At 37.0% G+C, this 144179-nt stretch overlaps 1 long non-coding RNA gene across 1 annotated transcript; it reads right to left on the minus strand.

The window, feature by feature from the left end:
* Positions 1–1183: 1183 nt before the first annotated feature.
* On the minus strand, positions 1184–68307 carry LOC117089574. The gene is made up of 9 exons (XR_004439658.1): positions 68256–68307; positions 67588–67647; positions 40606–40751; positions 39919–40023; positions 39200–39328; positions 38327–38510; positions 37146–37273; positions 4059–4263; positions 1184–2271 (listed from the first exon to the last, which is right to left on the minus strand). It is a non-coding gene; the product is annotated as an uncharacterized LOC117089574 (long non-coding RNA).
* Positions 68308–144179: the final 75872 nt, after the last annotated feature.

Consider the following 144179-nt stretch of genomic DNA (forward strand, 5'->3'; position numbering starts at 1 on the left):
ATCTACTCTAAATTTCAATAAAATTAAACTAAATTGCTGACTCATAAACAATGCACAACAAATAAAACAACAGCATTGGTCACTTTTTAAAACCATCTGCTTTTTAAACAGAAACACTCCAGCTAAAATATGCAGTCTATAAAATATCAAATGGATTAATCTTGGCTTATTCATAGCAAAGAATGTTATTTCACAACTGTAAGATAAAATGTCAGGGCTGGGACTGGGTGGATTAGGTGGAAACCAATCTTGATAGAAAACAAAGGCAACATAAAGAAATAAAATGTCTTCGAAGCACACTGAAGCAAAATAAATTATTGGATCTGGGATTTAGCAAAGTATAATCTTATTTTCCTTTGCTCTTTCACTAATACTTTTTTTCTACACTGAGACAATATGAATTTCACCTTCCAAACCCATGATTTTCTTTAATAAAGAGACTGCTAATAATTAATGACAATGTAGAGAAGGATGTTATCTGTAGTTCAGCACATTAGCTTTTTGTGCTTCAGAGAATGTTGTATTTATAACAAATTTTAATAATGAAGATTATTTTCATTTAGTTCTGTTAAGAGGTAAAATAAGATTAAATTAGAGAAGATAATTAAATTACGTCTGAAGAATTAATATTGCTTATTTTAGAGATATAATTTAGTGGTCATGTTTATCTTTTAGTTAAAATTATCTTTAACAAGAAAACAAGTATTATCATGAACAATTGAATCTTTTAAAGTTTGACAATGGAATGTACCAAAGCTAAAGTTGATAATCTACACTTTATCAGACAAGGTACAGAACAACATATTTGTTTACAACTTATGGTTGAACACTTGTCCCACAATTAAGAATTAGGAAATTATCCTTACAGCAAACAGATCTTAGTTAAACATATTATTAATCTATGCTTCAATGTATTATCCAACTCTCTAGAGGATGCCGGAGTGACTTTGCCAGCTGAATAATCTCAGTCACTCTATCACAAGTTTTTCATTTTTGACTTTCTTCACAGGCTGGGAGTAGGAGCCTATCTTTCAGAAGGATGTTAAAAGAATACATGAAAAGCTTGTGCAAAAATAAAATAGCACCTCAGGCTTCTTAATTTTTACACTATAATGCCTTGGACTTTTCTACCTTGACAGATTCAGAGTGAATTCTTTGATGAAAAGAGAGAAATAAATTACATATGGAAGGAAAAGAACCTTTATTATCATTTTAATAGTTCACAGACACATAAAAGGAAGATGCATTCACTATGTGATGGGACCTAAAACTAAAAATATTCACTGACTTAGAACTAAACAAATTAATATGATATGAAAAATGGAACCAGTTTTTGAAGCAATGTGAATACACAACTTTTCACCAAGGCTCAGAAAATTTAACAAAGAAAAATAAAACTAAACCATTAAATGGCATTGCATCTAATTAGTTAGCTTCTCCTATAGCATTTTGAACTTAATGAAAACACTGAATATATTCAGAAACTATCAGAGATCATGGAGAGTGAAATTCCAGACATCAGACATAATCAACTTTTAGAAATTGCTTCATAAGCAACTGCACCAAAAAGCACGCATTTTCAGGAGACATCTTGTAGATTTAACATGGATATGATATGCAGTTTCAGTGGTTGGCACTGAACTAGAATAGAGATGTCATTGTTATTTATTCCTAACCCCTTCAGGACATCCCTAGGTTGTTTTTCTATTGGGACCATGCATTTTCAGTGTGCATAGATTGGCTTCACACTCCCTGCTTTTGTTGGGATGGTGGTTTTGATGTTTTGAATGCAGGCAGTAGTGCTTGGGACTCTTTCTATATGTTCCCAATTATCTGTAATGTTATTCTATATTCTCTGCCACCAGAATGCTTTTGCGAGAGCTATGGTCCCTCTAAAGCAGCATACCATTCAGAAGTGCAAAAATGAAAATTAAAATAGGAAGATTTTCTTCTTATTATTATTTGAATGACATACGACCTGCTCGATGTTTGCATTTAAATTGAGCAGGATAATTCAGCTCTGGCTTTTAATTTCAGAAGGGTTAATCACCCTAACAAAGGTCAATCAAACTTTAATCTTCAATAAAATTGCTACAACGCCAATCACCTGCAGGACATTTATTATATTCCCATTTCCATGCGAAAGAATGCATTGCTTTCATTATGTATCACTAATCTTCTAACTCTTTACATTAGGACATTTTACCAAAAAACGTTAATTCCTTTGAAACTCTGATGAGAGTTCATTTCTACACATCTCTGGAGATAATCCTGTTAAAAAAAAAAAAAAAAAACTAAAACTAAAACCGGGACATCAGCTGTGAACCACTTTCTGGGCACTATCTAATCCTCATAGACCTTCAATACTCCAACAGAGTTCTGACAATACCAAATCTCAATTACACAAAATATTATGGTGTTTAGGTTAAAATAACAATATATGATTTTAGGCACTTAATCCTCCCTATTGTCTGTGATTGTGCCATTCATCTACTTATTTCTATTCACAATGTTTACTGCATACAAAACTTATTGATTTGGAGGAAGCAAATGTTAACCACCTTTGAATAACAGAGGAAATACTTAAATTCATTAATTCATTCACTTGATAAATACCTACTGAATGCCTATTATGTGCCAGACATTGGGCTAGGGTGGGGACTCAAAGTTAAGGAAACAAAAGACAAACAAAAAGATAGTTATTATAAGAATAACACTCTCCTGTAAAAATGGTGTCCAGAATATAATAAAATAATGATTTAAATCTCCACTTTCAGTTTTTCTTACCGATGTCATTAAATTTCGGTTAAGTCAATTTCCACCAAATCTGTTAAGTCAAATTTCCACCAAAATTTTGATAAACAGTGTTTAAAATTATCTGGACACTCAAAGGCTTTAAAATTCATAATCCCATAAAATGATTCATTTTTTATTTGAGAACATAAAATGTGACCGCAAATTTTAAAATGAATATATTGATAACGTCTAGTCTCCCATTATTAGAAATAAAACCATGAGAAAGTTTCAATGAGCTTATTAAAATATACATGCTGTGCAAAATTTGTTTCCAAATTGTTATTTCATGACATTTAAAAACTGCTATTAACACAAAAGACAATAGTAATGGGCAAAAGACAAATTATTGCATTTTGCCATGATATAGTGACCCAGATGACCGTGGAGGGAAAGAATCTTAATATATGTCCCCAATTATATTGCAAATCGATTGCCTAGATATTGTAACGGTGGTGTGACACAGCATAAATAACCCAAACTTGCCTTCTGCATATTTTTTGAGACCTCTTCCTCCCTCTCTGTACTTAGATTAAGTGCACAGCCACATACACAGAGGTGCATGCCGTTCCTCATCAATATTCACACTCATTAATTAGCAATACAGGAAGACTGTCGTTTGGGAAACTCCTCAAATCTTGAATATTCAATCAAGCAAAGCAAATTACAGTAAAAAGAAAATACACGTAAATAGTCTGACCAGACTGGCCCTGGAGAACAGCACATAATTTCAAGAGATAGTCGTCTTCATAAATGTTGTTTCAAAAAGCCCCAATTACATTGTGCGACTTAAGTCAAGACCTTAGCTTTTCCTTTGAGCATGTCTTGAAACTAAAATAGAACTTCTACATATTCTATAACTTTGCTTTTCTCTTTTCCTAGAATTAGGTTGACACAATAGAATAAAGCAGAGCAACGGCTTTTACATTGTCGAGCAAAATAAATCCAATGCTATACAATATAAATGTCCCACTGATATTTGTTACCAAATACTTATTCTGAAAACCGATAAAGATTAGCTAGACCCAACAGGGAAAATATTGCTTTATATTCCATTTTCATCATCAAAATCTGTTTAGTTATATTATGAATTTACAGATTTAGGGGGAAAAAAAAGCTTTCAGAGAATATGTTATAAATGCCCGAAAAGCATATGGATCTTTTTCTGAATCATTTCGGTCAAGAAACAAAAAAAGAACCCATGAACCATCAAACAAAAATCTTAATAAGAAAATCTAGGATGTGGAATTATGAAAGAAACATACCTTTGGCCGAACAAGTTTGCAATTTCTCATCTTGCCTACACAGCTCTGTCGTTCCACCTTGAGCAAAAGTCGACTCCGTGTCCCTTGTGATCTCTGTGACAATGCCATCATATCACTGGCAAATTTTTCGATTAAACTTTGCAGATGTAGTAGTAACTTTGTTAATTATGACATTAGCCAGCCGGCGGGGACGATCAGTCACCCACTGCAAGGAAAGCCAGACAAAGAGACATCTAATCATTGTAACCAGAGCAGATAAATTTTGTTTCTTTCTCATACGTGTCACAGATTCTATTCCTTCTGACCCTCTCCTCAGCCATCGACTGTCACATTTAGATTCCGAGAGCTTCCAGTTTTCCTTTATCCCTGCCTTAGATCTGAAACTCCTGGTTATCAGGAAGACACGCGTCACCAGCTGTCTCGGAGCAGGAAAGCAATCAGGTGAATACTACTTATTATCTTGCATTGCTTTCTGAGGAGTGACAAGATTGATTTGGAACCAATAATACATTCAGATCTCAGACAGTAGCTCCTAGGGTTTTGAGTTCAGACAGTAGGGTATGTGCTAAGTTGCAACAGGGAGGACTTCAATCCCAATGTTAAGGCTACAGGATATTAGAAATTTAAGGAAAGTTTTAGGAAATTGATCACAGCTCCTTTTTCAGATGCCCTTGTATTAATATTTTCTTCTCTACCTCTGTGCTGTGTTGGTGATACCTATGAGTCAGCTGTTACCCAGCAGAGCCAGCTTTACAACAAGGTAGCCCAAGTCAACCTGTGGAATCAGTATTCTGACATTATGAAATTATCTCCATATATCCCTTTTTCGTGAAGACGAGTACTCTATAAATCCAATTCCTGAAACTTATCTTTGCTAAAAGTTCAAATTATATTTTTATGTAAAAACGTTTGAAAACTAATTCAGGCATGTCAGCTAAAAATAACATACAAATTTAAGCAGGGGGAAGATACCATCACATTTTAATGCAAATTTTCCCTTCAAAAAGTCTGTCTACTGAAATCATATATAAGTGTGTATCTATTGATTGATCAATATACACAACACATGCATAATGAATTTACTGAAATCTCAATATATATTAGGTAATGCATAGAAGCATTCCCACAAAATGACATAACAATATTTTTCAGAGCGAAGCATCCAATGGAGCAGCAAAAGGCTTGATCTACATGGTAAGCTGTTACCTTGATGCGATTTTTACTAAAGAATTACCACCAACATGTTTGCGTATCAACAAAATAAAAAGGTTGCACAGCAGAATTTGAAAGAGAATTCTATATCATAAAGTAATAAAGTTATATTTATCAATAAATTAGTAGGTCTTTCTGGGATGGAGAAATTTAGGGAAAAGTTAAAATGTGATTCTGAAGTTGATTTTACCTAAGAAGTGTGTATATTTGGCTGCTGAACACAACCCAAAATGTTTTATCTCTATCTGTGAAAACTGCAGTTGTGGTACACTATATTAATAATTCATGATACATATCCTAAATTACATTTTATTTTTACATGAGAACATTCCTGCCACGGAGGGCCCAAAATCTCTGTTTAGCTTAAAGTGCTGCAAAGATAAACTGATAAATGTACTTAGATGCAACCTAAGATATATACAATGAGGATGAGATGATTTAGAGATTCCTAAAACTACAGAGCAAGATACTTTCATCCTCGGAAGACAAAAAGGTTTCTAAAGTCCCACCAAAACGGGCATGGGAGGGAGAAAAGACGATTTCAGAAATTCTTAGAAATTATATATCTATATCTATATGGATATAGATATCTTTCTGAGAGTAAGATACTCTTTATCCTTTGTGTCTTGGGCTGATAGTAAAAAATGAGTCAGATTCCATAAAAGCAAAAGAACAAAGAAATCAGAAATATCAGTACAAGAATGTGTTGTGGCACAATGTCAAGGACAAAGACTCTGTGATATGACTTTCAGTGATGCCCTATTTGGAAATAAGCTGTTTCTGTCCCATCCATTATCATAGCCTTGGCAACTGCTGTACAGCCTGGCACATAGCAGTTTCTGAAGAAATACATGTCGATGAAGAATAAATACTTACCTTGCATATATCATCCTCCTCAGCCCACTCACTTACTTTTAAAATTAAATGATGCAAAAATTAACTCTTTAGGCTTTATATGGATTACCCATATATTAATCGCATATATATTCAAAATTATATCTTTAAAATACTGAAAAGACTTTATTTTTAAAGAGTTCAAAGTAGACATTTCTCTTAAGATTTTAAAACAAGCATTAATAATGTTCACTCTATTTGTTCCTATGAAAATGACTTCGACTCAGAGAGTTAGAATGAGTCAGAAAGATCTTCACTCTTTGAGTGGAAGAGGGGACATTTTCCTAGGAAATTCCCAGAGAATAAAATAATGCTATGTATACAGTATTTTTTCATTGCAATAGTATTTATAAGACAGAATGGAAACAATGTCTCCAAAGAAGGAAATCAAGATGTAATTTTGGCAATTAATCATAGGCAGTCATTATATGGTAATATGAAAGACGGATAAAACCAAGTTTTTATGACTATACTGAATTTAAAAAGCAGAATACAAAGTGTACATATATTGATTACTGAGTATACCTGAAGAAAGACTGGATGGAGAAGTGTTAACATAGAAAATATGTTTTGTAGAATTAGAAAGTATTTTCTTCTTTTACAAAAGTTTGCTTTCTTGCCATTCTAATTGTTAATCTCAAAATGTAGAATAAAAGACTCCATCTGTAAGATGGGAACAACAGTAATAATTGTAATACTTACCTGATAGGTTCTTAATATTAAACCAGATAATGTACATAAAACTCTGCATATTTTCTGACCTACAGGCAACACTAATTATATATCTTGGTTATTATTTTTATTATAACCATCATGAAATAATTAATTCTGACATATTTGTGCTATACCTTTTTATTTTCTGTGAAATATTACCAAAACTTCACTGCATTAAATGAGATATTCTGAAACAGGAAAACTCAGTATTCAAAACCTAAAAGACCAAACACAGAAATATGGTCTAGATAGTAAAATTGATTTATAAAACAATAACAGCAATAATAATAACCAATAGATACAGAGGACTTCAGTTAAAATTATAATTTCTATAAGACCTACCTGACTTATAATTTTACTAGACCTGTAGATCATACAGTTTTGCCATTTTATGGCTGCTTATGGCATACCTACAAAGAGGCAGAACTGCTGGAAACAGAGATTAAAATAAGAGAAATTGACCTGGAGAAACTGGCATTGCCTTGAAGAAACTCAGCACTCTTACTGTTCTCGGCACTCTTACTTTTATTTTCTAATGCGGGCACTTGCTGATTTCTGCTCCCTGTGGCCACAAAGTCCGACTCAGAGCAGTCACCTAAGGTTGTTTTTTCTCTAGGGCATGCAAGCACTACAGGTTCCATTCTGATTGTTGCCATTCTAACGACAATGGGTTGTTGAAGGTATAAATACAACGTACAGGTGTGGAATGTTTTTTTAAAGGTTGAAGCAGTTGGTGAGAACAAAGCAATCTAGATTTGGAAACATTCTCCATAGAGAAGAGTGCATTCTGGATCCACACGGACCCACTAAGCCCTCCTCTCTCTGCTACAGACGCTTTTATTTTTGTGCCCCACCAACTGTCTTCCATTGGTCCTTGTAACAGCCCTTCCTATTCCTCTTACCACTTCAATACGTTTAATTAAGCCTCATATGTATATTAGTTTTATTTCTGCCTTCCAGCCTGCTAGATGTAGAAGCAATACCTGAAACTCCCTTCTCTGCCGTGCCTTAGTCACAAGAGTCAGACATCATGCTTCCAGGTCATTCCTAGCTCCTTGCTTACTAGCTCTGGGACTTTGGACAAGTTGCTAAACCTTATTAAGAATCTGTTAAACAACAACAACGTCTCATGTCTCATGGTGCTATCATGAAGACTGTGACTAACACATGCCATCTGCTGAGCACATGGTAGGTATCCAATAAATGCACTCTCATTGCCAAAGTAGCAGCAGAATCACCAAGAAACAGTACAGTGTAGCAAACAAGAGCAAGGGATCCAAAGACAAGCTTCTTGGGTGAATTCATATCCTAGCTTTCTCACTTAAATCAGTAATAACAACAACAATAATAATAGTAATAAATATCTTCCTCTAGATTTTTAAGAATTAAATGTATACTTATAAATTACTTACCACATAGTAAATACTATTTTCAATTATTATTATTACCCTGCCTCCTGTGCTACTTGGTTATTTTTTCCCCATTGCTAGCCCAGTTTTAGTAAAAATAAATCAGGACTTTGAATGTGAAGACCTGGACACATATGCTTGACAATACATGGATAAGGATCATAGTTGCAGCATTATTTATGATAGCAAAAGACTGAGACTAATCTAAAAATTCACTAATGGTAACTGGTTAAATAAAGTATGTTATATTCATACTGTGGAATGCCATGGAGCCATTAAAATGAATAAAGTATAAGTAGGAGTACTGATAGGAAATTATTTCTATGATACATTTTAAGAAAAAGAAGAAAGGTGCAGAACAATGTGTATTGTATATTACAGCGGTCCCCAAAATTGTTGGCACCAGGGGCCAGTTCCAAAGACGATAATTTTTCCATGGACTGGAAGTGGGGTGGGGGATGGTTTCAGGATGATTCAAGTGCATTACATTTATTGTGCACTTTATATCTATTATTAATACATCACAATATATAATGAAATAATTATACAACTCACTAAAATGTAGAATCAGTGGGAGCCCTGAGTTTGTTTTCCTGCAACTAGACAGTCCCATCTGAGGGTGATGGGGACAGTGACAGATCATCAGGCATTAGATTCTCATAAGGAGTGTGCAACCCAGATCCCTCACATGCACAGTTCACAACAGGGTTCACACTCCTATGAGAATCCAATGCTGCTGTCACTGATGTGACAGGAGGCGAAGCTCAGGTTGTAATGCGAGTGATTGCGAGTGGCTGTAAATACAGATGAAGCTTCTCTCACTCGCAGACCAGATGCTTCCTGCTGTGCAGCCTGGTTCCCAATAGGCCACAGACCTGTACTCTGGTTCGTGGCCAGGGGATTAGGGACCCCTGGTATATTATCCTTTTGTTTAACAAGGATTTTGCATATACTGTTTATTTATGAGGATGTTTCATAACTCATTATGAGGTATTTAGAGGATATTTCTGAAAAATATACAAGGAGCTGCTCATGGTAGTTGTGTCAGTAGGGAAACTTGGGTCTGGGGACAGAAGAGGTGAAGCAACTACTCTTTACAGTATATCTTTTGATGTTGTATGAATTTATGTTATATATGTAGCTCTCGTTTTAAACCAGGAACAAATGTAATAACTTTTTTAAAAAGTCATTATTCCTACTTGAATATGCAATCAGTCTATCCTAGTTCATTTATAGAAATTCTTCCATTTCCTGTACTCATGGCCATGATCCACCAGCTAATGTCTACCTAGTTGATCAGCAGTACACACAGCATTGTTTTTCTGCACCATAAAATGACCTCACTACCTTTTGCTTCCAATTTGCATTTCAATGCGATTTTCAAAACTATTTGTTGACTGACTTGATTTTTGTCACCCAATAAACGTCAAAATATTGGTATTCCTGCATCTCCTTTCTCAAAGGATGACTTCTTTTAAAAGGATTTAATTTAGCACCCAAGAGACAAACCACATTTCTATGTTCTGTACAATTCTAAAGCCATTTCAAGTAAAGAGTCCTTTCCCCATGTTATCAATGTACAAATATTTGTCCTCAGAAGGGCAGCTCATATTCAAGGCATCCTTTAGATGCCAGTTGAATGTCCAGGGCTAAGGGCCTCTAATGGGGCTTAAGATGCCACACAGCATATAATACATAATAAATTGTGATCTGATAGCCTGAACACATGATATGAGCTTAAAACAAGTCTTTACTTCTCTTTTCAAATACACAAATTGGAGAACACATTGCTCATTACAAATATTATCTAAACAAATTTCAATTGACACCTTCATAGGAATCTTTCAAGTGTCATAGTTTCTTCCTATTTCAAACAAATAGTCTGTCTTACTTTTAAAAAGTTCAGCTCCTAGTCACAGACTCTACCTTGGGCACACCTGATGCTAGTCATCAGAATGCTTGTATTTACAAGGGGGTGGTGATCCTAGGTAACAATTGTCTTGTCTATAAAACAGCATAAAACTCAGGAGGTAGATGATAGTTAAACAGGTTAGTTGACATATTAGACAAAATGGCTAACACTTGGAATCACCTGATAATGGGTGTTATCCACAGCAGCAGCAGTGTCATTGTCAGCATCGGTATTTTAGACACCATTAGGTGGCCTATCACAGCTCTAGGGTATGAACAGTTGCTGACCCTCTCTACTGGTTCAGTTTTCTTCTCCAGAGCAAATGTTATCCATGAAGTGAACATAGGTCTATACGGCAATTGGTAAGACTTATCCTGTATACCAGGCCTTCTCAAACTTTAATGGTTATGTATATCACCTGAAGATCTTGCTAAAATGAAGATTTTGATTCAGTAGGTCCAGGATGGAGCCCAACATTCTACATTTCTGCTAAGCTCAAAAATGCTGCAGCTGCTGGTGGTGGTTGTATAATACTAAGGTTATATTCCACCACAGATGTTACAGAAAGAATGACATACTTTGTAAAGAACACAATGGATATCAGTCATATAGTTATGTGAATTTTTTTTTTTTTTTTTTGAGACGGAGTCTCACTCTGTGGCCCAGGCTGGAGCGCAGTGGCGCAATCTCGGCTGACTGCAGGCTCCACCTCCCGGGTTCACGCCATTTTCCCACCTCAGCCTACTGAGTAGCTGGGACTACAGGTGCCCACCACCATGCCTGGCTAATTTTTTGTATTTTTAGTAGAGACGGGGGTTTCACCATGCTAGCCAGGATGGTCTTGATCTCCTGACCTTGTGATCTGCCCGCCTCGAACTCCCAAAGTGCTGAGATTACAGGCGTGAGTCACTGCGCCCAGCCAGTTACGTGAATTCTTATCTTCTCTTTCTCATGCTTACCTTGCTGAACAGTACTTAAATATTTCTCAGTCATGAGATAAGATGCAAGTGTGCAATAGTAGTACAATTAGAATTTCCTCCCTATGCTAACTTCTGGTGGATACAGAGGCAATAAAAAAAATTATATCATTCTTTTTAATCGTTGTTTTAATTCACATGTAATAACTACTATGGAGTACAGTGTGATGTTTTATGGAGTACAGTGTGATGTTTTAATACACGTATACATTGTATAGTAATCAAATTAGTATTTAGCATATCTATCACCTCATACCTCTGTCATTTCTTTGAGGTGATAACATTCAAAATCCTCTCTTCTAGCTATTTTGAAATATACAATACAAGGTTGTTAACCAAACAGAACACTTGAACTTATTCCTCCTATCTAACTCTAATTTCATCCCCATTGACTAATCTCTCCCTATTCCCCACGTATCATTCTTAATAAAAACAATGATCACATTTACAAAGGTGTTTTTAAATGAAAGGCAAAGATTTTAATCTTCAGATATTTTAAAAGAGTGATAATTATTATTTCCTTTCTTGTCATAACACAAGTATAGAGTCATAATTTATTCACTCTGCTTGACCCAACAACAAAATAAGGTATTAACAAAATCCTTTTTCTGTGAACTGTATGCTTTGTTTGTGCAACTAAATGCTCGTGTCTCTTTCTTATATGACTACCTCAAACTAAATGGTTCAATCAGTAAGAACATTTTACCTTCAGGAAGCTGATACAGCCTAGCTTGAAACAATTCTGGAAGCACTTACTAAGCTTCCATTATTATTTGCCTATTGCTGTGAGCTAATGCCCTTGATTTTCTGGAGGATAACTCACGAAAAAAATAATCAAATTTGGATATGGTAAAATAATCCTCTAAATTCTAAACCCAATAATCCACACAAAAGCTTATTAGAGGCTATATGATCTCACTCAATGTTCTGTTTTTCAGGCTTTTTTGACTGAAATCTATGGTAAGAAAATATTTACCATACAACCAAGCAGTGCACACACACTTGAAATATATTTGATAAAATATATTCATGAAATAATACCCTTACTAACATGAAATGCATTCATATTTCTCATCTTTTTATTACTTTTTTAACCTAGGTTATGATCTACTAAGTTGATTTCATGACCCACTAATGAGTTGTTCAAACTTCTGAGTTTAAAAGTAACACAGCCTTGGGCAGTTTCTGGAACCCAAGGTTGAGTCTCTGAAATTTTATAGGTATGGGAGATGGTCAAGAAGTGAGGCCACATGTGACCATAAAGCAAAAGGCATGATTAGAGAGCATAAGGGCATTTAATGGCAGTTCGTAGCTAGAAACCGTATCCCAACCCACACAGCCTATATGTTTTCTCTCCTAGTGTTTCTGAAGAGTAGTGTAAGAGGATCACTTTTCACATTTAGGAAGAATCATGGAGGTAAATTTACTCACCCAGTTTCTATTAGGAAGTAATAAGAAAGCAAGTTAAGAATGAATATAGATCAGAATTGATGAATACAAGGAAGTGTGCATGAAGCAACTTAGCATCTTTTAAATGAGTTCTCATATAGTAACATGCACTTACTTGGGAGTTATATCAATGGAGCAAATGGACATGTTTTAACAAAGTTGGAACTTTTAGGGACTTATAAATCACAAGAAAGCATGGAAATACAATGGTGTGTGTTGATCCACTTTATGCAAAAGAGGCCAGATCATAACTTTCACAAGTTCAAGTAGCACAAAATCATCATAGACTAAGAGTGTAGACGTTTTCATTTCACTTTAATAGAAGAAACACAGCAATCAAGTATGTGAGATAAGAAACTAAAACAAATAAAATCAGGAAACCTAAATCAAATGCTCACTGAAACCAACTGTTTCCTTGGCTGGTTTCTAGATACTTTCTTTCAAATTGAAGTGTTAACTGGGAAAATAAATAAATAAAGTCACATCTCAGTTTGTGGCGAGATAGACAAACTGAATATTGGGGGGTAAAATGATTTTCAGGGGGTTTCAGAGAGGCTCTGCCTAAAGAAGAATTGAGTAACCTTTCACATTTCCTTCCTGCACAGTTATTCTCAGATTCCATATGGGAAGCACAAAAATAGTGAGGAAAATCTCCCTAGTTCAGGATTGAGTACTATGCGGGGGCTTGGGAGATACTTTTGAATGGAGGAAAGTATCTGAATGTTTTTAAAACAGCAGTATTATAGAGTTATGATTAGAAATCAACTTCTTTACATATTTATTTTATGTCTCAGTGTAACTAAGGAAAAAATGTATTCTGGTATTTCATAAATGGTTATTAGTATATTATACATACATCCATACATATGTATGTTGGGATAAAGTAAATGTTTAATAAACTAAAAGGTCATTATCACAATATTCCTCCTCTTGGAGAGAGACTTTTTCATAACTCTCTCAAGGGCTTTTGGCTCTTAGAAAACATCAGTTTTTTGCTCAACTGAAATTGTTCTGACAGCTTTGACATTGCATTATCATCACAAGATTATCGTATACTTAAAGATAAATGAAGACTCATAGAGAGTTAAAAATAATTCATACAAATCTCCAAAATACCAGATTAGAATATCAAAGGTCACTCAGATAAAAACAGCTACTTTCTGGCTCAATTAATCATAACTCTAAATGATTTCGGGTGGGTAAGCAAACAATATCCCTTCACTGTTTCCTCAATATTCCTTCACTCCCACCTCACATAAGAATGTACACATTTCATTTTAAAAATTTGTTTCAAGAAAGATTATATTTTAGCACCCTATGACCTAGAATGGATTCTCCATATGGATTTGTTCTGATTCTAACTGATTTTCTCTGCAACTCAGACTTTCTCACTCCTATCAAACAGAGGAACACTGCCCAGCAGGATCCTTATGTTTCCATGGTAGATTTTTCTACGTAGGTTGTATGCCTTTTGCTACAATATGGTCTATCAAAAAGATATTATGCTATCATAAAATTGACTAAATTGTAAAGATTGGCAGTTCCCATTTTTTATGCAAACTTGACTCTACAAAACACATACACACTCATAGGAACCTAATTAAATACTCTCAAATCTGGTAGTCCCTTATAAAGTAACAGAATTAAAAATTGTTTGGGGGATTTTTCAAGAAAGTTTATCATGCCAAAAAGAAAAAAAAAAGGCCAAGATGAAAAGTGGAATTTGTGCCTAGGTTTTATAATGGCAATTTTTGTTTGTATAATTATTAATTTATTTTAGGAGCACCCACTAAAATAAGAGTATGGAGGACTGCATTAAGAGGAAGGATGAAACAGATGCAATACACAGTTAAGATCAAAGAGCCTCATCAATTCATTGAGAGAGTCAAAAATCCAGCTGAGGCTCAGAGCCCTGTCTGCATAATAAGAAAGGTTGACTAAAACATAAGGATTAAACAGATGAGCTGTCTCCTGCAGAGGCATGGCAGGGAAGCCCCACTGCGACACTTGTAAAGACAGTTTGGAAGCTCGCACCTGCTCCTCCACAGCCAAACCTACAGGAGACCAGGATGGCCAAAGACGTTCCACTATTGTACTAAATTGTTAACTTTAAGAGAAAGAAATATATATGTCTGATGGATATCTTTTTGTGTAGACATTTTCAGTCCAGACAAACAATAAATTAATAAATCACATCCATTTTTCCAAGGTGACTTTACTAAGTGCTTGACTTTCAAAATAAGAGAAGTAGATACTGCAAAATTTCCTATTCCTTGAAACAGTATTTGCAATGTTCCTACCTCATCATCAATTATTTTTTCCAAATGAATAATGCTTTTCTTGACAATCTTGAATAACATTGGTAAATACATGCTAGTCCTGTTTTCCATTCTCAGAAAAGTATCATTTTTAGTAGCATGAAGTATATTTCAACTTTTATGAATACATTGCCACATTATACTCAAAGCTTAACCAAATTATATAACCTGGTTCTATAACTATAGTAAGAAGATAGCACAGGCACTTAGAGTTCTGTGCCTGTGAGAAATGTTGTATTTAATGATCTCACCAAAAAGTTATGTTGTAGCTACTGATAAGAACTGATTCTGAACATCTAAACAGTTTTCTTTTAAGAAAGCTGAACTACTTTAAAAGAGCTAAGCAAGCTAGGCCTTTGGGAACATAGACCTACTGGGGAAAAATTGAATGATTGTATAACATTAGATTTCAAATAAAATTTTAAAACTCTAACTTTGATATGGATACAATTTGCCAAGCACTTGATATAGACTGATTCAAATATGCAATTAATAAACTCGAACAAATAGTAAGCATTAGCTTTTGTTGTAGTCACCAAAACAAGCAATATCCAATTTGAATAGATAGCAATGAAATCTCCCTGGAGTAGAACAAGCCATCAAATGTCAAGAAGTGATTTCCTGGGATTGACATACAGACCCTGACCTGCTCCTTCATAGTCTAATTACATGATCACTCACTCAACCAACCAACACATTTTTACAGTGTTCATTATGTGTAAGGGACTGTCAGAGACAAAAAGAAGAATTACACATGAGCCATAAGTAACAATACTAAACCCTAAGTACCAAATGTGTGATGAAGATGTACGATGCAGAGGATGACCATTGAGGGATAAAGATATAGAATTCTTCACTGAAGAGGTAAGATTTGGCTGGGTCCAGTAGCTCACGCCTGTAATCCTGACACTCTGGGATGCCATGGCAGGACAACAGATTGAGGCCAGGAGTTCAAGACCAGACTGGGCAATATAGTGAGACCTCATCTCTACAAAAACAACTTTTTTTTTTTTTTTTTTTTTAAATTAGCTGGACATGGTGGCAGGTGCCTGTAGTCTCAGTTACTCCGGAGGCTGAGGCAGGAAGATCCTTGAGCCCAGAGTTTGAGAATGCAGTGAGCCATGATTGTATCAGTATTCTAATTTATTTTTTAAGAATGATTGAAGTTGAACTAATTTCAATAAAATATTTCTATTATCTTTTTAAAAAGCTTTAAAAAAGTGCTTTACTTTATCTCTGATAACTCTACTTCAAGTATCCATTTTCAGAAGGTCTTACTCAATTTTAACCATTCAGAGAAATAAAAATAAGTTTGGATAATTATTAGAAAAATTAATGAATCATCCATAAATACTGAAATATTTGTCAAAAATTAAGAGACTAAGTAATATTCAGTGCTGGTGAAGGTCCTGGGAAGAGGACAATTGATACTTATTTATGGGAGTTCAAATTGATACATCATTTCAAGGGACCACTGGTAATGCATAAGAAAAATTGTAATGCACATACTCCTTAATGATAAAAAATGACTATAGTCTAGCTTAGAAAAGTAACTACAGAAGCCCATGATGATAAATAGAAGGATCACACAAACACACACAGACACACACACACAGATGTTCGTATAATTATTAATTTACAGAAAAAAGTGTGAGACAATTTACAAGAACATCAGAGTGCATGTGTACTATGGAAAACTATGCAGTTATGATCTCAGATTCTGAAAAACTTGTTATTGTGGGATAATGCTCAAGACAAATAATTGATTTGAACAAGCAAATTATAGAAAAATACATATAGAGTAATCCAATTTTTAATGATAAAAGCGGTGTTTCTATGTGTATATATGTATGTTTTTCTTTCTTTAAAGAAAAACCTTAACTAGCAGATCTGGAGAATGCAAAACAAAGTAAAGATAAGGCTTTCCCCCTTTTAATTTGCAAGTCTGTATCACTCAGATTTTTTTAACAATGAGTACAACTCTTCTGTAACTTAATAAATTTAAAAATTTAACTTATATAATATTTGAAAAATATATTAAATGCTTGCCAAAGATTTTTAAATAACTTGAGAAAACAGTGTCACTTGAAGATGGTGTGAAGGAGAAGCTGGCTTCCTTTCTGTTTGATTCATTCTCAAAATTAAGTGAAATTACAGTCTTTAAAAATCATTCAGAAAAGTGAATGACACATGTATTGACTTATGTTACAAAAACTTTCCATTTTTATTCATCTATCAATCTTTCCATCTAATAAGAGGAGACCTTATGATATCTAATCTTTAAAGAGTAGAGTCTGAAATAAATACATACACATATTACTAGAACTTATAGGCTAAATTATGTAATTATGATACTTGATCATTCGTTAGATACCTTTCATAAGACTATACCACTCATAATACTACTATTAGGTATTTACTTCCCACAGAATATTGTAAATGTTAGGTATTTACTTCCCATAGAATATTGTAGCTTGTAATATGCAGGAAGTAATTTTACAGCAATTCATTTTCAAAATGATGCCCAATAGATGCTCTTTAAATTACTAATTGCATATAATATAAAGATGGATTTTTTCTATAGCCTATATAGCAATTTCTAAAATAATTAACACAAAACTAACATAAAATCTTTTGATTCAGAAAAGTTCTTTGAACTTTTAAATACCATAGAAAGAACATAACTTCATCATGAATTTCTCTATATTATTAGGTAGATCTATGCATTTTTAGGGTTTACCTGTGCATTTTTCAGCAATGTGTTCTAATCTACCTTCACTCCTAATGGTAAGAAATATGAAGGAAAAAGTAAATTATAAATGTATACATTATAAATGTATATTTAATATACATTGAATCAAGTTTTCAAATATTTAATAGCACCACTGATATACATGTATCCCTGGCTGGCTGTGTACTTTATAGGAAAACGAACAGCTTTGCCAAGTCTATTCAGATAGGAAATGATGACTAAGCTATTTACTGCAGGGTTTTATAAAATGTGATGGCAATTAGCACACCCTATACCTGTTGTTTTATTTAAGTTACTTTCAAAGTCATGTTTTACAAACTGTGAGAATATGAGCAAACATTAGTTGCTAGAGCAAAAGTATTCTTTCCATAATGTAAACTTACAATTCCAATAAAAGGAAAAAATAATAAAGGATTTCTTAAGATATATGATAAAAAGAAATAGTCAACTATTGTTGACATAGTTTCTGTATCATAGTTCTCTAAAAACTGAAGATTCATCATAGGAATGACCTATGATTTTTAGAAACTCTTTGAATACAAAGTTGTAGTTAGATGATACAGATAGCATCTAGGAAAGACCAAAAAGAAAAAATTACCAACAAAGAGTTTATAGAAGAGACAAAGCATATACATGTGAAACAATTGGAAAATATTTTAAAATAGTAGCACATTACTAGGTCCAGGACAATCATAGATTTAAAATATCCACAGTAAATTCTCTGGTGTTTCTCAAATCCTCAGACACGGCCATTTTTCTTCATAACCATACCAAATACATAAACATATATTTTCAGAAGCTATTGAAATATTATTCAGCTTCAGTAATGCTCATTATTTTCTTCTTACCCCACCCCGGGACTTATCACCCTGTAACAATGTAAAAATTATAAATATTAGAGATAAAATACATAAGTTCTGTGGCACAAATTAGTAACTCAACAAACATTGGTTGCTATGATGATTTTTATTGCTTTTCCCTATTGGGAAAACATATTTATTCACTTAACAATTATTATTGAGCTCCTACTATGTGCTTGATACTATGTTTGGTACAATGCTAAGGCGATGGGGATGAAAGATGAAGAAATTGGCAAGGTCCCTGAACAGACATGAACTGGTTTCCTTGTTTTAAAGATTTTTCAGAGAAAGTAATTCTGTACTTTAGACATGCATTGCCTTCCAGGTCTGCCACAACTTACTTCAACATCTCTGTTTCTTATTTCTATTCTCGAAAAACGTACATTCAGATTATAATAGATGTGCAGATTTTTTGTTCTTTTATTTTTAATAATGCTTTTTAGGTTATAAGGAAAGTGATACTGAGAAGCAAGGAAGAATAATAAAGCATATGAACATTTGGTTTAGTTTAGACCTAACTATAAAAAGTTAAGAGTGAAAAGGAAACTAGTGAAATTTTAGAGCATAAATCATATCAGAAACATAGACTGCTCCCCACAGACTTCTTAATAGTTCAAATTTAGTTTTCATTGATCATGATTTACTTTTGTCCTAAGTTAATTGAAAAATGTCTTTCAATATAATTACTATCACAAAGCATGCTTAGGTAAGCCAGAGATCAATATCATCGCTTTAGCTTTGAAAACAATGAGTATTAACTTTTTAAAAGGTTTCACATACACACAAAAAAAGGTTTCACAAAACCAGCACCTCGGAAGTACTGAAATTGGTCTTAATTCTTGACAGCGTTTGTGTAGCAGCAGAACTTTTCATTTTTCTCTAAATACTTCTATTTCATTAGCAACAGATGAATTCATTAACTTCATTATTAATTCAAATGATTTTTTCACTTTTATAAGCCCCAAGGTTGTCTCACTAAGATCAGCTCTTGCTCTATGTTCCATAAAATGTAATCAATCTCTATTATTATCATGAAAATGGTATTTGTCACTTTGCTAAGAAAAAAAAAATCAATATACTTTCCAAGAATGAACGGGCATTTAATGCAATGAATTGTTAGATAAATTTTGCTTGTCAACAGTTCAGGACAAACTAATCGAAATCCAGAAAACTTACAGAAGATTGGCCAATGAAATACACAGATATGGCATAGAAATTAATATTTTGGCATTAGAATAACCTGTCATGTTCAATCCTGGCCAAAAATTGGGGGGATTTAAACAGGCAAATCTCCAATCACTATTTTAGAAAGCAAAAGTGAAATCCATATGCTCGGGAAACATTTCTTGAAGATGGTTGACAAGTAAGAAAAACTTCATTGTCTTTTCCTACAGAATTTTCCAGGTACAGACATAATTATGGCGTTGCAAAATTCTAGGAAAGCTTAAAGGTCAGAAACCCATAGGGATATTGTCATCTGAAAATATGTTGCCTCTGAGCTTTCCTGGGCTATGAATTATTGCAGTAATTAATGACAGAGCAAGAATGGTATTTCAGAGTCATAGAATCCAAAGCACACTTTTCTAATCTCTTACCCAGACTTGACTCTTGCCCCTGTACTTCCAGTTACTGCTGAGTTACCTTCTGGAAAGAGAAAGCTGGTGACCGCTTGCTCCTTGACAACCTCTTATTTAAGAATAACCCTTCTAATTGGAATGTTCTGTCTTGAGCTAACATCTACATCATAAAACACTACCACTCTTTGGTTCCAGACCTACAGTGCAAAAATGTAAACTCCACCTGTTGTCTTTCCTTTGAATCAGCTCTTCACTGCTCAAGGTCAGCTATCATTTCTCCTGACCCTGTTCTTTTCTGGACATAACCTATCTAGTTCCTTCACCCACTTCCCATAGCACACCATTTACCATAGCACATGATTTTCAGAAAAATTCACGGCGTTATCTTCCCCAGACACTCCAATTTATCCATACCCCTTTTGATTTACATCACCAAAAATAAACATAAGAATATGGGTATGTTCAAAATAAAAATAAAACTCATTACAGTTCTAATTTACTGTAGTTGGAAACTGCGTCTATATGGTTAATATAAGAGCTAATTCCCTCTTTTTCTCTCTCTCTCTCACAACAGCTTCATCAGATTTGTTTAGGGTTAAATTTATAGGTTAACACTAGAATAGAAGCTCTATGAAGGCAGAAGTTCTGGTCTGTTTTGTTGACTCTCTCTCTCCATCTTCAACATTGAGCACATAGTAGGCACTCAACTCAATAAATAAATATTTAGAAATGCGTATAGGAATAAATCAGTCCATTAAAGCTGCTGGATCTTTGCTTATTTGTATTTTTGACAAGTCAGAGCCCTTCCATTCTGTATTCATGAAACTAATTTTTAAAATACAAAAACCTTATAGGGCTTTATAACTATTGAATATTGTCTTATTGGTTTAGATTGAGTGTTTCCAATAGCTAAAACTATACCAACAGGTATACACATGAAGGTGTATGTATAAAAGGGGCTATAAAGTAACAACCCTAGTTAGCCTATGAGACTTAATGGACACAGTCATTTTGTCACTGTCATACCCCATAGTTTCAACCACAAAGTAAACATCTCTATAGGTCAATCATTCCACTTTTAATCCTGCTGCAATTAGTTATTTCATTTACTCTTCAAAATAGTACTTACCATTTCCTACATGCAGCAACTGAGGCATAGTAAGATTAATAACTTGCTGTGGGTCACATTAAAAGGAAATTCCAGGGCCAGGATTCAAAATCAGATACTTCAGAATTCAAACCCTATATTTCTTTCACTATTTCATGCATTTCTTTTTAGAAAATTGAAAGATAACATGAAAGGAAAAAAATGACGAGAAATTTCTAAAGAGAAACCCTCTGGAGTAATGTATTTGCTCTAATAAAGAGAAGTACAGGCCATGGTGACTCACATACTTTAGGAGGCCGAGGCAGGTGGATCACTTGCAGTCGGGAGTTCAAGACCAACCTGGCCAACATGGTGAAACCCCATGTCTACTAAAAATACAAAAAGCAGCATGTAGTGGCACATGCCTGTAGTCCCAGCTACTTGGGAGGCTGAGGCAAGAGAATCGCCTGAACCTGGGAGACAGAGGTTGCAGTGAGCAGGGATTGCGCCAGTGCACTCCAGCCTGGGTGACAGAGTGAGACTCCATCTCAAAAAAAAAAAAAAAAGTACACTTTCCCAGAGAGTTTATTATAATTGCCCACTAAACAAACATTTTCCCTGAGGTAATTCCCCTCCTCTGATCCAGTCTCAAACAAAAATAATAACACAAATTTCAACTTCAAAATTTAAGTCAAATTTTGGATTTTCATAACTATGGCTGTAGAAATTGATGAAATAAAAAACAATAAAAAGATTCCAGAGAGGAGAAACAAGATACCAATTATGGACTCCATGTGAATAAATTGTGTTTCCACAATGACAAATCAACTACTCAGTTCAACTTAAAAAAAAAAAAAGTGACTGGAAAATAACATTCAGCTTATCTAGTTGATTGGTGGGAATGGGTCAAAATAGAATAGTGACTAATTGAATTGGTTTAAATTTTTGACTATTTTGGTGGATGTCACATAGAGTGAACACGCAAGACAAATGTTTGTTTCACCTACTGGGCTTCAGGAAGTAATGCCCCAGGTGATCAAAGATTACGGCAACTTTGATCAATGAATTGAAGAATTGGCAATTTGGTGAAAATATTCCTTTCAAATAGAATAACTAAGATTCTACTGTGAGGAACTAGATAATCACCTCTTTGAATAATAGCATTATGAACACACACTGTACCAATTTTTTAAACTATCATGAAAATTTACTTTCGTATTAAATAAGAGCACATAATGGTCCATCTTCATTTGTAACAAAGCTGCGGATGCTAAATTCATTTTATTACTTGCTCAATTACAAAATAAATAAGTGACTCATGGAAATCACTTATTAGATCTAACAATGAAAACCAAAGATCTTATTTTCTCTATGGGCTTAACCTGACCCTCTGGTTTTTATGAATAGGAATTTCTTGTTGGCACCTCAGAAAATGCTTCTCAGAGAAATTTAACTGTAACTTTCTCTAAAATCCTACATTTGTTTCATTTCTAAGGTCACAGAACAAATCAAGTTAATTAAATGTATTTCTTTGAATTAAACATAGCAGATACTTACTATGTCTTCCATAAATACTTCCTCTCTTATAAATCTCAGAGTATAAATGAGTGTACATGTATATTAATCTATTAGCTAATAATTAACTTATCCAGCAATCTTTTATTGACCACCCTCTATGTGCCAAATATTGTGCTAGACCATTGAGATCTGAGGAAATAAGGCACAATTCTTTCCCCACGTAGCTATAGTCTAGTGGGGAAGTCATAAAAACGAGCATAAAATTTTAACACAGTGAAACAAAAGTAGTATCACAGAGAATTGGGTTCCTGATGTCACCATCACCCGAAAAAACACCTATCACACAACAGACATTCAATATATATTTGTTGACTGGCTGTATAATTGAATGAGTTACATTGGCACTAGGAAAACAGAGGTGCACCTCCATCAGTCTAGGGGTCCTGTACTGGGGACTGGAGTGAGGGACAAGGAGGTGATGTTTGATCTTACTTGTAGTTGTCTCCAGAATATTCTGACTTTATTCAGCATGAGAGGGGAGGGTAAGGGTCAAGGGAGGGAGAGAGAGGGGGAAAGAGAGAGAAGGAGAGAATGTAGTGCTCAGTTGTCCATCTAAGGGAATTTTATTATAAGGTGATTTCTCCTACCAGGCAGACTCTTTGTCTCAACCTCAGAGGAAAGAGGTTATTTTTATGCTAATTACATTGAGGCCCTAAAATATAAAGTGACGTATTTGTACTTCTAAGTGGCTGACGGCAGAACCTGGCCTGCAAGTTCAGTATATAGTCCACTACGCCATATCCCATACAACAAATTAATGAAAAAGCTTTTTATACTTGAAGGCAGACTTCAACAGATTTCAATAACATTAAATTAAAGGTTTGACTTAAGACACCAACAGATCAGAGGAACTCAAGTATCAGCTGTATGCCTATGGTGAAATATTTATAAATAAATTGATAATGCTCCCTTTCCAGAGGTCAATCTTTTATTATTCCATTCTAACTAGAATGCAGGGAAGAATGAAAGCAGTAATACAGACAGCTGTTGAAGCAAAGTAACAATGGTCTTCTGGTTAAAATCCTAGTCAAAGGACAAACTTTCTGAGAACTCATTTTACTATAAAAACTCAAGAAAATTAAGCCAGTGAGTCTAGATTTCCTCCATTTATGCTGTCTTCCACAATGATGAATCTAGTAAAAAGGGAAGCTGAATTCTGTCTAAATATTTGTCTTCCTTTAAAGCTGCCTCAGAATAAATTAAGCCTTTCTGCCTAAACCTCCAAGATTACAGTAAAAAGCAGAAGCAATATTGTAATTCTTGACTGTCTAGTTTCCACCCTACTACATTACTACTTTCAGACATTTGTATTTTGGCCTCCTGTCCTTCTGTTAAACTCCTGGATTAATCTCCTACTCTGGGTAAATTAATCAATAGATTTCATCTACTGCTCTGAAGTTACTCAATGATGCTAAAAAACAAACAAACAAACAAACAAAAAAGTTACACCCTGGGCAGACTGATGCCAGTATAAGGGGATGGTTTCCAGTCTTAACTTGGCATCTCACTGCTTCTCAGAAACTCCTTCACTTGCATCTGCTCAGCTCCCTGTCCTAGTCTTCAAACCAGCTATTACAAATCTCTACATTCTCCTTCTGTCCACTCTCAGCTGACCACCTTGTCTCCTCCTTCCGAAAGAATAAAAGACCCCAGGAGGAGGAAACCTCATTTTACCAGTTGACAATCATGCTTAGCTTCTTTCCTCCAGTCTTGGAGGGGGGAGGTATACATTTTTCTCTCCACAGCACTAGCTTGCACTCTCTTCCACCTCCCCCAGGAGTTGCTTCATTAGTGTTTCTCTTCTTTTCTTTCATTATAAACATCTTTTCCTTCTAATGTGCTCAACTCTCTCACTTTCTTGAAAGCCTTCCTTTGATCATATCACTTCTTATAGATAATATATTATTTCCCTTCTTACCATTGCTGCCTCTGAACTTTCTCAAGTCATATTCATTAATCTATCCGTTATAACTTACATTCCCACTAATTCACTCTTTCTGAGGTAATCATAAACATTTTTTCCAACAAAAGTCTGATACTACTCCAACCTGTCTTTATGCTACTTGGCAACTTTGTGAAATTTGATACCACTGAGTTTCTTCTGCTCAAAACCATGTTTGCCTTCGTTTCCATAGGGCCACTCTGGACTGAGTGTCTCTTGCTTCATTTTGTCTCTTTCGACAGGCTCTTCCATTCTATACCTCCTTTTAATGTGAGCTGGCTTGTCAAGTGCCCAGCTGTGATGTTCTTCCATGCTTTCATTCATTCTCCCAGGTTAGATGTTGAGAAAAAAGAAGTTCTACAGCCTCACAAATACTACTTCCTACATTCAACACTCGTCTATCTCAAGACATACAAAATGAGAATGAAACAGTCACAGCCTTTTGAGTTCCATGTTCATATTACTAACCTCTGGAGATCTCCACCAGGATTTCTTACAGGCATTTTAAACAATATTTATCTCCCTCTCTAGAACCATTAAATTGGCCTACTTCTGGTATAAGTCATAGTGGCACTACCATCCATTGTGGTACTGTCAACCAGAACATTCACTGCAGTCATTAACTTCTCCCTCTCTCTGCTCCATCTCATTCAACTGGTCACTAACATCTGCGGATACTAACTCAAAAATGTTTATTGAATCTAGCCTGTCTTCCTCATTCTCATTATTATGCCTAAAATCACCGCATTATTTTGGGGGCTGGAAAATAATGAAATCTTTCTAACAGTTCCTCTCTTCTTTCTGCCCATGCCAGTATGTATATTTGTCTATGGTTGGCAGAGTTAGCCATCTTTTTAAAAAACAAAAACAAAAAAAACAATAACACAGCATTTCAAATCATAAGGCTGTTTAAAAAGCAGACATGTAATCATATACCTTGGTCAGCTATTACCTACAGGGTTAAAAATCCAGATTTCTTTGCTTTATATTCAAAGTTCATCACCACCTGGTCTCATTACGTTTTTCGAACTCCTTATTTACCTCCTTTTCCTCACATGCATGTACACTCAGAGCTCTATCATATTGAAATTCCCAACATAACTGTGGCATACTTTTGCAGGTGTTATTTTCTCTGCTTAGAATGATTCATCTGGCTGGGCGCAGTGGTTCATGCCTGTAATCCCAGCACTTTGGGAGGCTGAGGTGGGCAGATCATGAGGTCAGGAGTTCAAGACCAGCCTGGCCAACATAGTTAAACCTCGTCTGTACTAAAAATACAAAAATTAGCTGGGAGTGGTGGTGCGTGCCTGTAATCCCAGCTACTCAGGAGGCTGAGGCAGGAGAATCGCTTGAACACAGGAGGCAGAGGTTGTGGTAAGCAGAGATTGTGCCATTGCACTCCACCCTGGGTGACAGAGCAAGACTACATATCAAAACAAAAACAAAAACAAAAAATAAAAAAGATTCCCCTAATGTCTTCAATCTGCATGCTTCAGCAATCAGCTTAAATGTCATCTCTTTTAGATGACACATTTCCCATTTACCGCATAGGGATTTACTGACACTAAATTTTCTCTACTTTGTCTGGCAATTTATTGATTTTTCCTCTCATCCCAACTTGACAATGTCCTAAAAGACAGATAAGTTATCTCATTCATCTCTATCTTTGAGCCTAGCACAGTGCCTGGAATGTAAGAGTTTATCAGCTCATATTGACTAATATTTTTGATAAGTATTTTATATTAATCGCTGAAAAATAAGTATGGAATTTCACATAGGAAAAGCAGCTCACCATTATTTTGATTTCAATATGTCTCTCATGTTAAATACAGATTAGTTTTATGATTTAGATAAATCAGTCATAAAAGAAGTAGGGTTTTGAGCCATTCTATAAAGTTTTAATTATGTTATAAATTTGGACAGTTAAAAAGATAGCTTGATAGCTAATAAACGCCTTTTAATTGTACTATAATAGAAAATCTAATGTGCTCACGAATGTTTATATTTTTCAATCTACCTATCTGGTTTATATATTAAAAGTGTAATGTATCATTACATGTACTTACAATAGTTATAATGACTACTTTTATTAAAATATATGGGTTTTTAGAATAATTCATTGACCTCATTTATACAGAAGTCAATAAATATTTTAAATGTTCACACATGCATGTATTACATTTATTGCATATTTATCTTCTTGGCAATGTATAAGATAATAAACTGGTTTTCAGGTATTAAGATCTGACCATACTTTCTTTCCATCCCATCTGAAAATGTACAAATTGAAATTTTGAATTTTTTTCGTAACAAGAATTTTATAAGTTGACATCTTAAATTCATTTTAAGCACTCTGTCATGGCAGTTATATCAAAAGTTAAACTCAGTTCTAAAATTGTATTTGGATTATATTGAAAGCTGTGGAAAAATAAAGTGATCTTAGTAAAACAGAAGCCACCTGTGTACTATCCACACTATTATTAATATGCAATAGCAAATAAATACATTTTGTGAGTTAATGGATAAGAATGACTGAAGCTAGTAAAACATGTAATACATGGCTTTGCCACCATTTATATTTATGGTTTGCATGAAAGAAACCACTTGTGATTCACAGTGAGAATTCATTACTGCAGAAGACAAATGTTATTCAGTTTTCACTGTCAACCTGTTCCATCTTTGTTGTCAGAACCAAGCATCTGCCAGTGCACTACCATGCCAGAGATCTAAACAGAGCCCTATGCTGCTGTCAATTTTTGCTTAAAGTTTTGTCAAAACCCAAATTCTTTTCAAGCAGTCACTCATTTGAAGAGGCTGGCATTCATCATTGATTACCCAGACATTCTTAAATCAGAACTGTTTTGATGCTCATTTGTGATTCTGTAAGCATAATGAGTTAACTATTAATATTTTTCTAATTGCTGTTGCAAGTGCCTTAAGAACAACCATTATATTGATTTTGCTTTAGTCATTTTTGAATAAGTTGCATGCCAGACACTAAATTTCACTTATTTTAAAGTATAAATCCCAGACAGAAAATAAAAATCAAATATTTTTCAATTAAAATCTTTCATAAGCCATGACTAGCAAAGTGAAATAAAAGTGAACATAACATGAAGATTAAAATGAGAGACTCTCTAACAGGGATGACCAAGGTTTCCAGGAAGATAATCCTTTTTATATTACTTCCTTTACTATTTCCTTCTCTAATCAGACAGAGAAAGTCCAACCGTCATTTTCTATGTGTCCAAAGGCTAGAACTCAGTAGAGCAATGCACAAGGAGAAATCACTCATTTTCCCTATCCTCATATCCTTGATATAAAACAAACTGAAGTCTGAAACCATATGCATTAGGATAGCCAAGGTATAGTGAAAATAAATATTTAAAATAAATGTAAGTGATCCCTTTAGGCAAATCTAACTTTTCTAGGAACTCCTTTTTTCTTCATGTTCACAAAAATAAATACAATTCTCAGAATCCCTCTTTATTGGTAATACAAAAGCTGAAAAGTAAAAGGTAAGGTTTTATGGTATCATACTCTTTACATGTGAAGATCATTGAGCTGAGAATGCTTTTAAGACAGTATTGTAATATTATGATGAAAATACTGACATAAAATAAGAAACGCATTTTAGGAAACCTAGTATTTAAGATTTAGATGAAACCTATTCATTAAAATGTGTGCATCTGTGCATTCTTTTTTTTTTTTTGAAATGAAGCCTTACTCTGTCACCCAGGTTGGAGTGTACTGAAGCAATCTCTCCTCTCTGCAACCTCCGCCTCCCAGGTTCAAGTGATTCTCCTGCCTCAGCCTCGCAAGTATCTGGGACTACAGGTGTGTGCTACCAGGCCTGGCTCATTTTTGTATTTTCGGTAGAAATGGGGGTTTGTCATGTTGGCCAGACTGGTCTCCAAGTCCTGACCTCAAGTGATCGGCCTGCTTCGGCCTCCCAGAGTGCCAGGGTTACAGGAGTGAGCCATCACTTGAGGCCAGGAGTTCGAGACCGCCTGGCTAACATAGTGAAAACCCATCTCTACTAAAAATACAAAAATTAGCAGGGCATGATGGCACATGACTGAGAATTGCTCGAATCTGGGAGGCAGAGGTTGCAGTGAGACGAGATGGCACCATTGCTCTCCAGCCTGGTTGACACAATGAGACGCTGTCTCAGAAAAAAAGAAAAAAAAAATGTTTTAATTGGTTTTTCTTAATAAATGAATGGTGACGTATATTTATCAAGCAGTGACTGTGAGCATCTTAAGATGCATTAGTCATTATCCGTGTCTGAACTGCAGTATTCTAGATGGGAATAGAAATTGTGTCTGTACAAAAATAAGATCTGAGATGGACTTTTTCCACTTTCTTGAGGCATGCAGGGATTTGCTCCCTTCACACTTTAGCTGACATTTACTGTAGCATTGGCATTTATTTATTTATTTATTTATTTATTATTTATTTTGAGACGGAGTCTCGCTCTGCCGCCCAGGCTGGAGTGCAATGGCCGGATCTCAGCTCACTGCAAGCCCTGCCTCCTGGATTTACGCCATTCTCCTGCCTCAGCCTCCCAAGTAGCTGGGACTACAGGCGCCCGCCACGTCGCCCGGCTAGTTTTTTGTATTTTTTAGTAGAGACGGGGTTTCACCGTGTTAGCCAGGATGGTCTCGATCTCCTGACCTCGTGATCCGCCCGTCTCGGCCTCCCAAAGTGCTGGGATTACAGGCTTGAGCCACCGCGCCCGGCTTTTTTTTTTTTTTTTTGCATTGGCATTTATTAATGACTCCAAGTTTGGGTGGATTCACCAATGTCTAATCTGCAGTCAGACATCATGAGGAGGCCTATTTGGCTCACTTGGGGAATTTTTCCCATTGTGAATCATTATCTTTTTTCTCTGTGGACTTCGTCTGGTTTGCCAGTTAGCAGTGCATGGTTACAGTCATTAGTCCTCAAAGTGCTTATTTTTTTTTTAGAAGCATCCCACCTTTTCTTTTCCTGGAATTAAAAAAAAAAAAAAAACAGTAATAGAAAGGGAGTGTTTTTAAAATTCTCTAATCTCCCTATAATTTACCTACTTTAATTTTTTCAAACAAAAGTCTCCATGTGGTCAAAGTTCTCGCAGCTAAAATTGAGTCAGTATAAGCTGTCATTTAAAAAAATTAAATACTATTTAGGTGTGCCTTTTATTGCAGATCCTGGCAGGCAAGACTAATGTCCTATTTAAAAGTTGAGAGCCTGTTAACTCCTGATGAATTTTGTTATAGGAGAAGGAAATTAAAATACTCACCAGATGCTAAGTTTTTGAAACTAGAAGGAAGCTGCTGGCAATCAATATGGTAAAGACAGGCAGTGGAGAGATATGGAAAGCATAAACAAAATTTGCTTTTAGCCACACCAACTTTTAGCTATTGCCCAGACACAAGGAACATGACACGGAGAAGCAGAGAAACAACATGAAAAGATTCCATGGAAACAGGTGCTCTATCGGGAGACTAAGACTCCCAAGAAAATAGGTCATGAATAAAAAGAGCCCAAGGAGGTCACATTGTACAAAAATATCAATATAAGTGTTTACCATTACTACATTTAGAACTCTTACAAAAATATCAATATAAGTGTTTACCATTACTACATTTAGAACTCTTATTTATTTTTCCTTATCTGGGCTAGATGTCAACTATTTTGTGAAGCACTTCCTGACTTGACAGCCAGAGCTTGTCAGTTCTGCATTCATAGAGCCCCCACAGTGGCTCACGCCTGGAATCCCAGCACTGTGGGAGGCTCAGATGGGTGGATCGTTTAAGCCCAGAAATTTGAAACCAATCTAGGCACTTAGTGAGACCTCGTCTCTATTAAAAGTAAAAGAAAAATTAGTCAGGCATAGTGGCATGTGCTTGTTGTCTGAGCTACTCGGGAGGCCGAGGTGGGAGGATTGCTTGAGCTCAGAAGGTGGAGACTGCAGTGAGCTGTGATTGCACCATTGTACTGCAGCCTGGTGGCAGAATGAGATTGTCTCAAAAAAAAAATCATTTATTATAGCAGATGCTACAATATTTTCAATCTCTGCCTCTGTGTGCCTCCATAACCAAGGTGGAAACTTCTTGAGGGCAAAATTAAGTATTCAGAGTTTTATCTCCAAGATCTAGCAATCTTCCACAGGACCTGGTACATAAGTGTGCACTCCATAAATGAATAATCAGTGCATGAATTATTACATTAAATTTAAATAATAGATTTTACACCAAGACAAAGCATTGCTTAAGAACAAGAATGAAGGAGTTTCAGTTGAACTTCAGAACACTAAGGTCACCAATTTAATGGCCAAGAAAGGCTCCATTATAGAACAAACAAGGATTCTTTCTACTTTCTGCTGTTATTTTTACCTCACTGATTGCAGAAAAAGTCCTACATTGACATGACTACAACACACATAATGCAATGATTGGTCCAAAGAGATCTTCTAATCTAGTACCTCTTCCTTGAAGTTAAAGTCCAATCATTACTAATCGTAACTCCTACTAATACTGACTTAGTGAGGCATTCCAAACAGCAGTAATGTGCTTTGAGAGGGTGGGCCAGGAAACAAGATAAACTAAGTTTTATCTTGAAGTCTGGCATATAATATTGCCAAATAAGCACAAAAATAGCAACTTTTGCATCATCTATTTATTAAGACTTGTTCTCCCATCTATTTTCTGTGGATATTTCTCAAGGAATGGAGACAGGTACCTGCTATAGTCCCTGTTCTCCCCTGAATGACACTAACCAGCCATTTTTCATGGCCATTCTAAGATCTGCTTTGACAAATGCCGAAAAGGGGACCAATGCTGAGCTAACTTGCTCTGCCCAGCAAGGAGAGGCAAGTGACAAGCATTTCTATAGTGTCACTGTGGAAACTAACCAGAAATGTTTGCTTTTCTGGCTTTGTCATCCTGCACGTTTTAATTTCTGTAACCTGCTTGGATATAGTGGGTAAGAATGCTAATTAATCAACACAACAGTGAGTCTGTCCTCTGGAGAAAAAGTAATATATCTGCAATATAGTGATATACCTATTTTATCAAAGAAGCTAATTTACAATGGTCTACATTTCTCGGTTATGTAGGTTACAAGACAGTAGGCCTTCAAATACATATTCCACACAAAATTAATTTAATTCCTGTGGGTATATTGTTAAGACATTCCATTTAACTTTCCCTAGATAAAAAAGCACAAAAAGTAGGGGCAATGACTTTTAATGTTTAACTGTGTTTTAGTCTATTTTCTACCTGGGTATTATCCAAGGCCTTACTGGTAAATATTGAAATTAAATCCATGCCTACAAGACTTCTGCTAATGAATAAGGAAACCGACTTATCTTCAGCTAGGTCACATTCCACAGTGCTAGACAAGTGCTCCTCAAAGTCTCGTCTGTGGCTGGCTGCTGAGTCCAGCAGTTTTGTTACTGGTCCGCCACAAAATAGGCACAGATATTGTGAGCAATCATTTAGAAACACCTACAGCAAAGTGGCAGAGTAATTTTATGTTTGTTGAAGCTAATAATAGAAAACTGAGTTTCTGTTTTCTATGTCTGGGTTTTAATTTTATTTTTCTAGTAATTCAATTGTATTCTATTTTATGAAAGTATCAATCCATAGTTGATTGTTAATTAAAAGAAAACTAAAAGAAAGATTCTTCCCAAGATTAGAAATACTCAGCAAGTTAGTGCAGTGGAGTGTTTAGGTCAGGCCGACCTGATTGGGATTGCAGCTCTTCCACATAGAGCTATGTGGACAAGTTACTGAAACGCTCTGTGTCCCAACGGCTCTAGCTGCAAAATGAACATCATAATATCTGCATCCCAGGATCCTGGGGGAAAATCCAATAAATATTGACTTTGGTGTCAGGCGACCCTCAGTTTCCTCAACTGTTAAGTGGATGTAATAATCCCAGTATCACTAAGTGGTTTAAGGATCAAATAACTTGGACAAAATCTGTAGTTCAGTGCCTATGCAGTGTCTAGCAAAAACCTCAAGTCAGCAATCATTATTATTTGAAGTGTCTTATGCATAGTAGGTCCTCGATAAATATTAACTTGTATCATCCCTCATTTGTGTAGAGGATCCTGAAGCACTCGTGCCTCCTGATCTCAGTCCATGAATCATGGACTGATGCTCATGAATCCATGACTGATGTTCTCAAAAAGGATCTGAACCCTTTGAGAAACAGTTTGTGGATGTGACTCAAAGCAGCAGGACAGGCTGCTTCTGTTTACCAGCAGAAGTTTCTTCTCTCACATTTACATCTGAGAAAATTCTCCTCTCTGTGCTGAATTATAATAATGCTGGGAGAAGGCAATTGACAGCCATATCATAGGAATGCACAGAATAGTTCTTTCAGTTAATGGGGAAAAATGTCAAAAGAGAGATCATCCTATCACTTCTTTCACAAATTATTAAACATGATATGTCTCTTCATGCCCATCTTTTAAAAAACATGTATGAGGGGCTAGTTGTAATAAGTAAAAAGAAGACATAGGCCGGGCATGATGACTCATGCCTGTAATCCCAACACTTTGGGAGGCCACGGCAGGCAGATCTCCCAAGGTCAGGAGTTCAAAACCAGCCTGGCCAACATGGTAAAATCTTGTCTCTACAAAAATACAAAAATTAGCCAGGAGTGGTGTTGTACACCTGTAATCCCAACTACTCGGGAGGCTGGGGAAGGAGAATTGCTTGAACCTGGGAGGTGGAAGCTGCAGAGCTGCAGTAAGCCAAGACTGTGCCACTGCACTCCAGTCTGGGCAACAGAGTGAGACTGTCTCAAAAAAAGAGAAAAAGAAAAGAAAAAGAAGAAAACATAAAAACTTCTACATCATTTTAGAGTTTACAAAACACTTTGATCTGATTTGATTTTTACAATACTATGGGCAGAGTCTTCTATTTCTACCTCTGATAAACTCAACTGAGAAATTAAATGGTTTTCTAAGCACACATTCCTAGTGAAGGCATACCTTAAACTTTAACGCGATCGTTCAAATCCCAAAATATGGGTACAGAAAATACAGGTGAAACAAGTTACATTTTAAAAAAGAATATTTCAGGAGAACGTCTCAGAAAAATAGTCAGATATGTGAAATACTTTAAATCATGAATACAGATCTCTGAAAGAAATACAATGGACAACCAAGAATGAGAATATGGATGGGATGTGGGTAGAAAAAAAAAAAAACAATTGATGTATATCCAAAAATAAAGACTATTAGGAAAAAATGTTCAAAGGATTACAGTTGTGTTTAAGGTATAACTAGATACAAACCCCACAGATATAAATGGGAGAAAAGAAGAAAAAAATTGTAAAAGCTGACAGACATTCCTAAATGGCCCTAGGCTTAGAGACAGAGGCAGCCTTTGAGGATGTCAGACAAACCCCATAGAGAGCCCCAGCAGGCACCTTCAGCAGCAGAACTAACCTTACCTGTTGGCCCACTTAACCATTACCACTCTGAGGAGAGCTCCTGAAGGCAAGGGGTAGATCACACTGTCAAACAAATGTCTCCAGCTGCTACCGATGCCTGAAACCTCATCAACTTAGTGTCTGACCCTTAATGAGAGGTCAGTGACCTTCACAAGGGCAGCACCTCAAATGTTCTCAGTCATCTAGATCTAGATCTTTGTGTGGATGAATTTCAGGTCCTTATTGAAAGGAGGTCTTAGCAGTAAAGAAAAACAGACAGAGCAAATAAGGAGAGAGTGTACCTTCTCAAGAAAGGCTGGTAATGCTGACGGAAGGTACTGCCTTTTCACGTTTTTCCCAGTTTCTGTAGTTACCATGATCGCCTGACACAGTTTTCTTTAATATTTTTATTAGGTAATTTTAGGCAACATTTTTTGAATCATAATGAATACAGAAAAATTGTATATAGAGGATATGTGTATACAGGCAAAGACAGGCAATAAATAACAACAACATTAAATATCATTGCTAAGACTCATCAACCTCTTAACGTAGGCTTTATATTCATTATCCTGTTTAATCTTTACAACCACTCTGGGGATGGGTATGATTACTTTCCTCATTTTGTAGGTGAAGAAGCGGGTTTAGACACTGTTTATACAGCTAATAAGTGGTAGAGTAGGAATACGAACCAATCCAATTCTGGTTAAACCACCATATTTGTGCAACAAACTTGAGTGGTAATATTTTCATCATATTACCCACATTCATACATACATCAATATTCTAGATTCCTGTAGCAAGGAAGCCAAAGCCCCTTATTATTAAAACTTTTAAAAATAGTAAAATAATCATAACAGAATAGAGTGAATTTCTAAGCTACATCACAAAGCTTCCAATTAAAAATGGTTTTGCTTGAAACTTGCTTGGGGAAACACCCCTAGACCCAAGGAGCCCTTGTTCTCTCCCCTCCTCTATTTGTATTATTAATTTGTTGAAAATTTGGACTAGTATGCTCAGTAAATATGTGTGAGCAGGTATTTGACCTGAACCATGGATCATTGATCTTCATATTTAAAGACGTATCTGTTCAAGGGGTCTGTTAACTTTATGTTACATTAGAGAGAAATGGTACAGCCTTCTTTTGAGCTGTAAACTTATTAACATAGCATAGTGGACCCCTACAAACCACAGTAGCTGAACGGTGACTGCCTCCTTTCCCTTCTCCTCACCATGACAATTATGCTCTAATTCACACTGTATGTGTTTCTTTGATTAAAAAACAAAACACATTTTATTCTCTAGCATTTTTCATTTAACAAGTTAGAAAAAGAAATGCAAAAAAAAAAAAAAAAAAATCATCCTTGTGCCCTACCTCTCTAAAATCTTATCCTCATTCATGACTATCTTGGGAAAGGGTTTTGAAAACCAGAAAGCACTAAACAAATGTAAAGGCCTCATATTATTAGACAACGAGGGGGTAATTTAGTGTACCAGAGTGCCGTGGAGTTGCCCTGTTCAGTGTCTGAATGATTTTGGTGATATCCATGGCAATGCTGCTATACTTAAACAGAGAAATGCATGGCAACTTTGAAATATTTTGAACTTATTGATCTTGAACCTCTCTTCAGAAAATAAATGAGTGTCCAAAATTCCTCATGGACCCAAAGGACATTTATAAATAGAAAATCTTTGTCAGGTTGAGGCCAAACTGGCTACAGAATTCGTCTAATTACTGAGACAGAGGGACCTCAAGCCCTTGAAAAGATCCTAGGTACAGTCATAACATGCACATGCCTTCATCTTTAATTATTCATATTTTTCTTGCTAAAACTTTGAAAATGTTATTTTACTTTTCCACTGTACTCTCTGTTAACTGTTGATCTAATCTGATAAGAAATATCTACAGGATGGTCATAGAATATAAAACCAGGCAAAGCAGGTTTATATTCCATGGTAAGATGGCGCATGTGCAGACTCCAGGGAAAGAAGAGGCTTTGGAAAATTTATTTCAATATATGAGTATGTGGGCACTAGCTGAGGAACTTTTTGATTCATTCATAAAATGAGTTATGATATTATCACTGTCATCTGACCCATCTCAGAACTTTAGTCTTCCTACTGCAACTGTGTATTGCATTCACCCATCCAAGATGACTCTTATAAAGTGATCTAAGCTTCCTTAAAAATGCATTCAATGTCAATGCAAACTGATAATATTCATCCCAATTTCACTGCTCCCAGGGGAAGTCCCCTCCAAAAAGACAATTCCACAGCCAATTACTATTCAGGGAACAGGGTTAATGCTTTTCCTCACTCTTTCTGTCCCCAAGCTTCATCCACATACACATGAGAAAAAGACATCCAACACAAGACAGTGACAAGCCAAAAGGTCAAGAATCAGCATAGTGATATGATAACGTGCTTTTTAATATTTGCTTGATTAAGTGAGCTTCACAAAATACATAAGGAGGTTTATACTTACCACTTAGGACACAGTAATCAAATTAACAGAACACTGTGAAACCCATTCTCAATTTCTTGTTCTAGTAGGAGCAAATAATGACATGTAAAACTTTGTAAAACAAAATGTTTTGAGGTACTTCACGAACATGTACATTTAATGGGATTTTTTTTTTACCCCAGATATTTAATTTTTAATAACCCAGGAGTTATTATTAAAAGTACTTGGAATTCTTCTACTACATTCTATTTTGGCAGTGGTAGAAAGTAGCCCCATAACATGCTGGAGAGAAGGGTACACCCATTGGGGTTGAAAAAAATCCACCATAGTTAATCCTCGAAAGTGAAATTTTTGCATCCTATAATCAGGAGTTGCTGGGCATTTGATTAAATACCCCAGGCATTTCATCCCCAACATACTTTCATTTCTCCCCCCAACTGGCAAACAAGAGAAATTAGACCAAGAACCTGAAGAAACAAAGTGTGTACTTTAATACAGAAATGCTTTTACCTGCCATCCTGCTGTGAATGAAATGGGCTGGGCTTTCAAAATGTTAGTCAGCTTAACTCCCAGTTGGTGGCACTGGGAAAATGTAGCCACTCAGTCTTATTGCTGTGTTTCTGTTCTTTAACTGCCAACTGGAATACAATAGAGGATTCAAATGGAAACAAAAGAGAGATGGATCCAGAAAGAACCAGAAGGACGACAACAAAGCAAATCAAGAAAATGCTGAGGAGCCAAAGACACTCTGTTCCCCAAAGTCAGCATCCCAGACCTTCTTCACATTGAAGATAATTATGCTTCCATTAATTGCCACTTCCCCTCAGACAGTCATGATATTTACAAATCACAAATTATCTAGTAGATGCTTATCTTTGTGACATTTTAGGAAAATCATAAGATATGCTTAACCCAAAGAGAGAATGGCTATATCATGTTGCTCAAACATGGATAATATATATTTTACATATTATGAGAGGTTTTAATATAGCATACAGGGTAGCAGTGTTGAACACACTGATATTTTTGGACTTGAAGACAGTGCCTCCATTCTGATGGATTACAGGATATACAGCATACATAGAGGGCTAGATATTTTAGTATCCTCATATTGCATCAACAGGTACCTGGAATTTTACTTATGTTCAGCTTCTCCATCATCTCGCCATTGTTTTTTGTACTTTTTTTCTTCTCATGCAGACATTATATTATTACAATAGTAGACACAAGGCTGCCACTTATCACACAATCCTCATGTCCTCTTTTAACTTCAGAATGTGTCAAAGTATGTATGCCATTGTCTTTGGTTTTTGTACATTTAAGAATTCACACATCAAAAGGCAAATTTTGTGCAGGGTTACAGATTAGCATGCTTTTCCCAGCCTCCCCCCCCACGTAAGAATAATGATGTACACAATTTATATTTTAATTTAAATATGCTGTATGGTGTATTGAGTCATATTTTTCTAAGATGCAAAGGACAGAAAAAAACAGTAAAAATAATGTGACTTACACATAAACAAAATATATTCAATAGCCTGGCTTTTAGGTCACAGTTTAAATAACTGTATATGAAGCTTTATATTATAGATTTCTACACCAAATGGAAAAATGAAAACTTTCATGGGGCTGGGATAGTCATAAGTACAATCATATGAAATCACATCTTATGAGACATGATAAAATCTTACCTTATCAGATGTGACATCCAAAATGTTGCATTTTCCCTGTGATGTTAATAATGCAGGAGCATCCTTCTTATAGAGAATATCTTTTAGAGAATATTGTCTTTGGTAATAATCAGAGTCAGAGTATTAACTAGGTGATCCAAAGTTAGAGTGCAGATTGCAAACAACCATTGTGGTTTCAGCCAGTCTGAAAGTTCAGAATAAGAAAACAAAGTAAGAATTTTTGACTGGTCAGCAGAAAGCAAAAATCTAAAAAAAATACTAAGATTTCTATATTACTGTGAATGTGCTAGCATTTTATATTTTAACTATCTTTTAATGTTATATTATTTATAGCGATGTGGTCTCTGCTACCCAGGCTGGAGTATAGTGGCACAATCATAGCTCACTGTAGCCTCAAACTCCTGGGCTCAAGGGGTCCTCCCGCCTCAGCCTCCCAAGTAGCTGGGATTACAGGTGTGAGTCACCGCACCTGGCTTAAGCTTCTTATAATCCATTTTTGATCCCACAAATTACTAAAACTCAAAGTATATCTATCCCAGACAAGCAAGATGGTAATTTGTCAATTTTCTACGTTGAGGCCTAAATTATTTTCCTTAATCTTCTACTCTGCTCAAATTCATTATAAAAATGAACAATTTACCATCTCACTTCACATGAGGAAGATAATATTATAGAGTGTGGATCCCAGGATAGAACAACCAAATGCTACCTGGGGACAGATGAACATGCGTGTGTGCATAACTTGAATTGTTCCAATTATTCTTTTGCTTATAAAACAATTTCTATATGAGCTCCAGAAGCCACTTTGAAGCAACATCCATTAGCATACAACATTTTCTACTTCTGGAAGGCAACTCACAATAAATCTCTTACCTTATAGAGAGACAGAACAGCACAGGGCTCGTAACAGGATAAGTGATGTATAAAATGTTCTTCAGCTGACTTCCCATGGGATTTATATTTCCAAACCTAGGAACACCGTCTGCCTGCACGGATGGAATGCTAAGCAATGCAGTCAAACAACCAATATGTTATGTATAGTTCTTTACCTTTAAGAAATCTAGAAGGAACTGTAAAATATGTAAACAAGCAAGTTTGTGTCTAAAAATTATAGCACAAATTAGCTAGAAAAATACATAGCTTAAATAAGGAAGGTTAGTGATGGGCTCATATCTGTAAGTGTGATTGCGATTATGTAGATAATATGCTTTTTCTTAGAAACTGACGGGTTGCTGCATTCTTGGTTATAGGTTTAAGAGAGAGACTCTTTTATATCGTATAATGCAAGTATTCCACGTGGAAATCATAGGATCTGAATTACAGATAAAATGTCAGTCAAGGAGTCCATTTTTGGGGGTTTATTTTTCAAAAGTATCCAAGAGGATAAAGAAAAGAATCTAAGAAAATAAATCAGAAAAATGCATATGTTGAAATTCTACTTACATTTTCTCATTTATTTGTTAGAAAAAAGTATCACTATTTTTTTTTATAGTACAGTTTCAGATCAGACTTATTTCCTGTCTAAATTTAGCCTCTGTTCATTGTGTCATATTTCTGCAGGCATGGGAAGGGAAATCAATGCCCCTACTCACCTTTGGGAGAATGTCACTGCCACGCCTCCATGGTTCTATGGGATCCAATAATCCTTGGCTCAGTATTGATTTTTCTATGACACCTGTAGAAATAGTCTCTCCTTCCTTTCTAACAAAATATAGCAACAAAAGTTGTGTAGTTTCTGAATGAATTCAGCATAGATTATTAAGCACAACCTCATCCTGTAAAGAAATGTGGTTTGTATTTTTTAAAAAATGTTAACTTTGCTTGATTTTTCTGAGCCATTTAACAACTGTTTAAAGGTGATGTGAACATCTATTTGTAAAAATAATTTGAACATAACTTTCTTAGGTTTCTGGCAGCTAACTCCTATACGGTAAATAGTATTTATTCTTCTACGGAAATAGACAAATGGTAAAGCCTATCTGAGTTCAATTCCCAATTTTAAAATATCTCCAAAATCAAAATCTTTTTGAATATAAAAATCTACAATCATGCTTTTAAAATCTAAAGTTTTGATGAGATAGAGGACCTTCAAGGGAGTAAATAGGGTATATCAAATCCTAGGAGAGAAAATGGGTTAAATTTGGGGTGTATTTCGTAGCATTAAAAGAGTTGGAAAAACAGGCAAGAAGCATCAGCCTTTCTACTTTTGACAAGCACAAATGTAAAAAAAAAAAAAAAAAAAAAAAAAACGAATCTTGTTTGCAATATTCTTTACACACCTGATTTAAACCTCAAAGGTATTTGTTTCACCCTAAGCAGACTCCTTTGGGCATGTCTGATTGTATTTCCCCGCAGCCATTCTGTGCTGAGTGGAGTAACTACAGTTGGCAACCTATTCCATCACTCACTCCATCATCCTGAGAATCTGCAAAATAAAAATGCAGTGTTAAGAAAAAAAAACAAACAAGCAAACAACAACAACAAAAAACTTTATTTTAAATTTGCTTTTCCCAGTAAAATCCTAGAAAAAATGCAGAGCAGCGTGTTTCCCACAATATATGCGACATCTTGGTTAAAAGTGACAGGACCATGTTGCACTCTGGCAGGTTTAGTGTTAAGACCTGACAGATAAAAAATCTGCACGAACAACCTCCCTGCCACAGATATTTAAACTCATGTGAAAACTTTGATTTGATAGTCCCTTGATTAGCTTTTGCAACAGTGAATGCTACTGCCTTTCGAGTTCATTATAAATTATAGAATTCTTCACAGTACTGTCAATTTAAGCTCTCTTTTCACTAAAAGGCAGACATTTTAACCACTCATCAAACCTGTGCACATTTTTGAGTTAAAGAATTAGATCAATCCAAACTCCAGTTCTCAAGGGAGAAGTTCCATTGTTTATCAGGCCATGTCTACACTGGCTGAGCAAAGCGCTCTGTTCAGAAGGAGAAGCGCCTTTGGCAGCTAGAGTCCACATAGCTGACCCATGGACGCTCGGGTGGAGTTTCTTCACCTAATTACATACTGCAATGAAATGACTGAACATTTGATGAAAATGACCCATGACAACAAAAAAGCATGACATAATTGTTGTTCTAATCTATTGACATGGTAGTCATTTAGGATGTAATTCAAAGAATCTATAAGAATGAGAAGATGCTTACACTTACAGCAGCTGATGAATATGGGTACTGAAATACTTGATAACTCAACATTTGGTTTTACCCAAGTCATTCTTCCTAAACAAGACACTGGTGGCACAATTTTAAAATGCAATTTCAATACCTTTTCCTAACTGGTCCAGGTTAATCTCGCAATGCTAATCTTATATTAACAGAGAAATCTGCAGAGTTTAAATAATTTAAAAGATGATTTTGATCACACACACACACACACACACACACACAAATGGGTTAAAAGGTAATCAACGTTTTGGAAGAAATATTTACATGTTTATGACTTGATCAGTTAAGATTTAGTAACATCTATGGGTGCATTCGATTCTGGTGACAATACCGTGCCCTCGACTCATCTTATTTTTTTTTTTTTTTTTTTGAGACGGAGTCTCGCTCTGTCACCCAGGCTGGAGTGCTGTCGCCGGATCTCAGTTCACTGCAAGCTCCGCCTCCCGGGTTCACGCCATTCTCCTGCCTCAGCCTCCCGGGTAGCTGGGACTACAGGCGCCGCCACGTCGCCCGGCTAGTTTTTTTTTTTTTTTTTTTTTTGTAGTTTTTAGTAGAGACGGGGTTTCACCGTGTTAGCCAGGATGGTCTTGATCTCCTGACCTCGTGATCCGCCCGTCTCGGCCTCCCAAAGTGCTGGGATTACAGGCTTGAGCCACCGCGCCCGGCCCTCGACTCATCTTGAACATTTTAGATAAAAAGTGGTTTAGCAGAAATGTTCTACTAACAGCCATGAAATTATAGGCTTTCCCTTCCATCCATCCAAACACACTCCACCCTGTGAAATAATAGAAACGACACTAATCACCTTTGGAATTTTGCCAGCCTTCCCCACAGGTGAGCTGCAGAGTTGGACCAAATTGCATTGGAGGAATGAAGTCTGTTTCACCCCTGTGAATGCTGTCAGAGGGCTTCAGAGTGCATGCATTTTGATTCATTGAAGAAAGCAGAAGCAAAGGTTTAACTGTGTGGGAATCTATCAGAACTGTTATCCACGAGGTACACTTACTTCTATCCATATCACCCCAAAATAAATTAATTAGGCCAAATGCAAACCCATTTTTCATAATCACTTGGACTTTGCAAATGGGAGTAGCTCATTACTTTTCTTTTTTTGCCAATCCCAACTTCAGATTTTCAAGATAAGTATTCAGTCACTCTGTTTCAGTTTGATAGTCATGCAATTTATACATCAAATCCCCTTTTGCTGGGTGCAAACTTCCAACCTCAGATGGAGTCATGACAACATCTGGCTGATCAATTTTTTAAAGTGTCACTCAAATTATAAAATAAAAGAAATCTAGTTGCTCTAATTGCCTTGTTTAGCAAAGTTCATCTAAGATCAGTTGAATTTTATATCTTCTTTTTCTATATGAAAGCCCTGAGAATATCTAAATATAAATATAAATATAATTGTTGCCAAACATGTTTTAGTCACATATTGATGATAATGATGATGATGGTGGTGGTGGTGGTGGTGCTGGTGGTGGTGCTGGTGCTGGTAATGATAATGAAATAGCAAACATCCTTATGGTACTTGACTCTGGGCCAGGTACTGTCCTAAATGCTTTATGTATAGAAACTCATTTAATCCCCCAACAACCCTGTAAGACAGATGCTGTTAGCCCAATTTAACAGATGAGGAAACGGGATTACAGAGACAGCAAGTAACTTGCCCTGGATCACATAGTTAGTAAATGGTAGAGATGGATTTGAATCTGCGCAGTCTGGCTCCAGCGTCTGTACTTTCTTAGATGATGCCGTGTTTGGCCTAGCCACAGTGATGAAACTGGCATATCATTATGCATACAGATTTAAATTAAAAGGTGGTGTTTTTACATTGGCTCTTTCCTTCCTATATGAGTGGAATTAACATGCCTGGAACTAGGACTTTACTCTGTAAACTACTCTGTCCGTCCACCAGGCTCATTCTTCTATTTCTCACTCATTCATTCTTCTAAATCTCATTCAGGATTTTTACACCTTTACACCTTTCAACACTTACATTTTAAGATGTTTGTAAATGTGAAAAATGTCACATAAGAAAGGAACTGTAAGAATAAAAATGATTAAATTGGGTCTAAGAGTAGAGCTTGTACCTAAACGTAACCTCATGGGATCAGGTCTACTGAGGTCAAATCCTGATGTTACTTATTCCAGGTTAGATAAGTTGTTTTATTTCTCTATGACTTAGTTCCGTTATCTAAAATGGGAATGAAAATAGTACTATAGTTTAGTATTGTGAAGATTAAATAAATTAATCCATATAAAATGCTTACCCCAGTGCATGACACATAGCAAGCATTTGATAAATATGAGCTATTATTATTATATTTAGTTTATATAGACTAGCCTTCAGCTGCAACTAAGCATTAAAAATTAAAAATTGACATTGTAGTGTGAAAGTATTAACACAGATTTAAGAAAAATTGGTTGTTCTCACAGGAAATCCTTTCATCACAGAGACAATTTGACTTTAAAAATTCACTCAGACATATTTTCACAAATAATTTTTATTCCCCCTATTTTCAAGAACATAGACAAACTACAGATTGTGACAGACCACCTAAAAAGTCATTGGAGTTCACAGTGTTATCACCTAACAAGCTAAAAGTAGTCTTTTTTTTTTTCTTTTTTTCTTGAGACAGGCCTCTCTATGTCATCCAGGTTGGAGTACAGTGGCATGATCACAACTCACTGCAGCCTTAACCTCCTGGGCTCAAGTGGTCCTCCTGCCTCAGCCTCCTAAGCAGCTGGGACTACAGTTGCATGCCACCATGCCTGGCGAATTTTTTGTATTTTTAGTAGAGATGAGGTCTTGCTATGTTGCCCAGGCTGCTCTCAAATTCCTGAGCTCAAGCGATCTTCCCACCTCAGCTTCCCAAAGCGCTGGAATTATAGGTGTGAGCCATTGTGCCTGGCCTAAAAGTAGCTTCTCCTATACAGCAACGTTTTAAATAACATAAAATATTGCTTGCTTAATTGTTTTTATATCATAATTCATATTTCTAAGTAGAGTTACTTAAGTCAAATTGACCTTGATGGCAGTGATGCAATTTTAACAATTGTGCAATTAAACATCAGTAGAATTGTCCATATCTTCAGTTTGTCCATTTTCTATGCATACTTCTCAATAATCTGAGTGCTTAGGCTGATGTTTAAGTCCCAACTCTTTGAGGTCAGTTAGACATGGGTGAGTTAGACATGCCTACTCTGGAGCATAAAATAGAAATTTCCATCCCAAAGAAAGTGTAACGCAACGACTGGGAGAAAATTAATTACTGAGTGCCCACTTGCATGGAGGTATTGGGTAAATTTATACAAAGAAAACGGAACGGATTGAAACCTTTTTGCTTGAGTTCTAAAATGGACACCTTCACCAGAGACAGTGTGAAAACCCCAGAGGCCCAGAAGCTATTCTAGGTAAATCTCACACTTTCGCCTGGATATTCCCAGGATGCACTGAACTGCATTTTTCCAGTTTGGCCACCATGGAACTTGAGAGCTGCTTGCTGGTCCCCAAGGAGCTAGCAGTGAAGAGAGACACCTTTGCCTTGTTTCCCAGTACCTCAGGGACCAGATATTCTTTGGCAATCCTCAAAGAAAGAAAGTTTTGATGTATATAGATAGTGGCTTGATCAAGAATTAAAGTTTTGAATAAAGGGGTTGGTATGTAGCCTCATCAGGGACAAAGAGAGTAGACTGAAAACAAGGCACAATCAATGTGTCTCAATGTGAATCCTAACTGCCCCACCTAGGTTCCTCGCTGCAACCTCTGCCTCCCAGGTTCAAGCGATTCTCCTGCCTCAGCCTTCTGAGTAGCTGGGATCACAGGCATGCACCACCAGCTAATTTTTGTATTTTTAATAGAGATGGGGTTTCACCATGTTGGCCAGGCTGATCTCAAACTCCTGACCTCAGGTGATCCACCCGCTTCAGCCTCCCAAAGTGCTGGATCACAGGTGTGAGCCACTGTGCCTGGCGAGAAAACTCTCATTCTGAAATGGGATCTCAGCAATCATCAGTCTCCAGGTCTCTAGATGGGGACGGCATGTCCCAGAGACAGCCTTCTGCTGAAAGTCTCACAGAGTGAGCAGCAGTTTTAGAATTAGAACCAGTGGGGGTAAAAGGAGACAGCTGAAGTGTTAGAGAAGAAATAAATTCTTCACAGCAATTAACTGATTAGAAGGAAAATGGAAACACAGGGAAAGACACACACGACTTCTACTGGCAAGAGATGTCAGCAACCTCAACCGTGAATTATTGGCACAGACAACCAGGGGGATGTGAAGAACAAAGACTGTGAGGAGCTAAACAAGGCAACCTGGTTTCACTGGAGAGGATGAGGCTTCCCTAGCAAAGGGAATGGACTGTTTCAGTAACTATGTGGGGAAGTTATCTGATGTTCAGACTTTCTATGTTAAGCACAGTGTCAGTCACAGCGTTATCTCCAGTATCTTCAACAAACATTATTAGCTGCAGCTGTTTCTGCTGCTACTCAATGCCTCACTCCCTCCACCCCAGCTGCTCGAGGTCCATCAAATGTGTTTTTCAGATTTTCTGAACAAACTACAAAATTATTATTTTCTTGTGGCAGTTTAATTTTTCTTTTTGCTGCATGTTTAGGTCTCTTTTAAAGACATTTAGATCTTTTAAGTTTTAGAAAGGATACTCCTTGTTTCATATTATATATGAAGTCTAACAATCTCCAAATATCAAATGGAAAGTTTAAAAAAGGTCACATCTACCCAGTGTCTCTCGTTGGCTACTCCATAGACCTGCTGTCATTTCTCATTATCCTTTTCTTATGATTCCACACACAAATCTAACCCAGGTGATTTGATTCTTAAAGAAATGAATGTGAATTAATTCTGATGATCATAAATTTTAATGAGACAACACTTTAGATGCTCTCAGATGTTCCAAATGCAAAACTTATCTTTTCTGTGGTGAAACTGGAAATTCTTTTCTTAGGAAACCTTGATTGATTCACCCCTGCTATTTTTTACATAATGAAACAATTTGCATATCAGCAAGGTCAGAGGGGACAGAACTGGAATCTCAGGCTCCTCATCTCCCTGCTGCTCCCACGTCAATGCTACACATTTCTTATTCCCTTTTGTTCATAAGTTTTATAATTTCACAGAATTACAAGTCATATAGCATGACATCAAGCTTGATCTTGTCATTTTGCTTGATTGTGCAAAATTACAGTCATTCCAGAATGTTGACAGAATTCCTTTCAATATTTTCTCTGTTCGTTTATTAAGTGGCAATGTCATACTTAAAGAATGATCATTTCTGGGACGACTCATTCAAATCTTTGAAGACTGACATCCCATTAAAAATTCGTTTCTCCCAATCACCCTCTATTCTCTCTGTCCCCAGTACACTCAACATGTCAGAAATAATTATAAGTGGGTTAATATATACAGAAACCATCTCTCTTTAATATTCCAGAATGAATGAATGTAGTATTGCTTTGTTATCAGCTTTATTCTGGTTGGAAATTTACATTCAGTATCAGTAATATCTCATGAAAAAGTTGAAACCTGCTCTAATGTTTCCAATTTCTCTAGATCAGCCCTACCTTCAGACATCATTTGTTTCTTACAAATAATTATTTAATATTAATGGGAAAGGTCTGTCTTCCTCAAAGATGGCCCTCACCTTCTTTTGCTGCTTTTCGTAGGAGCATGTTCAAGGTAATGACTTTGCTATGTCACTTATTCACATTAGGGTAGCTTGTTTAAAAACAGATTTCTGATTAGAATTTTTTTAAAAAGCAGGAGGTGATTATTAAGCCCATTCAGAGTTCTCTCTTATTTCACATTGCCTTTTTAGAGTGGGCACTGCCTGTTCTTTTTATCAGACAAAGGCAGAAAACTTGTTTTGTATCCAAGGTAAATGGATAATGTCTATACCTGTATTTTTTTTCAAAGCTTACCATTCTTACCTATGGTAAAAGGCTATTACAAAGAGTCCTACTCTATCATGGTCTGGCTTGTAGACTAAATAAAGCAGTCTCTACAAAAGGATGCATTCTGTGTACCTCTCTCCAAGTTGATGAAATACAATGTATTACGGGAAACATTATCCCTTTGCACAGATAATCAGGATTACAAGTTTTCTGGATCTCTGGCTTGTTGGTTGATATTACCTGCTTGGACAAGCTCTAAAAAGAAACACTGCCAGGTGGGCCTACATGTGGAGAGGCCCAAGGCTTGCTGAAACGCCCTGACATAAATGCTAGGAGACTAGTTTCCAACATGGCTGCACCTTGATGGAAAAAGTTCTTGACTTGGACAGATGGACCTGTGTCTCCTCTTTGCCACTTATTAGCTATGTGGCTTTGAGCAAACCACTTATGCTTCCTAAGGCTTATTTTATAAAATACTGGTAATAATGCCTTTGGGGGCTCATATAATAAATAAATTAATGTATGTGACAATGTTGGCTCATAACAAATTATCAGGCAGATGCTTGGCATTATTTTTCTTAAGTAATTACCTAAAGCTAACAAGCAAGTCAGTCAAGATCATGTATATCAAACAGAAATCTAGAGGAAATGTGTATATAACATAACCACATTTGCTCAACACTAGGAATAGGAATTTTTCCTAATGAAATATTACTCTGAGTAAAATTTAATCTTATGTATCTATCATATATACAGGTAACCAATTTTCAGTGAGTGGAAATGCAGTAAAATACTCAAAAACTGCATATAGAGTAGACATAAATTAACACTTTTTAATAATTCAGGAGGCATTTCATTGTCTTATTGTACCTAAGGGTCATAATTATGATTATCAGTGGCTAATTTACTAGATAAATGGATGGAATGCAAATGACTCTATGGTATAACTGAGAATAAATCTTTGGAATTAATCCATGCTATCTATTTTTAATAGTCACAGGTCTCTATTTCAAAAATGCAGCATGACTTCAATCATTCTAAGTTATCTGATCTGAGCTTTTTGATGATTTGTATTCTCCTAAGGGGATGTTAACCTCAGCACAAATGTCCACATTCTAACATATCACCAAGCATTTTGCCCAAACATAATGCCTTGTGGGTAGTGTTCAAGGCTGGAAGTCTTCTACATGCCTGACCCTGATCCACCAGGTGTGGAAAGAACAGCAAGAAGTAACTACAGAAAGGGGGAATAGAGAGGAAATAATAAGCTCTGTGCCGACTAATTGATGAGACTGTCAAAAAGATGAAAGGAATTAAAAGCTAAGGAAGACTCTGTGAATTATATGGCACTAGAAAAGTCTAAGGTATTATAATTATTGCTACTAATAGTCTTACTCAGTTTACAATGGAAGAGTTATATATAGCTTGAAAGAGAAGAGCTCTTTTTCAAATGATGATACATTTATTCCTTCATCATCCAATTCTTGCTCTCTCAGCTTATTTCTCAGCCAATGTGAGTGACATGTATAGTCTATCCTTGTTTTCTTCTGTTTTTATCATAGTTTGACACAGTTGAAATAGATGGGAAGATCTTGCAGAGAATAAGGCTGCAAGCAAATTCTGAAATTTTAAAAATAGCTGTCTCTGAATAGTAAAAAGGTTTCGGCACATAGGAAGCTAAAGATGCTCTTGTTAATATGGCTAAAAGCATGTAGCAATTATTGTAGAATGGTAGGATATTCTAAAAGCTCAGCATCTGCACTATATCTGTAAGGATGCCATTGTCACAAAAAGCAGATACATGTCAGAATGATTTCCACTTCTGAGCTTGGCCATCTGAACTGTCTACTTGAAATAAATAAATCTGCATATGTGAGTGTGCGTGCATGTGCAGGCATAGCTCTTATGGTTGTATTGCTATAGACACACCCATTTACACAAAAATATATCACTGTAAGAACTGAGGACATATTTGGCAGAGGGCTATAAAACTCCACAACGCCATCGACAATCATTCATAAATCACTTAAAAGTAGAACTAGATTAATAAAGGTAGATATTCATTTCCCCACCACAAGAAGAAGAGCTGTTTCCATCTCCTTAATTAACTAATACAAGTATCTTTAGCATATAAGCAAAGCACAGTCCATAGCGCTTAAAGAAGAAAGAAAGGAACATATAAAATGGTTATGTAAAGGGCAGTACAGTAATAAAGAGAATGAAGGAGGTTTACATTGGCTAGCATGGAATGATACATTACATATATTAGGTCAAAAAGCAACTTGTAGAACATTAAGTATAATATCGCCCCACTTAGGCTTTACATACACACATAGACAAGTGTACTTAAAGAAAAAGTGTAAAATGACAAAAATCAATTAATAGTTCTTCTGGGAAAAGAAGTAGAATTGGGGAGGGCAGGGGTACAGTTCCTTTTCACTATTTAAATTTCAATATAGCTATTATTTTTACAATTATTTTTTAAAGAAATGAAGGAGATATACATCATAGCACCTCCACATAGAGAACACCAAGCGTAATTACAAGCTTTTTTAAATCATCGAGTCTACCAATTTCTGTTGGTCACATTGTTCTGTAAAATAAACATTTTTAAATTGAGGGACATAGCATCTTTTCTGGCTTACGGCCACTTACCCTTCACAAGTACTTCCAAAGCTTCATCCAGGACATTATGCCCATGTTAACCTCAAATCTAAGGAATAGAAAATACTAGTAAATCCATCTTGCTTTCAGCCCACATTCACCGCAAAAAGAATGTTCTTTCTTGTTTTTAACTGAACAGATTTAAAGCACTAGAAATAAAAATTGTACCCTACTTTTTAAAAACCTATCTATACATGCTTACCACAAAAACCTCCATGAGTAGCTGTTTCGGAATATGGGCTTAGGTGAAAGCACACCCCACTTTCCACATCATCAACCGCGTGGTTCTTTAGCCCTTTATTAGTGCAACTAATATGGGAAGCTTTGAAATAACAGAGCACAAAGGGCCAAGAAACTAAAAATTCAAGTCTCATATTTTGTCCACAATATTATCAAACTGACAATAGCTTACAGTGCCCTAGTCATTTATTCATTCATTTGAAAATATGACTGTCCCATGAGCCATGCACCTGGTCATAGTGAGAGTATAAGACAAATTCTCATCTATTTGCTCCCCTCAAGAAACTTACAGTTGTGTAAGCAGGAACTTCAAAAATAGAAAATATCTTGGGTGGTGCTTGGCATGAGGGGCTTCTGGGTTCCTCTGCACTAACCACCCCCATAAACAAATAAATAAAAATGTGGGAAAAAAATCTTAAAGAGTATCAATTTTTTCTAATCTTTGAGAAATTCCTGCATTTGTCTTTGATATAACCTACAATTTTACTCATGATGGAAGTAAAGCATAAATATTTATTTCCATGATGTCAAAAATCAAAACAAAAAAAAGTTACTACTGGAAGTAATGAGAAGTAATGGGAAGCTACATGGAGGGCTGGCAAACCATGACCAGTGGCCTAACCCAGGCTGTTGCCTGTTTGTGTCAATAAAGTTTATTGGAACACAGTCACACTCTTCTCTTTAGGTATTGTCTCTGACCGCTTTTGAGCTACCACAGAAGAGATGAGTATTCATAATAGACCTCATATTCTCCACAAAAACTAAAATACTCACTAAACTAGCTAAGTAAAAGTTTGCCAATTCCCAAGATGTTAATAAAAACTGGACAATGTACTTAAAACCTGGAATATACTTTTTGTCTATTTTCCATTTCGGTGTGTGCTTTTTGGAAACGTTGGTTTCCAAAGGGATTCCTTAAGGCATGTATATTTGTTCCTTCTCTAATATTAGGAGGAACAAAAAGAGACAGTGAATAAACAGTGTCGTAAAGCATAGGTTGGGGGAATTTAAATTAAAAATAGAATGACTTTACAATGTTTGTAAATCTGAACTTTGTCACTACATTCATGTTCATGTTGGCCAAAGGCTGAAATTTTGAGATGGATGTGGAAAGAACAGCCTGAATCAAATGAGTAAGATCACAATGGGGCTTATTTAGTCAGTCTTGGAAATATTTATAATATCATGAGTACTGCCCAAATTTCTGAATGTCCCAACTTTATTCTAAAAAGAATCTGGCCAAAACATTTTTTAAAAATGTTTCAGCTAAATTTTCATAAAACACTTGCACGGATGGAACAATGAAGACTACTGCCAAAGACGCTCCAATTTAATTCTGCCTGGCACATCAGCCAGGCTTGTTTGGCATTTCATTAACAAAAAATAAACCTCACTCTTCTTCCTGAGAAAATAGCATGTGTAGTATTTTTGGGGACGGCAAAGCTCAGCATGCTATTTCTCGGTATGAAAAAAATATATCTGAAATGTGGATAAATAAAGCTTTTAAAAGACTTTCTTTGGCATGGTAACTGGCCACCCTGGGAAATCCGTGTACTTAGTATGTGACTGAATAAAGCTAACATAAAATAGACCTTTAAATGTTTAAAAAATCACAGAGAAACAAGGTAATAAAATAGTAAGAGGATTGTTCTGGAAACAGAAAACAGATTCTTGTGACACTTTGACACTATGATGCTCCAGGCAAGCCAATAACTTCATCTTCCTTAATTTTAGCCTGCTTTTGGCGTAAAATATACATAAAGTATGGATGTCACAAGAAAAGATAAAAGATACTTGTATCTGTGACTCATTTGCTCTGCCTCAGAAGAAATGAAAGAAAAAATTTAAAAGTTAAAAAAATATATAAATGCATCCTTACATGAACAGCTTCATGACTCAATTATCAGCAGTGGAAGAGACAAAGATCGTTCCAGTTCTGCGCCAAATTCTTATTCAAGGAAGTCTGAATTTAGTTGAAGAAAATAAGTTGCTAACAGCTATCAATGAACTGAATAGCTCAGGTTAACACAAATTGGATACTGATATAATCAATGTAATGACTGGATTATGTACAGGTTATTGATAAGGCTAAGATTAGCTGGATGGGGGTGGGGACAGGACGCATAAGGGAAAGGTTCTTGGAGGAGGTGATACACTTGTGTTGACTGAAGAAAAAGTAGGAGTGGGCCAGGAAAGAAGAGTGAGAAGAGACTTAGAGGCAAAGTAGACAGTATGTGCAAAGAAATAATATGGTTCATGTGTAGAATTCCAAGCTGTTGCATGTAGCTGGAAAGCAAAGTGCAAGACAGGAAATTGTTAGAGATAAGACTAGAAAGAGGGAGGAAGCAGCAGATTTAAGGCTAGAATTTAACTTGGGAATATTTTGTACTTTATCTGGCAGAGTAGGGAAACACTAGAGGGTTTTAAGGTTGCACACAGCAGGTCTGCTTTGGGTTGTATGTTAGGTGGATTGCATGGTGACAAGGCTAACGGAAGAAAGGTCATTTGTATGGTGCAGATGTCCAAGCAAGAGATGAAACATCAGAAGTAGCAGTAGTTCTCAACTATAATAGTGGTAGTGATTGTGAGCCTTGCAGATGGATTCACGAAATATTTAGCATGAAAAATTAGCAGTTCCCTAATCCCAGCACTTTGGGAGGCTGAGAGGGGCAGACCCCGAGGTCAGGAGATCGAGACCATCCTGGCTAACATGGTGAAACCCCGTCTCTATTAAAAACAGAAAAAAAATAGCAGGCCTGGTGGTGGCCACCTGTAGTCCCAGCTACTCGGGAGGCTGAGGCAGGAGAATGGCGTGAACCCGGGAGGCAGAGTTTGCAGTGAGCCAAGATCACGCCACTGCACTCCAACCGGGTGACAGAGCGAGACTCTGTCTCAAAAAAAAAAAAAAAAAAAGAAAAAAGAAAAGAAAAGAAAGAAAAATTAGCAGTTCCTGGTACCAGGTTTGATATGGAAAACAAAAGTGGGCAAAAAAGAGCCAAAAGTGACTTTTAGGTTTCTAGTTTGGATGAATGAGTGGACAGTGGTGCCACAAAACGAGACAGAGAGCATAGAATGAGGAACCAGGTTAAGGAGGATGATGACGAGATTAGTTTGCACATGTTAGGTTGGAGGGTGCATGTTGGATATGGCAAACAGTTGGATATTTGAGTCTGAATTGCAGACAAAAGACTGGGCTACAAATAAAATGTCTGAGTAGCTGCAAACCATGACGGTGGATGAGATTACTGAGGGAAAGTGTACAGGGCAAGAGCAACAGGCTGAGGATGAACCCAGGGGAAGAGGAAGAAGAGAAGTCCAGGAAAGAGGTGAAAAGGCATAATTAGAGGACCACCCAGAGGGTATGGTACGGTGGAAGCCAGGGGAATGGACAACTTTCAGAGGGAGGGAGGTATCAACGGGGTCAAATGCACAGAGAGATCTAGGAAAGAATTTTAAAGCCCATTGGATTGAGTAATTCAGGAACTACTGGTTCATCAGTAGTGAGGCAGGAGCAGAAGCCAGATGCTGGAAATTGTAAAACAAAGAAAAGGCTGGACACTGTGGCTTATGTCTATAATCTCAGCACTTTGGGAGGCCAAGGCAGGAGGATCACTCGAGGCCAGGAGTTGTAGAATAGCCTGGGCAATATACAGAGAGCCTCATCTCTACAAAAAATAAAAATAAAAGAATTAGGCAGGTACAGTGGTACGCGTGCCTGTAGTCCTAGCTACTTGGGAGACTGAGGTGGGAAGATTGCTTGAGCCCAAGAATTTGAGGCTGCAGTGGGCTATGACTGTGCCACTGCACTCCAGGCTGGGCAACAGAGTGAGACCTTTTCTCAAAAAAAAAAAAAAAAAAAAAAAGACAAGGAAACATCCAAAGTACAGATACACCAAATTTTCAAGAGGTTTGAATAAGATGAGAAGGAGAGCGATTAGAATAATGATGGAGAGGTACCAGGACAAGGGAGAGGGCATTTGGGACGAAAGAAACATGAGGATGGACGGATGCACTTGAGCCATGGAGAACTGATGCCCGAGTGCCAACCCAGACCACAGCTCTACTAGAGGCTTCTCTACTTCTTCTCTTTTCCATTTGAGAAACTTTGGGAGCAATTTGCCCTGGTTCTAGGATGGCAGGCTCTATAGCAACCAAAACATGGAATAAAATGGAGTCAGGTATATTGTTTTCTTGTTAAATCTCCTAAGGAAATCAGACAAAAGGCAATTTCTTAAATAATTAGTGCTCACTAAAAGTCTCCTTTTAACTCCTATTTATGCCCTGTCAGTCACTATCAGAGTGCTTACACTTTATTTATAATAATGCTTGTATGATAGGTGTATGGGCACACTATGAAACATCCAAGCTGATACCTGATTTATTGGGGAATGCCAATTATACTCGCCGGTGTTCATCTACAGTTCAGAATCTCCTACACTGAGAAGGGATAGTACATCATAGTTACAGGAGGTTCATCTGGGTATAAATAGCTTTGAGACTTTCCTGGCTCTGTCATTACCTAGCTGTGTGACCTTAAACAACTCCTTTTTCTGAGTTCAGCCTTCCTTACGACAATAAAATGAGATGCTTCCACTTCACGGTTTCCTCTACCAGAATTTCCAGTTAAGAGAAGACTACAGATAATTTAGCTATACTTTCTACAATGTAGGAAATTACATCAAAATATGATTTATAGATACTGAAGAAAATATTGAGTAGTTCTCAGGTCATAAAATTATGGTGTACATCTTAGCAAAGAAATATCTACTGATAATAATTAGGAACAATAGCTATACAAAGAGCCTTTTCGTTTTCAAATGAAAAGCTCATTTGAATTACACAATATTTTCCTTCCCTTTCAAAGTCTAATACCAAGTGTTTGATGACAAATCAAAGCAGAATTGTTCCAGCCTTAATACATATGCCACTGTCTCCAAAAGCAAAGTCAGAAAGACAATTTTTGGAGACAAATAATTCATTTCTGTTTCTGCTTTATTCACTAAAAGGATATAACCACAGCTGAGATTCAATCTAACAGTCAGTCATACCAAGTCTATGGATTTCTTTACCACACAGATTGCAATTTCTCCTTGCAGTGTCTCCCTAGACAATGCTGAATAAAATGACCTCAAAGAACTGGCAGAGGGGAACTAGACAATTAAAAAGTGCTTTTAGCTTTATATAAATTTAAGCAACACATACTTGTGATCCTGAAGATAAAATGGAATAAATCACAGTGCAAAGAAATAACCTTATCCTTTCTCTTCTTCATTCCAGAGACAGAAGAAAAACTATGCAATAAGTATGTTTGGTCCCTTAAAAGTTTGCTGGGATCCTGCATATTCTTACTCAGTCCTGCTCTATGAGTAGCTTTTCTATCAGAGAAGCAAAACCTATAACCAGTTGTTTTTAATTTTTTTCTATCCTTTAATGTTTCTGAATCCTCCTCTCCTATAGTGTTAAATTGTGCTGATGTTGTTGTTATTTTGTTTTATATAATCTTTTACAACTATTAAATTTATCCTCCTTTTTGGTTTTCACGTTGTAGCTGTGGTCTCAGTTCTGGATCTGTTGCACTCTCACCTGGATTATTGTGGCCTTTCCTATCTGGTCTTTTGATTTCTGAAAATTAAGATTCTTGATCTGCCTTTCCATGGCTTCAAGTCTTCATGAAAAAGACTATCATCAATACTCAGCAGGACTGCTAGGGTTGCTTCCACTGCTTATCCATGGACCTCACCACATCTACTTCCTCCTTAGGTTTCCACATTGATACTTTATATTGTTGGCTTTCCTAACTTCGAAGCATATGTGGGCACCTGACTCCGCCCCATCCACTATGTCTCTTAACCCTCCTTAGTCTGCCATATTATTCTCAGTCAAGTCACCTCCATACCCTCATCATCTAACCATTCCTATTTTATTTCTAAACCTTCCCCTGAAGTGTGTCCTGAGTCTTTAAACCACTTAATCTTCCACCTTCCTTCCCTCAGTAATGCCTGGCTCTAGAATTCCGTAAGAAGCCCATCTTTGCTGGCAACTTCTGGGAAGCAAATATCTCTTAGTTGCAATTTCTGAAGTACACACCATTCTTTCCTCCATTCCTTTAATACCCCAAATTACCCTATGATTTGAATATTTTATGTCGTTATGACTTTAGTAGCATTTTCTAATTCCAAATGTATTATATCTATATCTCTTTTTTTAGATCTTCAACCCCTCAAGTGCAGGTATTGTATAACTATAAATCAGACTTTTGGAGTACTGTCCAGACACCATATTGAAAATGCAGAAATTTTAATGGTGACAATAAAATAGAAAGTATTACGCAAATTTGCCTATTCTTCCATGAGGACATGAATGAACAAATCATTTTGGAAACCACATAGCTTGGCTCTGTCAGTTCCCTAGTGGGCCTCGATAGCACTAAGCCTATTTCTTACCTTGCTCTCTGTCCTGTGGAGCTAATCCAACCATAGACTTGCCTTTAAAGTCCACTGGAACATCATGCATGGATGAGCTCCAGAGAGCACACAAAAGCAAGAAAAGAAAACTGACATGTTATTCTTAACCAGAGGGACTGTGCTATTTCCGAGTTTCTATACACACTTGGACATCCCACAGACTTCAAGAGCCTGCAGATGAAGCGGGAGAAGAAGTTGAAGTTATCAGTGTCCTGCAAATGGGCAGCAGATGAAGCCACAGTGGAATGAAACTTTTAAATTCCAAGTAAATCATTCTCTTTTTTTTATTCTTTATCAAGAGTCATACAATCACAAATATAAAATTATTTTAGGCTATAAAATGACTCCCTGAGAATGTCAAGTTCTTCTGCAAATGGTATCCACTCTTCATCTAAGGTATAAAAATTGCCTTGTAGACTAGCATTCAATTCCATGCAACAGACATTTATCCAGAATCTTCACTGAAAAGGAGTTGTGCTCATCAAGATGAGAGCACCATCAACATCTTCAAAAAGAAAAGCATAAAGCAGCTCTCATAGCATATAGTCCTCCACAGCCACTTAAAAGCACACTCTCAAACAGCATCAGTATGTGATGCAGCAACATGGGTGAAATAGAAATTACAGCTTTAACACTGCAGTATTAACACTTTAGTATATCTCTAATATATACCCAAGGGCTTAAACTAAATCACATGGGGGAAACTATATTTATTATGTATGTATTTTTGGACCCTGCGCGTCCTTTTCTAAAAACAAATTCTACTGAAATAAGAGAATCAACAAGAGGACCCACTACTTAACAACTATATGTGTTCTTGGGTGTTTTTTTAACCTCTCTAAACCTCTGTATAGTAACTTGTAAAGTGTGAAGGATCATAACGCCTGCCTTTAGTCCATGTGAAAATGATGCCTGACATGTGGGAAATGGTTAAAAAAAATACTAAGGTGGGTATTATAATCCTTATTTTACAGAGGAAGAAACTGTGTTTCAAAGATACTAAGCAATTGATCCAAGGTCGTAGTAGGTCTGGAATTTTAATCAAATTTGGTTTGACTCCAAAGGCTGTACTCTTCCACAAAGGTTGCTGCTTCTCCTATGGCCCCAAAGTGAAAAAGAAAAGACGACATCAGCTGAGATCTTCCAAATGCCATCAGACATAGATGCCTGTATTCCAATTACCTTCTCTTGAAAGTGTATGCTCAGATATTAGAATATTCAACCTTCAAAAGCCTTCCAAGACCCTCAAATCACAGGGTACAAACTCCAAGGTAAAAACGGCTGAAACCACGACTGATCAATGTAGCCTAGAAAAATAAACATGCACCTGAGAAGTAGAAACTCACTGATTACTGACAAGATATGAATTCACCAGAGGTGCAAGAAAATCACTTTGTGCTGCTGGACATTGACTGATGAAGCGCTGTAATTTAGATTTCATGTTTAAATATTTCAAGATGAAAGTTAAGGAGTTGTATTTGTTTTCGGAAGCAACATTATTCAAAATACGTTGGCTACATTATTGGGGAAAAGACAGAAGGCAATGAGCAATTTATGCCAAAGTTACATTATTATGAATGAGTACACTGGAGATGAACCAAAGAGGTGTACCATCTCCTAACAGTAAGTATGCCTACTCTCAAGCATATTTACTTTAGAGGGACGACACTAAAATTAAATTGGAAGAAGACACTGGACATTATGATCACTATGATCCAGCAAGTGAAAGTGAAACTGGGAATAGCTGAATCTGTAATTCAATAAAAACAATTTTTTCCACATATTGTCTTTCAACTCTTCTGATTTCTAAATTTAACCATATACCATATTTCCTCAATATTATAATCCTTTGGCCTTCTCAAGGTTTTTTTGTTTGTTTGTTTTATTTTGTTTTTTGGCTTCTTTTTTCTTCAAATTGTGTGAGTCTTAATGTGTATTTTTAAAGGTGGGTCAGACATACTGTCTCTAAGTACCTAATCTTCAAGCTCTAAATCACCCTGAGGAAAATGAGGGTGGTGGAAAGGAGAAGAAATTCCACTGAAGAATTTCTCAACCACATCTTTTACATTGCATGGAGTTCAAAGGTGTCTCCTGTAAATGGCTATCAAAATGAAATACAGCTCAGAGCAGACAGCAGTGAGAGGAGTTCCTTATTTGGGAGCACCAAAGGCATTCACAAGTCACAGGGAGAAGGTGTGTAGCACCTCTGCTGTCATTATCTGTTTAGACAAGTGGATGGCGAAACTTGCTTCCCAAAGACACTGAGAATTGAGAGTGGCTGCATCCAGGAGTGGGTCTCATTAAGCAGCCTTCTTTCTGATTTTCTCCATGATGTGTCTAGTATAAGTCCCTTCACATAATAGGATCTCCAGGAAAATTGGTCCTTTGCTACATCTTCTCCCTGCCCCCAATAAAAGGGCATCTGTCTTCCACAGCTCACAGAATACCATACACTGTCAATAAGAAATACCTGCTAGGAATGTGTACTTTTTTAGCCAGTTCTTCCCTTCCCTGGGCAGAGAAGCCAGAAATAGTCAAGGCTCTTTTCTTTACATCTACAAAACACAAACTCCACTAGAGAAAAGAAGAGAATAATTAAGTCATTACTAGGCCTTTGCTTTTCAACACACAGGTAACTAAGGGCAAAAATGTCAAGGCTTTTAAAGTGAAGTTTTCCAATTCTTTTTGGCCTGCTAATCTTTGGCTTTCCTGGAAAATGATAATGAACATGCATACGAAGTTGTTTTTCCTTAAAATCGTAAAATTTCGTATTTGAGATAGAAAGCGAGAATTGAACCAATACCAAAGCTCTTTGCTTAATGTTAGATTTTGTTTGGAATAGTGTTTTTAATCTATGTGGGTAACTGGTATAGTATTTCTGCCAGAGAATGAAGCTATGGGCAGGGCTTTACACATCCTGAGATGTGAAAGACAGCTTTGAAAAGTTTTCCATCACATAGAATGTGTTAGCCTATCTTCTCAAGATAGTGAGGAAGTTGACAAATTTCAGAAGATAGGCACAAGCAATGATGTAAACTATTTTAAAAATATTTCAATTTACATTCATGTCCAAACTTCAGAAGACTATTGCAAAGTTAAATAAGGGCACCAATAAATCCACTAAGCCCTCAGTCTTCGATACACACACACGTATTTTACTATAAACCTTCAATAAAGTAAAATATTTGTAATTTTTAGACAGTTGAATTAATCACTAACAGGATGACGTAGTTACTTTTTTTTAAAGTTTTTATGAAATGAAAACCTTATGTTTTTGCTGATGAAATCAATTGAAAATTCTAAAATCCATTTCCAAGAATTAGCCTTTATTCTGAATATTCTCATTATTCTCACCACAAATAATCTGAAACTATATTCTGAGCCTGAAAGTTATATTTGATGGTTAATACTGCTTTCTACCTGTGCAGAAATAGCTTTTCCCTTCACACTACTAATGTATGATTGCTAACAGTAATTTCATTATATTATTCAATTAGTTCTTCAAGGTTTTCTTTTCTCTCCAATTCTACTACAGTTGATGAGAGAACGGTTATATTTTCTCCTTTTATAAAATCCTTCACAGTGCCATTAGCAACATTGTTCAGATGAGATAATTAGGGAAAAAAGCCGATTGAATGATTGAGTAAATGAATGATTGAAAATCTTTCCAAAGTTATAATAATAATTGTAATTATTGGGGTCAAAGAGAAACCATTTTAGTCTGAAAGATTATACACTATACCGACTTTTACCCAATTTGGAATGAAAAATTAAATTTCCAAACCATGTAGAAATTCTGAATTCTTTGAAATATTTTGTTTTGTGGGAAAGAACCAGAAATTCTTTGCCATATGTACCCATCTATCTTACTGTAGTTACCCAACCGAAAGACAAAATAATACTACGAAAGAGATAATTGACTGGAGGAGTTTAAAATGTTTATAAATATTAGAGATCCAATCAGTAAGTAATTGAGTAAATTGTCGTGGACTGGACTGCATTGCCCTGAATCAGCAGGATTCAAGTGAGGACTACTCGACTCTGGATTCGGATCTTCCTCGCACTTTAAAAACATCAGGTTTAAAATAAAATAGATCTGAGTCTTTAAGGTGATCCGCCTGTTTATACTGGCATTCTGCACTATACCATATTCTTACTTGTCAAACTGTTTCCCTGGATTGAATATAAGCACAACATCTGATGAGAGTCAATGTATGTCTCCTATTTCCATTACGTAAGTACATACCTTCCAGATGACTTCCTCACCACTTGAAAGTTACACCATTCTCAATATTTTTTAAAATTAAAATTAAAAACTGCTAACACAAAACTATTTCTGTAAATGTCACCAAATGGAATTTCTTTTAAAGATCAACAGCATCATCATACAACATGCCTAAAAATGGAATGGTATTATTCGTGCGTCACTTACAGCCTTTCACATATTAAGTCCGCAGCCAACTAACAAAACAGAGGACTCCAGGAGCTTTTTAAAAAAATCTTTTAACCAAAGTGAGCTATGAATTTAGCATAAAAGTATCTTCTTTATGCTTGTATGTTCAAATTAATATGCAATGTCCCCAAATTTGCATAATATGAATTCAAGAGAAAGCCAAAGGATTTATCTTCACAGTGACAAAACAAGCCGTTAATACAGAGGAAGAAAATCTTCAACCAACTCAACTGATGGAGACTGCACTGAGAAAACTGGCTGATTAAATATTTCCCTTTCCAACTGCATGTTGTGTGTTCTTGTGGCAAATCACAGAGGCTAAATATTGCTATCCATTTGCTACTCTCATTGTACACCCAGGTGGCAGCGAGATACCAACAATTACACACTGTAGCTAAGTGCCAAGGTTCATGTCGGAAATTAGTGTCAAAATGAAAGCACCATAGAAAGTTAGGGTTAAAGGGGAGCCCAGCTCATCCTCTGCATTTTACCGTCGTCAACACAGCATGTGATAAGCATTTGGAGCACAGTTCGTTTCTGGAACTCTCATGGACTGTTCAGCTACTACTACTACAAGACAGACTATGGAAATATCTCTTGTTTCTTAAAAGCAGGACAACTCAAAGCCTTATGGCCAAAGCTTTATGCTCACTTACCTCCACTAGCAGGTAGGAATTCTCAAAGAACGGGGCTGCTTCAGCAGGGTCCTCCCATATAAGTTCATTCACTGGTTTAAGAAGCAACTTTTCTAGCTTGCTTCACCCAGGAAAATTAACACACGCTACACATATATTATGCAAAAGTAATGCCTCCTTGAAGGAAGCCCTATCTATGTTTATATCTATGTACATTAATCTGGCTCTTACAGCCAGTAAAACAGCCTTACAGCAGAGGTCAGATGTAGTAGTTGATTTTTTTAAATATCCACATGGATTTTCATATGAAGTAAAATTTCTATCTTAATAACTTGGTTTGAATGTTCATAAAAATACAGACACATATCTCTCTTAAGATTTCAAGGCTACACTTTTGCATATAATCAAGCAAAAAAAATAATAAAATTAACCACAAGTACTGTTTATTGATACAGGAGATTTGCACTAGGAGTTTGAATGTTGAATTTGGCTTTTATTGAAAATAAAAACCCAACATGAGGTATTAGCTAATAAAACTTTATGATGGTTAAGGAAATGGCTCTTTTTTGAGGAGTGGTGGGTGGTCAGCAACTTTTATGGTACTGAAATACGTCCCAGGAAATAGAAAAATAATCATTTACAGTGTAAAACAGCAAAATCAACTTAGAGTTAACAGCATTGTAGGCCTGAATTGTGATGGAAAACACACAAACACAACACAATTGCACTTTTCCTTAGAAACAACAGAATGTCCATTCTATATCAAACGTATTAATGTAGATAAAAGTGACAATCTATTCCAGGAAGAATAAAAAATGTATTGCATATATTAATATATGCCTTAATGATATCTCTAACCCTAATATAAATATTTAAAGACCTTTAAAGGCCTTAGGATATGATTTTAGGAGTATTATTTTCTCCTTCCCTGTAAGCTTTCCTCCATTGTCATTCTCTTCCTCCCCTCTCCCCTCCTCCTCTTTTCCTGGCCCAAAACATGGATGAACTGCATACCCTATGCGAGGCACTATGCTAGGCAGTGGGGGCTCTTACTTCCTAGTCTTCAGGTCCTATCTTTTTAATAGTCTTCTCTTATTTCACTGCTGGGTCCCTGAACTCTTAGCCAGTATGTCAGTTGGGCACACCTACAAACATAGACATGGTAAAAAAAAAAATGTGGAGGATCATCTCGCCTCGAATAATCTTAGTTGTTGCAAGTGCCATGTGTCAAATAATCAATGCAGATAAAATAATTTGGGGATTTTATTTCTAAGACACGTTTCCTCAGAGCCAGGGGCTTTGACGCAGACATTGAAGGTTTGAAGTCTTTGAGAAGGCAGTGGCAAAATTATTTCAGGTACAGGAATGGCCAGAGAAAATGCAAGACAAACTTTGTGGGGGCAATGAGCAAATCAGCCATACAGTGTAGAACATCCCCATTTAGAAATAGACAATGATACAGTTGGAAAGAAAGACTGAAGCCAAATGGTATAAGATCTAAAAAGGTTTGACATTTTAAAATTGTATCCTGTTGGCTCTGGGGAATCCCCAAATGCAGAAGGAAATAACATAATAAAAGTGTCAAGGTAGTTATGAGGCACCTGTATTCTAAGGGCATTGACTTAGGCAATAAAGTACAGGGTGTTAAAGCCTATTCTAGCCACTGCTTTATTCCGAACATCTTGAACAGGCACCTGTATTCTAAGGGCATTGACTTAGGCAATAAAGTACAGGGTGTTAAAGCCTATTCTAGCCACTGCTTTATTCTGAACATCTTGAACAAGCCTAGGACATTGTAGAGGCTCAGTAATATGTGTTGAATATCAAGAAAAATTAATAGCACCTGAAGGACCTAGATTTTAAGTCATCTCAGCTGCTTGTTAGCTGTGTGACCTTGAAGAAGTTATTTAACTTCTCGAAACCTCAGTTTCCTCATCTACAAGCAGGAGTAATGATGCTACCATTCTCATAAAGTGATTAAGAAGATTAAATTAGAAAATGAAGGTAAAGGGCTTAGCACACTGTCTGACATATAGAAGGTAAATGTTAGCCATTCATAATTAGAATTAGAAATCCCTTAAAATAATACAGGAAGCATTGGAAGGAAGCATAAAAACAATAAAACCAATTTAGTGTCTGCTGCAGAGCAGGCCTGAATAATAAGGAAAATGGGATAAATTTAGACTTTCTAAATACATATCAATAAGATAACTTCTTGAAGCACATTCTGACTGTTTTACTAATATCTTCTTCTAAATTGGTATACACACACACACACACACACACATACACACTCTGGTTTCACTTCAGATTGTATAAATCTTTCCCCTTTACTAAATTGGTATATATGCCTAGAATATATCTTAAGCCATTTAAAGAGTAGAAAAGAGAAAGATACACTCCAAAATAAAATGGATTGTGATGTGTGATTCACTGATGATGTATAAATCACTAGTAAGATTCCCATAATCTATAAAATCAGGAAAATACATGAAATACTGAACTAATGGTGACAAATCAAGAGCTACAAGAATAGTGACTGGCACATGTTAGGCACTGAATAAACATTTGATGAATGAGTGAAGGAATAAATGAATGCTTTCTAAATCCATATGGGAGGGGATTTTTAAAATAATTCATTTGACTTCCATGCTTCCAATTTCTAGCAAGCTGAATTCTTCTTCAAATATTTTCTGGAAATTCTACATGTTTTAAGATCTCTACAGTAAACTATGTTAAAACACTTGAGATTGTGATAATTAGCTACAAATCATATGTTCCTGACCACTGTGTGTTACCTTGTCTCTCTCTAAGGAAACTACTAGCCTATTAGTATACTTCAGTAACTGCATTTGAACTACGAACTCAATTGTCAGAAAAACACAGGACATTCACAGACTTATAAATCACAAGCATGCTGTGCTTAAATAATGTCAAGTAACATAAAAGGCATGAATGCATGGCTTAGAGATATTAGTAAGGATGCAAAAAGATTTTGTACAATATACAGTATATAGTAGTATAGGATCATAAAGTCTAGCAACTTTAGAAGGATTAAGGGACACAATGAGTCTATATAGCCCTTCTCTTGGAAAAGAGATTATAAACACAGTTAAGCAAATACGATGCTCACATTTTAAAATCTGAATAAATTATTAGTGAGTCCTAAAGTGTGTAATTAAGCTTTCTAGGATAACTTTTTTCTTAAATCATTCTGGTAGCATTTAAGCAACAGCTATCCAACTGATAGCGAAACAAATGAAAATTTGCTGTTGGATTACAAAGATGATTACATACAAAAACTGTAGATAAAGCTTTACCATGTATCCTTGCCAACAAGGTAGAACAGTACTTGGCGTGATATTTTTACTAGCTACCTAAGACGGCCTCTCCCTGACAGTGCATTCTGTATAATAAATTTCCTAGATGATGCTCTGTTTTGTGGAAAATAAACCAAGATAGCAGAAGGAAAGATTTTATTGAATTGCACAAATAATCGGCTACTACTAAGAAAATCCATATCCTAATATCAATCCCGTGGACATACCAAAGCCAACTCTTTTAGCACTTCATACACAATTTCTAATGAACCAAGTTTTAGCCTTTCCCCCACCTCACCCAAATTCAGGCAAATGGGTCAGATAAATAGCTTCAAAGTCAATACACCTTTCTAGGTGACAGATAAGAATAATGGCACAGCACAAAGACAAAGGCAGAATTATAGTAGGCAGAAGGGAACTATAAGTAAGTATTATAATAGCTGATCTGTAATAGTGGTATTTGAAAAGGAACATAATGACAAAAAGGAAGCAAACTTGGAGAAATGTAGTAAACATATCAGGAGAGAATAATGTAATCAGATGCCAGAGCTTAATTTTACTTCTCTAAAAAATTACACTAATGGTGTGTTAATTCAGCAATATTATATTCTGACTAATTATTTACTATAATCAAGTTAAATTGTATAAAAATTTGTCTAATTAGCATTTAGAACAAAGCAGTCTGGAAGCTATTGGCTTTGTGTAACTTGCACAGAAAAATTGATGTAAGGATTTCATTTTGACTTACATGAAAATTGATCTAATATGTCATAACTTTAGCTCCCAAAAGATTTGATTCTTTAAAAGCTATGTGATTAACTTTACTTATGTGTACATCTTCTGAAAGAATTGAGGTGCAAAGATGTTCCTGGTAACATTAGCTGTAATCTTATTAAGTTTATATCTCTGCACTTACCTATTTAATAAAGATAACTATAACAACAATATATTTACATTTTTTTTATTTCTTAGTCCAATTTTAAATTTTAAAGTACATATGACATCTGGCAAACAAAGTAAAACCAAGCAAAGTAAAATCACTCAGCATTTATTCCTTCTTTCCTTTTTCTTTTCTCAGCTTTCTCTGACTTGCATGCCTCTTTGTTTTTTCTCCTTAAACTACAAACTATCATATCAAATATTCTTCCCTTTAAGACACTCCTAATTCTCCTAAGGAAGTGTCGAATTAAAGTAGGCGCAATCTGGAAATACTCACTGTTTTATCTCAAGAGTTCAATGCAATTGCTTCATCTGAGATAAATGCATGAAAGCTTTTCTGAAATAACTTTTACATAAGGATAAAATGATTTCTATACAAGAAACAATTACCAGCCAACATTATTATCACCACAAAATTGTAAGCTAGAATGAGCAATAAAAACATTGTATTTGGAACAAGATATTAGAGAATAGCTATTAAAACATTTTACTCAATTTCTATTACACCTTAAAATGAAAGTCATCAAAATGTCATTACAGGCCTTTTCCCCAGATTCTTCAGAGAGTGAATTTAATCATTTCAGGAAATTGAGCACTATCCACCATTCACTTAAATCCTTTGAAATAATAGCAAAGCAAAACACAATGTAAAATTTATATGACACTTGATATTAAAATGTGTTCATATACATACATAGATACATACTGAAGAGTACTTGTCTCTGAATACCTAAAATTAATTCTTGGGAAATTAGCCACTTATATAAAATATTACCTTCAAGAGGACTTGAAGTAAGAAACCCAAGTAAAGGAGCCTCAAGTTGAGCTCTATAAAACCCCAGAGTTAATAAAGCACTAACATATCAGGATTTTTTTTAATACCTTCAAAAATCAATTATTTGGAAATTACTTCAAGCCACAATTATTACTTGTATACCGAAGCATGGAACTTTTGCTGCTGCTCTACTAAAGAAAGCTAAACATTGGTTGAATAAGTGCGATTACAATAATATAGGCATGGTTATTGGCTCCTTTAGAAAACTGGTACTTTGTAAAGAATTTTCAAGCCAGAAGAGACCTTTTGACATCACCTAACCCTGGTTCTTAATTTACTAGTTCTAGAAATAAAATCCACATAAAATAAATATTAATTTTATTGATTTCCAAAATGATCATTTTCTCTAAAGAAATGAAAAGCTGCTTATTTTCAAGGCTGAAGGGAAACATAGGGAGCACCTGATTGCATTTTATCACCAAAGTTAGCCAATCTTCAAAAAATGACTAACAATCAAATTCTCTAAGCTCTTCTCTTTAAACCTTTAATGTTAAAAAAAAGTCAAATTTTAAATAATTATATTTAGAGAGCAGTTTTCTAATGCTACTGGCAAGAAGTAGAGGAAATGTTTTGAAAATTGCACTTTTAAAAATGTTGAATGTTTACCTTTTGATTTGAGGAGGATGTCACTTCTCATGGAACCCATTTTCCTGAAGATATTCAGCGCTGGCCGATTTAGAATAAAACTATTAGCATATTACTTTAAAAAAAAAAAAAAAAAAAACTTTACTACAAAGCCGCAATCTCACTCGGAAGGAAGCTGATGGTGCTTATAAGCAATAAATGCCTTTCCTGATACCTATTTTGTCATCACCATCTTATTAGCAGAGTGCATGTTTTCTGCAGCATCCATCAATTAGCCGTTTTTAAGGAAACGGGAAATGTATCAGGGCTCATCTGCTAAGCAAGGCTGTATACTCCACAGCCTCTTAATCACCACGGCTCCTTTCTAACAAGGTTCTAGAAGACAAGAAAGCCCAGAGACCATTAAGTAGCACACAAGCAGAATATTCCCAGGAGTCACCAGTATTGGATACAACTTTCCCCCAAAGAACAAGCCTGCGACTGAAGGCGACAGAGCCGCCCGTAGCAGAGCGACAGCACATCTGCCAGCTTGTGCCTTAGCGCTTGGCAATTGCAAAGCAGAGCCCAATACCATCAGACAAACTACTCCTGAGTTCTTACTCCCCCAGCAGAATCCAGGCATTTGGAGAGAGCCTGCCGGTTTCACAGGCACCCCAACTAGAGAGAAGGTAAGGAAATGGAAGGCTCACCCTTTCATAGTCAATCCACCTAGAGCTGCATCATCCGAATCACAAATGAAATGCTAATGTACAAGCAAATGAATGCCAATTTCCTCCACTTTGCTCCAAGTTTCAGTGGCCCCTCCACAATAAAAGATAGCTGTTTGTGGAGGCTGCCTTGTTCCATACCATTAACTCGGAACAAAACATATTTTTAGTGGGACAGCAGTGTTTACTTGTAAGAACTGATGAATTGCTGGGCACCATTTATCACTTGCAGACAAAGACGTTCAGCCACAATTTTGGACATAAATCAAGGTACATGCTCCTCAATAAAAAAAAGACTGCTAAGTCCCCAAAACCACGGAGATTGAGGTCAGACTGGCCATAGCAACCACGAACAGGACTTGGGCCTCCAGAAGGACCTAGCAACCGATAAATGAGTTCAGATCTCTTTTCATCTCCACTGGTGTGAAAGCCAAAATTAAAAAGATTAGATCACCCTGCACCCATTACAAAAGGCGCCACAATGAAAAAGTCATTTCCAGCCTTTGAATCACATCAAATAAATAACATTCATCCCTGCTATAATGAACAACTTTCAAAGTAAATTGAATCTCCATAGTACTGCTTTCCCTGGCTGAACAGTATTTACATAACAATATATCACAGGAAGCTCCGAATGGGTCTTATAAATGGGGACCTGGCGATAAAAAACATCTTTAGCCCCGATTACTGTATATTCAGACTGCTTTTCGATCCCCCTCATTTAAACAATGTGTTGTATCAGGAACATAAACAATGTTTTTAAATTGTGGGAAATGAAAGTTTTTGGTACATTTTCAAATGTCTGGACTCATCCCAATAGATTCCCTTTGGACAGTGAGAACATAAAAATCACTTAACCTCCCAAATTGATGTCCTGGACTCATTTTTGTGACAAAGAATTCTCATCTATGTGTACACTTGCTTCTTTGTTCATGCCAGCAATGTTTCACCCTAAATATCTGCTGAGTTTTTTTGTATCACTTAAAATGAAAACACATTTGCAGATTTCTTTTTAGCGTGCGACTCATTCATTATTTCTTATTTCCTCGAAAGTATAAGATGTTCTCTATTTCCATAACAATAATGTCTATTAAGTTTTAGTAATATGTCTACACAAAGTGTTCACCCTCCACAGTCTAATTTTGAGTCAATTTCTCCTCGTCATTAAAAAAAAAACCCGACTAATTTCCAAAAACATAGAGGTTTCTATAAACTATTGTACATTTCATATATATTTCAAATGGAGTATATTCCAAATAAGACAGTTAAATCTATGCTGAAAACATACCATCATAATCTTATCTTTTTATGGCAGCTCACGTAGATATTACTATTTGAACTCCACAGGGAATCTCATTAATTTTTGAAACTCTCTGACCTCAGTACAGTTGAGTGTAAAAATAATTACAAATTAAGAATGAAAGAGCATCCCTTGAATTCTGCATGGCCATATGCTGCTCTACGTTGCACAAAACATTGCTAACTATCATCAAACAGAATTTTTTTCCAGATATAAATTTAAACAGCATGCTGAATATCACCAGACAGACACAAAAAGCAGCTCACCCTTCCACTCAGCTCCGCTCACACTTCACATCCGACGATGCCAGTAACACAAAGCCCTGAGAACACAGGTTTGCAGGCAAGTGACAGCACAGATGATACCCTCACAAAAATATTTTCCTATCCAGAGTCGCTTTCTATCTTAATGTTGCAGACACAAAGTGCAGAAATACAAGAATCAGGGCATAAATGTTTTCTTACCTAAAACTTGTCAGAAAGACGGTCTTGTTATTGTAGTCACCTCCGGTGCCCCCTCTCGCCATCGCGGAAATCGGTTCCACTATATGTACTGCTCTGTGCCTCAGTTACAGCTGTGACACTCATCTGCCTGCACAGAACCTATGAGGGGAAATGAGAGAAAGAGAGAGAGAGGATTTGCGCTTGTGTATGTGTGTGCTTGTGTGTGTGTGTGCGCGCGTCCCTGTGTGTGTGTGTGTTTGAGAGAGAGAGAGAGAGAGAGACAGAGAGAGAGAGAGAGAGAGAGAGAGAGAGAGAGAGAGAGAGAGAGACTGCTGACTTGAGACTAAGAACCTAAAACCTCCAGCCAAGTCAAGCCTGAACAAAAATGATCAAAGCTCTGTCCTTCATCAAGAGAGTAGACAGATATTTTGTTCTCCTCCACTGAAAAGTGGGACTGTCATTGGGGATTCTCACCAGGAAAGTGCAGACAGCAGCAGACCTTCTCCAGAGTGCTAGTGCTGCCCAGCAGTCCGTGCGGAATACAGGTACCTATTGTTCCAGAGACAGATATGTAGCCAGCCAGTCAGACTCTGACAGATCTCAGCAAACCAGCGAGCCTGCCTTCATTTTAACTCCTTATTTACTAGTGCTTTTTGGTCAAATGCAAGGTCTTCTCATCACCCCTGAGAAATAAATGGAGATGATACAGATAAACTCACAGCAGAAACTAATACTGTATCTTTTACAGAGAGGGACTTTTTTGCTATTGAAACGCTGAATTTGATGCAAATATCATATTTTTCTGGGAAGAAATGAAGCATTAGATTACATGAGCAAGACTTAGCAAGTATAGGAAAACCTTGATATTCAAGATGAACAGTGCAGCTGATTTAAAAAGAGAGAAAGAAGCGTTGCTCAAAACATCCCATGTGTAAATATATATACTCCAACACAAACAGGGCAAATAAAGCCAAGGGGTCCTATCCTTTTGCAAAGGGGTGTGGCACATTGAAAACCTGCAAAAAAAAAAAAAAAAAAAAGCCACCCCAGTAGACCTATTTCCCTATAGGCTAGAGTCTTTGGTGTCTCTTTTTTAGATCCCACTGCTTTCTCAAGCACCGCAAAACACCTCCCACCCCCAGTACTGCTCCAGTGTCTGAATTATACCTAAGGCAGTGAAACAAAATTAGGGAAGATCAGAGAAAAATAACTTACTCTCCATTCTCCCCGATGGATTCTGAAACCCAGAAGGTACATTTGATTCTTTAAATTCCTGGACCTTAATAGATTCCAGTAGGTTTCTAACTTTTATCTTTGTGTATTAATTGATTGATTTTCTTTAAAGGAGTTAAAGAAGACAAAATACCTTGCATTTGATTGTTTAGCAATACTAGAACACAAGGAATAGAAAAACGAAAAGTAGCTTGTCATTTAGTTAAAATAAGAGATGGAACTCTCCTTCCCCAGAAGACTTTATATACAAGTCTTTGAATTTTTTTTGAATAAACGTCAATTCTCATTAATTGCTACCATTCACCCAAGAAACATATTCTGATATAGTAGGTGTGCTGCATAGTGTAGAAGATGGTTATGAAACTCCTTTGTAAAATCCACACTCAGGCATCACTTAACAAAGCCAGAGGGTAAATCCTCAGTGCAATAGGGGGAGGTTTAGCCATGCATGGCTGTTAATGGTAATGAGACGTGTAGAACATATCTGCGCACTGCCAAACAGCTTCTTCTAAATATCTAGTGTTTGTATTCTTTATTTTTTAGAGAGAAATTAATAAGAGCTTGCATGATGTTTCAAAACTCCACACACACACACACAAAACAACCTAGAAAATACAGTTACCTCCTTTCACATTGTCTCTTGTCCTAAGCCCAGCATTTTAAAAACATTTCAGGTCATGCTAATTTAGCTAGGACTGAGCAATTAATATAGCCTTTAGAAATGCTTTCAGAAGTCAAAATTGCTTAACTTGGTGACTTCTGAAAAAGCTGCCTTGTGGTTTCTACTCAGGGAGAGCTTCTATGATGTTCAGAAGGGAAAGGACGTCAAAAGACTGCCTGAATGACAAGAAAAGTATACGGGGTTTCTGACTAAACTCATCATAACCTATAAGCCAAGAACAAAACAAGAGAATCTTGTAGCCTGCTTCTTCCAAGTGGCGTGAACTGATGATTTTCAAGCCCATTTTAAAGAACATGTATATCTTTGTAAGGTCAAAGGGCAACCTTATTTCACATTACTATCTTAAGAGCAAAATAGCAGAAGCCCATTCAGTGAAAGAAAGTAGGATAGATTATAGGTAGGTACACATATGGAACAGAGCTGAATCACAGTGGAGGTGACAGCTTCCACGCAAGGCCCCCATGACTGATTAACGTTGCAGTTTGAAAGAGGCATCTAAGCGCTCACTCCTAAGCATGTGATAAGACTTAGGTGTAAGTACATTTAATTAGAGCATTACTCAGGACCTATCCAGATGTTATTACCTTTTATGTTTTTTTTTTTTTTTCCTTTTGATCTCTTTATCCCACTTCTGTTGTCTTCAGAAAGCCAAGCTTGGTAAACCAAACAAATTTTAAATATTCAGCTCTTAACATGTTTGAATACAGACAGTTCTCACAGTCAGGGTCCATTATTTTCTAGAGGTGTATACAAAGGATTATCACCATTAATAAGAGTCATGGGCACATGTAAATAAAACACAGAGACACTATAAAGAGTGTGGATGTGTGTGTGTATAAAGAAGTATCACACTTGTGCAAAATACATATTTTATATGCTTCATGAATATGCAAAAGCATCATTTCTTTCTCAATAAAATTTTTTGTGAAGTCCCTACTAAAATATCTGTCCCTAGAACACCCCTGAGGTCCATTATATAGCTCTGAGTTTATAATTCACACTTCAGTCCCTAATTTGCCAAATAATTCATGTCAAGCAAGAGTCCAACATGAAATGTCAACTGTTTCTTGAAAGAAAACAAACCATAACTATTGTATGTGCTAGGATTTTAAGAAATAAACATTTGAGGATTAGAGGCACCACTCACTAATAGTAGTAAGGGGACAGGCTAATGCTCCTGAGAGTCCATTGGGTATCTATCCCTTTTCATCCATATCACTTGATTTGAGAGACTTGAAATTAGGTTTCCCAGAAAAAAAAAATGTGAAAGGAAAACAGAATCTCTTCTTTCTATTACAGAATGTTCCTATTTTTATAATATTCCCCAGGACATGCTCCAGCCACATTCTGTTATTCATTCACATAGTAAACTTCATGCTGACGTAACTTCTGAGAGAATCTCTGGGAATGCTAAAAGTAACCAAACTCTACCAAAGTTAAAAATCATCTCTCCACCAAATTAAACATTATCTAAGTTTCTCCATGCCGTTATTAAACACGTAGAAGATCACCTCTGTGCATAATCTACAAATGGCTTAGATTACATATTAAAATTCTAATTAAAAGTCTTCATCTTATCTCAGTTGGCCAATTTGAGATTAGAGAGCAAATACAGGTTTGGCATGAAAGCTGCGGAATCAAGATTTCTGATGATCGCAACTTAGAAATTAGTGGCAGTGTTAGAGTATTGCTAATAGAAATAAAATAATGCAAAACTATGAACAACTTCTGAGATCTTCCTTCGATGGTGAGTAGAGAGTGACATGAAGAGATTCCCTGGTAACTTCCATTCCATAGGAATGTACTTGTTTGAGAGTTGGAGAAAGACACAAGAGATGAAATTTCTGCAGGTGTGAGAGGAAATTATGCCCATTATTACATTCGAAATTGAAATATTGAAAAATTTGATCATGTAATTTGACTGACTAGAAAACATGTTATGCAATACAAACTAAGGCTTTTCAATATTTAAGATCCAAGTTAGAAGAAACATTAGATTTCTACCTAATCCATAACTAAGTGAAAACAGTATTTCGGAAAATGATGTTCTAAAAAGTCATGGAACATTTAATGGAAAATATTAGGAATTACTTCATACTATCTACATGCTTACAACATTTTATAGTATGACCATTTGATAATTAGCCGAAGGAAAGTTACGTGTTTTCCCTAACAATCCTCTCACTGCAAAGCAATAACACATTTTACAAAGTCTACCTCATCAACTTCCTGATATACAGTTTAAATTAGATAAATTTGTTTCAGAAAAGCTCAATGAAGTATTTTACTCATTAATTAGTAAGCAAGCAGACATTTAGAGGTAACAGTGGTGTATTTTGCCTTCTTTATTAAAAGGTAGCTCCTGGAAGTCAACTCTAAGAACATGCACACAGAGACCAGAATGTGAACATTTTGAATGGTAACAAAGGGAAAGGACGTGTATTGCTGCGTATGAAAATGAAACAATATGTTTTCCATAAATGTTTCTATAAATGCGCTCTTAAATAGTCTGGGACTTACATCATAATGAAAAAAAAATGTCCATGTAGCTGATTGATGAGAGTTGATATTTAACACACAAACATTTCATAGAAGTTGGGAAACTCCCAAAAGGAACTGGGCAGAAAAAAAGTAGTGAAGATTTTCCTACATTCATTTTGTACAGCATTTTTGAAAAATCTCAGAATATTCCAGAATATGCATATTTTCTTCAAGAATTGTCATTCTAGAAATTTTTCTTACAAAACATATGTTATTATTCTACATCTCATTCTTTAAGTGACAAAGGACCTACCCAGCTTCTCCAACAGCTGACTGCAGAGCTGTACAGCGATTGGTAGAGTATTATTCTGAGATAGGCAGAGCATCACATGAAAGTGCTCATCTCCCTTCCTTCTGTCATGTGGAGCCTTCTTCATCCAAATCTTCTGATAAACGTCAGGATAAAGCATGATTTATTAACATGGTAAACTCCTTATACTCCTGACCTAAAATGTTACTGGACCTTTCCCTAGCTATTGCTATTTAAGGAAGTCTTTAAAAAACAATTTAATTTCCTTCCACCTAGTCAAGTTTTTCTCCACAGATAATTGGCTTTCATTATATGCACACACACACACACAAATCAGTGAAGTCAGTATGTATGAGGCATTTAAATATTTTCAAATTAAAGTATGCCTGTATTTATGTTAGGGTACCCAAACACACACTTCAGTTTGATTCTGTATAACTGATCTTACAACGTATGAGAAAGCACTGTGGAAATGCTAAAGGCTACACAGCCAAGTTAGTCATTAATAGTAGCAGAAGTCGAAATAAGTCAGTATTGCAGATGGCATATTTTTTTATTTTAAACAAGCACCTTATTGAAAAGCAATAGAGTCTCCTTGCTAATTTTACTGAATTTTTGCATGCTTACTATTAGAACACTCTAGTTTTATTTTCTGATTTTTTTCTAATATCATTTACACAACAGCCCTTTTGGGATTTATAGAACTTATCTCCAATATTATTGTCATCAAAAGTGTGTTTGAGATGCTAGTGCAGAATTGCTAATTGTTCATAAGTACCTTGAAACATTAGATTAGCAATGTTTATAATTATCTAAATATAGCATGACCACATGAAATCAATTACTATGCATATCAATCTTTGACATTTTAATGCATTACAACTGTCGTACAGTTGCCATAAACTTTTGTACAAAGCCAGAGTTTCTATTACCTGAAAATCGAATGAAGTAGTATTTGATTGTAAACATTGGAGAAATAAGCATAGTAGCATATGCAATGCTGAAACTGGTCTACTTACTTGAATATTCATCTGCTCTAAATTTAGACTCTATCCTCCAATGTGAAGAATTTCACATTGGAGAAATTTTCAGTGTCCTCTTGATCCCACAGTCTCTCTTCCATAGGTGAACTCTTATCAAATAAAAAGAGCCCCATCTGAATAATAATACAACTCTTTTATAAAAGTCACTTAACTTCTGAGAACTGACCGATATTCTGAAATGCCTTCCTGACACAGGTGTCTGTTCTGGTCATTGTCAGATTTGATTCATTGGAGCTTATGTAGTCAAAATTGTTTTCATTTTTTCCTCCTGGAGCCCAAGGTGGTGAAGTGGGAATGGCTTCTCAGTAATATTTATTTGTTTTCTGATTGGAAGGAGAGAGTCAGCATTTTTCAATTCAAGATCAAAGACAGACACGTCCATGGGACAAAACACAGTTTTCCGGTTAAATTTGGGTCTGATATTTGCTCCATTTCTGAATGACACAAAATAAGACAAAACAACAAAACACAGGGCATAACACTTCGGTGTGTTTGATTCCATCAAGTCTCTGTGACTTAAAAGAAAAAGTCAATCAAATGAGAAAAGAAAGGAAACATTCTAAGCAAATTAGTTTCTTCTCTCGGTCCCACCACGTCCCCTGAGCCCCGAGACCTGACTGCCGACCAGGGTTTTCCTCCTGTTGAATAGTCACTGTTTCTGAACCGACAGCACTCAATGAAGCTAAGGTCAGGCTATATCGAGTTGGCATTTGCAGTGATAACAAATCAGAAATGATAGCATCATAGAGATTTATGAATTTTTTACCCCTGCAGTCACAAACATCAGACGTTTACTTTATAAAGAGAGCTTTTAGATCCTTCCTGCAGTTTCCATAGTGATTTCATTTTTTCCCTTTTATCACAGATTGGCTGAAGAGCTGCTACCCTTTGTGAGTTAAAAGGCTTGTGCTACCAACTGTCGATATAAAAGGTAGCTGAGGCAAAGACGCAATATATACTGCCAAAAATAATTGAAATAGAGAGAGACATGTCGGTGAAAGGTTCCAGAAGATTTTTGTTTCTGTATCAATGTGATAGTACAGGAGAAAACAATTTTGCCTGAATTCTCATAATTACTTTGAGTTGAATGTAGTTATATTTTATGCTGTGTACCATACTTATATTAAAACACTCATCATACAAAACATAATCCTTTCACAAAAGGCTTTAATATAGCTTATGCTGTTCCAAGTGTCTGGGCTTGTTAAACATCAAAGTTCATTATGAAAACATTTTCACTTGTTACTTTAGTTTCGGCTGCACTGTTTACTCCAACGTTTATTCTTCTTTTCTCATCTCTCAGCTTATTCAACTTTATTTTATTTTTTCTGTTAAGGAAAAGTTCACTGCATTTTAAAAATTAATCCAGACTTTCCATAGCATAATAGTGAAAACTTGTGGAAAGAATTAATGCATTTCTAGCTAGCACATAAGAAAGTGAGGGTTCAGTTCTTAATTTAGTTCTATCTTGTTTTATATAGTTCTTCTTTGTATTAAAATTGAGCATTTAAATGAATTTTAAATGTTATACTGATTTTTCTTTCAATTCTCATATTATTTAATAATGTTGGCACCTGAATAATCCTAGTCATAGGCTGCTATAATCCTAAGAGAAATGTCTACTCTCTAACTACTTATTAAATATATTGAATTCTTGTCATATGCTGTAGATGTATTACAAAGAAACTTTTAGCTCAATATGCTGTTTTAAGACTGTGGAGAAAATAACATCATTGCTAATTTCTACTACAATTTATGTTATTTATAATAGAGTCAGCCTTCCATATCTGAGGATTCCACACCTGTGGATTCCGCCAACTACAGATCAAAAATATTAAAAAATAAAAATAAAGAACAATACAATGATAGAAAATAATACAAAGAAAAACAATACAGTATGACAACTACATACATGGGATTTACATTATATTAGGTATTGTAAGTAATCTAGAGATGATTTAAAGTATATGGGAGGTACAAGTATATGACAAGTATATTATATTAAAATATTATGCCATTTTATTTAAGGGACTGGAGTATCCTTGAATTGAGGTATTTATCAATGGTCTTGTAACTAACACTCTGTGAACACTAAGGGAAGACTGTATTAAATGACAATAAATATAAAAATAATTGTCATTTTAGAATAAAATAGTATTTATATGAAAGTAGTTAAGATAGACACTTGACCTTTAAATAATGTGGGGTTAGGAGTGCCAACCCCCATGAAGTCAAAAATCTAGGTGTAACTTTTGAGTCACCAAAACTTAACTATCAATAGTCTACTATTGACCAAAAGACTTTCCAATAACACAAATAATTAACATTATTTTGAATGTTTTATATGTATATAATATACTGTGTTTTTATAATAAAGTGAGCGAGAAGAAAGAAAATATTATTAAGAAAATCATAATGAAGAGAAAACGTATTTACTATTTATTAAGTGGAAGTGGATCACCATAAAGGTTTTCATACTTGTCTTCACACTGAGTAGGCTAAGGAGGTAGAAGAGGAAGGGTTGGTCATGCTATCTCGGGAGTGGCAGAAGTACAGGAAAATCTGCATACAGATTGACTTATGCAGCTCAAACCCATGTTGTTCAATGGTTAACTAATATATCCTTATATATTATATTAAAATATTTCAATTTCTAAAAAGATATAGGTATCTATGGTCTCTACTGCATGATTATTGCTACATACACTTTTTTCCAGCTCATATTTTTTTCTAATTTCCAAAGTACATATAGCCTAAATAGGATAGTTATTTCTGAATTTTTACTCAGTGTTAACAAAATTATCACCATAGTAGATTTATTCTTTTCCTTTTCATCCCACTTTCATCAGGGGAAACAAGAAATAAAATGGATTTTGAAAGAAAAGATATGAATTGATTGATATACTAAGAATTTCAAGAGTTCATGGGACAGGTAGACATGGTATAAGGAATCTATTTTAGTTAAGCTCTTTGAGGGTCAAGGAATAGAGTTTGTTTGTTTGTTTTACTCACTTTGACAAATGGTATAGTTATGTGTAAGAAAACACAAAGTAGGCCAGGTGCAGTGACCCATGCCTGTAATCTCTGCACTTTCCAAGGCTGGGGGAGGAGAATTGCTTGAGCTCAAGAGTTCAACACCAGCCTGAGCAACATAGTGAGATCCCACCTTTATAAAAAAAAAATTATTTAAATGAGCTGGGCATGGTGGTGCATGTCTATAGTCCAAGCTACTTGGGAGGCTGAAGTGAAAGAATCACTAGAGCCCAGGAAATTGAGGCTGCAGTGAACCATGATCTCACCACTGCACTACAGCTTGGGTAATAGAGCAAGATTTTGTATCGAAAGAAAGAAGGAAGGAAGGAAGGAAGGAAGGAAGGAAGGAAGGAAGGGAGGGAGAGGGGGAGGGAGGGAGGGAGGGAGGGAGGAAGGAAAGAAAGAGACAGCAAACACGAAGTAATAATTAACATCGAGCTCTCACTCTAAACTACAGAATCATACTTCTGAACTGCACAGACACAGAAACAGGAGTCAAAAAAGTACTGGAGACCTGGTCTGCTAGAATTTATGGATTCAGTCATTGAACAAATTCTTAAACACATCCCACGCCAGACACTTTGGTATATGTTGGGTATATCTCCATTTGTTAACAAGAGACAGTATCCTTGCCTTCATGAGCCTTGCAGTCTAGAGAGGAAGTAGGGGGAAAAAAGAAGTAGTAAGCAAATACGATATAATTTTATTAAATAAAATAGCAGTGTCTTCAAGACAGTCATTTATAATCTGGCACTTGAGGAATGAAGAGATGGCTGCCACACACGAGCCATGTGGGAGGAGTATTTCAGACACAGTGAGATAATTCCATGTTTGAATAAATGAAGGGAGGCCAGTGTAGATGCAACAAGGGAGCAAGGATGATGGCAGCCCCAGATTTGATTACAGAAGGCATAGACTGTGGTTTGGGTCAATTAAGTTCTAAGCATAAGGAAATATCATTGAAAGGTTGCAAGCAAAGGAAGAATATGATCAAGTTTTATTTTTAAGGATCATTCTGGATGGCATGTGTAAAATAGCTTGGAATAAGATGAATATAGAAATAAGGAGATAAATTAGGAAACTACCATACAGACTCAACAAAGAGATGCCAATGGACTGGACCAGGGAAATGCTGTCAAGAGGAGACAATGAAGATGGATTTGAGTAGATAATGGGGGTAGAATTGTCAGCCTGTAGAGATGGATAGGCTGTGAGTGGGGAGTCAGAATAAAGAGCCAAGGACTCCCAGGTTGTTGTGACACAGTGGGTGGGGGTTGGGGGCACGCAGGGAGGGAAGAGGACATAGTGAGATGAGAAATACAAAGGAAAAAAATATTTATCAGGGTAGAAAGAGCAAAATTTTAGTTCTAGACTTATTAGATTTTATACATCTATGGATGTCTCAGAGATATGATATGGATTGGAGACACAAATTTGTGAGTTGTCAGTATATGGATAGCATTTAAAGATATTTCTTTGTTTTCCAGGAAAAATAAGCCATCTAGGAAAATCCTATGCAAAAAGAAGACAATAAATCCTAAGCTGAAGATCTGAGAAATGTCAACATTTAAAGGTCTGATAGAAGGAGGAACTGAGAAACAACCAAAAAGGTAGGAAGAAAACTAAGAAACTAGAGTGCCTCAGAAACTCAGAAAAGAGGCTATTTCAGAAAGGGGGAAATGGCCAACCGTGCAAAATATTACAATGAGGTCAAGTAAGACAAGAATGGAAAACATATTTTGAACTAATTTACATGTAGTTCACTGGTGGCATTATGAAATGCTAGAGGTACAAGCTACATCATAAGGGATTGAGGGATGATTGTGAAGTAAGAAAGTAGAGCTCTCATGTTTGGACAAATCGTTGAGAAGTTTAGTAATAAAAGGAAACAGATAGTCTAAAAGCTGTTGGAAAGGTGATGGGCCCAAGGGTGGTTTTCTTAATTTTTGTCAATATTGAAGATTCTGGAATGTGTTAACAACAATGAGATTAATCCTTCAATAAAGGATTAAGGAAAGAGAAAATGAGGAAAACACTGAATTCTTTGACAAGGCAAGAAAGGAAGGGATTTAGAGCGCAAGTGGGAGGATTGAGTTTTGCTAGGAGAAGAGACATTTCCCCCACTGTTAATAGGAGAGAAGATGAATAAAGAGCTAAGTAGGTGTTTAGATTTAGTGTAAGAGGAGAGTGAGTTCTTGACTGACCGTGGGCTTTCATTTTCTAAATGAAGTGTGAGCCACAGTGATCAGCTAAGAGCAAGGGGAGGAGAGAGGATGTGGAAGTTTAAAGAGAAAGTATAAAATGTGTCATCTTGAGTTAAAGAAAGATTATTCAAGACACTTGTTAAAGACAGTAAGAAAGACTTTATATAAAAAAGCATCCAAATTGGAAAGCAAGAAATCAAATTATCCTTGTTTGCAGATGACATGATCTTATATTTAGAAAACCTAAAGACTCCACCAAAAAGAAACCTCTTAGAACTGATAAACAAATTCAGTACTGTTGTAGGATACAAAATCAGCATGCAAAATCAGTAGTATTTCTTAACTGTAATCAATCTGAAAAGGAAATAAAGAAAACAATCCAATTTGCAACAGCTACCAAAAAAAAAAAAAAAAAAAAAAAAACCTAGGAATAAATTTAACCAAAGAAGTGAAAAATCTCTACAAGGAAGACCATAAAATGCTGAAGAAAAACACTTGAGATGGATATAAAAAATGGAAAAATATTCCATGCTCATGGATTGGAAGGATTAATTTTGTTAACATGTCTACTCAAAGTGATTTACAGATTCAATACAATCCCTATTAAAATACCAATGACATTTTTCACAGAAATAGAAAAGACTCCTAAAATTTGTATGAAATCACGAAAGACCCCGGATAGCTAAAGCAATCCTGACCAAAAACAGCAAAGCTGGAGGCATCACATTATCTGATGTTAAATTAGACAATGAAGATATAGTAACCAAAATAGCAATGTACTGGCATAAAAACAGACATATAGACCAATGGAACGGAATAGAGAACTCAGAAATAAGTCCACATACTTACTTTTGACAAAGGTGCCATTTTGACAAAGCTACCATTTTACCAAAGGTGGCAAGAACATTGGGGAAAGAACAGTCTTTTTAATAAATGGTGCTGGGCAAGCTGGATCTCCATATGCAGAATGGCACGAGATATCCATTTTTCACAATATACAAAAATCAACTCAAAACGGATTAAAAACTTAAAGTAAGACCTGAAGCTATGCAAGTACTAGATAAAAGCATTGGGGAAATGGTAAAGACATTCGTCTGGCGAAAGATTTTTTTGGGGGGTAAGATATTGAAAGGACAGGAAACAAAAGCAAAAAATAGACAAATGGGATTAAATAAAGCCGAAAAGATTCTGCATAGAAAGGAAACAATCAACGAAGTGAAAAGACAACCTACAGACTGGGAAAAAATATTTGCAAACTATCCTTCTGACCATCTGACAAGGAATTAATGATCAGAATATATAAGAAATGCAGATAATTCAATAGCAAAAAAGAAAAAGAAAAATCTGATGAAGAATGGGCAAAAGACCTAAATAGACATTTCTCAAAAGAGGACATACAAATGGTCAACAGGTATATCAAAATATGTTCAACATCATTGATTATCAGGGAAATGTAAATCAAAACAAAAATGAAATACTAGCTCACCCCAGTTAGAATGGCTGTTACAAAAAAGACAAAAAATACAATGCTAACAAGGATGTGAAGAAAGGAGAAACCTGCTCTACTGTTAGTGGGAACGTTAAGTAGTACAGCCACTATGGAAAACACTATAGCGGTTCCTCAAAAAACTTAAAATAGAACTACCATATGATCCAGCCATCTCTCCGCTGGATATATAGCCCTCAAAAAGGAAATTCGTATATTGAAGAGATATCTGCTCTCCTGTGTTTATTGCAGCACTATTCCTACTAACCAAAAAATGAAATCAATCTATGTGCCCATCAGTGGATGAATGAATTTTTTAAAATGTGGTTTATATGCGCAGTAGAATATTATTCACCCATAAAAAGAAGAAATTTCTGTCATTTGCAGCAATACAGATAGAAATGGAGGTCATTGTGTTAGGTAAAATAAGCCAGGCACAGAAAGACAAATATCACATGTTCCCACTCATCTGTGGGAGCTAAAGAAGTGTATCTCATGAAGATGAGAGTAGAATGATGGTTACCAGAGAGTGAGAAGGGGAGAGAGGAGGAAATAAATGAAGAGAAGTTGATTAGTGGGTATAAAAATACGGTTAGATAGAGGAAATAAATTCTAATATTCAATAGTACAGTGAGAAAATTATAGTTAACAATAATTTACTGTGTCTTTCAAAATAGCTAGAAGATGTGTAATGTTCCCAGTGCAAAGAAAAAAATAAATATTTGAGGTAATGGATATCCCAATTATCCTGATTTCATCATTACACACAGTATACAGGCATCAAAATATCACATGTACTTCTAAAATGTGTGTAATTATTACATATCAAAAATAAAATAACTGAAAATCTAAAAAAATAGACTACTGAAATGACAGGTTTTGCAGTAGGAAAGATCAGTTCAACTCCAAATACAACAAGCATGAGTGGGGATTTATAGTCAAGAAGCAGAGTGGGGGTCAGTGGATGGAAAGTTACTAGAAGAAACATCAGGATAGGGGAGATTCTGGCTAGACTGACTTGATAGGATTCTTGCTGAAGGCAGGTCAGAGTGATAAGATATCACGCATAGGGGATGAGGAATTTGATCAGATATTAAGTATGATCAAATACCCAGGATGAAGGATTTTCACTAAATGGATTCAGCAGGATTCTTGCTTAAATTTGACTAAGGAGGGCAAGGACAGAGCCCTAGGTCAGGTCCTCACTACAAAAGGAGTCAGAGGAAGTTGTCTAGAGTTTGGTCAAAGAGAGACATTCTCACTTTGATCATTGATATATTGTAGACATATTGTAGACATATAATGTAGATATATTATAGACACATCTACAATATAATTGTAGAAATATGAGCTTACTAGATAAATACAGAAGGGTTGTCAGGCAAGCAGGTTTAAGTGTTCCTTTAAGGTTTATGACCTTAAATTTAATGTGAATCAAAATTCTGAATGCATGTTTGGTTTTTTTTTCCAATAAAGTTTAACTGCTTGACTCAAAGGTAGCAGGCTGGGGCTACGCCAAGCAAAACAACAGAGCGAATTACATAAAATAAATTAGGAGCATTTGCTGAAGCATGGTTATATTAATGGACTGTGGAATCCTGTCTTGGGAAGGAGAAAAAGGAAGTCTTCCTCTCTTCTCGGGAATGAAAATGGTTGGTGGTCTATGTTGTAGATCTTGATAAGGCTGAAGGTTGTACAAATGAAGAGTCAAGATGAAAGGATGGGAGACAGTGATCTCAGAATGAGATATTTGAAATGCAGATATCAGAAGTAGTAAAGTCTCCATCAAGGTCAAGGGTAATGGCCATGGGAACACATGATATTTCTATTTCTTATGGTTTGTAGTAGCCACAAAAGTGAAGTGGGTACTCTATGGATGGAGATATTAGAAAGCTCCAAGAAAATATAGATGGGAGTCTGTGTATTCCAAAGGGAATATCAAGTGGAAAGATGCCCAAGAGTGTTGAGAACTTATCAGAATCTCAACTTTGGAAAAAATACAAGTGATGAACAAGAAAAATCAATACAAATTTGAAGACAGTAGCAATGTTTGACAGGGTGCACTTTAAGAGAGCTTGATTAAATGAAGGCATATATAAGAGAAAAGGGTTGGGCACAGTGGTTCATGCCTGTAATCCCAGCATTTTGGGAGGCCAAGGAGGGCAGATCATTTGAGGTCAGAGGTTTGAGACCAACCTGGCCAACATGGTGAAACCCCATGTCTACTGAAAATACAAAAGTTAGCTGTGTGTGGTAGTGCATACTTGTAGTTCCAGCTACTTGGGAGGCTGAGGCAAGAGAATCGCTTGAACCTGCGAAGCAGAGGCTGCAGTGAACTGAGATCACGCCACTGTACTCCAGCGTGGGCGATGAAGTGAGACTGCGTCAAAAAAAAAAAAAAAAAAAAAAAGGAAGGAAGGAAGGAAGGAAGTTAGGGCAAGCACATGTCCAGAAATAAGAAAACAGGATAGCAAAGACCCTCAGGAAGGAAAAGACCAGAAGTTGAGTTGGGTAAAAAATGTAATACATGAAACAGACTTTTAAACCTATATTCTGACTAAGAGCAAGAAAGAGATTGACTACTTGGGGCAAATGGAGTCATTCATTCATGCAGTTATTCCACGAGCTTTTACAAATTCCCTACTGTGTGCTGGGAATTAAACAGCATGAGACGGAAAAGTATAAACCTTACCCACAAATAAAAACAGACACAAATTTTAAAATGACAATTACTAATAACATGAGTGACTACCATGAGATAGGCACTGTTTTAAGCAATTTCCATATATTAGCTATTAAATCTTAATAACAACTCTATGGGTAAGTACTAATATTATATCCATTTTACAGATGACAGTTCTGAGGCAGAGAGAAGTTAACTAAATTGTTTAATAACACACAATTTATATAGAAGAGACAGTGTTTGAGTCCCATGTATCAGCCTTTAAAATATGCAAATCTATCAGAAACTCTTGAAGCAAGATGTGTTTCAGAATTCAGAAATCTTTTTGACTTCAGAAATATAAAATAATGCATATACAGTCATCCCTTTATATCCATGGAAATTGGTCCCAGGACCCCCACAGATAACAAAATCCCCAAATGCTCGAGTCTCTCATATGAAATGTTGTAGTATTTGCATATAACCTATGCTCATACAGATGGTATACTTTAAATTATCTCTAGGTTACTTGTAATTACCAATATAGTATAAATGCTATGTAAATAGTTGTTAAACTGCATTTTAAAATTTATATTATTTCTTACTACTGCATTATTTCTTATTTTTTTTCCCCAAGTATTTTTTATTTGCATTTGATGAAACCCATTGTTCATAGAACTCACGGGTGTGGAGGACTCACTACTTTTATTTCATAATGTCCCTAGGATAGTCCAAGTGATTATGATGAACTTACTAAATGTTTTTGGAGTGAAACATATTTGTTTAATACTAAATGTAATAATAACTAAAGATTATAAACTTTACATATCAGTCCAGGTTAAGTTTTGAGGTCAAATGAGTTTTACTATCAAGAGAAGAAATGAAGAAAGAAAGAAAAGAAAGGAATAAGAGAGGAAGGGAGGGAGGGAAGAATGGAAAGAAGGGGGGAAAAAAGAGAAAAAGAAAAAAAGAGCAAGGAGATCTTGGTTTTCAGTTTCTCTCTAATTCTGAAATTGCAGATAAAGGATTTGGGCCTATATTCTATATAGATCACAGAGTGATAAAACAAGTGAAATTCAAAATGTTTAACAGTATAACTAGGGCACTGGCTAACTGGAAGGAGAGGCTGGAAACTAGCCTTCAGGAGGAATCCTAAAGACCACACGCCATGTTGATAGTTAATCTTTTAGTTGCTGTATTTTAAGAAAGTCCAAAGAATGACAGAGATGTGACTTGGGACTGCCAGGGAGACAGTGAGTGAGAACACGGGATAGAGAAGTAGTTTTGAGGCAACAACTTCTAAAAACAACAATAGGAAATATTTTAATATATTACCAGTCAGTACCTTGGAGAGAGATCACTACACAACACCATTACAATACTATTTATATGTATATATATTTATACACACACATAGAGAGAGAGTGAGAGAGAGAGGTAGAGCAAAAAGGAGAAACATCTATACATAGGAGTGGATGGGGGCATGGAGGAAGGGAGTCAGAGGATGTTTTCTCATTGCTCTTATACTTTAATAATAAGAAGAATGATAGCAAACACTGAGATCTCATATGTACCAGGTACTCTTCTACATACTTTATATTCTAAATACTTTATACTTTAAAAAATACTTATTGAATCCTCACAATAGCTCTATAGGAGGGTGCTGCTATTATCCCCAGTTTTCAGATGAGAAAACTGAGGTACAGAGCAGTTAAAAAACTTTCTCTGGGCTAAATAGTTGCTAGGTGGCAAAGACAGGACTTGAACTTAGGCAGTCTTGCTTCTGTGCCCATGCACAAAACCACCACACTAGACATGTATCGTAAATTCAGCTTTACACAACAGTCCCTTACCCTGCACTAAGGATCTGAACCTGGGACCAGGTGTCATTCATTTTCACATCCTCTGCACAATGCCTAGGTCTTAATAAATACACAATAAGTAGTTGTTGTGATTACCATTATTTTATGAAATAATGCCCCAAAGATACTGAACAGTTAGGAGAAGAACTGAAGGAAAGAGTCTTATATGGGGAGCACAGTGTGAGCAGAGACATGGAAGCCTTTGGCAGCAACTCCCATTGTGATTCCATTTTCACTACCAAAGGAAATAATCTTCAAATTGAAAGAGGTGGAACCAACAGGGGTTGCAAACTCAAAACACTTCATGGGGCAGTCCAGTAGCATGAATGTGTGAAAATGCTAAGTGAAGAAAACAGAAAACTCAGTAAGGACTGGAGGAACCAGGGAGTGAATGTCCTGCCCACAGGCATTCAAGTTCAGACTCTCTGAAGCACTTCTTTTGTATCCTTTGGCTTAGAGGGACTTAAAGGGAAATGATTTTTTAAAGTATTTAGGGGTTTGTGGGAAAAAATTACACTCAGAATAAAATAATGAGCTGATAGAGCCATTTTTGCTCCTCTTTGTGTAAATAGATTGAGGAAGAACCTAGAATATAGAACATGGATGTACCCATACCAAGACAAAGGAGAATACTTTGATTCCTGAGTCTACAAATCAATGAGTTTGGCAATGATTTCTGGGGAAGACTCTAGTAGAGATGATTGAATTGATAAGTTATGAGCAATTAGCAGAGAAGTCAGAAATAATTGGAAGGACTCTTGGATTATTAAAAAATGAGTTAAATTAAGCTTAGTTCTTTCTTTGATAAGAGCTTTCCAGACTAGTAGATCATTGTCTTTAAAGACTTTTTGTGGACAAGATGGAGGACCCCAGGATGGATCTGTGGTTAAGAAACCTTGGTCTCTGTCATCTATCCTGATGAGATTCTGTAAAGAGTATTAGGTTGCAATCAAGGATACAAGGAGAGCATAAGCAGTGGAAGCTCATCTAGAGAATACAACCAGGTTGGACCAGTAACTTGAAACTACCTCATTATATAGAGTAACAAAGACATTTGACCTAGAGAAAGACAAGAGTAGAAAGAGGGGAACAAAATGCTCTCTTGAAGGCTTTAGAGCGTGCTACATGGAGGTGTATAGCAACATATAATAGACTCCTTTGTAAGATAATGAGATTCTAGTGGCTAGACCCCCATGGCTGTTGGGAAAATGTCTTTCTAGTAAGTGGGGCAAACGCAGACTTAGTCTTTAGGTAAGACTCCCAACCAGTCCTGTAATTTTATTAATAAGAAAACGGATAACTGAAGGAGAAAGAGGTTTTTGTCCACTGGCATATAGTGCTAGGAGGAAACTCAAGATTCTGACTTCCTAGTTCAATGTTGTGTCAAAAATTCCATGGCACTTGGAAGCTAATTTGGCTCCTCCTTCACATGGTACTGGAACCTAGAGGAAGATAACGTTAATTATCCCACTAAACTCTACTGCCTTTCCCCAAAGCTATAGGGTCCTAAGTGGAAGAAGCTAGAATCTGTAAGTTTAAAACAATATTCATCCTGACAATATTTCAGTGGTATATTCCCTTAATGTCATGTAGCAATTGTCTCCTTTTGAAGAATTTAATCTGCTTTATGAGGCAGACTGAATTTGACTTGCTGGTTTGTACTAAAATTCTGTTATTTTCTGGTTGATAGTCAAATCTATTAAACTGACAGAACTTTAAACCAAATATGCAAATACTCTCTATCAATACATTAACAAAAGTTTGGTGTGCCAGTAAGCAGCAATTTTCAATCACGAGTACATGCATGTTTTCTTGTCATTTACAGCAGCAACCACCGTAGGGGTCATTTTATAAACCACTTAAATACTCAGTACAAAACAAAAAAAAATACTCAGTACATGTTCCATGTCAGGTAACTCTGACAAGAAATATTTTCAATAAGGCCCTTCCTAAGAGCCCTCAAATAGCCTATCTCTGTAAAATGAAACGCAAAGACTTCACCCAAGCAGAGCTAAGTGGCTCCACCAATTTAGAAAAGGAAGAAAGTTAGGATTCAGCATACATCTTTTGTATACCAGGCACTGTCATATCATGTATTCCTCATAGCCATCTGTGAACTATTTTATTTAATAAATACATATTTATCTGCATATTGATTTATAAAAATAATTTCAGTTTGTCTAACTAATATTCTAATTTTGCAGATAAAGAAACTAAGGTTCTAAATGTAGCTAGTTTGCCTAAGGTTTCAGCTAATAAGTAAAGGGACCTGGAGTTGAACATCTTTACACTAAAGTTTTGTGGATCCTTTCTGCTGTATAGGTACTACATGGATCAAAAGTGGTACCTTCTAGATGATAGAAAAGTGCCAAGTTTAAGAAAAATAGGCTTGAAAGTTGATATGCCTTTATGTCATTATTATGGTATGTCTATAAAATTTATGTATTTTCAAGACAAACTTTTTCATCATTCTATCTTTAAGCCAAGTCAATGAGAAAACTAGTTTTGATATACAGATAAGGTGCATCACTGAGTCTAACCTTTGTGTTTCTTTGTGAGTTGGTGTGATTAGGAAAGGATTGGGGGAAGGAGGTGTGGGAACCAGAATTCTCATCACTCTTTCAGCATGTGTGCTTTCTGGGTACCACCTTCTTTGTTGGTAAAATGACAGACACTGAGTGTCTGTATTTATACAGCCCCTTCTATCTCTGACCTTCCATAATTCTTAGTTTCTTCACTTTTTTCTCTCAAAAACTCAAAGTAGCTCCATATGGGAACATATCCAGAAGGCACTGCAAAGTGGAATAAATATGAGAAATTAAAACCCAAAACCTGAAGCAAGCTTCTTCTTTGGTTCCAGAAGACAAAGGCCTCGATTATAATACATTAAAAAAATATATTTCTCCCTTGCTGCCTCAGGCTTTCTGATTTAGTATAGGATCAAGGGTAGAAATAAGAAATGTGTGGGAAAATTTGATCTGCTTCTTGTAATTCTAATCCAATTATAAGCAGAAAATGCCAAATATATCTTCTAAAAACCCATCATTAAATTCCTTGCTCATTTTTATAAGCTTAAGAATTTAGATAGTTTTGATTCTAGACTCCTGGGTACCTTTCATATTCAACCAACATAAGAAGTAAATATGCAAAATTTTACAAGATCAAAAATTCTTCCTCAAGGACACTTAATTACACTCATTTCTTTTCTTTCTCTTTTTCTTTTTCTTTTTCCTTTGTTTTGCTTCATATTCTCTGAAAGGAAGATCTGCTTTTGTGGTAAAATAACACAGATGTTGACACAAGTTAGCACTCGATAATAGATGGTAAGCAGTATTATTAATTATTTCATTCATTTATTCATTCAACATTTATGAAGTGCCCACTACATACTAGGCACTGCAATAAGCACTGGGAATAAAACACTGTGTGAAAATAGACATGTTCATGGAGCCTAGAGCTGGTGGAAGAGAAAAGAAATACAAAGGGAAGAGACAGATTCCTTGAGGAGATATAATAGGACAGCAAGACCAAGAGGTCGGTGAAGGCTTCCTGGAAGAGGAACAGTTGGGCTGAGCTCTGAAGGATGAGTATTATTCAGATATGCAAAGATGAGGTGCAAGTTTGTGCTGGCAGGAGCAGCAAGCACAAAGCACTTGAGATGGGAGTGCACATGCCAAGTATGAAGGAAGTCAGGAATATTTTCTGCTGTTTTTTTTTTTTTTTCTTTTTCATTTTAATCACTATAAGTTACTTTACCATTTTGCTTGGAGACTCCCCCCAAATTTTTGTCTTTGTACTTTAGTAAAACTTCTTACTAAGTTTTACCGAGTATTTGGAGTCAATTTTTCTGTTTTTTGAAAATGGTGCACCTTCCCAATAGGGAGATTAAAACATGTTACTTTGTGAAATTTTTCTTTATATGTTTTAATATTTGTTTTATTTTGCTAATTTGAGTTTCCTTTTCTGAGACTCTAATTATGTGTATGTTGGATTTCCTGTGTCTGTTCATAACTACTCTCCATGTCATCATTTTTTGTCTTTTTCTTTCTTTCTTTCTTTCTTTTTGAGAAAGAGTCTCACTCTGTCTCCCAGGCTGGAGTGCAGTGGCTCAATCTCAGCTCACTTCAACCTCCACCTCCCAGGTTCAAGCAATTCTCCTGGCTCAGCCTCCCCAGCAGATGGACTATAGGCGTGCACCACCACACTCAGCTAATTTTTGTATTTTTAGTAGAGATGGGCAGGGCTGGTCTCAACCTCCTGGCCTCAAGTGATCCTCCTGCCTATGCCTCCCAAAGTGCTAGGATTACAGGCGTGAGCCACTGCACTGCACTGCACTGGCCATTTCAGTGTTTTTTCCTATCCTTCCTCCTTCCTTTTTATCCCCTCCCTCTCTCCTCTCCTCCATTATTCTCTTCCTTTCTTTCTTTATTCCCTTTAATTTGATTTGCTCAGTTTTCCTTTTTTTTGTTTTTGAGACGGACTTTTGCTCTTGTTCCCCAGGCTGGGGTGCAATGGCACGATCTCAGCTCACTGCAACATCTTCCTCCCGGGTTCATGCAATTCTCCTGCTCAACCTCTCAAGTAGCTGGGATAACAGGCATGTGCCACCACGCCCAGCTGATTTTGTATTTTTAGTAGAGACGGGGTTTCACCCATGTCATTCAGCTGGTCTCGAACTCCTGGCCTCAGGAGATCCACCCGTCTTGGCCTCCCAAAGTGCTGGGGTAACAGGCACGAGCCACTGTGCCCAGCTGATTTGCTCAGTTTTCTCATTCCTGGCCTTTGCATCTCTTACTGTGTTTTCAGCAATGCCTGTACTCCGTATACTCCTCATTCACCTTCATCTCCAGTTTTTTTTTTTTTTCACTTTTTTTCCCCAGATCTCTAGGTGCTCATGTTTCACCTGCTACTGTTTTTGATCATCTCTTCTCTGAAGTTCTGTATTCTAGATTGTGTTCTTGCTTCTTAGAGGCAATTAACGTATCATTATTATTATTTAATTTACAGTTAAATATATTTTTAAGTTTTCACCCACCCAACTGAAACTTCAAAAGAAATTTCTGTTGAGTATTCTTCATCTACCATTATATTAATATTTGTGATTAATTTTCATATTTGTTTGTTTATTTATTTTGAGATGGAGTGTCACTCTGTTGCCAGGCTGGAGTGCAGTGGCATGATCTTGGCTTGCTGCAACCTCCGCCTCCCGGGTTAAAGCGATTTTTCTGTTTCGCTTTAACAGAAAAAGCGAACCTTCCTCCTGCCTCACCCTCCCAAGTAGCTGGGACTACAGACGCCCGCCACCACGCCCAGCTAATTTTTGTATTTTTAGTAGAGACAGGGTTTCATCATGTTGGCCAGGATGGTCTCAATCTCTTGACCTCGTGATATATCTTTATCTGTTCTGTGTTGACAGTTCATCTTGAAGTAGAAAATTTTCTTTTTCTGAACTCACTATTTGCAGGAGGGGGTCTATGTGTGGAGAAGACCCATGACCATGTTTTAGTTGAGTAGGAATTTTCTTTTTGACCCAGGGGATTATGTGGGACTTTGGCCTTTAGACACCTCCCAGCTAATAAGAGGGAGCCAAGAGTGAAGCAGTTCATGATGCAAACTCTGCTCCACAATGCCACAGGCTGCTTCCTGTACAGTTTGGCTTTCCTGTGTTTTTCTCCTTTGACCAGAACTCTTTCGGTTTTCAGAACCCAATCAATTCCAGGAAAACTCCTGTTTCCAGCTGGTGCATATCTCTGCTATAGTGATAGACCCAGTATTTAGGGTTTTACATTATGTTTGTGGACAAATAATTTAATAACACTTTGAATTCTTCTTCCTCCTCTATGTACCTCCACATGATCTGCACTACTGTTGGCAGTCACGCCATTTGTTTTCTGATTCAGGGTTTCAGTCTATGGCCATACCTCCCTGAACACACCTGATCTCAGCTGATTTAGGGTCTCAGCTGTTTCCTAACTTAATCAGAAATAGAGCTTGAATTTCTTATTTACATTTGCCTAATTTCTTGGAAGAGGAGGAGATTTCCAACAGGATAAAAAGAAAATTCTAACTTTACATCACCATATTAGAATAAGAAGTATTTATAGTTTAATAGTTTAACCCAAACACTTATTTAAAGGTATTTCAATAGTGCTTTTTAGGCTTGATCAGAAATAACCACATCTCTCATGATGTGAGTTAACAGAAATGTTTTCATTTACCTAATAGTTTATTCTGTTCATTTTTCTTTCAGTCAATTTTTAATGATGAATACATTACTGATTATTTTCAATAGATTAAATAAAATATGCTTTTACATTAAAATTTATATTTCAGCCTTTATTTTAGAAGAAAAAACAGGAACTAAATAGGAACCTATAAAGTCCTAAACAATTGACAGTGTCACCCCTCTAATCCAAAATAATCCAAAATGTCCTTTGAGTACAAAGAAAATCAAGTTTTATACATTAAAGAATGCAGAGAATATTTTATACAAACAATTCATGAAGAATATACTAGAAAATATACCTAAGCCAACTGAAAAATAACAGAATGGAACTTAAAAAGAAATAACTGAAACACATACACACATAAAATCATAAAACCATGGCAAAAGACTACGAGTGAATATTGAATCTGTTTAACTGTAGGACTGAAATTAAAACAAGAATGAAGATTGTATGACAGAAGAGAATATAATGATATAAACATAAGAAATCAGACATATTATAACAAACACTTAGAGAAGGTAGAATAGAGGATGAAACATTTAAGTATACTGATTTTCCTATATTGAATAGATGGAGGTCAAAGAAAATCAATTTAAACTGGCACATCATGGAAAAGGCATAAAAGTTTGTTTAATGTTACAAAGGTAAGATTAGAAAATAAGATGATCATCTAAAACTGGGCAGTAAGAAAGAAGGGAGAAAGAAGAAAAATTAAAACATTTCATTATTACTTACGGTAGAGAATTAATAGATAATGCCAAAAGAAATGGAGGAAATTGTGAAAAGTTGTTATAATGATAAGCCTGTGCAAAAAATGCATCAACTTTCAAACATATCAGAAGAAACATATATACACAAAAAATCATAAAAACAAGCTGCATGGTGAGAGTATTTAAAAATAATAAAGACAGAATTCAAACATAAGATAACCAACCTAAGAACAGACATGTCTATCATATCATTGAATGCAAATGGCCTAATCTGTCTGACTAAAAGAAAAATATTTGTCAATAGTATTACAGAGAAAATTCCATTGTGGGCTATGTAAAAGATACATAAAGCAAAGAGATTAAGAATGGTTGAGAATAAAAAGATGGGCGATTACACAGCAAGCAAGTCTGAACAAAAAGAAATCTGGGATGGTGATCTTAATCCCAGACAAAGGTTAGTTCAACACAAAATATAAACTAAGAAAAATAAGGGAATTCATAGTACTAAAGGATACAATCCACAAAGAAGTTCTCAATATCTATAAATACTATACCAATATTCCTGAGGGAAAAACACAAGTAATACAATTAAAAAATAGCGCCACATTAGTTGTACAGAACTTACTTTAGTCTATAACATATCAAATGTATGCCTCAAATTATAAACTTATATATCTATGGATATAGCGGGCCTAAACATAATATGATGGCTCTAATGGATACATAGGAAGTCTCTGTTTTCAGATAGCCAAGCAAATGGTCACACATACACAAAAAGAGACATGTTTTAGGCCACAAAGAAAACATAAAAAGAGAGCACTCCAAACAGCAATAGTAGTACTGAACACATTACCTGATAATGATGCAGTAAAATTAAACCAGAAAACAAAAATCACCAGCTACTGAAAATGTACAAGCTCTCTGTCAAACAGCTATTAGGTCAAAGGGGTTATTCATAAATCAAAATGGCAGAATATCTGAAAACTAGCAATAAAGGCCAGGCACGGTGGCTCATGCCTGTAATCCCAGCATTTTGGGAGGTGAAGGTGGGTGGATCACTTAAGGTCAGAAGTTCGAGACTAGCCTGGCCAACATGGTGAAACCCCATTTCTACTAAAAACAAAAACAACAAAAATTAGCTGGGAGTGGTGACACATGCCTGTAGTCCCAGCTATTTGGGAGGTGGAGGCAGGAGAATCACTTGACCCCAGGGGGCAGAGGTCACAGTGAGCCTAGAGAGCACCACTGCACTCTTTCCTAGCCGACAGAGCAAGACTCTGTTTCAATACACAAAACAAAACAAAACAAAACAAAAAAACCCTAGTAGTCAAAACCCTACATATAAGAACTTACGTGATTCAGTTAAAGCAGCAATCATCAGTGAAGTCATACTTACCTATATTACTAAACAAGAAGAAATTCAATGAACTGAATATCCAACTCCTAAAATTAAAAGCAGATCAATGACATAAACATATGAAATCAGAAAATAAGTAAATAATTAAAGCAAAAGTTAATACATTAGAATATAGAATGTTCAGAACTCAAATCCAAACGATGATATTTTTAAAAGTAATAACACACCCACATACAATAAAATAAGCTGTTATTAATATAGTCAAGAAAGGATGGGGGACACAAACATAGAAAATAAATAGTCACAGATAAGCAAATTTAAGTAACCATATCAGATGTCTTTGATCAACAACTTCTCAACTTAATTTGAAAATTTGGTTGAGATAGATAATTTTCTAGGAAAATATAACTTATTAAAACTGATTTCAGAAGAGAGAAAAACAATCTAAACTGGTCAATTGTTATGAAAGAACAACTTGTTCTTGTTTAAATTAATTTGTTAAATAACTTCATTTCCCCACCACCTCCAAAAAAGCCCATGGCTCAGTTGGTTTCACAGGGGGAGTTCTAACAAACCTTTAGAAAATAGCTAATTCTCATGTTATTTCAAACTGTTTCCAACCATAGAAAAAGGAAAGAAGCTTCCACTTCTTTTAATGTAGCAATGAAAACATAGATGCAGAAATCCAAAAAAGAAACAAAACTACAAACCAAGCAGATTTATAAATATAAATAAGTCCCATATATAATATTATTATAGAGAACCAGGAGGCATGTTAAAAACAACATACCATGACCAAGTGGAGTTTAATTTAAAAATGCAAGCTTGGTTTTTTATTTGGAAATCTATTACTGTAATTCACTATTTTAGTAAGACTTAAGAAGGGAAGCCGGTTGCAGTGGCTCACACTTGTAATCCCAGCACTTTGGGAGGCTGAGGCAAGCAGATCACAAGGTCAGGAGTTCAAGACCAGCCTGGCCAATATGGTGAAACCCTGTCTCTACTAAAAATGCAAAAAAAAAAAAAAAGTTGCTGGGCATGGTGGCGGGCACCTGTAATCCCAGCTACTAGGGCGGCTGTGACAGGAGAATCCCTTGCAACCAGGAAGCGGAGGTTGTAGTGAGCCGAGATGGTGCCACTACACTCCAGCCTGGGTGGCAGAGCAAGACTTCGTCTCGGAAAAAAAAGAAGGGAAATCACAATCATTACCAAACATGTTAAAATAAGTGTATGATAAAATTCCATATCCATTTTCAAGAGATATTCTTAATAAACTAAAAAGATATGAAAAAATATATGGCCTCTTTGCTTTCACCTTTTTTTCAAATGTTTCAGATCTTAACATTTGAACTTTCGCATCGTAGCCCTCTTGGTGCTTGCTTTTCTTCCATTGCACCAATCACCTTCAATCATTCTATCTACTGTTCTTATTTATTTATTTTTCATTGTCTGCTCCCATTGCAATATAAGTTTCATAAGATTAGATATTTTTGTTCATTTTGCTTTCTGTTCTGTTCACTGATGGCCTGGTGTATAATAAACACCTACTATATATATGTTGGGCAAATGAATGAATGGATAAATTAATGATATACAAAAGTGTGAAAATGTTCTTTATATATAGTTATGGGTGAATTTCTAAGATATTTCTAAGCAAAAAATGTATGATACAGTAGAATATGTAAAACATGCTACTATTTTGTGTAGAAAAAAGAGACGGAGAAGAGGAGCAGAAAGAGGAACAGGGCAGTGAAGAGAAAGAGAGGGAGGGAAATTAAACACCTATTTGTATAGGCATAAATTATTCCTAGAAGACTGTGTAAGGAACAACTAAGACTTGATGCCTTTGGGTAGGACAAGTAAGAGGGTGAGAAGCAGAGACAGGAGGGAGACTCTTTATAATACAACCTTTTGCTTCCTTTGAATGTTAAGTATGAGACTATTTCAGTGACACTTTCTTCAAAAATAAAAGTAATTCACATGACCAAACAAAACTTCATAGGGAGAAACAGTTTAATATCAATTAAACTCACACACACACACACACACACACAAACATACAAAATATATTAAATTGAATAAAATAACATCTTGTCTTTTCTAATTTCTGGAATGGGAGAAAATGACTGCAGAAGATATTTCTATGTTATATAATTTAATATATATTTCAGTATTTTGAGATAGCTTTAGTGAATTTATGAATTTGAAATCTCTGAAACAGTACTTCAAGTTAACTTTAGTGGACTTACGAGTTTTTGGTTATTTTGGTGTTTCGTTTCATTTCTCTGCTCAATGTCCATTGCCCTTCCATGGTATATATTTGATTTTTACTTTGAGGAACCAGCCTTCCCATCTTTTTCATGCTGAGTGTGAGTGATGGTGTGCATGATGCAAGTGTAACCAATTAGTGCATTCCAACCCCCTTACCACAGTTACCGATTGAGACACAATCCAATCAATGACAACAACATTTAAGCCCACCACTTTTGGTTGATATGTTGAAAATGACTCTCTTTTATACTGGTCAGATATTGTATGAAAGTCTGAAGTACAGAGCGGTCACTAATGGGAACTGAGGATATACTCAATCATTGAAAGTACAACTAAGAAAGGGATCTTTGTGACATTGAAGCCCTGGATCAAACCATACCTGAAGGTAGAGAGTTCTACTCATGGATTTTTCAGCTCATAGTAGCTAACAACTTTTTTTTCCTTATGCCATCTTGAGTAAGATTATATGTTATAATACTTTTAACTGAAAGAGTCTTAATAGATATAGCAGCCATTATTCTCCTGCCCCGTAAACTCTAGAATAGCAAAACATTGAGAAGTTAGAAATCTTGCCTAGTGTTACAAAGCTAGAATTGTTGAAACCAGGATTTGAATTCAGAATTATCTGGCTCCAAAGCTCTCATTCTTCTGGTAACACCTTGAGAAAGAGAGAGAGAGACAGAAAGCCCGCACGTGAGAGCGAGTGTATTATTGGATAACAACGTCACATATGAGAAGAGATCAATAACTAAGAGGGGAAAAATCCCTGAACGAAGTTGATAAAACCATAAGATAGAACAGTCACACAGTGTTAAAGACCTAAGGGTTATTTCATATGCCCGGCAGCACTCTAACTGCTGAATGCATTTAAATAATCTTTTAGAATGGTTGAAGCCATCTTTTGGGGTTTCTCTTATAGAATATGACCAAAGACTTTTGTGTAGGAGAAAAAGGGTGAAATTCATTGACGTTTCCTTCATGCTTTCCCCAAGCCCCTGAAGAATAGGAACATAAGAGATAAGCTAATGAAATATAGTTAATAATTTAAGTTAGGACTTATTCTTTACAGCCAGTATTTCTTTTGACATTTTCTAAAAAGAAAAAGAAGTGAACAAAAAACTTGCCCCAGGATTCCAAACTGCAGGTGGCATCAAAGGAACTAAAACCAAGAGAAAGTTCCATTCATCAGCTTCCTGCTGGCCAACAATTTCTTCTGATAAGAGCCTGTGGAAGATCACTGTAAGACACGGTCATCCACTTTTTCATACTGTTTTCCCTGGTGACCAAAGAATTGATTTTCTGAAACATATTCTTAGAGCTTTGTACACTAAGAAGTGCCAGACAAACAAAAGGTATAATACTTGTAGTTGCTCTCATTATGAGAAAAATGCGATTTAGAGAAATGAGTCTCAAGTAGGGGTAATTTTTGCCCTCCAACAGACACCTGGCAATGTCTAGGAGACATTTTCCATTGTCACAGTTGCACAGTCGGGGGCTGTGGGGATACTGGCATCTGGTGGATAGAGACCAAGAATGCTGTTGTAGGAGGGTCCCCTAGAATTATTGAAACCAGGATTTGAATTTAAGATATTGGACTCCAAAATCCTCATTCTTTCTACAATACCTTGATACCATTGAGATATTAAGAGAGAGAGAGAGAATGAGTGAGAGAGAAAGAGAGAGAGAGAGAGAGAGAGAGAGAGGAGAGAGAGAGAGAGAGAGAACATATTGTTGGACAGCATCGCATATGAGAAAAGACCAGTAACTAAAGGAGCAAAAATATCTAAACAAAGCTGAAATGCATAAGATAAGCTCCCACATCCAAGAATTTCTGGCTCAAAATATTAGTAATGACAAGGTTGATAAACCCTGGTTTAGAGGGAGTACAGCATGTGTTTCATGTTGCCACAGTGATATGATGTCATTGTGTGTGTGTGTGTGTGTGTGTGTGTGTGTGTGTAGGGGAAGGGGGATTTGTAGATTTTGTATATCTCCTCAGGTACCTACTGGGAATTCAGGTTTTTGAGGCTGAACTCATCAGCATTTCTGAGGTCAGCATTTTGCCAATCAAGTCATTATCACCCTATGGCAATTTCAGGATGCCGTTACAGAAGGAAAACCAGATGTTCATGCAGAAAAGATGGTTTCAGTAGCATATATAAGATTAGCCTCAAATCCGAGTCATTAAAATATCTCCAGGTGGTCTTTTTGGTTGCTGCAGTTTGGGGCAACCTCTTTTCATCATTTTGGAAGTATTGTCACATCTCTGGGATACGTTTTTATCCTGTCCCCAGTTTCAGCACCTGTTTATCTGACAAGAATGAAAATTACTCTCTTTAAACCTACATTGCTATGTACTAATTTCCTAAGACTGTCTGTCTCTCTCATACATTATGTCTCCACTCATCGCCATTAATAGGTAAGAAATCTTCCAAAACACCTGTGGCCACACTTCAACACACTTTGAGAGGCTCTTAGAAAATGCATTTTAAATAAACTCATTAGAGAAATGCATATAATCAAATAACATGCTTAAAGGAAACAGAAATCCTAAAGAGTGGGTCCACTAGCAAAACTTTCCCCTTTTCTCACAAACCTGAAAGTTCCCCAATTGGTGATGGTGAGAAAACTTCTCATAGTTTCTGTCCCCCACAGAGACTCCACTGAGGGAAAAGATCATTCCAAAAATAAATTAACGGATATTCATTACTTCCTAGTCAAGTCTGAATGTTTTGGCTTAATGAGATAGTTTAGTGATAAATGTGACTCAGACTTACTGTTTTAAAAAATTAACAATTGAGAAGAAAACAGAGTAAAAAAAATAAGAGCTTCCTTTCCTCAGCTTCTGTAGTTTCTGCCTTCCTTAAAAGGAATCAAGTTAATAGTCTATTGTGAATCCTCCCGTATCCACATCAATTTCATAGTCTTTCACTCAGCAAATGTTTGTGGAGTACCTACCATGTATATGGTTCTGGGGTTATAACAGTGGACAGAACAGACATGATTCCTGCTTTTAGGTACCTTATATTTTGGTGAAGAAAGGAAATAGAGAAAAATAATTTCAGATTAACATACAAATAAAACAATTATGAATTATGATCTGCCCAAGGAAGGAAATAAATACAAAGCTGAAACAGAGAATATTGTATGGGACCCACACACTAGCTAAAGGGCTCAGAAAGTGCTCTAGAGAAGCTAAACCCTCAAGGATAAGAAAAGGCAAGTGTAGAAGGGAGAGGAAAGTTCTGTAACACTTTTTTTCACTTACTATATAATAGATATCTTTCTGTTAATTCATAAAGGTCCATATTTCTTTTAATTAATAATCACTGAAATCCCTGCCTATAGGTCAAGTCCTATGCCCTGAGGATAAAGTTGTGAGCAATAGCTTTGCCTTCATTGAACTTACAATTTAATGGTAGAATTTAGATACATCAGATTGATGTTAATGAATGCACAATATTCCATATTGTAATGCACTAATATTCCATAATGTAATGCACTAAACATTTACTTAGTCATGCATCTATGGATGGGTATTTTGGTTGTTCCTAGTTTTCCACTCTTAAGCATTTTTCAGTGCTTCTAAGGACATCTTTGTTCATACATAACGCACATTTTTGTAGATACTTTAACGTGTTTACCACGTGACAGTACAATTGTTAATGTGTCATTCATAGAATTCTCACATTCTTATTTTAAGGTGTGTAAAGTTTTCATCCCCATTTTATAAATGTGGGGCCAATAACACAGATATGTTGAGAAACTTATCCAAGGCTATAAGATAGTAAATGACAAAGGATAAGTATCTGATTATAAAAATAAATAGTTTAGTATCTGCTATACCTCCTCCCAAGGGCTAGAGCCCTAGATTTTGTTTTCTGGTTACAAAAAAATAATATGTGCTTACTATTTCGAATTTAATAAATACAAATACAAGCATTAAAAAAAAAATTTTTATTTGACATAGGGTGTCACTTTGTTGCCCAGGTGATGCACCGGTGTCATCACAGCTTACTGTAGCCTCTAGCTCCTGGGCTCAAGCAATCCTCCTGCCTCAGCCTCTCAAGTAGCTAGGACTATAGGCACACACCACTATGCTGGGTTAATTTTAAAATTATTTTGTAGAGACAGGGTCTTGCCATCTGGCGCAGGCTAGTCTTGAACTTCTAGGCTTAAGTGGTCTTTTGCTTTGGCCTCCCAAATTGCTGAGATTACAGGCATGAGCTGCTGTGCCTAGCCAAACTTGGCTTTTTTTCACAGTAATATGTAAAATATCTTTTGTCATTGAAGCCATCCAGAAAGAAAAATAAATAAATAAAAGCCATGTCGCATTCATAAAAGAGCCTGATTAGTGCATTCAACAAAAAGAAGTTCCTAAAAAGTATTCCTGCCTTCCACAGTCTTGACCACTCCCTGGACAGAAACTGGTAGACCAAATGTATGTGGAACTCCACAAGCTCCCTATAATGAAGGAGTAGTTAGGGTTTGGGGATTTCTGCCCTCTTTACAAATGGTTTTCTGGCTGCACCACTTGGAGACTGTAAGCTTGTTTCACATTCCCCAGGCAGCACCACAAGCAAAAACAATGGTATCCCAAATCCTTTCAGAATGTAGATCAGTGTCCAAAATCCTTAGAATCCAGGGCATGACCTGGAAGTTCTGGTGCACTGCAGGTAGTAGCACAGAATAGAGGCTGAGGACTTCTGGAATCAGACAGCTCTGGTGTCAGATAGCCTACACTCAAAGATATGTGACTTTGGACAAAAGACTTAATCTTTCTGTGTGTTGGTTTTCTCATCTGTGAAAGGGGTATAATGTTAGGACATATTCAAAGTTGTTAGTAGTAATTGTAAGTAGTATATTATTTAATATCTTTTTTTTTTTTTTTTTTGAGAAAGAATCTCACTCTGTCATCTAGGCCAGAGTGCAGTGGTGTGATTTCAGCTCACTGCAACTTCCCGCTCCCAGGCTCAAGTGATTCTCGCCCCTCAGCCTCCCAAGTAGCTGGAACTACAGGCATGCACCACCACACCCAGCTAATTTTTGTATTTTTAGTAGAGACAGGGTTTCACCATGTTGCCCAGACTGGTCTTGAACTCCTCTCCTCAAGTGATCCACCTGCCTCAGCCTCCCAAAGTGCTGGGATTACAGGCATGAGCCACCATGCCCAGCCATTATTTAATATCTTTAAAGCACTTAAGACAGTGCTGCCAGAGTCAGAACTTAATAAATGTTATTAATTATTGTATTATAAAGTTACTTTCAAGTTTCTCTAAGATTTCTTTTTTAGTTACAAGATAAATACTGGAAGATATTACCAGCAGATAAACATAAATGAACATAAGAAAAAACCTTAAAGAGCCAGTTACCAATGGTTTTCTACATTAGAAAGCCAATTAGAGTGATATTTTTCTTTTTGCTTTTGATTTCCTGTGTTTTCTAAATTGTCTTTACTGAATGTGTTTTTTTTAAATATCAGGAAAAAAACATTATTTTTAAACAGTTTTTACCAGCTCAACTAGATGACAGAAAATTGAATGTTCAAGCCCAGATTCTAGAAATAAATGTTAGAAATGCATTCATGGTAACTTAATTCTTAGTTACTTAACCTCTCTTGACTGTTAGCTGTTGTCATTGTGATTGTGAACATCATTATCATCATCCTTAAGACCAAATGCTTTTACTGGTATGATATCTCAGGTAAGCAAGGCAATTCTAATATTAATATATGTGTCTATACTCACTTCCCTCATCTATCACATAGGGTTAATAATATCTGCTCTACCAATACCAACACTTTGTAAAATAATAAAATAATAAGAAATATTACAATGAAATAATGAGATTGACATTGAGACATATATTAGGAAAACATAATTATGACTTTTATTATTACATTTTAAATTATTTTATTCTGACAAGGTAAAAAATAGTTCTTACCCACTTGAGAAATAAGAAAATGAAGTTACAGAGCATTTGCAGTAGTTTATCAACTCACACATTGCATAGTGGCCGAGACTAACCTAAAATTCAGTGTCTTGATGCCCAATCAGTTTTCAGCAGTCTCTTAGTGCATTTATCTGCCTTATTCCAAATGGATCCTTCTCCAGCAACTGACAGTTTCTATACCTCTACTGATTGCAGTTCTAGTCCACAGCAAGTCTTGGAACCCTGGGGAATTTTTAGAACCATTTAGACATGAAGTAGTCTCAACGACCTTTTCAGTTCAACAGTGCTAAAAGGCAAACTGAAAAGGTTTAGAGAACGTGGTGAGAAACAAGGCATTGCCTGTAACTGTTTATTGTTTCCCTGGTAACTCCACTCTTCAATGTTCTTTGAAATATCAAGGTACTAACTGTTATAGAGAGAGACTTCTAATATAGGTTCAAAAGTAAAATAGGATATAAAACTGAAGATAGAAAAATAAATAGGTAGAGTGAAAGACATAGACATAGTGAAATCTCAATATTGTACCTTTGATTAAAAGAAGATACCCCAAATGTTCATGGTTAGTTGACTTTGGCTAGTCATAATTTCCAGAAAGTGAGATTATGAGTGATTTTATTTTATTTTATTTTATTTTTCTTTTGAGATAGAGTCTTGCCCTGTGACCCAGGCTGAAGTGCAATGGTACTCATCTCAGCTCACTGCAACCTCCGCCTCCTGGGTTCAGACAATTCTCCCGCCTCAGCCTCCTGAGTAGCTGGGATTATAGGTGCCCACCACCACACCCAGCTAATTTTTGTATTTTTAGTAGAGACGGGGTTTCATCATGTTGGGCAAGATGGTCTCGATCTCCTGACCTTGTGATCCGCCCGCCTTGGCCTCCCAAAGTGCTGGGATTACAGGCATGAGGCACCGTGCCCGGCCGATTGTGAGTGATTTTAAAAATTATCTTTTTTTTTTTTCTTTTTGAGACAAAGTCTCACTGTATCACCCAGGTTGGAATGCAGAGGTGCAATCTCAGCTCACTGCAATTCGCCTCCCAAGCTCAAGCGATTCTCATGCCTCAGCCTCTGAATTGCTGGGATTACAGGCATACGCCACCACACTGGGCTAATTTTTGTATTTTTAGTAGAGACAGGGTTTCACCGTGTTGGCCAGGCTGGTCTTGAACTCCTGACTTCAAGTGATCCACCCACCTGGGCCTCCCAAAGTGCTGGGATTACAGGCATGAGCCACTGTACCTGACAAAAATTACTCTTGAAGACATTTTTCAAATTTTCTACAATGAGCATGAATTACTTTTATGGTCTTTAAAAGTTGGAGGTATATAGATAGCCATGGAAGTTGCAGTTGTTTACCTTGTAACTACCGCACAGTGTTGAGAGTGGGTGGGGAGAGGGTGGAGTTAGAGTTGGAGTCCTGGAGTTGGAGTTCTTCCTCCAACTCCAGCACCGGCCCAGATGGTTTACTAACCAGAGCAGAGGTTGTTGGAAGCAGCCAGGCCACAACTTGAATGCTTTGCTGCTTAGAAATGTCTTGTGCCAGATATCCTAAGTCATCACTTTTAAGTTTAAACTTTCACAGATTCCTAGGACATGGACGCACCATTGAATCCATTGTTAAGTTTATGGTGTAACCCATCTCACTGCCTACTTGTCAGATAAACTCACACTTGAGGAATTCAACCTATGCAGTGATTCCAGCCAGAGGTATTGGTCCAAATGAAGCATGGGAGACAGTTTTCTGGAAGCTTCTGGGGAAGAAGGTGATCTATTCTTCTGAGAGAACCAGGATTTTATCTTTTGATCAGATATGACACATAAATATAAAGCCTAATACTGCCAATGCATCCTGCCATCGTATGAGAAATAAGCCTTAGGAAGAATCTAACAATATAGAAAGATGGAAAAGAAAGAAAGACCTTTATGACATGAATGAACAGCCAAATCAAACTAACCCTGAAACTGACTGACACACTCTTAGACTTTCCAATCACAGAAGCCATCATTGAAACCAGTTTACATTTTCTGTTTCTTGGGGTCAGACATTTGGGTATATAACATCTCTATGACTATATAGTGAGAGGCCCCCCTTCATTAGTACCTCCAGTTTGTAAGTCAATGCTCTATTAAGAGTAATTTCCCAGTTGAATTTTTTCTGCAATATTTTCTTTTGACAAAATAAATAGGGATCGGATGAGATAATCTCTATAACAACCTCCCAGCTAAAAACTTATGCTTCTTTGAAAATTCGAACTATAATTACAGGATATTTTTGAATTTCAGATACTTCAAACTTAAGCTTCAGGTGTTTTGTGAAGCTATTTACTTTATGACAGACTCCCCCCATTTGAGAAAATTCTGCCAGTTGTGATTTTATGCATATCTGTAGCCTTCAAAAGTGGAGAAAATAAACTGTAATTCTAGCAAGAGGGCTGGAAAATGTAGACAAAGCTCATTAGCCTTGTCAGACATTTGATAAACAATTATAAACTGCAACTGTGGTAAGATGTGTGCATAAAACCAAACTTTGATCTCTTTGGAAAACAAATGTTCCTGTAACAATTTAAAACTTTAATCACACTTAACATATCTTCAAGTATAGAACACATAAATACTCTTTCGATTCTGTCTGAATCTGGATTATTTTCCACATGTTTGTTAGTTAAGAAGAAGACTTACCATAGACTGCATTTAAATAATAAGCTAAGTAGTTGGGGACTAATAAACAAAATGTTTGTCACACACTAAATGTAATCTTTTCCACATTAACACTGTTGTTAGACTGTAGAAAGATTAAGGAAACCAAAGAAATACACTTATTAACTTTTAATGATTGTGACAGACTGATACCGGAGCTTTAAATTACTTTTCAAAGTCTAGATTTTATTTTTACAATCAATGTTCTAACTAAGCATTCATCATTATGAAGACAAATCCTGTAAGTCATACACATATCTCTGTCTCCCTCTGACAGACATTGATTTAGAAAGGAAAGACTAGATCCAACCTCCAGGAAACAGCTGTTCTCCTTAGATAAGGAAATCATTGAACTGGCTTTTAATATTGTAAGAGCAAGGGAGAGAAAAAGGAAAAGAGAGATATTTACTACAGAAGCAAACAACAAAAATCCAAACTACCTAGATGACACAACACAATTTATAATTCACAGAACATAACTTAATTATCACATTTCTTGATAGCTGACTTTAAACTACAGGTTATGTTTTCTCCCAAAGCAAAATGGCCAGCCTTGCCATTGATAGCAAAATAAAACATTCTGAGAAAAATCGGGTGGCATGAAAAGGTTAAAAGAGAACAGCTGAAATCTTGAGACCTAATGAAGCTGCAACACCTGACAGGCCACTCTTGCAAGCACAGGTAGCTTGAAGAACGCTAAATACCAAGGAAAATGTTTCATTTTCCTCTTAAGCTAATAAGTCTACATTGAAGAATGATTTAATACATGCACAAGACTATCAGAATTCATGCAAATTTCCCAAGGTATTCAATGCTGGAGTACTATTTGCCCAAACTTCAGAAATTTTAGAAATGAAGGTACAGTTTAATTTGGTTGCCAGGAATGTTCCCCTTTTAAGAAATTTAAATTAGATTCTCCTTTTCTCTGTTGCTTCAGTCAAAGTCTCTACTGGAACCTTCATAATGTCAACATTAAAAGAAAAATCATATCTCAGATCCTTGTTCTGATACTGAAAAAAAGGAAAAGCATATCTTTTTTTATATTTGGAATTAAATACTGCCTTAAAAATGAAAATATGTATTAAGAGAAGACTATGTCAAGTCTCTCAGCTGTGGTTTAGCAATATATTTCCTTGGTCAACAATTTTTTTTTTAAGAACTGAAGAACATAGAAGTGATTTCTCTTTCTCAAACCTACAAAATACTTCGAGGCTCTGTGAAGAGAGGTGTCCACAGAGTAAATGAAAGAAGATAATTTGAAATTTTTTATTAACTTGTCAATGGTTCCTCATGCTGCATGAACTACCAGAGCAGGTACTTATATTGTATGTCATGCTATTCAATCTCAGTATACATTTTGTTTTCTTATAACCAAAAGTGGTTTTAGGTAATGTATTCATAGGATTAAATAAATCAACTGCTAATTTTCAATTAAAACAACTCCCTCATTGAGGCGTTCACCAGCCTGGAGAATACAAACCTGAAGACAATCCTCAAATCCTTGTTTGGGGGGATTAAAATGCATTATATGATTTAAAAGAATAGATTTAACTTTCTAATTGTATTTACTCTGCCCTAATACTAAAATGAGTTTGCTTTTCCAGGCCACACATCAATGGTAACCTGGTATTTAAAAAATAATAATAAATGTTATAAATAGATACAAACTGGCTAATACTGATTTTTAGAATTATAAATGTGCAATCTACTATTATGTTTTATTGAAAACACATATAACATTAAAATGCATGATTCGTGATAGAGTAGTAATGAAATCATCCATAATCCAGCCATGCAAATATAATTACTATCATTGCATTCAAAATTACAGATCAGGCTGGGTGCAGTAGCTCACGCCTGTAGTCCCGGCACTTTGGGAGGCCAAGTCAGGAGGACTACTTGAGGCCAGGAGTTTAATACCAGCCTGGGAAATATAATGAGATCCATGTCTCTACAAAAATAAAAATAAAAACATTAGCTGGGAGTGATGGCATGTGCCTGTAGTCCTAGCTCTTTGAGAGGCTGAATCAGAATTGCTTGAGCCCAGGAGTTTGAGGCTGCAGGGAGCTAGGATCACACTGCTGCACTCTAGCCTGGGCACAAAGTGAGACCTTATCTCAAAAAAAAAAAAAAAGAAAAGAAAAGTAAATAAATAAAATAAATTGCAATCATCTTCCATGTGCATTCTTAATTCTTATACTTGTTCTCTTTTTGGAAAAGAAACCCAGAGACACAGCAGAAGGAGTTGGGGTGGATAATAAGGGGAAGAAAGAAAGAAAAAGGAGCCACAGATGATGAAAGAGATATGAGATACAGAAGGAAGGAGATGGGAGAGAAGGAAAAATGAAGAGATTGAGTAGAAAGAAGAGAGACCAAGAGGAAAAAATAGGCAAGGGATATCTCCAAAAGGAGGCTAAAAAAGGCTTCTATTGGACATTTTTTAAAAGTCTGGAGGTAGACAGACCAGCGTTGAATCGGGGGCTCGTAGCTTTCTACTCCACCATCCCAGCACATGGCTTCAGCAGTAAGATTGTGTCATCTTTTGATTATGGCAACAATCACATACAAGTTGTAAGCCTGCAGAAGGAGGAAAAGCAGGACAGGGAGGAGGGACCTCTTAGTGGATCGGCTCCCTTTAAACTGTTTTCCTGGGATTCCCACGCAACACTTTCTCTTGTATCCCATTGGCCAGCACATAGTCAAAGGCACACAGGGTTATAAAGGAACACTATAAAGCAGGCTGGGGATGTAGTCCAAAATTGAGCAGTACCCCAGTGAACTTTGGGATACTGTTACTACACAAAAAGGGGAAAATTGAGCAGTGGTTTCCACCACGCTACAAATTCTTTAGTTAGCAGTAGTGTCGTCTGCACTAGAAAACAGCAAGCTGGATCCAGATTGTCTCTAATGAAATCCTGGCTCAGCCCCTTATGAGCCCTGTGACCTTGCACAAGATTCTGTGTTCAGTTGTTATAAGGCTTATGTGAATTAATACATGTAAAGCACTTGGAATGGTGCCTGGCACACAGTAAATACTCAAGATATGCTAATTAGTGACAGTTTATTTTCTAATGTTAGTTTATTCTCAAAACAATGGTTTGGTGCTTCCTGAAATTCTGTGCATTTAAATATGTGTGAAGAAATAACTTAGATTTTAGAAAATTTCTTTAAGATCTTAGCTGTGTTGGTCTATTTGCTAAGAATCTTCTAAAAGTTCCTTGTATTTAAAATTTGGCAGGTTTTTAAATTCCTGCCAGTAGTAACATTGTGCGATTCTGTGATTGTGATTGCTTTATCTTTGTTATTTGAGAGATTGGGTAAGGCTGCATCACTGCTTAATGCCCGAGGGTTATGTAACATTTGAAAATTGCGTTTATATCATGTTGCTGATACTTTTTCAAAAATGTCAAATCCACTTTTTTTGTAATTGAGTTTGGATCTAGTGGGAATGATGCTCTTGAGGGCCGAGAGAGAGAGAGAGAGAGAGAGGGAGAGAGAGAGAGAGAGAGAGAAATAGAGGGAAAGAAAGAGAGTGTGTTAGGGAAAAATCCTTCAGAACAAAAAGGTTGAGCCCTGTTACCAACTCATGAACTATTCTTATGAACTGTGAGCCACTGACCAATAGCCCTGCTGTGGTCCTTGGCCTCTGGCTGGGCAGGAACACTCTTCATCTAAGGATGCAGCAATAACACCAACGATTTGCTTAGCACATTTCCGTGTCTCTCTTTTCCCACCCACAGCTCAGTGAGTGCATTATTCCCATTTCAACCATGAGGAAATCCAAAGCTCAGGAAGCCTAGACTGAAATCTCAAAGCCGTGGGTGGCTAAGTCAGACACAAATTCCATACAGCCTCTTCCAATATACCCCACCCCATGTAGAACTTTACTGATTTCATTAAACTCCTAAAAATGTATTTGAAAGGATTGAGCAGTTTCAGAAAGAGGCACACAGCCTAGTGGAGAGCAACCTTATCTCTAATTATAGGATGTGAATTCTGTCTTTTCCAAGGGTTTGAAGAGAAGGTAAGTCTCTCTGTTTGCAGAACTGGTTTGCCAATGACGTCAGCGTGTATCTGCTATCACATGTAGATATGTAGAGGGGATTGGAGGGTTTGTTTTCAGGAGGGAAGGGGATTGTTTTATTTTGGTTCAAGGAAGAGGACTGGAATGTTGTTTCATGTTTGTGTTGTGCATAAGTGTGCATATGTGCATGTATGTGTGTGGGAGGGGGTGGTTTGGGTTATATGAGAGATAAATGAAGCAGATGGCAGAGAGGTTGGCATGACATCTAAGGGTTATTAGCTGAAGGACGCACTTTTAAGTTTTCCTGACAGAAGGTGTAATCAGGTCTCAGGCTACAGAGCCAGAGACAGCAAAACTAAAGGCACCAGCAATGCTGTTTTAGGAGATATATACTGAGCATACTGTTCTAATCAAATCTCCAAGAGAAAGAATTCTATTGACTAGGAAGTGTGGGTCCATGATGATGTATTCAACAGGTTTGTTGAGGACCTACCATGTTACACCAAGGTGTGAGACACTGCCAGCTGGGTTTGGCATTAGGTTTTCAAAAATGCTAGACTTGGGAGTATCAGTGCTCTGGGTCTGGGGGTAGGCATTGTTCCCGTACTTCAGTCACTTATAAAGAAGACACTAACAATACCCTTGAAATTCGCTATAGGAAAAAGGCACAACCATAAGTGATATTTAGATATAACTGGAGCTACAGTGATCAGTACCACCCATTATAATTGCTCTAAACAAACAAGTATATGGAACAAGGAAGACAGAGGAATTAGTAAGGACAATCTGTCAGCTGAGCTCCTCTGCCTTTTGAATAACAATAAAAATGTAATAACAATAATCAATCATTCAACGAATGCTTTTTATATATGTTTACAGTGTCAGTGCCTGTTCTCAGTGTTCTGTGTGCCTTGACTCATTTAATCCTCACAATGCCCCTTTGAATGATAAACTATTAAGCACCTACCATTATGAACCCAACTGGACAGATAAGGACACATGACACACAGCAGTTAAGTAAGTTGTCCAAGGTCACACAACTTGTAAGGGGTGAGCTGGGATTTGAACCAATCACAAACAAAATTGGGTCAAATCACATGTCACATGTGGTGGGACAGCCTCATCCCTACTGATCTCTCCAGAAATTTTGGAGACAGAGCAGCAGCTTATATATTTCCTCATCACTAGCTCCAAATTCATGCTTTTGCTGAATGATTTCAGTTCATAGATTGTCTTATAATCCCCTATATATATTCCTTGTTCTGTACCACAATACACAGATGTGCTACACAACTCCATTGAAAAAATTTTTCCACATACATATATATATTCACTCACAATATTCATGAGTCCCAGAATTAGCAGAACAATTTTGAAGGAATTATAAGACAAAAATTAGATTTATGAAAAAAATTAGTTTTTGAATCCCATTATGCTGGAGATTAGGAATTATAATTACAAAACAGCATTACCAATATGGTAATAAACATGTATTATGTTTAGCTAGCATAGTTTTAAAAACATAAATTTGAATACCTTTAGATGAGTCAAGCACTCTTTTATTCAACCCATACCCTACCTCTCCCTACTGTTTCAGGCCGACCAACTTCATTAGCTTACATTATTATCCTGGACTGTGAAACCATTTTTACTTGCCATCCTAATAACAACTTACACGCACAAAGAAAGTTTGATGCATAGGTTGTCTGTCAGCTTTCAGAGTCCAAAGTTAAAAACCAGGAGGCAGAATGTGGGATTTGATGTAGTGAGAGTCTAGTGTGAATCTCCTCCACATTCCAGAGCTGGAAAAAATATCACTGCTCAAGTGAGACTAAATAATAATATTAATAAATAAGAACAGAAAAAAAATTATTTCTAATTAAATTAGCAGTATCTACAAATCCATAAGCCTTTTGCCAGCTGAAGAATGATGAGGTTAATGAATTTGGAACGGAGAACTTTATTTCTCATAAAGGGTTGCAGCTGGCGGGGTGGCCATTCTGCCAGGCTGGGAAATATAGCCTCCTGTCAGAAGCCAGAAACAGATACTTTGAGGGTTGGCAGAATAAGACAGGAATTTATGCTGAACTGGGTGGTGAAATATACATATTCAATAAGCGATAGGAGGAGTCCTGAACATTTATGAAAGGAGAAATGTATGCATGTGCAATTGAGCTTCATGCCGCTTCATGGGTCCCATGTACAAAAAATGGCAGCATTAGCACAATCAAAGGGTAGAGTTTTTGGCCCTTTGATATCAAAAGGTGAAGCAGAAGACACAAAGACTCTTACTGTGCGTTCTCTGTAGACTGGCCAGAACCACTCCAAGATTGGTGATCTCTTATCAGGCAAGAAAGGAGGGTCAGCATTAGGCAATTGGTTGATATCAGTTAGGGGAGCCTCTTTAAAGGGCTGGTTTCTGTTTAGCCCTTAAGGAGGAAAGCCTAATGGTGGTTAGCAAGGGAGGGGTTCTGACCTCCCCATCCTGTCATGGCCCAGAGCTCAGTTTTCAAGGTTACACTGAGGTCCCCTTGGCCAAGAGGGGATCTGCTTAGTCAGTTGAGGGACTTAGGATTTCATTTTTATTTCTCATCCTTATAAAACAGAACAGTATGCAATGTAGTTCATGCACCTGGACTAGGGAGAGAGATCATCGGTTTATGTAAGTAAAAGCTAGGTTACTGAGAAACAGAAAATTGGGAAAAGGGAGGACTGTTAGAACTTTAAAGTAACTGGAACCTTTGGATGATACCAGCCGGTGGATTTAAATAAGGTCACATTAGGCAGGCTAACAGGCTCCTCTGGGTCTGTCCCAATTTTGCTGAAAGCCTTAAGGATAGTGCTAGCTCTCATTCAATCATTTATTCATTCTTTTAAAAATATTTATCAGCATCCATTCTGAGTCACACGCTACCCTAGATCCACGGACTATATATCATGAAACAAAATGGACAAAATCTCCTCATTTGGTAAGAAAAGCCAGACCATAAACAAACATAAATTATATAAAAGCTTCTGAAAGTAGAAGTGCTCTAAAAAGGGAGGGGGTGGTAGGGTGAAAGAGCCACTTTGGACTTTATGAAAGGTTTTGAGAGAGTGAGGGAACTTATATTACAGAAGACTCCAAAATTCAATGTTCAGCTTTCTGTTCTTAAAATGATCATCACTTCTGCTGTTCAGAGCCCAACTCCTCACCAGTGTCCTGACTTTCCTTTCCTTCTGTTCTCCTCCCCTTTATTTGTTTCTTTTGCAGATGTCCCATTACTATTTAATACGTAGTCAAACTAGTTGAGTTCTCTTCTATTTTCACTCTCCTATCAACCTAGGCTCTCAAAATTTACCTTCCACCCCATGGTAAATATCAAGTTATTTTTTCCCAGCCAAGACATGTGTAGCAAATTACCAATCATCCTGAATCTACAACTCATCTTTATTCTCTTTGTATTCACCCTCTTTCCAACTTGATTCCTAAGTGTCTGTGCTGAGCCATCGCACTCTACCTGGAAAGCAAGCTGCAACAAAGCCATTACTTTGTGTGGTACTATTTGCACAGTGACTTTTTTTTTTCACTCAAGCAGGAAGAACTTTGCTTGCTGATATTTTATATGAAATGTAAGAAAGATTTCTACATTCAATTTTTGCCGAGGACATAATGTGTATTGTAGAACAAAATATATTTGCTGTTATCTGAAGAAAAATGACTTTTCTTTTACAAAACAAGTTTCATTTTAGGAAGAACCATTAGCAAATAGAACCATTCGTTAAGAGTTGTAACAAGTAATTTTAGTCACGGGTGCTGAAGATAATGAACCGCCTCTCTTTTGCTTATTACTGGAAATGGCCAAATCATTATGGATCTCAGTAGTAACTAATGGTCTAAAACAACAGGGTTTGGCAAATGAGTATTGTATAGCTCAGCGACTCTTTGAATGAAGGCTAGACCATTCAGGTATTTAAGTGTTATCCAAGGCCTCTTCAATTGAGCAAATGGGTCTATAATAATTAAAATACTGTAAACACAGTGTCACAGTTCCTGAGTTTTCAGAGAGATCCTCTATATTCCTAAGGGAAGAAAATGAGGTGCAGCCTTGTTAGGAATGAACTGTTTATTTACATCTAGAAACATCTTGACAAGCTGGTGGAAGAGCTTCATTTGGGAACCCCCAGCCCCCAGCTACCCTCCTCTGTAGTTCCCCCAGAAGTGTCTGTGATGGGGGCAGCGAAGGCCACAGCAGCTGAGCACTCTCTAATGAGCTTTTCTGGAGCTTCCCATCTCCATGAGCAGCCCTCACCCTTCCTTAGTCAGATTTCACCAACATATCACCCTCTACACAAGAACTCAACGCATCAGGGAGATAAATTGTAGTTTCTATTTTTAAAATGATTGGAGACACTCTACATATATGAATGCTTTCCTTCTCCTCATCCTTTGGCAAATATTCCATTTTGACCAGAGAAAAATGTTATTACAATCTCTTCTGGGGAAAGGAAGTGTCAAATTGTTAGAAGCGTTTGAACCAGAGCAACTCCATCTTGAATAGGGGCTGAGTAAAATGAAGTTGAGACCTGGGCTGCATTCCCAGACAGTTAAGGCATTCTAAATCACAGGATGAGATAGGTTGGCACAAGATACGGGTCATAAAGACCTTGCTGATAAAACAGCATGTGGTCAAGAAGCCAGCCAAAACCCACCAAAATCAAGATGACGATGAACGTGACCTCTGATAGTCTTCAATGCTATACTCCCACATGACAGTTTACAAATGCCATGGCAATGTTAGGAAGTTACCCTATATGGTCTAAAAAGGGGGGGCATGAATAATCCACCCCTTGTTTAAAACATATAATCAAGAAATAATCATAAAAATGGACAAAGTGCTGCCCTCAGGGCTACTCTATCTCTGGAGTAGCCATTTCTTTTGTTCCTTTACTTTGCTAATAAACTTGCTTTCACTTTACTCTACGGATTCATCTGGAATTCTTTCTTGTGCAAGACCCAAGAACCCTCTCTTAGGGTCTGAATTGAGACCCCTCTCCTGTAACAAAATGAAGTAATCCTAATGCATAACAATTTTAACTGTGGGCAGCAAATAGTCACTGGGGGGAGATTACTATTCCTTCAAAAATTTTCTAAACAACAAAAGCTATATTATTAATCATAGTTCTGAAATATTTTGTTGACCTTCTGCTAAGGATATATGAGAACACTGAACCAAAATATAACAAAAGGCACTGAAAGGAGGTCAGACAGTGAGGTCAGGTACTAACATGTTGAAGTTTAATTAGTTATAGCTCTGAGGTCTGACAGAAACTACCTGAGTAGCCACAATAAATTGGCTTGCAGGGAATAGAAAAAAAATCCCTCCAGGGACACTTTCAAGAAGATATGACCCAAAAAAGGATGAGGTTGGTTTTTGATTGAGTATTTGGGGAATGTCATCTCCTATAGGACAGAGTTCATGTCTTTTTTCATTAATTCCAGAATGCAACTAGCCCAGGGCACTTACCAGATAAAGATTTAAGTCATTCATAGAATTAGGAATTGAAGGAAGCTCAAGAGGCTACAAGTTCCCTGCCTATAGGAAGAACTCGATTCAAAAAAATTGTATATTTTAAAATGGAGATTCTTGTCTTATTTTTCCTCAGAAGAATCCAGAACAAGATATTTCAAAAATTTTATTAAAGCAAGAAGTTTTGCTTAATATTTCTTTAGAATTCCTCTTAACCTGTCAAATGCAGGAGCAGACAACAGCTGCTTAACATTTTTCAAATAGCATTGCTTCATTCTCATGAAGGTGGTGATTAAGGTCTTCCTCTCCCCAGGGTTCTAAGCTCAGGGAGAGAAACCTAGGTCTTTAATATTTCTTCTCCAGACTGTTCCCTAAATTATTAATAACATTTTAAAAGGAATGTCTTAGCGATCTTCTCCAATTTCTCCACACCCTTCCATCATAAGATTTATGCTTCTGCAAGCAGTTGCTTTTAACATCCTTCTCTTCCTATTTTAAGCAAAATCTTTTTTTTTTTTTTTTAAGAACTATTCTTGTCATATCTACTATAGAGTGACCAAATGTCCCAGTTTGCTAGGGACTGAGGGAGCTCCTAGGACATAGGGCTTTCAGTGCTAAAACCAGAAAAGTCCCAAGCTAACTGGAATGAGTTGGTCACCCTATGAATTAAAGTCCAGCCTCCTCTGACTGGTGGTGAGAGTGGTGAGAGGCCTACTTCTTGCCACCTGGAGTGGTTCCTGAACCACTTTACAGAGTCCTAAGTCTCTAAGGAGACCAGACTGAAAATCATGCTCTAAGGAATATTTGGAAGAGTGCTAAGTATATTGCAGAGTTTTCCAGCAGGCACACTATTGCTTTTTCAGGCAGGATAATTCTTCATTGTGGGATAATTCTTCATAGCTGTCCTATGTATTGTAGGACATTTTATAAGATCTCTGGCCTCTACCCACCAGTTTCCAGGGGCACTCTCCCAATTGTGACATCCTTCAAACATTTCTGGATATTATCAAATCTCCTTAACCCCTGTCCACTTGAGAACCACTGGTGTAGAGTGATAATTATCTCATCCTTTCCAGGTTGCAACCTATAGGTAGGTCATAAAACCAATGCAGCAGAGCATGCCAACATTGAAAGAAAATAAAAAGGAATGAAGGCAAATAGAATAGGGTAGGATAGGACAGAATAGGATGGGATGGAATGAGATGGGATGGGATGGAATGGGATGGGATGGGATGGGATGGGATGGGATGGGATAGAATAGAATAGAATAGAGTAAGAAATAGAGTCTCACATGTAAAGATGAGTATTATTCTACAAACTTTTGTCCATATTTATACACATGTGAGTGTACATATTCTAGGTCACAATGTAAAATTATTTTTTACTATGAGTCATGGTCAAAAAAGTTTGAAAACACATATGCTAGTCCTGGTCCATCCTATTTGCACATATTACTCCACAATAGGACATTTTCACACTCTGCTTTCACCTGCTCACTCCACCTAGCCTGATATTTAGTTATCACTCTTTTGCAAAATCAATCCCATCAATAAATCATATTTACAAAGTTTGAATTTTCCTACATGAAATACCACTGAAACCTCTTCTTGCTTTTATGTGTCCACTTCTCCAAATTTTAAACATCACCTTGAACTTAAGTGCACTAAAGCAAGTGTCACTGACAAATTTAGTATGAATATATTTTACCCCATGATGTGAGTCGCTCACTGTAATTGTGTAGGCTCTCAGAGAAATACTCTCAAGGTGGAAGTTTCTCCTACTGGGTAGCACCATTCATCTCTGTCCCCTCAGGCTCTGCAAATATAGGAGGTGCTCAAATCCAAGCCATTTCTCACTTTGAGCTTCTTTTCACTGCCTTTCTCTGAGCCCACTACTATTTGGGGAAGTCAGTTCATCCACGGTGTTTTGCTTTAAATCAACATTGTTCAGCATGCAGTTGACTTTTTCAGATTATGCACAGACCACACCTCACGGACACAGCAATAATAAAATTGGACCCGGGGGACTCTGACGGAGTGCCTAGTAAAGAAAATAGCTGACGTTTTAGTCTTCCTGAAGCCGTAAGAACTGAGGGCCTGGTAGATTTGTAGGCCTTCATCAGGGATCCGTTGGTCCATTAGAAAGAAATTATGGTGGGTTTGATTTTTAGTGGAAATAAACCTTGCCAGTAGTCCATCAAAGATCATTTGTCTTGGTCTTCCATTCACTTAGGTCAGGAAGTAAAAGTCAGTGAAACAGAAAGATTTGTGTTTTTCGAATTACGCTGAGCATAATCAGCCTAGGCTGGTGTGACCTCAAGGCCAGGGAACAGGGAGGCTCAGGAGCTGTCTCTCCACAGTAGTTCTGATCTAACCCCAGGTGGGCATGGGATGACAGTGAGGGGCATTCAGGGCCCCCCAGATTCTTCTTCTCTTTTTCACTGTCATTGTGGGTGCTCTGGGTTGAATTACATTCCCCATAAATTCATGTTTTGGAGCCCTAACCCCCAATACCTCAGAATGTGACCTTTTTTGGAGATAGGGTCTTTACAGAAGTAATCAAGTTAATATGAAACCATTAGGGTGGGCCCTAATCCAACATGACTGATGTCTTTTAAAAAATGGGAAAATTTGGAGGTACAGAAGCCCACAGGAAGAACACCATGAGAGGATTGAGCTATGCTGCTGTGAGCTGAAGAACTGCCGTGAGCTGAGAGGCCTGAAATGGGTCCTTCCTTGGCACCTTCTGAGACAACATGGCTCTGCCGACACCCTGATTTTGGACGTCCAGCCTCTGGAATTGCGAGAGAATAAAAGTCTTTGTTTTAAGCCACCTAGTTTGGATACTTTGTTATGGCAACACTAGCAAACTAATACAGTGGAAAATGGAATTAATCCTTTCCACATACCACATACACACACACCCTACAAATACATACTACATGTATAATATATACCACATACATATGCACAATGCATACACTGCATATAACACACACATACACACACACACCCTGACATTTTCATTTATCTTAACTATCTTTCTCTTCACTTTTGTTACTAAAAGATCTCTTTAAAATGAAATACAATCCTCAAAAATAGGATTAGACCAATTCCCTCTCTTTTTCTTCCTCTCTCTCTCTCTCTCTCTCTCTCACTCTTGCTCTCACTCTTTCCTGTGAAGTAATGAGTAGAGAAAGTTTAAAGCACATGTCCTAGGTGGCATTTTGCTAATAGCAATTTTTAAAGCACAACCTAGATTTTCTGAGTCCGGGTCAATATTCTTCACAGAAGCCCATCTCCAGCTTTCGTATGTTTATGCATGGAGTTCAGGTTAAAATGCTGACTCTGATTGGTGAGTGGGGCCTGAGGTTCTGCATGTAACACACCCCAGGTGAGGCCAGCGCTGCTGCTCTGTAGCCACATTTCATGCAGGGGGCTTTACAGAAAAATGGTGCTTCTCAAAGCTGACCCATCATCAGACTGACTGAAAACAAAATTTCTACCAGTTTGGCCCAGAAACAAACAAACAAACAAAAAACAAAAAAAAAAGATCCCTAGGTGATTAAGATGATCATTGAGGGTGTGAGAACCACCGCTCCATATCGCACTGCTTTTTGGTTGGATTTTCACATTATGGAAACAAGGAGGAGAGAATGCAATTCCAGAATGAGGCAGCACAGGCTCAGACAACACGGAGGCAAGGCCACAGGAGGATTCCTGACCTAACTGAGAGTGGGAGTTAATCACCATACGGCAAAGTTGGGTGAGCATTTTGAGCTCTGTTTTGAGGAGGTGGGTGGCATTAGGAATAAAAGAAGGAAACGGAGGAGGAGGTAGAAGTGTAGACACTAAATCCAGTTAGAAACCTATGATGTCTCTGACACATGGCCCGCTTTGAGTTTCTAGAGGCACAATTCTGATAACTAACAGAGTGAGATTTCCACTTAATGTTGGGAATTGAAGAACTCAAAAATGATAATTCAGTACTTACACCAGGACCAGGAGACATCACAGATGTGGGCTTCCCGGGATATGGGCGAATTTCCATACCAACCTTGTGAATACTACCACAGCAACAATGGCGTAGTATCAGATTTCATGCCCGTTTCTGGATTAAGGGTAAATAAAGCTACGTTTGTCAGTATGAAGCTCTTAACCACACTTAAATCTCCTACCCACAGAGCTGAGTTGTAAGAAGTTACTGTTTATGCCTGGAGTGCCCTTCAAAGTTATGTGCCCCGTGGATCCTCGATAAATACTTGTTAACTCTCTGATTGAATCCCGCCATGAAAGCTGAGCACCTCCGTATTTTCCACATTGGATACATCAGAACCAAAGAAGTGCCAGGGTGGGAGACTCCTCCCATCTCTATTTCTCTGCAAGAACTCCCTGCACTGCTTATAAATATGCTAATTAAAACCTGCATCAAAGAGAAACCACATTTCCATATTCCCAGTTTCCTTTATGATCACAGAAGGGATCAAAGAAAAAACACATCTCCACATTCCTGTTATTCTTTTAATTCCTAATTTAGAGGTCAGACAGACCACATGTGGGAATAGAACAAGCGATATCAAGTCTGTTTAGGGGTAGAACCTCATATAAGCTCAAGCGATAAGTATTTTCAAATTGTTCCTCCACATGCACTTACAGGGATGGAAAAATATCTTAATTCTTTTACCAGATATATTCTTTTACTAAAAGATGATAACCAGTTTTATGCTCTGATATTTGAAATAAGAATCATTGTAAGCCTTAATGTAGTATGTAATGGTCTATTAAATTTTAGTCACAATGCCTAATTTAAAAAATAATATTTAGGCTTTCAATTGTACCTTAGCTATAATGAAGAGATGAAAAATGAATTTGGCCCTTTTAACTGAAAATGTTCTAAGACGCATCTCAAAACTGACTCACTTCTTTGGTTATTTAACTGACGATGACTAGGTTAAGTTTGAAAATTATAATTGTTGACTTTTCTTTCAATATTGTCATGTCATTTCTTTTTGTTTTAGTTTTGCAGACTCAGAAGTAAGAACCCATGCTGTGAACATGAGTAATTTTTCTAACAACTTAGTGTGAATTAAAGAAATTAAAGTGTGCCGCTGTATTTGTTTTAATAGTTTACGATTATAATATTAATCATTTTGCTTTCCTTTTGTGAAGGTGCTATTGACCCTAAAACAATCTTATTACACTTTTTAAAGCAAGTCCCTATACAGAATACAAATCAGCATTTTATTTCACAGTTCCAATTAGATAAATAATTCAGAATACATTTCAATATACTAAATAATTTGAGTCCAATAACAATGTATTGACTATAGTGAACTAAGATGAATACAATTTCTTAATGTCTAAAAAGTAATTATTCACCCTGTTATTAAAAGCGTTGCTAAATACACTTCTCAATTTGAAAAAGAAAGGAAGGGAGGGAGGGAGAGAAGAACTGAGATACTGGAGGGACGGAGAGAGGGAGGGAGGGAGGAAGGAAGGAAAGAATGGAGGGAGGGAGAGAGGGAGGGACAGAGGGAGGGAGAGAGGGAGGGAGAGAGGGAAGGACAGAGGGAGAGAAGGAAGGAAAGAAGGAAAGGAGAAAGGGAGGGAATCTTTAAAAGCAAATTGCTACTGAGTTCTTTTTTTTTTTTTTTTTTTGAGATGGAGTGTCATTCTCATCACCCAGGTTGGAGTGCAATGGCATGATCTCAGCTCACTGCAACCTCCACCTCCCGGGTTCAAGCGATTCTCCCGTCTCAGCCTCCTGAATAGCTGGGATTACGGGCACCCACCACCACGTCCGGCTAATTTTTGTATTTTAGTAGAGACGGGATTTTGCTATGTTGGCCAGGCTGGTCTCGAACTCCTGACCTCAGGTGATCCGCCCTCCTTGGCCTCCCAAAGTACTGGGATTATAGGCGTGAGCCACTGTGCCCGGTGTTGCTACTGAGTTCTAAGTTCTCTTCAGCTTCATGTGACCCAGCTGTGTCACTGTGGCTGCACCATAACTTCCTGAAACTTAGCTTCTAGAAAATGAAGTTATTCAATCAGACGGCATCTGAAATCTTTTTTAGTTCTGCCATTCTCTGATTTTGTGCAATAAAATCAGTCTCAAACTATTCATAAAAGTTTTTTTATAGACATTTGGTACTATAAGTTTTACTTTAGAAAGCCAGAATTTCTAGAGCTCTCCCACATTCTTTTCCGGTGCTAAAAAAAAAAATTCCTCCGACTTCCACAAGGAGATTTTACAACTCTCTTCACGGGTCCAGAGCAGAAAGTTGCACAGTCTGCAGCACTATCAGTCGTCCTTTTAACTTTAGAGAGAACTCTCTTACTGGAAGTTGCTTCACAGTCCACCTTGCAGAGACTTGTCACTAAATGGCCCCAACGAAGCTCCCTTGCGCCTCCTCTTCTTCCCCACACAGCCCAAAAAGCATTGCTTCCCCACTTCCTCAGCCCAAGCAGAGGTGCCATCATCTTTCTGGTCTCTTGAGTCCCTGTTCTTTTCTCTGTGCCATTCTTCAATGATAAATGTCTTGCTTGAATGTGATTTCATAGCTATTGATATCATCATCTCATCATTGCTAGCTAAGTTTTTTTAGAACCACACACACACACACACACACACACACACATAGCCATAGACATGCTTTTGCTTTTTTATTGAAGTAGAACTTCCATATGGTAAAGTACATAGTTTGATGAATTTCAACTAACATACTGTAAAGTGCACAGACTCATAAATGAGCATATGGATTCACCAATGTAACCACCACCCAGTTCAATACAGAGAACATTTCTGGTACCCCAGAAGGGTTCCTAACACTGCCTCCCAGCCCTGTGACTCAATTTTCCTAATTCCAAACATCCACACGTGTAGAAAGAAAGCATCTTCTCCACTTGATGTTTAGTCATATCATGGCCTCCTAAGATTGTCTTGGTTTTTCACAAGTCCTTCTTCATCTTGCTGTCTTCCAAATAGCTCAGTGATTCTTAGCCTGCTCCAACACTCTCATTTCATTCTGCACAGAGCAGACCCTGTGCTTAAGCATGATAACAATAGCAAACACTACCTCACATATATCAAATCTCTATCTACTCAAAATTAGCTCCTCCAGAAAGCCTTTCTGACAACAACGTCTGTCACTTACTGAACACCAGCATACAGGGTCACCTGGAGAAGAAGAGGAGTGATTATTAGTCTCACTTCTACAATTCAGGAAGAGGTGACACATACAAGAACAATGCTAGACAGTAATGAACAGAGATATTCCTCATTTGACAGATAAGGTTCACAGAAGATATTGTGCCTGGGATTACACAAAAAGTAAATGGCAGAGACAGAGTCCAAAGCCTATGCGTCTCCCCCTTTTCTTCAATGCAGTGCTTTCATTTATTTATTCAACACATATTTTTTGAGCTCTTACTATGGGTTAGCTCTTAACTACGAGTCAGGTCAGGTCCTATCAAAGCTACACTATGCACTGGAGATGCGACAGTGAAGAAGACACACTAAAAACAGTGAAGAAATCTCTGTTCTCCAGGAACTTACATTTTTGTGAGAGAAGGCAGCAAAAATACAAGATAAGTAAGTAAAATATATAGTAGTATCAGATAGTATTTGATGTGTGGGAGAAAATTTTTAAAGGGAGAGAAGTGCAGGCATTGCATTTGGCAGATGTTACAGTTTTAAACAGAGTGGCCAAAATAGGCCTCACTGGGAAGGATAGTAGAGGGCCAGCCATGTGGTTATCTATGGGAATAGCATGCCATGAGGAGGGAACAGCACAGGTAAAAGTGCTGAGGGAGAAACAGTCAGTTGGCTGCCATGGGGCGAGAGGGATGAGAGAGGGAAAGAGCAGTAGGAAGTGAAGTTAGAGGCACGGGGGTTGGGAGTGGAGGATGGCATCCAGGTTACACATGGCTATGTAGATTACTGGGATGATTTTGTCTCTACCTTATAATTGTGACTACAGAAGAATGCACTCTGTGTGTGGGGGGCTATGTTGTTAGAAATCCAGATTTTTAGAAACATTTATATGGACCACTTCCCAACTATGAGCTTCTTGAGAGCGTTATTTCTCTGAGATTCCAAAATACCACACCAAAGAAAGCAAATATACTATCACTTCCCACCTCTCACATCTATACAGTTCATGGCATCAATATTTTCTGCCAAATACTGGCATGGCCTCAGAATTCTAAAAAACTAATTGCACTTCAAAATGTTTCTGCGTATCTATTACCACTTTTCAGCTGCATTCACAGTGGTAATCATTCATACCTACATCAGAAACCATTAAAGCCTAGTATTCTTCTCCATAGAACATTTCTAGCTACATTATATCAACAACTGTGTGCATTATATTATGAGAAACACATATCAACAAGGATGGTGATATTGTAATTGTGTGTTGCAATTTACAAAACATACTATCAGAAATAAGAAAGCAATATAATGTTTCATTTTTCAACAGCCACCAATGGTATGACTATAGATTGTGAGAACACATCACATTAATTGCCAACACACTGTGCCAGTGCAAACATGAAACAAAATGCATCCTGGACGCAAGCGTCTACATCAGAAATTCTTTTTTGTTGAGACAGAGTCTCACTGTGTCACCCAGGCTGGAGTGCAATGGCGCAATCTCTGCTCACTACAACCTCCACCTCCCAGGTTCAAGCGATTCTTCTGCCTCAGCCTCCCAAGTAGCTGGGATTACAGGCACCTGCCACTAAACCTGGCAATTCTTTTGGTATTTTTAGTAGAGACGGGGTTTCACCATGTTGACCAGGCTGGTCTCAAACTCCTGATCTCAGGTGGTACTCCTGCCTCGGCCTCCTGAAGTGCTAGGATATAGGCATGTGTCACTGTGCCTGGCCTCAGAAATTCTTAAGTGTAATCCAGGAAACACAAGCTATTAATTCATTTATTTAATAAATAGTTATTGAGACCATACCACGTGCCAGAATTGGAAACTTAATGGTGAGTAAAATTAGACATAGTCAGTGCCATGATACAGCTTCCATTAATCAAATTGTCATACGGGTGCCACTATAATGAACAAAAGGTGTATGTGCTATGAGAGCCTATTGGAGGGGAATGTGACCACGGAGGTGAAGACTTACCTGAGAAAGTAAAACTGAAGCTGCAATCTGAAGGACTAATGGGTAATTAACTAGGAAAAATGGGAGGTAACAGTGTTCCAGAGAGATGAAATGATCCGTGCAAAGGCCCTGTGGTAGGAGGAGCATGGCAAGGGCATAAAGGTTGCTGGTGTTGCCTCCACATTCTTCCCATGGGAAATGGGTGTAGAAAAACTTAGAACAGAAAGTGTAAATATCACATGGGAGATCCAGAAAGTGGCTGCTGGAATGAAATCTGATGGAAGCAGTAACAGGGGTGGCTTGTCCACAATGTTTTCTCTATCACCTCTTCCCAAACTGGCCCTTCCATGTCTGCAGTCCAAGAGGCTGGTTCTATTTAACATTGAGAGCAGTATAGTGGCTGCCTCATTTCTCCAGAGACAGGTACAATTAGGTTCAATAAATGAACAAATGACAAGATACATCTTAAAGAATATGTGAGTTATAAAGATGAAAAGAGAGAAAGAGAAAAGGTGGGGTATGGAACATGGATTCTATAACAGCAAGAAAGAGTAGTAAGAAAAAGTTTCCCTTTCTTAATACTATACTTGAACACCAAGATACTACAGTGTCTATTGTGTTCTTAAGAGTTGGCAAAATATTAGTTCTTTTGGAAAGCATATAATCAGGTCTATTATTATAACTATTTCTTACAGCTAAAATTAATATTTTCTGAAAACTGACAGTGATTTAAATGAAAAGCCTATGCTGAAGGAGTTTTTATACACCTTATGGAGTCCTGGATTATTTGAATATTACTACCTTTTTTGCTAATGGACAATCACTCTGATTTAGCTTACAAAACATTGAGCAATCAGTGTGAGAACTACTTCGTTATCCCAGTCTTGAAGTTCTTCTGTGTGATGAATCTGAGACCCTGATGATATTTATTCATTACATTTTTAATGATATATCAGGTTTCCATAGCAATTCTTGTTCCCTGGAAACTTCTTCCTTGCAACACACATTTATTGCATGCTGCATTAACAGCCTGATCCTATTGTTCGAGCTGTCTCATTAGCTTGAGTAATCTGAATCTATTTCAAAATGTTAACCAGTAACAATATATAGAAAATATGCTTATTTAGGAATAATATGTACTTAAGGAAAAAGCTCACCTTCAAATCACCCTTTGTTCATGAAGCTTTTCTTGACCCTGCAAGCCATAATTTTTATTGCCTTAGCATACCTAAGGGTTTATGTCACTCAGTGTAATGATTAAATACATACTCTTTTATATTGTTCATCAATTTTTTATGTTAATCCCATTGCTGCATCTAGATTATGATTTCTATAAATGGGAAGCTGTTATGAGTGGAACTGTGTTTCCCAAGGGGCTGTTGATGTCCTAACCCCAACTACCTGTGAATATCACCTTATTTGGAAATAAGGTCTCTGCAGGTGATAGGGCCAAGTTAAGATGAGGTTATTAGGACGGGCCCTAATCCAATATTATCATATCCTTATTAAAAGGCGGGAATTTGGACACAAGAGACAGACATGTACAGGGGGAAAATGGCAGAAAGAAGAAAGAAGCAAAGCTATTGGTGTTCAGGGAAGGAAGATATGATGATTGGGTAAATCAGATAAAACTTGAGGAGTTTACCTTTGAAATAGACAATGCTGGACAGGATTTGCAAAGGCAGACAAAAATATTCTAGATATAGAAAATAACAGAAACCTAGAGGCTTCCACCATTTTAGATTTTTTTTCAGGAACATGGAATAAATATTCAAAAGAGTCTAGAATAATATGCTAAGACCAGATATGAAGAGTTTTTATGCAATGCCCTTGGATTTATTTGGTAGGAAATAGGAAGACAGTAAAATAATTTAAGCACAGGATTTCTTTAGGAAGATTGATTGGGATGCATATTGAAGTAAAGAACTATTTGGGGATCATCATAATAGTCAAGAGGCAGTCAGATTAAACCAGAATGACAGATCTAGGAATGCAGCAGATAAACTAGAAACATTGATTGGGGAGGAATATAGATAAAGCTTGATAATTGAGAAGACCACAATGTTTTAGGGTGGTTGGCCTGGCAGCAATGCTATTACCAGAAACAGGGAAATCAAGAAGATAAGCTGGCTTTCGAAAGGCCCCAAAGCTGGAAATGCTGACAAGGCATTTGGAAAAGTAGAATTGGGATATGGAACAGATTAGAATTAACGATACTAATTACAAAGTAAAATGCATTAATGCAATTTTTGAAGCCATTATTATAAACAAGACAGCCATGGAAAATAGTGGAGAGATAGAAAGTGGATGGGAAAGAAAACATGATTAAATCCTCATTAACTCACACAATTCCTCACATGCAGGAAACATCAACAAATATTTGTCATTGAATTAATATGAATGAAAAGGAGGAAGAGAAAACTAATGGATAATGAGACATTAAAAGGAGCAGGGCATGGAAACGTCAAGAAAGAGACAATTTCACAACCTAGAGGTCGGTCAATAGTGTCGAATACTGTAAACAAATCAAAGCACGTAAAGCTGAGAAAAGCTTTGGGTGATTCAGAAGAGAAAGAATGATTAGAAGTTGGGGAAGCAGAAGTAGACTAAGAATTCAAGAGAAAAAGGAATAGTAGATAGGCAGGTTATCATAGTTGAAAACAAACCAAACCAGGATGCTAGAAGCCATCAGCACAGATGTTGCCATCATGAGGGTACTAATATGGAACAGAGTGAAGAAGGAACTTAGGTACTGAAGTTTCTGGGCAAGACTGGTATGTCCTAGATGGTTGGGTCCTCTCCAAAAGACTGTATCCATTTTCAAGAGGAAGCATTTTGCTAACAGATAGTGGCAAAACAAAGATATAGGAGTATCAGTCAAAAGTAAGAGCTGGCTCATCCCTCTTCCTAAACAACTGGCTCAAGATAAAGTGAACAACAGGATTTCTTTCAATGGAGGCAATTTCTAAGGAAATGATGCTGTCACAGAAAATAGACATTTTAATTGGGGAAAGTGGAAGAAGGCTTTGAAGCAAAGATGGGGGTAAAATTTCTTTCTGAATAAATAAGCATTCCATAGATTATAATGGAAGGGGCTAGCAGAAGGGCAGGAGCTGCAGAGTGAGGTTGGTAAGGATCCCTACCACATTCCTGGGAAGACCCTCTTCCACAGAAGTATGAGAATTATAAGACCATCAGTGAAATCTTATATCCTGAACTTAACATATGGTTAGTGGGCAGTGATCAGTACCACATGCTAAGCTTTGGTAAGTAATGACAAGATAAGAATAATGTAATTTTTTCTCTCTGGTTGTGAGTTTATGGTCCTCTTCATAAAATCCTACACTTTTTTTTTTCTTTTCATTGCCGGTGATGCTTTATTTCCATTGCTGGATTTTCTTTTTAAGTCCTGGCAATGGCCTCCACAGTTTGTAATGAGTCCAGTTGAATGGAACTTGCTTTGATTAACATAAATAGAATCTGAGGTACACTATACACTGGCCTCCCTTCTCTCTTTCTGCTACTCTTTGAATATGAGCATATATAAAAGATTTGAAAGAAAACAAATGTTTCTGATACAAACATTTGATGATTGATGATGTTTGATGATAAGATGAAAAGTATTGGTCCCACTTTCTGGCCTAACATCAAAGAGATAAGTATGATAACACAAGCCTATGAATTTACCAGAAGGAAGAAAATAACAAGAGAGTTAACAATCACAGAGTAATAAGAGGACACAAACTCAAGTTTGATGCCTACATAGAAAAGATCTTAGAAGGGTACCTTAAAAAAATACTGATTGTAAGCCCTGATGGCTGAAGAAAACTCTGATATCCAGCTCTCTAGGATACAATTCAGTCGACCCATCCTTGGGACAAAGGAGAAAAGATGAAACCAGAATCCTACATATCCCTCCAGTGAAGCACAGAAAAACAGATTATTACAGAACAGGTTTGGGATTCGGGTATATTTAATTTCAAAGATTCTAAAAATTGATATTTGAGATTGGAAATTATACCTCATTCACTGCTGGAGTTTTGAATGAATTAAGAGACAAAAGAATCAGGCAGATGGAGACTAAAGTGTCAGCTTTATTAGCCTTTTGGAAAACCTAGCTTAGACATGCGACAGCAATGGGTTTCCTAATTTCAAAGCCAGTGATTACAAAGACGTACTCACTGGGTCACAGACAGCACTGCTACTGCAGACATCCCACTTACACCATGGAAAAGCAGAGCAGAATGGGTTCTTGGCTTGGAAAGCAGAGAGAAAAGAAGGCACTTGGCTACATGTCCTATTCCTGTTCCCATGTTTCCACTCAGACAATTCACTCCTTCACCTCTGGGAAGAAATGAGTGAAGAAGCAGAAAGGAGAAGATGACACTCTTTCTTTCAGGTCCCTTCCCATGGAAACATCAAGCTGAGGGAAAAATTTCCACCTGAATTCCCCACCAGTCAACTGTGAGTACAGTCTCAATTGCCCTGAAGTTGACCCAGGAAAGCCCTGAACCCTATTGTTTTGGTGGCCCTCCTTAGAGGAGGTGACTAAAACTCAAGCAACAATGGGAACCAATTCCCCAGGGAAGCACGGGGAGATAAGAACAGGAAGGGAAACATCATTTCTATGGGTGTGCAAAAAGGCACTGCAGGCCCTTTCTACCCACTATTCTATTTTTTTTTCCTTCAAAAAGTTTTAAAAAGTAATTGAATTTGATGCCAAAATTTTAAAACCAGGATATTGCACTTAAAATTTTGGGTTACTGTCTTCTGTTGAAACACTGAGTGATCTGGTACCCTTCAGCCTATATCCTAGCAAGACAACATCCAGCCAGATGTATTGTTCTTGCACCTTTGTCCCAGCCACAACCTGCTTGCCTGATCATTTCTGTGTTCTTCTGGCCCTTGGAGGGACTTGGGTTAGTAATTCTTCTCTATGTGAAACATAGATTGATTGTTTTGCCTTTATACTCCTACCGAAAAGTATTAAACAAGAAAGATCAGCCTGGCACAGTGGCTCACCTGTGTAATCCTAGCACTTTGAGAGGCCGGGGCAGGCAGATCACTTGAGGCCGGGACTTTGAGACCAGCCTGGCCAATGTGGCAAAACCCAGTCTCTACTAAAAATACAAAAATTAGCTGAGCATGTTGGTGCATGTCTGCAGTTCCAGCTACTAGGGAAGCTGAGACACCAGAATCATTTGAACCCAGGAGGTGAGACTGCAGTGAGCCGAGATCGTGCCACTCTACTCCAGCCTGGGCAACAGAATGAGACACTATGTCAAAAAGAAAAAAGAAAACAAGAAATCTAGGGAAAAAACCAAATTGAAATGGGAAGAAAAATTTCCCATATGCAAATTAGAAACCGGTACACTTAGAGAGGCAAGGGAAGAAGCAGCAATGGAGAGGAAAAGGCAAATGGCAGCTGAATTGTCAAGAACCTCATTCTAGAGTAAGAGAATCAAGATTATAGAACTGCAATGTAAGTGACAAAAGGCAGTCAGCTGAGAAAACCAAAACACTGCATTTAACCAAGAAAAATATTACTTTGAAAGTCACTAACCTTCTTGCCAGTTAGTTTTTGCAAAAGACAATGTTCTATATAACCAATTGTAGGTTAAAAGTATTACTGTGATTGAAGACAATTCAGATGGACAAAGTGCAAGCCAAGGAAAGCAGTGGGCTTGGATTCTGGCAGAAAATCACCTCCAATTCAAGACATGGGTAGCCGCATGCTCCTCCTGCCAAGTCCATTCTTTCTGTTAGTAGGAACCTGAACTATTATGAATGAATTAAATACACAGAACATCCCCCAAATTCAACTCTCTGATTTAACCGCTTCTCTTTTATTTGTCAGGCAGCAAAATGTAATAGAATAGTTATCACTGGATGACTTTGACATCTGTGAAGCCTGGTCAAAATGGCCATTATTCAAAAGGCTATCTACCCAGGAACTTGGGCCTGCACTTCAGTTAACTTCCACCAGATGGTGATGGGTTCGTGCAGCAGGTCTCACACTTAGCTGCAAATCCTGGAGGCTGGAGGTGGGAGGAAGAGCTTAAAGGTAGATATTCTGGGCCCCACCTGAAAACACACTGATTCCATAGGACTAAATAGGTTAGAGTTGGAGCCCAATATTCGTATGTTTTTAAAAACTCTCCCCCAGGGAACCCTGACCTGCAGCCAATCGAGGGAATCACCGATATTGACCACAGCTTTACAAATCTGACTTCCTCAGAAGATATTAATAACTGCAAAGTTAGACATAAACATTAAGAAAACATTTGAAAAGCAAACTAAATAAAACTAGTATATTATTTCAAATAGTAATCTAAACTCTTCAAGAAATGTGTAGGAATTGGTAAACCACACATGCAAAACTGTAACAAAAATAGCTTCCTAGTCACATGAAGTTGCTTTCAAAGTAACTTCCTTGAGTGAATCTAACCTAAATACCCCCAATGAACCATTGGCTCATCCTATCAAGGATTTTCACTGACTTTATATGCAGCATAGGGCCTTTTATATCGTAGAAGGTCAATCTGGTCTTATGAAATTAATTATTGAATTTGGTAAAACCAAAATATCACAACATCTAAAAACTTGTTCACTATGAGCTTATCTATGAGTTAGATAAGGCATTTAACTTCTCTGGGTCCTGATTTGCGTCAAATGAGGCAATAAGAGGATTTGACCAAAGTGCTAAATTACCAATGAGAACCATTTCATGTCTAACATGTATATAGCCGACATGTATATAGTGCCAAACACTTACATATGCCAGGCACAAGGCTAAATAATATAAATGTAAATATAAGTGTATAAAAATGACTATATTGAAATATATCTTCATAACAGTCTTCATAATAACCTGTGAGCTAGATCCTATTATTATCATCCACACTTTATTAATAAAGAATTTAGATACAAAGAAATTAAGTGACTGACCCCAAAGGTAAGTAGCATTTGTCAGAGTGGCAAATAAACAAAAAAGTCAGGATTTCTTTTCTTTCTTTCTTTCTTTCTTTTTTTTTTTTTTGAGACAGAGTCTCACTCTGTTGCCCAGGATGGAATGCAGTGGCACGATCTCGGCTCGCTGCAATCTCTACCTCCCAGGTTCAAGCGATTCTCCTGCCTCAGCCTCCTGAGTAGCTGGTATCACAGGTGCATGCCACCATGCTGAGCTAATTTTTGTATTTTTAGTAGAGACAGTTTCACCATGTTGGCAAGGCTAGTCTCAAACTCCTGACCTCAGGTGATCCGCCCACCTCAGCCTCCCAAAGTGCTAGGATTACAGGTGTGAGCCACCCAGCCCCAAAAGTCAGGATTTTAATCCTGAAAGTTTGGGTACACTGACTCTTAGAACCAATGACTGCATTCTTTTCCCCTGTCTTGATTAGTTTATAAAGTCAGCCACATCAAATGTATAAATACGTCTTTATCTCTTTTAACGTCTAAGAATACTAGTTATATTACTAAAAGCTTAGAATTTTAACTAGTCTAAATTGGATAGGCCATTATCTAAAATAGAATTTAGGTGTGAATTGCCTGACTAAATAAAATAACCATAATTATGGAGCATGTCCCAGGCTATCTCTTTTTTTTTTTTTTTTTTTTTTTTTTTTTTTTGAGACAGGGTCTTGCTCTGTCACCCAGGCTGGAGTGCAGCGGCATGATGATGCTCACTGCAGCCTCGACCTCCTGGGCTCAAGAGATCCTCTCACCTCAGCCTCCCAAGTAGCTAAGACTACAGGCACATGCCACCACAACTGGCTAATTTTTGTATTTTTTGTAGAGATAGGGTTTTGCCATATTGCCCAGGCTGGTCTTGAACTCCAGGACTCAAGCAATCCACTCTACTTGGCCTCCCAAAGTGCTGGGATTACAGGCATGAGGCATGAGCTACCATGCCTAGCCACCACAGTCTATCTTAATAAACATTTATTGAGCACTTGTATGTGCCAAGCTTTGTGCTAGGGATGGAAACAAATTAGACAGAGGCCTGAACTCAAAGGCCTCACATGCTAGAGAAGAGATGGGAGAGATGGGGACCATATTTGCTGACATATAAGTCACATAGGTGTCTACGTTATGTGTTAACTTTACCAAGAAAATTTTTTGGGGTAAAAAAATAAACCATGTAGGTATTTTCATCAGATATATTTTGACAGTGATTTTTAGAGAGTGATATATGGAAAATATATTTTTAAACATAAAGTATGCTGCATACTAAAATCTAGTAAGACAATTAATGGATATCCATTATTAGTCTGCTAGCTGAAAAAAAGTTTTCATAGCTAAAATAGGAAAACACTAACATTAATAAACACTGGCACCAATCAGGGTGGTAGAGATAATAAATTTAAATCTCAAATGATTGGAGAATGACAGAAAATCTGATCAGTTTTGTAATCTGTGCCTTATCATCTTCATTAAGAAAACTTCCAGTAGGACATGAAAGCTTAATCTTTGTTAAATGCTTTGTTTTGGCTCACTTCCCACAATGTACATTTTCCACTGGGTATTGCATGCTTATTGGCTAAGCTGATATTTGGAAAGGCTGTTTGGGGAGCTGGCGAGGAACATTAATATACACTAGCAATTACGGTATTAGCCAACTATTATAATATTGTTGAGAAGTGTCATAATTAGTAGCCAATGGCTGTGTGAAATCAGGTGAAATATATACAACTGTCAGTAAGAAATACATGGAGAATTGGGAGCAGAAAATACAGATTTGCAAGTTAGCATACAAGAGAAAAGTAGAAGTGGAAGAGAGAAGGGATTGCCCCTAGAGAAAATGTAGAATGAGAAGAAAATATTCAGGACAGGTGATTTAAAGAGTTTCTCTTTTCCTCTTTCTCTTTTATCAGAATTCATAGTGCTGGTCTCATGGCTGTTTCGGCCTTGTGAGAACTGGAATTAATCTTAATGATAAATGTACATCCCAGAGCAATCAATTAAACCAATGAACTACTGCAGAATGCCTGCACTATAGGCTCTGATAAAGTCTACACTAATGTAAAAGGACTTACAGTTAAGATAAAATTAGGATAGAGGACCTCTCATACAAAACAATTTGGAAATTTCATTTGAAAAGGTCAATTGATACAAAGGATTATAAAAATGATACATATCTAACCTCAATGTTTTATTTTAACCAAACTTTTTTATGTAAAGTGAAAGTTTTTTCATGAAGTGTGGTTCTGCTGAATTGAGTTTTTTTTGTATTTTGTTTTTTTTCTTTACTTTTTCCCCCAAAAAATATTTTTGGAGACAGGGTCTTGCTCTATGTCCTAGGCTGGAATACAGTGGCACAATCACAGCTCATTGCAGCCTTGAACTCCTAAACTCAAGAGCTCCTCCCACCTTAGCCTTGTGAGTAGCTGAGATCACAGGTACGTGCCATCACACCCAGCTAATTTTTTTATTTTTTGTAGACAAGAAGTGTTGCTATATTTCCCAGGCTGGTCTCAAACTCCTGGGCTCAAGAAATCCTCCCGCTTCAGCCTTCCAAAGTGTCGAGACTACAGGTGTGAGCCACCGCACCCAGCCCTCCCAATATTGTTACCTTCTTTTTTCGTCTACTTCCAATTTAACAGTAATTTTCAAATGACTGATATGATTAGGCTTTGTGTCCCCACGCAAATCTCATCTTCAATTATAATCATTCATAATCCCCGTAACCCCCACGTGTCAAGGGAGAGACCAGGTGGAGGTAATTGGATCATGGGGGTGGTTCCCCATGCTGTTTTTGAGATAGTGAGTGAGTTCTCACAAGATCTGATGGTTTTGTAAGTGTCTGACAGTTCCTTCCCCACACACTCACTCTCTCTATCCTCCTGCCATGTAAGACATGCCTCTTCTCCTTCCATCATGATTGCAAGTTTCCTGAGGCTTCCCCAGCCATGTGGAATTGTGTCAAATAAACCTCTTTCCTTTATAAATTACCCAGTCTCAGGCAGTTCTTTATAACAATGTGAAAATGGATGAATACAATGATCCATCTTTAGCCTTTCTAAAAGAATTTAATTTTTTTTTTTTTTAAACAGAGTCTCTCTCAGTCAGCCAAGCTGGAGTGCAGTGGCATGATCTCAGCTCACTGCGCCCTCTGCCTCCTGGATTCAGGATTCAGGCAATTCTCCTGCCTCAGCCTCCTGAGTAGCTGGGATTACAGGTGCCTACCACCATGCCTGGCTAATTTTGCATTTTTAGTAGAGATGGGGTTTCACCATATTGATCAGGCTGGTCTGGAACTCCTAACCTCAAGTGATCCACCTGCCTTGGCATCCCAAAGTACTGGGACTACAGGTGTCAGTCACTGCACCAGGGCTACAATTTAATTTTTATATAAATAAAAACTCCTGTCTTCTCTCTTTCTCTCATATTTCACCAGTTTTACACAATATTCAATTAATTTACACCCATTTGGGGAACAAATACGAGTGACTCTTGGTAAACATAGGGACTGTCCAGTGTGAGTGGAAGGGCCCAGGCAAACTGGGGAGTCCATTAAGAAGGCTTCCATTGGCCAGAACGGCTCATTCACATCAAATATCTGAAACACGTTTAAGTAGAAAAAGAAATGCACCATTTCAAAAAGGTAAATAAAAAGTAAGTTTAACTTTACTCCAAGTTAAAAATTTCACTTTGAAAGTCAATAGTTATAAGAGACCTAATTCTTGGTTGAAACTTCTCAGTTACTTTGGAAGTCTGTCTGAAGTGCCAGTCTCTCTATGAACCTTCCTTGATGTTCTAAATTGGCAGTGCTCTCTCGTTAGGAGACCCCTTAACAATGTTTTTAGACCTCATTTATGGTACGTATATCATTTTACTGTCAGTGCAGACATTTATAAATTGATCTTACCTCTTTTTATGGGGTATATATGATATTACTTGATCCAATAGACTATGTCTTTCTCATATACTTTGCAAAGTCAATGTGCTTTGCACATAGTGGGACTTTGTATATGTTAAATTGCAATGAGTGTGTCTGTATGTGTGTGTGTGTGTGCGTGCACATGTGTGTCTGTGTGTGGTGAGGCAGGAGGCAGGGTGAATAGAGGGAAAACACTTAACTTCATTCCTTGTTCATAAATGCCCATCCTCATGTGAGATTAAAAAAAAAAAAAAATCCCAGAAGTTCCCACTCATTTCTTTTAATATTTCTCTATATGTTGTTATATTATAATGTTTAAAGCCAGGAACAGTGGCTCACACCTGTAATCACAGCATTTTGGGAGGCTGAGGTGGGCGGATCGGTTGAGGCCAGGAGTTTCAGACCAGCCTGGCCAACATGGCAAAATCATCTCTATTAAAAATACAAAAATTAGCTGAGTGTTGTGGCATGCACCTGTAGTCCCAGATACTCAGAAGGCTGAGGTGGAAGAATCACTTGAACCTGGGAGGCAAGGCTGCAGTAAGCTGAGATCGAGCCACTGCACTCCAGCCTGTGCAACAGAGTGAGACACTGTCTCAAAAAAAAAAAAAAAAAATTTACCTTGCTACCTCTTCAGTAAACATCTCAGCAGTACACACAATATTTAGTTATCTTTATAACCCAGTTTATTGACTCAATGTTTGTTAAATAAATAAATGCACAAAAGACTGAACTGGAACATCTCCTAAAGATTAAAAGAGGGTCAGAAATGAAGAAGGTATAGAATAATCACTAAAGAAAGTCCATTTGATCCTACTTTGACTATCTAAAGTATATTCGATTGTCTAATACTTTTTTTCCCCAGGAAAGTACATATAATGTTATTAAATTTTAGAGCCAGAGAGGTCATTAGAGTTTAGCCCATTTCATTTTAAAAATGAGTTAACAGATTGGCTCAGCGTGACACAGCTAGTCATTAAGATAAAACCAAAGCAACAGTAAGTCATTTTGGCGACATCAACTCCAATTACCTTCTGAAAAAAAGTGGATCAAATCCTATAAATAAAAGTTCTTTGGCAATGAGAACGACTGATGGGAGTTCAAGTGGGCTATGTGGCAGTAAAGGATGGGAAAGGAGAGGGGCCAGAATGGGGTTTCCAACTTAGGTATGTCTGCTTGCCACATTGCCCCGAAGACTGTGATATGCTCTCTGTCTCACTAGAAAGCAGCAAAGGTCGGACTCAGTTCAGATCTCCTGATCTCTGTATCAGAGTTCTAGCATCTTAAACAAACATACAAATGCCACTTGTTAAAAAATATATATTTAGAAAGCTTTAGAAATCAATTAAATAAAAAAGTCCTCCACAAAATAGTCAACATCACTTTCATTTGTTGTAAATATTTCTGCAACACAATTGTAAACCTTAAACAACTCACGAAAGACAAAATATTGAAGATATTTAAGGAAATAAGAAATAGGATATTTAAAAGAGTCGAACAGTTTTCCCAAAGTCCAGCAACTCACACATTTACATGGGGAGTGGAGGGATGAAATCGCTTTTTTTCTTTTAAATTATAGTTCAACAAACATAATGAGGGATATGATAAAACCCATAAAAAGGTAGTTTTCACTTTGACTTTTTTTTTTTTTTTTTGAGACAGGATCTTACTCTATTGCCCAGGTTGAGTGCAAAGGCACGATCATGACTCACTGTAGCCTCGACCTCCCGGGCTCAAGCTATCCTTCCACCTCAGCCTCCCAAATGTCTGAGACTATAGGTATGAACCACCATGCTAGGCTAATTTTTGTTTTGTTTTGTTTTTTTATTTTTAGAGACACGGTCTCTTTATGTTGCCCAGGCTGGTCTTGAACTCCTGGGCTCAAGCAATCCTCCCACCTCAACCTCCCAAAGTGCTGGGATTACAGGCATGAGCCACTATGCCCAACCTTTCCACTTTGAAACTTTAAAATCATCCTTTGGAACTGAGAAAAAGAATGTCTTTGAGGGAGGGGAGATATCTGGCTTCTGAAGTCAAAACATTTTGGTTTTAGCTTAAAACAACAGCAAAAAGGCCTTTTATTTTATTTTATGTATTTTATTCTTAAAATTTCAGTTTTTATTTTAGATTCGGGGATACGTGTGCAGGTTCATTACTAAGGTATATTGTGTGATGTTGAGGTTTGGGGTATGATTATACCTGTCACTCAGGTAGTGAGCATAGTACCCAGTTTTTGCACTCTTGCCCCTCTCACTTCCTCCTCCCTCTTATATCCCCCCAGTGCCTATTGTTCCCATCCAAAAAGCTATTTCAAAATGGTGAAATATTAAGATCCCCCACCCCTGTCGTTTTTTTGTTTTGTTTTGTTTAGGATTTTGAGCTCTTTTTATAGTATTTTTCTGCTATGCAGAGATTAATTCAGCTGGCTGGTTTCTAGCCCATCAGGTAAGGAAGTGTCCACCACATGTAGGCACTGTAAATACTTGTCAACTAAACAAACAAACAAATATCACACTCCAGAAAATGCCTGCAATCTGGAGGGTGAATGTTGCTTCTTCGGGTTGGGGGGACGTTTGCCTGCTGCTCTCATCAGAGAAATCTTCATTAACATGAGATTGTGAACTCTGGGAATTCTCTCTTAGCTGGGTATTTATAGCTAATGCTGGAGGCTTAACTCTTTCTTAAACAGACCAGTCATTTGACTCTGCTTTCTATCCCAAGCCCCATGCTGACATTCACTCTCCAGGACAAATGCAAGCACACAGCTGAACAGCAGCCTAAAGGGCCACTGCAGATGTAGAAGAATAAAAGGAGGAATGCCCTGCATAGGAAGGGAAGGGGGAAATCACAGTGAGAAGAAAGTCAGTTCAAGAACCACTCTCTGAGAGTGATCAACGTGCCAGGCACAATACTTGGCACTGGGAAAATAACGAGTCCCAGAACCGAAGGAGTCTACAATTTAGGGAGGGAGGGCAAATTCACACTCAGATTTAATATAATATCACATGTTTTATTACAGAGACTCTGCGATTAACAAGGGCTGAGAAGAGGGGAATTGAGCCAGGTGTAGGGGAAGTTTCTGGAGTGAAGTGGAAGCCACATAAAAATGCATGCAGGCCTGGTATGGTGGCTCACGCCTTTAATCCCAGCACGTTGGGAGGCCTAGGTGGGAGGATCACGAGGTCAGGAGTTTGAGACCAGTCTGACCAATATGGTGAAACCCCGTCTCTACTAAAAATACAAAAATTAGCCAGGCGTGGTGGTACGCACCTGTAGTCTCAGCTACTCAGGAGGCTGAGGCAGAAGAATTGCTTGAACCTGGCGGGGGCAGAGGTTGCAGTAAGCCAAGATCATGCCACTGCACTCCAGCCTGGGTGACAAAGTGAGACTCTGTCTCAAAAAATAAAATAAAAATAAAAAGCAAAAGCATGCAAACATAGGAGTGGGAGGCACTGTTTTTTTTTTGAGGGGGGGAGGTTATTACAATTTCACATTTCTAGTCATGTGAAAATGTTTACTTAACCAAAGATCAGCACAAAACTGAAGCCTGCTGTTTTATGGTGAAATATCTATAGCCAATATAATGTGGAATTGTACAATAAAAATACAGAACTATTTAGTGAAAAAGGTAGATCTTGCATGAGGAACAATGAACTGTCCCAGTCTCATAGATTGTCTTTGGGACAGAGTCCCACTCTGTGGCCCAGGCTGGAATGCAGTGGTGCCATCCTGGCTCACTGTAACTCCACCTCTTGAGCTCAAGTGATCCTCCCACCTCAGCCTCCCAAGTAGCTGGGACTACAGGTGTGCACCACCACCCCCAGCTAATTTTTGTATTTTTTTTTATAGAGATGAGGTCTGGCTAGGTTGCCCAGACTGGTCTCAAACTCCTGGGATCAAGTGATCCACCGACCCTGGCCTCTCAAAGTGCTGGGATTACAGGCATGAGCCGCAATGCCCAGCTTCCAATCTCATATCGATTTTCTTGAGTCTTCATCTCATTCTCCAGAGCAGGGGTCCCCTACCCTGGGCCACAGACCGGTAGTGGTCCATGGCCTGCTAGGAACCAGGCCACACAGCAGGAAGTGAGTAGAGGACAAGTAAGCAAAGCTTCACCTGTATTTATAGCCACTCCCTATTGCTCGAATTGCTGTGTGAGCTCCTCCTTCTGTCAGATCAGTGGCAGCATTAGATTCTGATAGGAGTGTGAACCCTGTTGTGAACTGTGCATGCGAGGGATCAAGGTTGTGTGCTCCTTATGAGAATCTAATGCCTGATGATCTGTCACTGTCTCCCATCACCTCCAGATGGGACCGTCTAACTGCAGGAAAACAAGCTCAGGGCTCCCACTGATTCTACATTATGGTGAGTTGTATAATTATTTCATTATATATTACAATGTATTAACAATATAAATAAAGTGTATAATAAATGTAATACATCCCCAAACCACCTCCCAGCCATCCCCAGTTCATGGAAAAATCGTCTTCCATGAAACTGATCCCTGGTGCCAAAAAGATTGGGGACCACAGCTCTAGAAGAATCTATTCTATTTTGTTTATTTAAAATGATCTTGTGTTGTTACAGACACAAGGCATTTCAAACCATTCATTCAGTGAGTCATTCATTCATCTAAAGTTTACTGGAAACTTCCTATATCCAAAATGTTAGCTTTCTACACAAATAAACAGGTTTAACTAGTCAGGAAGGTAGACTGAAGTTTAACCCTGCAACACCAAAGTAGAGAACTGTGGAATCCCTATTAATATTAATGAAGGCTAGGAGTCCCTGTGAGCACCGGGTTATCACAGTAATTGAGGCAGTCTCTGAGCTGCCTGGGAGTAGGGTACCCCAGATTTGGGCCAGATCTCAGAAATTAATACATAAGAGTTGGCTCTACTTTTCTCTCCTTTTTCCCCTTCTATTTTGGAAAAAGGAAAAGTTGAAGGTTACTGCCTGCCAGGGAGAGAGGTGACTCTGACAGATTGGAAGACAGTCCCATTGAAGGATGATTGCTAGGCATTGGGATCAGCTTCGCATTGAAGGTTTGATGCCTAGAGGGAATGGGCAGTAAAGTAGGGGGTTTTCAGGAATGAAGCCACAAGCCCAGAGGTGCCAGGCTTCAGAGACTCAAAGTGTTCAAACTGCTTGAGGCCATTTAGAGCCAAAGCTGCTAGTGGCTGCAGGGCTGTTTGAATCCTGCAATCCTGGAGTGAATACAATGCCAGGGGCTCCAGACAGGGAAAGGAAGGGAACAGAGCCATATCATAACAAGGCTAGAGTTTTTGAGACTGAAGGGGCTGTTTGAACCCTAGGGCGAGTACAATGCCAGGTTCCCAACACTGAAGTGGAAGGAAAATGAGTAAGCTGGTGACAACACTTAGACTCCAGAGGTTTCCTTCAAAAGTAGGGACTGTGCAATAAATTCTTTTCCTAGACCTTTGCATTGAAATTCAACAAGCAATTACTGAATATCTAAAAATTCCATGTGCTTCACAGACAAACTTATATCTGCTCTTCTGTTGGTGCTCCAAATTGAATATTCTTCCTTGCTAACTTATAGCGACAATGTATATGTATATTATTGAATTATATTTTGCCAATAAAACTTTTAATTGAGGTAGCTTCCATCCTGAAGTTCTCCAGAGACCCATTCACTAAAAGAGAAACAGGCTACTCTGGGGTTAAACTTTCATGGATGCTGGCAAGCCATCTTGCGAAATGTGAGCAAACTGCAAGCTCTTAGTAATACAGAAGGGAAGAGAGTGGGCCGGGGGAGGTATGCACCTGCTGCAGAGTTCATTCAGAAGAAAATAAACTTAAAAGTGGGTGGGAACTTAGATTCATTCAGTTTATTTAACTCACTTATTCTACAGACAAGGTTTTTGAGAACCTGAGAGGTTAGGCAATTGTCCCAAATTATATATGTAGGTTCCCCTTTCTTAACAAACATTTGCCTTACATATTTGAGGTTATTTTTTCACAAGAGTACCATATACCTCTATTAACAATAAATGCTTTTTTCACAATAACAAAGATATAGAACCCCAACTGAATCTGGGCCTTCTCTTTCACCATGCCACCTGGCTGCCCCAGCACCAAAGCCCAGTGTCTGTCACTCACAGAAAGAAACCTTCTCCCCTTTGTGTTAGCTTGAATGCACAGGCCAGATCTTCCTCTGGTGAAGTGTCATATATGACTATTGACTCAGAAGTACTCCCCACTGCAGTGGGCTGAATGGTGGTTCCCTAAAAGGTATGTCCATGTTCTTATTCCTAGAACCTGTGGATATGACTTTATTTGGAGAAAGGATCTTTACAGACATCATTAAGGATCTTGAGATGGGGCAAGTTGGGGAAACTATCCTGGATTATCTGGGTGAGCCCTAAATGCAATGGCAAGTGTCCTTGTAAGACACACACAGAGGAGAAGACAGATACAGTAGATCGAAGAAGGCAACGTGAACACAGAAACAGTGATTGGAGTGATGCAGCCACAAGTCAAAGAAGGCTGGAAGAGGCAAAGAACAGGTTCTGCTCGAGCCTTTTGAAGGAACATGGCTCTGTCTGCAACTTGATTTCAAACTTTCAGCCTCCAGAATTCAGAGAAAATAAATTTCTCTTCTTCTAAGCCACCAATTTGTAGTGATGTATTACTGAAGCCATGGGAAACAAGTACAGCCTCCAATGACACGTCCTGATCCTTCTACCACATTGATTTCTCCTTCTCTGAAATGTCTATGAATCTGGTCATTTCAACATTGGGACAGGACTCAGACACCATGGAAACCAGCAGCAATACTTTTAATATTTTTTTAAGATTTCTTTTTCTTAAACAAATTAAGCTTAATAAGATGAGGATGAATGTTCCAGCTTTGTATCAAAATAAAAGTTTCCTGACTTCAGAGTTTCCTTCAAATTTACCAGTTACCTCCTGTATTCAGTGTCCTGTAAAATTCAATACAGAAATAGATACAATAAGGCAGAAAATTAGCCCAATATAGCTCCTTGCAACATAAAGCAGCTGCCTAGTCCAGGCCATCATTATTTTCTGCCTTGATTATAGATATAGCCTGTCTTGCTGTCTCTATTTCTCTAAACTAATCCAATGCTTCTTAAATGGTATCTTAAATTGCTTTTGTCCATGACACTGGTAAGAAATACATCATGTGGCAGTGTACAAATATATAAAAATAGAGAGAGCAATGCATGCTGCCTTTTAAAATTCTCTTTCATTCTCTGTCTTTGTCTTAAAGTATGGGCCATGACCCAAACAGCTATAATCCGTACTCTAAAGCTGCCAGGCTGCATCCCATACTGATGCTGTGGCCACCTTTCTAAAATACGCATCTCATCATTTCTTTCCCTTAATTAAAATCCTCCCATGGCCCCTACCACCTTCATTCATTACCATAATACTTTTCCACTGAGAACCCACAGGACCACATTGAAATAACTGAGGGTTACAAAGATAAAAATACATAATTCATGTCCCAACAGAGCATAATATATGTAAATATATAAACAATATATACAAGTACCCAAAGTTTTCAAACTGTGCCCTTGCATTACTCTCTCAAGCAGCTGAACTCTCAGACCAGGTATAGTATTCTCATGTGCTTAGCTATCACTTATTTTTTAAGATTAAATTGTCTCAGTTCTTCTTTCTTTCTCCTCTCATCCCTTATGCATCCATCCAGTACTGAAGTTTTTCAATGTCTAAGTGATACTAGCTACTCAGTGCTAAGAATGTCAGGAGCCCTCATGGAACATACAGTCTAGCTCAAAACTCCTTCCCAGACCCTCTCGTTTGTCCTCCCTGCATGACCCAGGGAGAAGATCTCTAATGACAGAGGACTTATCATCTGTTTCACAATCTTGCCTGTCTCTGACTGTCAGCTTTGAGGTCACTTATTTTCTCTGCCAATTACTGATAGAGTCTCATATAGTTCATGTGTCTATTTCTCCTTGCAGTTCTGTCATCTGTTTGTTTCACAGCCTCACTTCCAACACTGTTCCTGGCCACCAGTAAGACTTGAAGAAGAAATGAAGAAAGGAAAGTTGGAGGAAAAATTAAAAAAAAAAAAAAAAGGATCTGAACAGGGGGAAAAAATCCTAGCTTCTATTATAATATGAAATAACAAAATTGGAAAGAAAATTGCAACACCAGTGGGGAGAGATTTAAAAATAAAGAAGGCTAAGCAGAGGGAAAAAAAACTTCCAAACCCTTTCAAACCTAGACTAGAGGTAAATCCAGAAAGAATTTCAATTTATATGAAGCAAGAGACCATTCAAATCCCTACCCCACAATCCAAAGCCTTAACCAGGCACCATGAAATGTGCTTTCTTTTTTTTTTGGAAGCCATGCTTATAAATTCACCTCTTCTCAGTCTCATTCCATTGAAATAATTTCTGCCCCCACCTGATAG

Source organism: Trachypithecus francoisi, unplaced genomic scaffold, assembly GCF_009764315.1.
Source record: "Trachypithecus francoisi isolate TF-2019V2 unplaced genomic scaffold, Tfra_2.0 Lachesis_group11, whole genome shotgun sequence".
NCBI classification, from domain to species: Eukaryota; Metazoa; Chordata; class Mammalia; order Primates; family Cercopithecidae; genus Trachypithecus; species Trachypithecus francoisi.